Here is a 144179-nt window from a genome sequence, read left to right as displayed (position 1 = left end):
CACTGCCTCACAGCTTGTGCGTGCTGGTGGGGAGAAAAAGAATACGTCGACATGGCACTCCCCTCAGAGTGCCATTCCCACAATCCACTGCTGTGGCATAGGTAAGTCATCCCTCTAGCAGGCCTTACAGCCCTAAGGCAGGATGCACTATACCACAGGTGAAGGCATAGCTGCATAAGCACTATGCCCCTACAGTGTCTTATCCAATTCTTAGAAATTAGAGTAACCATAAAGAGTATATGGTCTGTGAGTTTGTCAAACACGAACTCCACAGTTCCATAATGGCTATACTGAATACTGGGAAGTTTGGTGTCAAACATCTCAGCACAATAAATACACACTGATCGCAATGTGGGATTTATTGAGAAATGTACACAGAGGGCATCTTAGAGATCCCCCCTGCCTGCTAGCCCAACTGCTAGTGCTAAGCTCACCGGTCTCTGCCAGCCTGCCACTTCCAGACTAGTTTCTGGCCATATGGTGTGAGTGCCTTTGTTCACTCTGTGACCAGGAACGAAGCCTGTCCTGGGTGGAGGTGCTTCACACCTCCCCCCTGCAGGAACTGTAACACCTGGTGGTGAGCCTCAAAGGCTCAAGCCTGGTGTAACAACACCACAGGGCACTCCAGCTAATGGATATGCCTGCCCCCCGGACACAGGCCCCACTTTTGGTGGCAAGTCCGGGGAGATTATGAGAAAAACAAGGAGGAGTCACCCCCTCAGCCAGGTCCGCCCCTAAGGTGACCAGAGCTGATGTGACCCGCTCCTTAGAAAATCCTCCATCTTGCTTTGGAGAATTTAGCCCAATAGGAATAGGGATGTGCCCCCCTCCCCAAAGGGAGGAGGCACAAGGAGGGTTGTAGCCACCCTCAGGGACAGTAGCCACTAGCTACTGCCCTTCAGCCCTAAACACCCCCCTAAATTTAGTATTGAGGGGCGACCCAGAACCCAGGATATCAGATCCCTGACAACCCACAAAGAAGAAGGACTGCTGACCTGAAAACCCCGCAGAGAAGGAGGAAGACGACAACTGCTTTGGCCCCAGCCCTACCGGCCTGTCTCCTGATTCAAAGAACCTGCATCAGCTACGCATCCTTCGGCCCAGTGACCTCTGCCAACTCAGAGGACTGCCCTGCAACTACAAAGGACCAAGAAAGTCCCTTGGACAGCGGCCCTGTCTAAACTAGCAAGAAGAAACCATCTTTAAAGGGACTTCCTCCTCACTCTGGAAGCGTGAGTCCCCACCACTCTGCACTCGACGCCCCTGGCCCGTGTCCAGAGAAACCAATGATGCAGAGAGGACCCCCAGGTGACTCTGATGAAGTTTCCACCCTGGGCCAACCTCTCTGCACCCCCACAGTGACGCCTGCAGAGGGAATCTCAAGGACCCCCCTGACCGCGACTGCTGGTAAAAAGAAACCCGACGCCTGGAAGAAGCACTGCACCCGCAGCCCTCAGACCCATGAAGAACCAACCACCGGTGCAGCAGTGACCAGTAGGCGGCCCTCACCCTTTCCCAGTTGGTGGCTGGCCCGAGACGCCCCCCGTGCCCTACCTGCAACGTCTGAGTGACCACCGGGTCCCTCCATTGACTCCGATTACAAACCCGATGCCTTGTTTGCCCACTGTACCCAGCCGCCCCTGTGCCACTGAGGGTGTACTTTGTGTGCCTACCTGGGACCCACCCAGTGCTCTACAAAACTCCCCTGGTCTGCTCCCCGAGGACGCAGGTACTTACCTGCTAGTAGACTGGAACTGGAGCACCCCCTGTACCCATAGACGCCTGTGATATTTGGGCCCCTCTTTGACCCCTGCACCTGACCGGCCCTGTGTCGCTGGTGCTGGGTGTTTGGGGTTGACTTGAACCCCCAACAGTGGGCTGCCAATGCCCCAGAGACTGCTCTTGTAAGTGCTTTACTTACCTCAAAAACTAACCTGTACTTACCTCCCCCAGGAACTGTTGAATTTTGCAGTGTCCACTTTTAAAATAGCTTATTGGCATTTTATGCCAAACTGTGTACATTACTGTTTTGATTCAAAGTTCTATCTATACCTATGCAAAGTACCTTACATTTAATGTACTTACCTGCAATTTGAATCTTGTGGTTCTAAAATAAATTAAGACAAGAATATTTTTCTAAATAAAAACCTATTGGCCTGGAGTTAAGTCATTGAGTGTGTGTTTATTGCCTGTGGGGGTACAACAAATGCTGAACACTACCCTCTGATAAGTCTAACTGCTGGACCACACTAGCACAAATAGAGCATTGGTATTATCTATTATTGCCGCTGTCAAACCTCTTGGGGAACCCCTGGACTCTGTGCACACTATCTCTCATTTTGAGATAGTAAATAAAGAGCCATCTTCCTACAGTCACTAGTAATAAAAGCCACCCCTATCACAGTGCTCACACGCAGGTCACTCCAAATTGGAGAGGTGACATCTGGATGGGTTAACTTCAAACACAGTGTAGCCAGACCTCGGATTCAGCCATGTTGCAAACAACATATACAATATATGAGTATCTGTTATGAATCATTTACTGTCAGGCCTTTGCAGGCATACTGAACTAAATAAAGATGATTTAGGAGACTCACTGATTCAGTACACTTACAGAACTCTCTATTTGTGCAGGACCAACAGTAATGTTAGACATTGTTTGCATTTACTAGTTAGTTAGCCATCATTGCTGAACTGGCTGACATATCCTGGTCATAAGCAGTCAATGCTCACAACATCATGAGATTTGGGATATTTCTATCATCAGCCCGTAGCAATGCTGGCTTCGAAACACAACAGAAATTCAAGAGAATGTGTAAGGCCAGAAAAATACAGAATATAATTTCGAAAAACAACCAGGGACGGTACAGTTACAGAGAAAAATAAGGAAGAAAATACATTTTTGCTCACATTATTTAAACAGGTTAATTTTGCCTAAAATGTACATCGCCTTTTACTGACATTATATGCAAAATATGGAAATAAGATTGTTTTTATACTTTCACATTTTTACAGACAACATGAAGAATGGAAATCATGGCCTCTGACCCACTATCAAAAAGCAGGAACCATATATGGTGCCTTTATGCGCAGTCTGCCATGAAAGAGAACTGACAGGGGCAGGGTGAACAGGGGGCAAGACTTATCTTTTTCATCAACCTCAACAATGAAAACCCTATGGAAAGAATGAGGAGGGGAAAAAACGGGAGCAACAGAAAGTAGACTGCAACTGAAAAACAAGATTTGGTAACCAAACACGCACCTAAAATAAATAACTTTTTAGAGATGATCAGTATTAAAAATAGTTACAATGAACAGAATTAAAGCTCAGTTTCCCTTAGGTGGAAAGGCAAGGCCCACACTAACTGGGGTACAAAAGAAGGAACATTTTTATGCCAAACACAATAAATAAATAAAATCGACCGCAGAAACAGATAACATCAAACTGCAAACAGTTTTTCACAGCATACCAGCAAGGTTTGTATCTTACCATCTGCAGTCTCAAGTGAAACAAAGAGAGATCTGTGGCAAGAGCAGAAGGAAAGAAACAACTGGAGCGATAACAAGGAAGCTGCCAACACAAATTATAAATACCTAACAAACTAAACAGAAGAATTATTACATTTTGAAGACTTCCCAGATTAAAAACTAAAATAAGAACGTTTTCTTCTAAACAGCTATAAAAGGTTGTAATTCACATCTCAAATCATTAAACTAAAGATTGAATTGAAGGGATTGAAGTATAGTCCACAAACTCCTTGTTGATGCAGAAATTACAGCATTAAGGATAATTGATAACGTCCTTTCTCCATAGCTAACACATTTGAAAGATTAGTAGACTTACTCTTGTTAACCTTCAAAAATGTGAGAATCAGCCTAAGATTAATTATGCGTATATTACAACTCCATATTGGGACAGTGACATGAGTCATACCTGATGTCAAAATCAAAAATTTGACCTAATGTCAATTGTGTTCCAGAGAATAAGTTGTAACCAGGCAATTTAATACATCTGACTCCACTTGTTTAAAGGTTTTATTTCTTGCAAAGTATGAAGTGTGAATTTAAAAAGAAATTCAATCTCAAGTTAATATTGAGTAGTAAAATAGTATGCATGTTTCTCACACCTACCACACTTCAAAGATTAACTTTCCTCTCCTACGGACTGTTCAGGACCCTCTCTGTGGTCAATGTGTTTTCTGTAACCCCATCCCTTTATTCCCTAATTTGGAAATGGCTCCTTATTTCCTGTGTTCATATCGTGATGTATACCACTCCTTAAAAGGAACAATCAGAAGATACGAGCATAAGAACCCGTTGTATACCTCTTCTCTGTCAAAGGTGCTATACATTTAGCAAAGCTGGAAATAAGCTGAGGTGAAAAGCACGAGTTTATACTCTACTTTCCCTCTGCAGCAGATATATTCCAGGTGCCAGTATTCTCTTGTTACTTCTTTCACACATCTTTTATCCTTCTCAGTATTAGGTGCTACTTCTCTCTCATACCTCTCAGGGTCCCCTCCTCCCTCCCCCCGCATAGTATAGCAGTTGTCAGAGCTCAATCTGCCTGTATTGCAATTCATTATTTGTTTTTCTCCAGCACACTGCCTACACTTTTCCTTGGGTCTGCTGCCCCACATTTTATTCCCTTTCCATTCTGTCTCTCTGCTGCAATGGACAGAACAGCTTCACATCATAGCCACGTACCTGCAGTGAGAACCACTACATTGTTCTCTATCATGCCACTTGCATGTGCTCATTACTTTCTCTGAATGCCCCAGACCTACAGCCAACCTATCACATTGCAACAGCACCTGCGAACCCACTTTACCTCCTCAGTGCTTTGCTCTACAGGCATTTTCCGCCTGGCCATTATCCTGAATTCGACATCTCCCATTTGTTGTCCTTAAATGAACAATAAAACACAAACAACAGGTGATGGGTAGAATGCTGAAAACTGGTCTAACAATTGGCAATCACTCAGGGTAGCATTCCAACTCTCCCTTGCTTACGGTGCCATTGGAACCAAGCTGCACCGAAATGAATAGGCCCAATGAGGCATAATCCAGTCTTGGGTTGCTTGTGTTCTAATTCAGAGAAGCCCTGGCTTGGCAGTTCGGGCTGAATTGCTTCTACTGGAGCAGGATCAAGGCTGATTTGCATATAGCTAGGACTAAACTGAGGTGGCATGGTGGGAAAAAGAACAATGGGTTTGAATGCTACTCCGAGCAATTGCCAGTTGTTAGCCTTACTGCAAGCATCCTCCTATCAGATTTTGCATTTGATGTCCTTAATTAAACTACAAAACCTTCAGTGCCAAAGAGAAATCCACTGTCAATCTCATCACAACATGTACAAGTCTTGCTGTTTCAGGCCTGCATCCCTCTCAAACAGGCCTACCCACTACTCAAGTTCACACCTTCTACGCTGTCACCCAGAGCATGAACTTGTACGTGCAGCATAACCTGGCAAAGCCGCCCAAAAAAACCACATAACTGAAACCAAATTTAATAGATGTGCACACTGCAACAAAATTGTATATAACGCTTGTGTGAGTGACCAGATAAGCTCGTGAACCCCACACAAGCATTCCACACAAGAACACTGAATACACACACACAAATCACACGTGCAACGTATTCAAGACCAAAAGTTTAACATTCAAGATACAGTCCCACACAAGCACTCAAGTCCATGGACCCCGATCTATGTGCTGCAGCCACGCAGAAACATTAGACATGCCATAGTACCAACAGGTACTTACAGAGATGAACTAAACAATACCAAAGACATAAAAAACACAGCACAAATAGACGTGAAATCTACACTAAAATACAGCATCGCTGTCTACTGGCGTTATGGTCTTTGTTTTAATTTTCTAACTAGATACCAACGGTTTTATCTTACTACAATATGAAGAGGTAAAGCTTCCCTTGCTGGTACTCGTCCATCAGCAAGTCCAGCCACAACTATCTGCAACAGCCCCTCTCTGCAGGAACGGTACAGATGTGTGGCAGAGAGATCTGGCCCTGGGAAAGAGAATGAGCAGGGCCCCCGGAGACTGCATTCGGGCATTCACATTGATCATGTTTTGCCATGTACGTGGAAGTGCGCATTAAGTTACCTTCTGCCAAGAAGGCGCGTGGAAAGATGGACAGCAAGTTTGGTTACCATTTTCAACAATCATTTTGCTTCAAAACAAGCTACCTCGAGTCTACTTGTTGAAGTATTTAGAGAGTAAATAGGCTAATAACTGGATTTTTATGAGTCAGGAGCTCAACAAATCAAGTTCGAAACAACACCGACAAGGAGGCAGTAAAAAGTGAAAGGTTTTTTTTTTTTTCAAATAAGAAATGTCTTGAACATATTCACGTAAATCTTCTAAAGAAGACATTGTTAAAAATAAAAAGCACGGTATAATATACAGTAAAAATGTATATTAGATCAGCCCTCATTATTTTAGGAAGCTGGTATATTTGGCAGTTTTGTATAGCGCTAACAAGAACCGAAGGAAATCAGACATCCAAAGTTTCCGGTGGAGCAATGTAAACCTTCAAGAACTGTGGCTCAGAGGATCACTCGGTGGCCATGTTTGCTGAGGAGGTCTTTCGGTCTGCCCAACGATGCCCTGTCCTTAAACCCCTTCGCGTGATGCCAAGTAACGCAGGGGTAGAGGAGGCTTCTCTCAGGCTCCTCCTGAGTGCGTTACCTTTTCTCTTTTTCTTACAGAGGTCTTGAGCAATGTTGCAACAAATTCCAGGGAGCGGTGGGGAGGTTCTATTCTCCTTTTAATGGGAGATATGCTACTATAAGGGAACAAATCAAATGACAAAAGGATAAAACGTTTGCAATGAGCATACCTTACCAAAGTACTTCCTCACCCATTTCCCACCCTATCTCGGGAGGAAAATCTTACTTTAAGTCTGGACAAAAACAAAAACAAACACAAGGGGTGATATAATGTGTCAGAGACTGCGGGACTATTCCTACATATAAAGTCCATACAAGCAGATGCCCGAGGCGACCGTTGATTGGGTTGACACGGGCCCAACACTTAGTCCTGCAGTTTCTTCACAGAATGGCTGAGGTGGCGGAGCCAGAAAAGGCATGGACATCTTTTAGGGGTCGCCAGGGATTCCGTTTAGAACCCTTAGCTTGCCTCTGGCGACCCCTGCCATTTGTCCAGCCACCCCTATTCTAGGAGGTCGCTAAAGTAGTGTGAGAAAGGCTAATCTGGGCTTTTTCCTTGCATTTAATTTTCAGGCGGCATTAACAGGTTGCATGCCATAAAAAAACAGCAGTGAAACAATACTGCACTGAAACAAACAGTTACCATTTTGTGACCTGTGGGACATGGGCTGAGCTACTTTTGCATTGTGCATCTCCAGCACGAACCAGCACAGTGGTAAACTGAAAGAAACAAAACCTGCAACGTTGCTGATTGAGAAGGCCCAGCAAAAGGCGCCTCTATGCCTCTTGCTGTCTCTGGACATGTCAGAGGGGAGAGGAAATACAGCAGAGAAGCGATACAAGTAGTGTTAAGAGAGGAACAAGGAAGCACCAGAAGAGAGGAAAAAGACTCAACAAGTTAGATGCAGAAGCAAAGGTGAATGAGTGAATGTGTGAGAGAGTTCTACAGAGAAAGAAAAACAAAAGCACCTGAGATGGAAAGTTAAGGAGATATATGTTGGAGATAGTGGCAGGCAGGTGTGAGAGAAGTGGGAAGTTTAAGACAGGTGAAAAAGAGACATCTGACAGAGGGAAAGGCAGAGATGTGACAGGCATATAGATGAGAAAGGCGCAATAGAGATATAGAGGGGGAGGCAGGTGTGAGAAAGGGCTAAAGAGGAGACAGGCCAGAAAAACACTGCAGAGAGGCGACCAGTTGAAAAAGAGGCATCTGAGAGATAGGTCAGCGACAGATGAGTGGGAGACAGCTTTGACAGAGACAGAGAGCAGGAGGGAGGCGTAACAAACATGACATAAAAAGACGGGTTTGAGAAAGCTCAGAGAGAGACAGAGAGAAAGAGGGAGTCCAGGTGAGAGAGGGGGATAGAAACAACTGAGCATAGACGGAATGGACAGGTGAGACATCATTTATAAAGAGACTGCTGAAAGAGAGGGGAATAATCTAGAGAAGTTACATGCAGATGAGAGAGAGGAGACTGGCGCAAAGTTGATGGTGCATAGAGACAGGTGAGAAAGGGAAAGAGGTGGGCGAGGGAGTGAGAGGTGTGAGAAAGGTGGGAGAAGTAAAATAGAGTCAGGTGAGAGAGACAGGTGAAAAAGACAACTCAGGGAGGGGGAGAGAGTTTGAAATAGGTGAATGAGAAAAGGGAAACGGATGCGATACCTTAGAGGCAGACAGATGAGATAGTGAGGACTGATAGAGAGACAGCAGCTTGGATACAAATAGCTGCGAAAGGTAGGGAGGGCTGACAGGTGAGATGTAGGTGACAGCTGCAATAGTGGGGAGAGAGAAGGAATCGAAATGGAACAAGCTGAGAGAGAGCTGAGGGGAAGACGTGAGTGCTTTCATAAAGAAGCAGATGGATGAGAAAGAAGCAGATGGATTAGAGGGAAGCAGGTAAGAGGGATAACAAAGACAGTATCTCATTATCAGTCTTGCACTTATTACATGATTTGTAACTGCAGTGATGCCCCTTCTCATTGTGTCATCTGAATAAAATGTCATGTAACATCACTTCCTTGGATGATATTAGGTAAAAGTTCGCATGATGTAATTTCCTGTGATGAAAGTGGGGTGGCCAAAAGGCAAGTCATGTTACGTCCGTTAGAAGGGGCAGACAAAAAATGAACCGTGCAAAAAATATATGTATTTGAAATACTCAAACCTTCGCAAGGCTGTGTCGGACTAAACTGTTATCACTATGGATTTCAACATGTTTCAGCTCTTGTAAGCTCAGAATAATGAGCCCCAAAAGTTCAAACTAAGTCATAAAAAGGTTTGTCAGTTTAGAGTAATATCTTAGGGCTTATGCTCATCTTCGGCCAGAGGAGTTGATCAGTAGATGTGTGCATGTCCTGAGAGAAGCTACACCCTTGTAAGTACATTTAAAGATCTTATTTATTGATGGTAGAGAATTAACAGGAACATCAAATATCACTTTGTAAAGGCTGAGAATCCCGCATACCTCCTCAAATAAGCAAAGAATGATACTGAATTGTTATCCTTCCTGTTACATTAATATGTGTGGGTATTACGTCCTGTACTTTAGCACTAGGAGTATGCCTAGAAGAAGTCTATGGACAGAATGATCTTTCTTTCTACCGAGTCTCATTATATCTGTGCAAAGCTTCATGCTTATACTTACAGATGAGAAAAGCATGCAGTTGTGTATTCACAGGCAGAGGAAAGCAGTGTCATTAGATTACAGTTCTCAGCACTGAAAATTATTATATGCTTTTCCAATACTAAGAGGTTACAACCTACTACTAAATCGCAGCCTCAACCCAACTGCAAAATTAACTTCGCACCAGGCAAAGCATTAGCATTGGAGCTGCTTTCATTTGAGCAGCTGTACTGTTTTGTCACCTTTTTTTCCACCCCCATTTTCTAAGTGTTGCTAGAGGTCATACGTGTAACAACTCCCCTCTAAACCTTGTTGGCTTCTTCTAAAATGCCCGTCTCACAGATGGAGTATAGTATCCGAAAACAGACGAGGACTTTTACAATTTATATATCATCTCTGGTATCATATCCCTTTGTTTCTTCCCTAGCCTCTCACAGTGTAGACTTCATATGGTCATGGTCCCACTGCTGCATCACAGTAGGAAGTCTATGGCATCAAGAGCAGCCCTGCCTAAGTACCCTGAAATAATGGGAAGATGTTCACAGTTCCTCAATTCACAGCCTCCTACACGCCCTGTGTATTTAGAAGAGCGACACAAATGGGTGGTAGATGTGTTCATCCTCCTGATGCTTCATATTCCTGCCTCCTGGTCAGTGGGCAGACACCTGGGAAAGCGAGGCCTGTGGAGCTAGCCAGAGAGCACACTGCAGTGTGCATCGCAGTGGAAGAGCCCCGGCTGAACACTCTCACTGATTTATCCTCTGCCTGGTATCTGCACAGGCACCTACAAAGCTGGATTGGAAGGCGAGAGAATTTCAAGAGAAAATGGGGAGGGGAGAAAAATGCAATCTGGCAAATTATGTGAGTTACTTGGTAGAGTACTGCAGGATCCGCCTAAATAATGACAGTAACTATGCACGCCACAGGAGTAGCTAGCTGTCGGATGGCAGTACTGGTGCTTATAGAGACGATGTCTGGGAATACTGTTACTGTACCTGTGGTATGATGGTACTATCCTGAGCTATGATGGGAACATTTAGCCCTCTAAAGACAATACCTGAAATATGATGGTGGATCCAGGCATACCAGTATCTGATGAAAGTTCAGTGAAATGGAATGACTGGTCCTAGGTATATGACAGTAATTGGATGTATGATATCAGTTCCTAGGTATATCATGACAGTACTTGGTCCTATGTGAGCAATACCAGACATTATGATGTTAATGCACATGCTGGCAGTGACTGGTATTTAATGAAATCACCTGACATATCAAGGCAGCACACAGGTGTAAAATGCCAAAACCAAGGAATGGGATGGTTGAGTCCTTGGCAGAACATAAATTACTATCCACACTGCAAACCATGTTACTGTCTGAATATATACATATATACATAAATTCTTTTTGAACCTTTCAGTTGAACTTACGTGCTCAAAAAATAATCTGCGGACATACATTTTGGTGACGCTATGTTATTGGATAATCAAGATAACGCACCTGCGAAGGTTCATGGAAGGTGTTAAACCTCATGCATGTTTAAGGCAATGGTTCCATAAATGGCATCGAGAATTACCTCTTCAAGGAAATAAATCCTCAAAGGTCAATAGTAAAATGTAAACCATGAAGGTTTATTGAAAAAATGCAAGGTGCAATATCGGAGGCCAACATTATAGTCAAAATGCACAGGAAATTAATATAGGAAATTAGCAAGGGCTCAATCAAATGTAGCAAGAGAATGACATGAGATCAAAGCAAAAATATTTTTAATCTACAGTATGAGACAAACTGACAAGTGTTCAGTCTCTACAATTGGAGCAAACCAGATTGGCTCACCTACAAAATGTGCCATCTTTCATTGGAAAATTCACAACAGAAGTCAACAGAAATCTCAGTCAGCATAAGGTAAGCAAAGGTAAGCAAAGTTAAATAAATCACAATACAGAATTATAGTTCACCTATTGCTATCAGCCTAGCACTATACGCTAAATGAATATTAATGTTTTATTCTGAGCTAATGTCATCAGGTGTGGCTGTACAAATTTTGTTACACAAAACTATGGAAGTTTCACAAATGAATCACCTTCAATGTTGTAAAAGGCTACCTCCATAGTTGTTAGAAAACAGCATGTCAATATAGAACATTACATAGCGGATATTTTGGTTACATGTGGGGTGTGCAGAGAAAATATCGAAAAACCAAGTATTGTGTGGGCAAAGTCTCTTGTCAAGAATATAGAGGACAAAAATATTATGAAGGTAAGTTTTCATAGGTCAGCAAAGTTTTACTATACATAACTACAAGTATATGTACCTTGACCATATATCTCTTCAAGATACGCAGATGTGGAGTTAAGAATAGTAAATCTATACTTACCGATTTGCACTTACCTTCTCGATATATTGTGGTCCTCGAAATTTTTGTTTAAAAAATATTTTTATTGGAGTAAATTCTAATTACAAGTTGGAAAATATAGCGATTTACATAAGCTAAGTCATACTGAAAAGAAAAAAGGGAAAATGCAGTCTGTATCCCTGGGGAGGAAAAACAACAATGAAGCATAAAGTGCAAATGCCTAAAGTGCAGGGTGTGTCAAAAGTGACCAATTATCAGCAACAGGAGTAGGTATTATGATAGCACTATCTAGTCATGACCAGCCTGAACCCAGCTTAGCCAACCCTTCAGAGGGTCCCAGGTCCTCTTTAACGTAGTTCTGTGTTCATTATCTAGTAGAGACATTTCTAAGAGAAGAGTGTATTAAATAATTAGTGCCACCAGAGCATAGGGCTGGAAGTTTGTTTTAACAGCCAGTGTCGAGCCAACCCTGATCTTGCCAGAGATGTTGCAAAGAAATATACCCCTGCAAGATGCGGTAGGATAGAAGGAAGGTGCCATAATATTACTAACTTAGGCTTCCATACAACAATGGCCTGAAAAATCTGATTCATCCTCCCCATAATGGTCTCCAATGCATGGCTTCCGGTTCCCTCGGCCCCACACTAAAATATTCCCCATCTTGTCTGACCTTCGCAATGTGAAGAGAATAAGACCTGTAATAAAAATCGTTAATAAATTTAACATGATGTACTTTGACCCAGGAAACATTTAACCTCATGTACTTTGACCCAGGAGATATTAAGGATAATCTGCGCAAGAGAGTTAGTGTACATAATGTCATCAAGACTCAATTGTACATTGAAATGCCTACTTCACTTGCCAGCTCGATGTTTAAATAGGTCAGCCATCCGCTCGACCTCTGCTGAGGCGATCATGTTATAGGCCAAGCTGATACTCCCTTTCTGAGGACTTCTCCTCAGATAATCAAGGAAACTAATTTAGAAACCGCAAGTATTGTCTATCTTGAGCCCTGCCTAAGAGATTTCGGAGCTGTAGATATAATAATAAATCTCATACTTGGAAGGGAGAACCATTGCTGCCGACTCTCGTATCATAGAAGTATGTCACCATCATACAGTTGCCCCAGTGTGAAGAGTTTAGAGTGTTCCCAGCAATCCAGGAATATATCATGAACAAATTAGGGCATTTTAGGATTATAGCCCAGATGGGTATATGTGCTGAAAAGAATGATGTTCCAAAAAATATTTTTAAGATAAGTCCAGATTGAGTGAAACACCCTCAACGTCTTAAACCTAGTCCTTTTAAAATAAACGGTGTCAATAATGCCTGTGCTGGGCACAATAGCCTCCTCCCATGGTGGATAATCCGGGCACATACGTCCCAGAAACCATGGTTCTCTGCTGAGGACCTTAGCTAGCCATCACATAAAAGCAGCTAGATAGTAGACCCGTAAGCCCGGTAAAGAGAGACCACATCGGTCCCTCAGTAATTGAAGAAACTGTATACTAGACATAGGTTTCCTATAACTCTAAAATACATGTTTGACAAAATGCATCAATTTTGCTAAAGAAATACTTGGGAAGATAGGGAGTATGAACCTAAGGAGGTAAAGATGTTGAGTTAGGACGATCATTTTAATGAAGTTTCCCCTCCCAATCAATCCCAGATCTTGTTGATTCCATTTATTGAAAACCTTGTCTGTTTGCTTAAACATTTGACCAAAATGATGTTCAAGGATCTCCTCCATCTGTAATGACATTTCAATGTCCAGGTATGTTGCCGACTGTACCCAGGACAGGAGCAGAGAGATTTGTCAGGATCTGAGTTTTACTAAGATTCAGCTTTTATCCCAAGATGGAGCCAAATTCTCTGGCTATCCATTCTACTGGCAATAGAGCGAGAGCGAGAGCCAAAGCAGGAGTCAAAATAGCCACATCATCTGCACAGGCAAGAACTTTAAGCTACAGATGATGTATATGCAGAGGACAAATGGTCTCAGCCTTTGTGAGAGCTTGGATATAAGACTTGAGATGGAAAGCAAAAAGCTGAGGTGGGAAAGGACATTGTTATGGGTTCCGAAAGAATGCTAGGGCAGAGAACCCTATCCTTCAGACCTTCATAAATTGCAGAGCCTGAAATATAAATCATGGGTCGAATCCCAAGTGCCTATAATTGCCCAAAGGAAAGACCAGGAGACCCGGTCAAATGCCTTTTCGGCATAAAGCATTAACATTCCGGCTGGGCCCCCCTCCACCAATCCAACCTCCAAAGCAGTGACTACTATATTGAAATGTTCGGTCGTATATCGTCCAGGTATAAACCTGTGCTGACTCTCATTGACCAAGCTAGAAAACACTGAAGATAATCTGTTTGCCAAGATCTGGGTATAAATCTTGGGGTCAGCACTAATTAATGAGATTGGTCAATAACAGCCCCATTGTGCGGACACAGGTCGACCTTAGGGGAAGTGGAGAACATGGCAGCCGGCTGAAGGGCCGGGCGCGGAGGGCTCTGCAGGGCTCAGAGCGCGGATGTACTAATAGAATTGTAGCCTCTTACCGGGGTCAGAGGTGGCGGTGCAAATATAATCAGCATCCGAGGGATGGTTTTTCTTCCCCTTTGAAGGTGGTGGGGGCACGGAGCACTCGCGAACAGAAGCAGGCAGCACCCCTGCTGAGAGCCAGCCCGGAGGTGCTTCAAGGAAGGGAGGCAGCAAGGATTTCATTCCGGGGGAGGTGTGGCAGAGTCAGGACTGGTTGCACTAGCAGAGGAAGAGGCTTAGGAGAAGGTGAGAAGGCGCTTTCCATACTTGTTGCTGCAAGAAGCGAGCAAGAATGCCGAAAGAGTGTAGGAGGTACCTTTTGTTCTACAGACATTGGACTGCAAGTAAGGAATAGCGTTATCTTCCTGGCATCCCAAGGTTCCATGGTGGATAAGGGAGAGGGGGTGGCTCTGAGCAAGGCAGAAGAGGAGAAGGAAAGATAGGAGTTAGGGGTGGCAGAGGTGGGGTAGCCTATTCCCTGCGCAGTGCAAAGGCAGCGAAAAAGTGGATAGAAGTAGTGGCTGGCAAGAATCCTCAGAAGCAGACTACGGGGAGGAGTAAGGAAGAGCAAATTAATAATACGTGTAAGAGGAAAGGTGCTTTGAGTAATTAAGGTTCCACCACAAATAGGAAAATAAGGTTTACCCCCTCATTAAGGACCTATTTTAGGGTGCTACCCAGAACCCCTAAAATGTCAATTGTGCAAGGGTCAGAGGCAGTACCGCCTTTGCCGGGAAGTGGGATATAACTATTCCAACAGTTAATGGGGATTCGATGCAGCAAAGTATCCCCGGAATCCGTTTTAGGAAAGTCGGATCTGCTGGAGGAGGACAGGGGGTCATTCAAGTTGACATACAGGCTGGAGGGGAACTAGATCCTCTGAATGGGGAAGAGGATGTAAATCTACCTAGTGACTCCATTACAGATATGTTGAAGGCTCTAGCCATGGAATTGAACGACAGCTTTAAGTCATCTAAAACTAATCAGGAGGAGATCAGGAATCTGTGTGAAGATCTCGGCAAAAAAATAGACGATCTGGCAGGTCGGACAGCCGCCCTGGAGGAAGAGGTTGGTGATCTGAGGGCTACTGTGGAGGAAAATAAAGAGAAGATAAGAGGTTTGAAGTCAGGAGAAGCAGGGGTGCTGGCTAAGTTGGAATCCTTGGAAAACAATCCAAGGAGAAATAATCTGAGGTTTCTCAGAGTCCCCAAGGGATTGGAGGGAGATGACTTGAAGGGATTTCTGGTAAAGTTAATAAGACAAGAAATAACATTTGAGGATGCTGAAGTTGACATTGCAAAAGATATTCAAAGGGTACATACGGTCCCCGCAAAAATGCCTCCCAATAGGGACAGGCCAAGGAAAATTTTGGTTTACTTTCTTACATATGGGCTTAAGGAACTTATTTTGGAGATGGCATTGAAGAAGAAATCACTCTCGGTGAATGGTGCTCCATTTGAGGTTAGGTCAGATCTTGCATCCATTACTTTAAATAAGCAATGGGAGCTGGAGAAAAGAATCAATATTTTGAGAAGACTGGGGGCAATGGCCCAATTAAGGTTCCCGGCATCCTTAAGAGAATGGCAAATAAAAAGATGTATAATTTCAGTGATTGTAATGATGTTGATGACCTGATCAAGAAATTAGAGCAAGATTCTGGTGTGGTATAGACCTCCTCTTCTAACAACGGTCGGCGGGTTAAGGTGATAGGAGGCTCCAAGTCCTGCATGATGACCCTTCATAGGCGGAAACGGCGGTCTATGAAGATAGGGAGGGTTCTCCTGGAGTTGGGAGGAAGGGGATGGGTGGGGGGGAGACTGGTGAGGAGGAGCACTGGGTGGAGAGTAGTAAAGGGAAAAAGGAAAAAAAAAGGTCCTGGGTGTTGTGGTGGATAGAGAGGAAAGGTGGGGAAACACGAGATCTAACAGGGGCGGTGGGCTCCTTGAGGGAGGATGTCGAAAATTGATTTGAAGCTCCTGTCCTGGAATGTTAATGGCCTCCGGGTGAGGAGCAGACAAAAGAGGCTGGCGCAATATTTGAAGGACGCTCAATTTGATGTGTTGATCTTGCAGGAAACCCATCTTTCCAAGGAAGAGTGTGTGGAAGTGTTTCAACCATGTAGATGGGTGCAGCAGACAGCTAGTTCTAGTTATGCGGGGGGTAATAAGGGGGTAGCCATTATAATAAAAAACATGCTAATATATCTTTTGTTGAGGGTCCGGTGGATAAATCAGGGAGATGGGTGGTGGGGAGATTAACAGTCTATGATTTTGCGTTTACTCTAGTGGGGTACTACGGCCCTAATCGGGATGATATATCCTCGTTGAGAGAACTCTCACTTTTTTTGCTCCAATATTGGGATCCTATTGTATGGGTGGGGGATTTCAATGTAGTATTGAATTATGAGCTGGAAAGGTCTTCACGCAGTAGACCGAGAATTAACGAGAAAATGCATGCTCAGGTTCGATTAATGATATCACAATTTGGCTTATATGATGTTTGGAGAGAAAAGAAGGGGCGTGAAAGAGGTTATACTTATAACAACAAAAAATACAGACATCAATCTAGAATTGATTATTTTCTAATAGATGAAAGTTTAAAAGAGGCTGTGGAAAAAGTTTCACGTGTTGGGGCTCATCTTTCGGATCATTTGGCTGTGAGCTTGAAGCTTAATTGGCTTGGCAACAAAAGAGAGAGAAGGTGGACTTTGGATAGAACACTATTATTGGAGGATGAGGTTGTAGCAGAGCTACTGAAGAATTTTTCTATCTTAACAAAGGATCAGCCTCACTCACGGTAGTATGGGATGCGTTCAAAGCCTTTTTGAGGGGGAAGCTGATAAGTGCAGCTGCATATAGGAGGAAAAGGTATTATGAAGAAATAAGTAGGCTAGAAAATTTGATTCAGCAGGGTGAGCAGAGATTGGCAGCTATGGACCTTGAGGAGGAAGAAGTTAATCAGTTATATAAACAAGATCAAGAGGCTCGATTGGATTTATCAGCAGTTATAGATAACTGAATTAGAATGAGATCTGAGGCCAATAGGGTGTCCCATTTTGAATACGGTGAGAATAGTGGTAAACTGTTGGCCTGGAAGATAAAAACCAGTATAGTTAGGAATCAGGTGGTAGAAATTCGGGACGGAATTTTAGGGGAGGTTAGGAAGAGTAAGAAAGAAGTGGAAGACACCTTTTTGAACTTTTTCAAGGAACTATACACTGGTGAAGGGATGGTTAGAGGGATTAGAATTGGCATCTCTAAGTGAGGAGGAGAACAAGATGATTAATGAGCCAATTGATATGGTAGAACTTGAGCAAGCGATAAAATCAGGTAAATTAGGTAAGGCGGCAGGACCAGATGGGCTGCCTGCTGAAGTCTATAGAGTATTGGGTAGTAGTATTATGTTTTTTTTTTAGAGAACTCTTTAAGAATATTGTACAGACTGATGGGAGACCTCCCCCTCCCTTCTTGGAGGGGAGCTATTATTACAATAATTTTAAAACCAGGAAAGGATCCCAGGAGTTGTGAATCATATCGTCCAATATCTCTCCTAAACTGTGACTAAAATTATGGCAGACAGATTAGGGGGTGTTTTGGGGAAGCTGATACATATTGATCAGAAAGGGTTTTTGAAAGGAAGACATATGCAGGATTTGACACATGGGTTGGTAGCTTCGGTTGATTTGGTCACCACATGCCACTCCCCTTTAGCAGTCGTGATGGTTGATGCAACCAAAGCTTTTGATAGAGTTAACTGTAATTATTTAAATATGGTATGTGAGGGTTATAATCTTGGGGGACATTTTATTAAGACATTACAAACAATTTACCAGGATCCCTGAGCAAGAATTGTGGTTAATGGCGATCTCACTTCCTCGTTCAAGATAGAAAGGGGTACGCTGCAGGGGTGCCCGTTATCCCCTCTACTGTTTGATTTGTATATTGAGCCACTTGCTACTAGAATTAGGAATGATCAGCGAATTTTCCCTTTTGTGTGTGGGAATTTTTCTATGAAGGTGTCTTTGTATGCAGATGACCTGATGATTTATACTTCTAATTTAACTCAGACTAATTCGGTATTGGAAGAACTGATGAAGGATTTTGGGAGTATCTCGGGTTATGCAGTTAATCAAAAGACGGAGGTGATGGCTTGGAATATGGAGATAGGTAGCCCTGTAATTAAGAAGGAGGAGGTTAAATATTTAGGGATTACTATAACACAGGATATAAATAAATTGGCAGAAACAAACTTTAGGAAGGTAATGAGGGATGTGGATATCCTACTGAAGAGATGGTTAAATCTCCCCCTAACTATTATTGGTCAGGTTAATCTAATTAAGATGGTGATTGTCCCCAAGTTTTCATTTATCTTTAATTCGATACCATTAATGTTTAGTAAGGACTCTTTAAGGAAACTTCAAGGACAAATCAGTAGTTTCATCTGGGCATCTAAAGGCGTACGTATTTCCTTGAAAAACCTGAGAAGGAGGAAAGAAAAAGGAGGGTTGGCTGTGCCACATATGCAATATTATGCGTGGGCCTTCTTTCTGAAGAATGCACGGGAGACCTTTAATCACCCACTTCGGTCTGAGCTGGGGCAGGCTCTGATTGGAATGGCAGAGGATAATGAGTTACAGACAAGTTTTATGTTTATAAATTTGGAGACCCTAAATACTTCAGTCAGATTTATTGTGTTACAAGATTTAGCGAGACTGTGGTATGCAGTCAGGAGAGCCACGAAACTGTCATATTATAGCAAAAAGGCCCCTATTTGGGACTCCGCAGGGTCACCGGAATGGACTAAGGATGCATTGGCAACTCCTTTAAAGGCAACGGGTTTCTTGTACTGGGGACAATTTTGCTATAATGGAGAGGTTAGATCATTTGAAAGCCTGAATGGGGAGGTGGGGGTAACTTGTCTAAATTCAAGTACCTTCAGATTATCAGCTGGGCGAGGGATTTAAAAGTGGAGCTGGGAGGCACAAATGAGTTGGAAGATCAGTGCCATTTGGAAATCCCGCTGAAGAAGGAGGTGGCCAGATGGTACTGGTTAATTATGGATATCGTGGACGGCGATTTTACCCTACCAGAGGAGTTACAGGAAGAGTGCTTGCCGGAGCGCCAGCATAAAGATTTATGGCAAGTATCCACTACACTTTTATATAATACTGTCAAACCTGCTGCGTTAAGGAGAAACCATTTGTTTTCAATTCAGAGTTTTCTGGACACCAGCAAAGCTTTCTAGAATGGATCAGGGCAACACGGTCAGATGCATAAAGTGTGGGACCCTGGCGGCAGACGACATTCATATGTTCCTGGAATGCCCCAGCTCAGCAAATTCTGGGTAGAGGTTGGTGATGCTATTAGTGAAATACTCTCTATAACGCTCAAGGTAAGCACCTCGCTTGCGATTTTTGGATGTTTGACAGGACCTCAGCGGATAAGCAGGTATAGCTCTAAACTGTTATTTTATATGATGCTTGTGGCAAGAAGAGAGATTTGTAAAAAATGGACTGACGCCTCATCTCCGACTTTTACGGATTGGAAAGATGCTTTAATGTATAACTTGAAGCTGGATACGAGTAAGAATAGTAAAGAAAATAGACGTGGAAGGAATGGTGGGGTTTGGGAGAGGATTGGGAAGGACAGGGGAGTACATTTGGTCTGGCACGGTCCAATGATTAAACATGCCTCTAATGTACCACCACCGGCCATTACTGGTAAGTGGAGTGGGTATAGTGAGGCCATTTTCCTGGGCAGATAAAGGTTTGGCAGAGTTGGGCAGCGTTTAATCATAGCACACTCTGTATTAAACGACCTTCGCGCCTTATATCCTCTCGTGGTGAGAAAGGATGGTATGCAAATGAGGACCAAAAAAAAAGAGCCCCATTGTGTGGGATGTTTCCATTTCTTAGGGGAAATTCTGATATTAGTCTCACCCCAAGATCCAGGCACCTAACCCAAAGATTTGAAGGAGTTAAAAAGATCACACAGAACAGGTTTTAAAGCATGTGAAAAAATGGTGTAACATTCTAGAGGGGGTTGATCTAGACCAGAGGTTTACCCTTAGTCAACTGACTCACTGCGGCCTCGACTTCAAGCAAAGGTATTGGCTCTTCAAGACTTGACCACTGTGACTTACTCTGTTACTCTGCTGCGGATGGTGGTACGCTCCGATAAACTGATCAACTGCATCAATCAGAGCAACACAGTCCCCCTGATAAAGCATTTGGTAGAACCAGAGGAATTTTTCCCTGATCTGCTCATGATCAGTGACCTGCTCTCCTTTGTCATTGACAATTTTCTGAATGGTATTAGTGCTAACCCTATCCTTAACCTTAAAGAAGAGTATTCACCCCATCTCCTCATTGTTTTTGAAGCTGAGCAGTTGCTTAGCCTGAATCCCCTTGATTCGCCTGTTCCATAACCTCTCTCTCTCTAAGGGCAGCTTGGGAGATTGCAAGTTGTTCTGAGAGTAATGTAAACCTCCGCCAATCTTGGCTAATTGCGCACTGGACCATAGTATGTTCAATAGAACCGAGAGAGAAGAGTATTGGAGCCTCCACCTTGCAGACTCCATACAATGATAAGAGGAGTAGTTTAAAGTGTGCCCCCTACAGAAAGCTCTGAGCGCATCCCATATCGAATTGGGAGAGGCTGAGCAGACGTTTAACTCCAAATAATCCTTCATAGGATTTTTCATAAAATGGATGTACTCATCATCGATTTAAGGTCAAAGTATGAGGCCTACAGGCTTGGGAAGATCGTTCAACTCTGATAAACAAATATAAAAATTGTGATCCGACATTGGTCTTGGATTTAACTGGATATTATATGTGGTAACAGAGAATGGCTGGTGAAAAACATATCAATCCACGAGATTGGGGGGCACAGCAGAAGGTACATCGAAACTCCGTGGGATGATAACTACGCCAAACATCGATAAGCGCAAGGGAGGCTTTTAATTGTTTCAAGGCATCCCTAAGACGCGGCCTCCCACTTGCAGCCGATCTCTATGCCCAAGGACGTGAAGAGTCGATACCAGGATGTATAGAGACACTGAAGTCACCAGACAGTATCAGAGTCTGGCCTATCTGTGCAGGTCAGCCTCCAAGCAATTGAAGACCATTGGGCCATATCCATTACAGCCACAGAATAGTAATTTGAACCTTTTCGTTGGCAACAATTACAATGAGCCCTCGACCACTCAAATCTGACTTATACCTCATAACAACCCAGTTCTTATCCTGCTCCAAGAGAGCAAATTCCCTCTGAGCAGACATAAAACTAGTGGTACACAAGACTTGTTAGCCCAGGTCATTCAACTGTGCGGTTTGAGTCCTGAAAAGGTGGGTTTCCTGTAGGCATATGATATGTGGCCAGAAAGAATATAATTCTTCCCTCATTAGATTATGTTTAAGGGGTGCCTTAATGCCGCTCACATTCCAAGAATGAATGTGCCGGGAATAGCCTGAGTCATCAGATCAAACAGTCTGATTGCTCAAGAGCAAGAGCCCTCTGTGGCATTCTGAGTTTAGAATGCATTCTTTGGAATGTGAGGGTCTCCAAGGTGACAGCAGCAGTTGGAGGATAGAGAGGAAGAAGAAGACTGGGGAGAGAAGCACCTGTAGGCTGAGGTGTTTATTTTCATTAACAGAAGCTTACGAAAATAAAGACAAAGATACTTTCTTCAAAAGAACTGTGACTCCTTCATCATTTCACTGGCGACGAGGATGGTGAAGCTTCTGTTTGAGGTACAATTGGAACATTAAACACCTCAACTACTTCGGGTACAGTGCGACCTTTGTTAACTGTTTGTGACTGTCTTGTGCCAAACTACTGTGTCTGGAGCCGGCTTACCTTAATTGTTTTGGCCCGGTGTATGTTATTTTTCGACCGATCTGGCGTCGCTAAGCTCAACACTTAAAACGGCACGACACACGCTGGAGGCAGATCGCATGCACTGCGCGTAACTTTAACAGACTCTGCATGCGCTGGAAGCGAATCATCGCGTGCGCAATTCTAACAGGCTCTGCACGTGCTGGAAGTGGATTGCTGGTGCTGAGAATAGACTGTGTGCGCCGCACATTGTCTATTCAGACAATATTTTCTGCTCCCTACTCATTGCACTACTTCTTACCGGTCAAACATGCGCGGCCCTCGCTTGCATAAGGTGGAGCTTTGTTCTTCTCCCTCTTGCTGCCACAAAGAAGCTCAGGGACGGGACTTCCTGCACTATCTTGTACTTCCTGAATGTAACAGTGCGTTACAAGCCTCGTTTTCAGGACACGGCGGCCATCTTGCTGAGTTAAGAAATTGGAAGTTGAAGCTGCTGGTGACCATTACATGCTACATTGGGCATAGCAACATATTTTATTTTTATTTTATGGCAGCCACCTTGTAGTACTAGAAAATCCTCTCAACATTTGTGGTCAACAATTTTTTTTTTTTTGTACTTATCAAGCAATAACTTTTCTTGCAGTCTTTTAATTTTTGTGTTAATAGTATTACACTCTACAAGATCTTCAACATGCAGAATGTTACATGTCCGCCGTTTTTCTTGTCTTCTCCTGGTGAACCACATATTCCTTGGAAAAAATTGATAGATGTTTTTGCGCACTATGCCAGGGTTTGTGGAACTTCTCTAAGTGCAGAACGGAAAATTTCTCTTTTATTACACCTTTTAGGTCCTCAAGGACAAGAAGTGTTTGAGACTCTACCTGAACTTACAGTCGAAGAGGCTAGTGATCTCAATGATTTTGAAATATGTATAAAAAAACTTGACTTACACTATCTACCGAAGATTTCCACAGTTTTAGAAAGATATCATTTTGGGAAAAGGTTTCAAAGACCAGGGGAATCGGTAGAAGAATACATTACAGCACTTAGGAAATTAGCTTCAACTTGTGGTTTTGGTAGCAGCAAAGATGAGCGCTTGAGGGATCAATTTATGTTGGGTTGCAACATTGATAAAGCAAAAGAATCTTTTTGGACTAAAGACAATCCGTCACTCTATGAGATAGTATCTATAGCCAAAACACATGAACATAGCTCAGCTTGTCTTAATGAAATCAAAAAAACAAGTTTGCAGGGAAAAGAAAATGAAATTCATCTTGTCAATCAAGGGGGTTACATACAGGTTAAGTCAAACCCTCAGAAATCTGTAAAAAGTAGTTTTGACAACTCAGGATTCAAGAAGAGTGTGCAGGGTAGATGTTACAGGTGTGGTGAGTTTGGTCATCATGCCAATTTTAAAGATTGTATAGGTTGGAAAGTTTTTTGTAAATCCTGTGGAAAAAAGGGGCATGTCGCCTCATGTTGTAATTTTTTTTTAAAAAATAAGGGGGTTCAAGAAATAACGTTAGAGGATGATGATTCTCCAACGGAATTCGTATTACAAATAAAAAATGGAGTAAGTGGAGGTTGTACACATTGAAGGAGTAAGTGTCCCTATGATGTTTGATTCAGGTGCAAAGATCACATTGATTCCCAAGAGTATTTTTGACAAACAATTGAGATCTTCTGTAAGGCTGTTTAGGCCGGACATTTCTCCTAAAGGATATGGTGGGGAACCCATCAAGTTGTTGGGCTATTTTATAGGTTCCATTCAATACATGGATAGATTTACAGCTGGCAAGATATATATCTCCATCAGAGGAGATTCTCTCATTAGTTGGTCTCACCAGAAGGATTTAAGAGTTTATCTTGATCCAAATGAGACCCCGTCGGTTAGACTGAAAGATCGTGGCTGTGTCAATTCAGTGGAAAATGTCAGACCTTCTTATGAGCAGGAGTTCTCTGATCTCTTTCAGTCTAAGCTTGGCTGCTTAAAGGGGTATGTTCATGAAATCAAGATAAAAAGGGTGTTACTCCTGTGGTCAGCAAAGTGAAAGGTGTTCCCTTGATGGTCAAGGAAAAAATTAGGTTGGAGTTAGAAAGGCTAGAACTTGATGGTATAATTGAGAGGGTAGAGGCCACTGAGTGGTTGGCCCCAGTTGTGATGGCCGTGAAAGCTAATGGTGAGCGGAGATTGTGTGTTGACTTGAGGGAGTTGAATAAATGTGTCATTATAGATCATTATCCCTTGCCTAACATAAATGAAATGTTGGCTCTTCTTGGTGATGCAAGATGTTTTTCATCTATTGACTTAACCTCTGCTTATCATCAGATTAAGGGCCTCATGCTGACCCTGGCGGTCTATGACCGCCAGGGTGGAGGCCGGCTGAAGCACCGCCAACAGGCTGGCGGTGCTTCATTTAGTATTCCGACCGCGGCTTTGAAGCTGCGGTCGCCCAGCCGGGTCCGGCGGTTTTCCGCCGGATTTCCCCCGGCTGGGGGAATCCTCCATGGCGGCGCTGCTTGCAGCGCCGCCATGGGGATTCCGACCCCCTTCCCGCCAGCCTGTTTCTGGCGGTTTTCACCGCCAGAAACAGGATGGCGGGAACGGGTGTCGTGGGGCCCCTGGGGGCCCCTGCACTGCCCATGCCACTGGCATGGGAAGTGCAGGGGCCCCCTAACAGGGCCCCATAAAGATTTTCACTGTCTGCTTAGCAGACAGTGAAAATCGCGACGGGTGCAACTGCACCCGTCGCACCCCTGCAACTCCGCCGGCTCCATTCGGAGCCGGCTTCCTTGTTGCAGGGCCTTTCCCGCTGGGCCGGCGGGCGCTCTTTTGGCGGTCACCCGCCGGCCCAGCGGGAAAGCCAGAATGGCATCCGCGGTCTTCTGACCGCGGAGCGGCCATTTGCCGGTTCCCAGCAGGTGGGCGGCTCCCGCCGCCCGCCAGGGTCAGAATGACCCTCTAAGTTACACAACAATTCACAACACTTGACTGCTTTCATAACACTTTTTGGCACTTACAAGTTTGTCCGGATGCCTTTTGGTTTAGTCTCTGCGGCTGCGGTATTTCAACGTGCCATGGAGAGAGTCTTTGAAGGAATACAAGGTATCAAGATATACCAAGATGAAATTTTAGTACATGGGAGAAATGTAGCTGAACATAACTTCAGGGTTCGGCAGGTTCTTCAGAAATTAAGAGAGAGTGGCTTAACATTAAAAGTTGAAAAATGTAGATTCAATCTTGAGGAAATTGATTATTTGGGTCACAAGATTTCTTCTCATGATATTGAGCCAAAGGAAAATCTAGTCAATGCAATTGATAATCTTGCGTGTCCTGCTTCAAAAGAAGAGGTGATGAAGTTTTTAGGTATGGCTGAATTTTATAGTAAGTTTGTGGACAATTTTGCTGAAAAAACCAAAGCCATTAGAGGCTTAATTAGAAAGGGTGTTACATTTCGGTGGGACAAAGCATGTGATAATGAGTTTAAGAATCTAAAATACAACCTAAAGTGTGCTCCATGTTTACAGAGTTTTGAACCAGGGCGACAAACTATTATTATGTCTGACGCTAGTGCCAAGGGTCTTGGCGCTGTTTTACTGCAAATTCACAATGGTGGGGAGAAAACAATACTCATCATTTCAAGGTGTCTAAAGGGTGCAGAATTGAATTATTCTGTGATCGAGAAGGAGGCACTAGCTGTGTATTGGGAAGTGAATAAGCTGAGGAAATTTGTTTGGGGTAGTAAATTCTTTGTGAGAACTGACCACAAACCTTTGAAATAAATTTTTGAGAAAAAAGGCCTAGATGCTATTTCAGGAAGGATTAGAAAATGGGTAGTGTCTCTGCAAGAATTTTGTTTTGTTGTTCAATATGTACCTGGCGCCCAAAATCTTATTGCAGATTGCTTATCTAGGCTTGTGGATGATGTTTCGGATTCTGAGGATCAGTTTGTTGGAAGTTTTGAAGATGTTGATGTTTGTATGATCAGGGAAGGTATTATTAGAGAGAGTGAGTGGATGACTGAACTTAGGAGTGATGTGGTTATGCAGGAGGTTCTTAAGAAAATCAAAGATGGATGGGCTGGCTCTGAGAAGCAAGACCAACATTTGTGTGGCTTTTGGAGAGTCAGGGATGAATTGTCCTCTCAGGGAGGTTAATTATTGAGAGGGACTAAATTAATTCCTCCAGAGAAGCTTAGGAAGGAACTTATATTAATAGCTCACGAAAGTCATCCCGGAATTTCTAAGACTAAGGAGAGATTAAGACTCACATATTGGTGGCCAGGAATGGACGTCCAAATTGAAAGGAGTGTTAGAGAGTGTGTGGAGTGTTCCAGGGCTGATAAGATGTTAATGTGTAGAACTCAACCTATGGAAGTAAGGGAACTACCAAGTGAACCTTGGCAGGAAGTTTCATTAGACATTTTGGGGCCTATCAGATTTTCCAACACAGACAAGAATGTGATAGTTTTGATTGACATGTTTTCAAGGTGTCCAGAAATTGGAATTGCATCATCTGTAGAAACACGGGTAGTCATAGATTTTCTCAATCAAATCTTTGATAGGGAAGGGTTTCCTTCTTCCATTCTTACTGACAATGGGGTACAACTTGTGTCTCATAACATAGGTAAGTTTCTTAGTGATAGAGGAATTTTACATAAGAAAGCCTCTCTCTACCATCCTGAGACAAATGGTATGGTGGAGAGGTTAATCAGGGTTTTAAAAGAAACTATCCAACTAGCTTTAGCCAATAACAAAAACTCGAAGGAGGAAATTTTGAATAAAATTAAGAGTTATAGGTTAACTCCTGACACGAGTACAGGTCTTACGCCGTTTGAGTTGTTTAGGCGCAGGACACCGAACACACAAGTGTGTCCTTCATGGGTTAATGATAAAATGGGTTTGGAACTGGATGTTGGGAGTAAGGTGGAACGTAAGATGGACAGAGAAATTAGAAAGGCTTTTGAAAGAAAACTCAACTTTGACAGGAGGAAGGCAGTAAAAAATGTTTTAATTTGTGTGGGGGATTATGTTAAAGTGAAGAATCCCCGTTTTGGTCTGTCCGCGAGTTTTTCTAAATTTTCTTACCCTCTCAAAGTGATAAAAGTTATGAAAAATGCTGTGAAGACTGAGGATCACAAAGTATGGAACATTGGGAGAGTAGTAAAAATCACTGGTGTTGCGAAAGGTGAATTGGTGGGAAGTTGTAAAAAAAGGGGTGAACAAGAGGATGGCGGTGTAAAATTGAGAAAGAGCTTCAGGTCCATTAGACGTCCTAGATTCTTAGAAGACTTTATTTAAACATAATTGGGGGTGAGTTCCACATTTCAAATGTGTTAATGTAAATGTTTTTATTACTTCTTTTGTTAAGAAAATATGTAGTTCTCAAATGTTTTGACTTTAGGTAACGATATTTACAATTTGTTCATTCACCTCTGTAACTGTATTTATAATTTGCATTATCTGTTTGTTTCTTCAATGGAATGGGCGTTGTAATTTGATTTTGTTGATAAGGGGAAGATGTGTGGCATTCTGAGTTTAGAATGCATTCTTTGGAATGTGAGGGTCTCCAAGGTGACAGCAGCAGTTGGAGCATAGAGAGGAAGAAGGAGACTGGGGAGAGAAGCACCTGTAGGCTGAGGTGTTTATTTTCATTAACAGAAGCTTACGAAAATAAAGACAAAGATACTTTCTTCAAAAGAACTGTGACTCCTTCATCATTTCACCCTCACTCACCCAAAAGGGTGTCATGCTTCATCTTCAGGCAGCTCCTCATTGGGCCGGCGCTGCAATGACCAACGGGCCGCAGCAGGGGCTCTTTGCCAAAGTTCTTTTAAACTATGCCGATGTGAAGAGTGAGGTGCAATGTACAGTGTGCTGATGTGAGAACACTGGTGTATGTGAGGCTACAAAATAACTAAGGGACCCCTAATATTCTTTAATATGCAGGTGCCCTTCTTATCATTAAAAACTATGGCCCTCATTACAACTTTGGTGGGCGGCAAACGCCGCCTGCCAAGTTGTAACCGCTGCGCAGCCACCAATGCGGCCGCACTTCCGCGGTGGCCATTACAACATCCCCGCTGGGCCAGCGGGTGGAAACCGGCGGGGATGTCGGCCGCAACATGGGAGCCGGCTCCAAATGGACAGCCAGTGCAGACAGTGAAAAGCTCCATGGGGCTGTGCCAGGGGGGCCCCTGCACTGCAGTGCATGGGATCCCGCAACTCCCCTTTCCGCCAGCCTTTTCATGGCGGTTCCTAGCCGCCATGAAAAGGCTGGCGGCAGGGGGACTCGTAATCCTGTGGGGGATTACAACAGCCGGGACCAACGTGGCGGTAACCTGCTGGTCCCGCCGGTGCGACCGCAGCGCTTCCACCGCAGTCTTAATACCAAGGATTGCCCCGCCAGCCTGTTGGCGGTGCAATCGTCTAAACAGCCCTGAGGGCCTATGTGTAATAGCGTGCTAGACAATGAGTGGATGCAATGGTCTAAACTGGCTCAAATGATAATGAGTGAAAAGAAGGTTGACATGTTTCTTGCTTGTTTAATTTCACAACTGACCATGGCAATCCATCAGGACTGAAAGGCTAACCTACTCATAGTTTGGGTCATCAAACAGAGTGATATGTAATTGTACGAACATGAGGAGAGACCCGGCAATCAATGCAAAGGATAAGACCAAAAAGAGAATACAGAATTCCCCCGTTTCAAGTTAAGCTAAAGACAGGAAAACAATTGAAACATTACTTTAGGTCTTGTACCTACTCAGACCCCCACCAAGTGAGAACGAGAACACGCCAAAAGACCACTACCCACTAACCAAGAGAGATACAAGCAACAGGAGCAATGTATCATTTTGTCAGATTCCACTTAAGTAGCAGCTCAGCAACCTTTACGGCATAAAACAAAAGTACATTTGGCCTTCATGCTTAATCCGCAGTGTGGCCGGTTCATTAAGAGAGAGACCGTGGCTCAGAGTTTTTGCAGGGCTGGGATGTGCTCACGGAGCTGCCACTGCTGAACAACTGTTTTCGGACAAAAATCAGAATGAACAAAAAACTCAACTCCACAGGCTCTAATCAGTGACCTTGCCATGTCACCCAGAAGATCTCCTGCTGCAATATGAAATTGACAAAGTAGATAAGGACAGCCAATGGGTAGCACAACTTGTGGAGGGGGCATTTAGCATATACGTATTTCCCAGAAATATATATCGACGCTCTCAGTATAATTACTTGCTGTGGATGCTGCTGCTACCGATATGTAATTCACCTCTTGAGGCAATGAGCAAGGGTATAAATGATTTTGTATGAGTAGGCCAAAAACCTAGACTAATCCTCAAAACTACACAGAGGTACCATACCTGGAGGCCGAGGACTATCCAACATGCATTCCGAGCATCTAGCACATCTCTTCTCATCATTGGCACACCTGACTCATGGTTTTGAGGATTCATGGTTTTGATTAAACAAATGACCTATGTTTTAGATGCAGGGCTACGGAATGTGAACTGCTATGGCCTTGTGCTTCCCCCCAACCCCTCCCCAGCTATCTGACTACTATAGGGAGGTCTGACACATAGTAAACATGACAAGTAACTGTTTGTTCCACCCCTCAACCAAAATGCATGTCCATCATGACACATCTACACATCTCACATGGACAATACCGCCACTTACTGGAATAACAGGCTAAATTTGCAGTGATGTGAAACAGGGCATAGGGCTCTGTTTCGACTGTATCAGTGAAGAGATATATTAAGATTGTTAAGCACTAGTCAATATGAACTTAATTGTGGGGACAAGCATGAGAGGCCCAGGTAAGTCTAAAGGTAGCCTTTTCTATTTACTCATCTGCTTTATATATGTATAGAAGGGGTCATTACTACAGAAAATGTGTCCTGTTGATTTGCCAGTAGTGTCAATCCTTGTTTTGAAACTGAAGTAAGAGCAGGAACTAGGCCGATAAGGCGGGTTTACAGATATTTCCGGAAGCTCATCTGGTCAGTGTGAGCACTGGAACAGATTTCCCTTTTTATGAACTTCGTTGAAATGAGGAACAGACACACGATTGGCCTCCAGGGTCTATAAGGGCCTTGCTGGGATGTAAGGAGATAAAATCTTATGTAAATAGCTGGGCGAAGACCCGTACAGTTCCTTATGGCAAATACACAGAGTCTGAATAAACTTAATTTTCCAGTGGTCAAGCAGTGTAAAGGGAGCAAGTCAAAGGAGATGCAAATTCGTTGCCTTAGATGGAGGATGAGGCAAGCTGCAGCATTCTGTATACTCTATTCTGTTGGTAAGGTAACCACGGGGGGTAAAGCAGAGGGTATTACAGTAGTGCAGTCTTGAGATAATAAGTACCTAGACCGATATATTTTTTTAAATTAACAGTAAGTAGATGGAAGACTCTCGTAATGACCGTCAGGATGTAAAAACAAACAGAATATAGATTGTCAATTTGAGGAGTGAATGTGAGCTATTCATCAAATATAATCCCCAAATATCGAGCCCTTGAAGAGAGAGTAGAAGGAGGGGCACGTCCAGCAGGCTATAAGTTCTCTGTTCAAGCGGTTTGGTTTTCAGAGACCACATCTTTGGTCGTATTGTTAATTAGTTTCAACATGTTACTGTTTAACCACATAGCTGCTTCGCATATTCAATCTTTAAAAGTGAATTGAGCAGAGTTCCTATTCACGTCCAAACGCACTATGAGTTGGGTGTCATCTTTGTAGCAATACAAATACATTTTAAAAGATCCTATCAGGATGGCTTACGGAGCAACATGAACTCTAAATAAACTGGAACTCAGCAGAGCGACAAGGCACTTAATGAGGGGAGTGCTTGAAGTCCGAGCAAAACGGAATTAGAGCAACAGCCTGTGTAAGGTCCACGAGAAAAGAAGGACAAGCACTTGCAAACTGTCTTGTGTCTCTCACTCTGATGGAAGCAAGACGGTCATACAGAATAAGATGAGAGACCACATCAAATGCTGCAGAAAGGAGAAAGAATCAGAGAGGCTTGGCCTCCTTTAAAAGGTGGGCCAAACATACATGTGCAGTGGGCTCTCTCCTGGAGAGAGCCTGCACAGGCTACCAGCTGATCCTGACGCTGCTTTGAGCAGTGTCAGGATTGGCCGCAGGGCAGGCTGGGAGCCTGTGCCTGCAGCACGACAACGGAGAGGAGCAGCGCGGGTGAGGCAAGCAGCAAGGTAAGTTTTTTATTTATTTTTTGTTAATTTTTTTTAATGTTTATTTCCTCCCAACCCAGCGTACTGCCCGCCCCGCAAGCCGCTCCTGCTCCTTTATCTAAGATCTTGTGAATATAATTAGGGGCATAAGAGCAGAACTCTTCTGGTACTTAAAGATGTGCAAATAGGGTGACCATCTGGCATTGAAGCAAATTCTGGACAGGACTGTAAAAAATTCAGGACAAAGGGTCAAAATTTAGGACAAAAATTCAGGTTAAAGGGTCAAAATTCAGGACAGAAATTCAAGAACAACCGTCAGTTTTACAGACACACACAAGAGAGGCCATGCCTCACTATGTTCTCAGTGCATTTATTTACAGTTTGTTAACATAGCACTATTTATTCACTGTGGTCTTTTTGTGATTGCCTCCTGGTATGCTACATTCAGGTGTCACATTACGTCCTTGTTCAGTAGCGTAGGCCAATCACCAATGCCATCACCCCTATCCAAATCTACTGATTCTTTCTTGAAGAGAAAGTAACAGCAACATTTTGATTATGTTTCTGAACATTTTAAAACCCCTGGCAAACAGTTTGGGAAACATTAAGGTAATAAACCTTATGCTAGTTTAAACAAATTTAACAAAAACATCTGGCTTACCCCAACCGCCCATGGACTTTCAACCTAATTTTTTTTTAAAGAGTCAGGGCAGATGGTGTGTGCGACAGTCTCACACCTAATGTCAGGATGTGAGGTACCCACAACTGGTCTGTAGTCTCACAGCACTAGACTGTATATCTGGGACTACATTTATCTCAGAAATGGGAGCTCGGACTACCAATCAAAGATAATAAAAGAGGAGGATGAAATTGAGATCAAATGGGAGATCCACCGCATGTGATTCAAAGGGTTGTTGCTCAGAACTGGATAAATAAGGAAGAGAAGAACAAGGTGGGACAATTCCTAAAATCAGACAAGGTGGGTCCACCAAGACTATTGGAAGGTATTGGGTACCTAGGGAGTTGTCTGTCCACACAGGTGAGAAACAAAAGAGGCACTGTCAAGTGGTTGAAGAAGCAACACCCATCCACCTTGGCAAACTCTTCTGGTGCAATGGTCTGCTGTTCGTGCTGTGAAGTGTGAGCAGGGGCCAGACCCCTTGCAAGGTTGTGCAAGGCAATCGCCCGCTTTGTCCATGTCTTTAAATGGTTTTGAAATTGAGCAAAAGCCAAACTAGTGATCTGGGTTATCCCTAAGTGTCAAGTACACATAGAATCTTCAAAATATTTGGGACGTAAATTGCATAAACAAACTGTAAAAAATGTAAAATATAATTAGTGTTTCTTTAACATATGGCACTGTTTTCCCCTTTATATACAATTAGATCTCAGATTGAACTGGGAACCAGTTACCTTTCGATACCTAGTAATTAATATTTACCATTCTCCCACTGATTTCCAGGATGGAAATCTCAGCAGAGCATCACGGTCCATCCAAGCCCAGTTTGCTTTTAGGTCTTCTCTTCTGCTTTCTGTAGTGAGCCAAGTGGCACTAGTGAAGATGGTGTGCTACCCCAATGATAGTATTATTTCGCAAACCTTCTCCTGCTCGTCCTTCATTCCTTCTTCAGCTATGCCACACATCTGATTTAGTTGCTGCGGTGCCATCGGGTAGCTCTTTCCACTATAAAGCTACCTGTGACTGCGGGTGGATTAGGTCTTCTGGACTTATAATGCTATTATTCAGCTGCACAGGTCCAATGGGTGGCACAGTGGCTTTCTGCCCACCTCCCTGCATGAGATGGGGTTTATCAGTAAAGACTTTTAAGGAGGGCTTAATGCACTGCTCATTGTTTCCTACTGACCATTCTACGGATCACCATCCGGGGTTATCATGCACAGCTTTCTCTTGCCTTGCTGGAACCTGTAAACTCACTGACACAAAGAAACCCTGTGCTCCTGCACTACCTTTGCTAAGCCTTCCCACTCGCACAGGACGACTGTGCTCAGAGCAACTCCATCAGTGGCATGCTGCAGGTATCTTAAAATTGGGGGATCTGTTTCTGGATGACGAGCTACTAAATTTCCAAACCCTTATGGCAGACTACCATCTTCACCCAGGTAAACTCCTTACTTACAGCCACCTTAAATAATCATTAAATGCCCTATTTCATGTCTGCCACCTAGCACTAACCCTACAAGAGGTGTGCCAGAAGGACTACACCATAGGAACTGGAGGCAAACTGATAGAATGGATGTGCAGACCTTTCCTGCAAGACGGAAACCACTCCAGGTCTTCTCGTCATTTTACCTGGGTGATTGATTTGGCCAAACCTCTGCAAGGTACAGACTGGAGTAAAATACTGGACTTTCCCCACAATGTATCCCATGGCTGTCACTTTAAGCACATTCATAGTGCTTCCTTGGGAATGCACTCTGCCCGTTGCTTGCCATTGGCCTTGTGGTTTGTAACTCACATTTTGTTGCTTTCAATTTGCTGGCTTTATTTGTTTTAAGCTATGCAGCTTGAGTTAATTCCTTTCCTTGCGCAAACCTTATTTACAGTATCCTTCCGAGTGCTCCCTTTCGGTAAACAGGCCTGTAAATCTTGTTCTTATCTGATCACATTTGCTGTGCACTCAAAGAACAAAGTCAAATGTCAGGCTCTGATTTTGGTTGGAAATTAGTGTTTACTTTTCTTTCTCTGACTTCAAGGTGAGAGGATTTATGCGACAATCTAGCTGGATACTGGGGTTAGAAAATAGCTTTTTCTATCACATGACAACATTTAATTTAAATAAACTTCAGAATATATCAGAATTAGGAGTACAAATGAAGCACATTTTTGTTAATCCTGAACTGTGCTGGAAACAAATACCTTTATATGATTAAAACAAATCATTACATTAGATGATGTAATTTCCACACGTCATCATCTGTGCACAGTATAGTTTGATTTGAAAAACTGTACGTCTGTGCAAATGTAATGATCATTTCAATAAAAAATGTGTTGTCTATAATGGCAGTGTGTTACCACACCATGCATACTCCACTCCACGCTGCTCTGCACCACTCCACACCACTGCACACTATTCTGTATCACTCAACTTTACACCACTCCATGCCACTGCACTGCACTCTTCTCCATTCTGAACCACTACACATTTTGCCACTGCACTCTGCTACTTCACACTATGCTTCTCTACTCTATTCTGTAGCACTCTACTCTATGCTAATGCACTTTCCGCCTCTCTACACCACTGCGCTCTGCTCCTCTGTATGCTATCCCACTCCAGTCTAGGCAACACCAATCTAGTTCGCACAACTTCACTCTATGTCACTCTGCAACACTGCAGTATATGCCACTGCACTGTAAGCTAATACACGCTATGCTAGTGCACTTTACTCTGTAACACTCAACTCTATGCCCCGGCACTCTACATCAATACACTGTACGTCACTTTAATCTACTCTGCATCTCTGCACTCTATGCCACGGCACTCTACACCACTTTACTCTATGCCATCACACTCTATGCCACTCTGTGCAACTCCATTCTACCCTGCACCTCTCCACTCCAAGCCACTTCACTCTACTGTGAAACAATCTACTTTACGCCATACTGCACTCTGTGCCACTGCATTCTATGCCACTGCACTCTACCCTGAACTTCTCCACTCTATGCAACTGCACTCTACTCTGAAATAATCTATTCTACGCCACTGCATTCTACGCCACTCTGACCAGTGCACTCTAGTTAAATGCACTCTACACCACTGCACGCTGGCACTTTACTCTGCAACACAGCACTGGCTGCTACTATACTCTACTCCACTCTACTCTGTACTACTACATTCTGCACCCATACACTCTATTCTTCTGCACTCCATGCTACTCTACTCTGCCCCATGCCACTCTATGCCACTGCACTCTATGTCAATGCACCCTAAACAGCTGCACTGTATGTCACTGCCCTCTTTTCTGCACCACTGTACTCTGTGCCACTCTACTCCACTTTACATCACTGCACTGACACTCTACTCTGCAACATTGCACTCTCCGCCACTGTACTGTACACCAATCTACTCTGTACTACTGCATTCTACACCACTGCAATCTATGCCACTACACTCTATGCCACTCTACTCTGCATCACTCCACTCTACGCAACTGCACTCTACAACACTACACTCTACTCTGCACCACTCTACACTATACCACTGCACTCTCTGCAACGCAAGTCTACTCTGCACTCTATGCCATTACACCACTCTGCACTACTGCACTCTCTGCCACTCTACTCCACTGCACTCTATGCCACTCTACTGTGTCCCACGCCACTCCATGCTACTGCACTCTAAACCACTGCACTGTACGCCAATGCTCTCTAAACAACTGCACTGTACCCCACTGCATTGTACTCTGCACCACTGCTCCTATGCCACTCTACTCCACTCCACACCACTATGCCACTAACTTTTAGCCATGTTGAACAGCAGCCACTCTGGTGCATAACATGGCTAAAACACATTGGCAAAGCCAACAACTCTTACGTAAACAAGACCTATTGCCTTTGCCAATGTTTGTTAGTACTATGGGGTACTGAGGTCCCTGAAAGGACTGTGAATGTGTAAGTCCTTATTTTAAATATGTATTCGATGCCTCATCAGGGGTAGTAAGCGCTATATAAATACAATTACATACAGTTCGGTTAAATAAAAAAAGTGCTTCTCAAATACAGATTTGAATAATATAAAAAATGTTAGTATTAGGCATAAAAAGTATAACAGTCCACTAAAACCACACACTCTACAGCTCACCATTACAGTACCTCTCTAAAAGAAAATATCTTTGTCATCAGAAAGCTTCAAGTGACTCCTTTGATTAAAGTCAATGCACTTTACATGTGCAGATTTACGAGTTACCCACATTTGCATTTCTTTAGGGAAGGAGACACCCTGGCAAGAAGGCCTTTTCTTATCTGTCTGCCCTCCCTCATAACACAGGAGACTCCCTGCCCTTCATTCCAGCTGGGGAAACTGATCTGCTGGTAATTTCGCCCTCCCTCCGCTGTCCTTTAGGTGAAAGGCTGAAATTACGTACAAATGCTGTCCGTGAAGACTTTCATCACGGACAACGGACAGCAGGGCAAAATTATGGGCAGTCCGTGAAATTTACGGACGGGTGGTCACCCTATGTGCAAACCCCAGATAGATGGGGATCTAAGACATTGGTGGATTCAGTATAAGCAGAAAGCTGGGCATTTTCAATACTTTTCATTATTTTTTCAGGGAAAGCAAGTAGTGATAAACGTCTGTAGTTGACCATGATTTAGAGGTCAACCATGCATTTCTACAGAAGCAGTGTTATCTTCTCTTTCTTTCAATGTACAGAGACCATAACTCAGTCCATAAAGATATAATACAACCTCGTTACCACAAGAAAAATAACGGGTGTCAAGATTTTTTCAATTTTCATTGGACGGAATCAAGCGGAAAACATGAATTGTTTTGTTTTCAGATAGCATCATATCATCAGATGAACGGTAAAAGTGGAAAGAGAAGGGGAGAATTCACATAGATGTTGTCTATGACGTTACAGAAAATTTGGAAAACTTTATCAGGAAAGCAGGTGGAAATATCTTGCAAATATGTGCCTGAGGAGTCACATGTGAAATAGATATTTAAAAACAGAGAAATCTTCATTGGAAAGATTGGGGCATTTTGAATGTATTCATTATAGCAATTTGCATGCGCCAGCTGAAGGGTTTTTTCGCACATTCAGAGTTCTACAGTAAAGATGTTTTTAGTTTCCACAGAGTTCCGTATTTGCCATTTTCAATCGAGCCTGTTGCAGCCTCTCTTGACAAATGCAACTTTGGGCATGTAACAGGGGATGGAGGCACACAACCCCCAATGTGGAGCTGGTAAGCAGAACAGCTGCAAGCAGGGCAGCACTAATGCAACGGATGAAAAAGTCAGATGGTCGATTCAATATTATTGCTAGGAATGAGCACAGTAGAATTAAAGGAGGTGCCGGTAACATCTTTAATGAGCACAGGATCTGCTAGACATAGAAAAAATGATTTGAAGTGCAAAATAGGTAGTGAGAATGAAAAATAGAAAACAAGACTGCTTTATGACCTGACTAAACTAGATCTAAGTTGAAGTAAAATTGGTGAGGTTGAGATCCAAGAATACTAAGTCGAACGTTTGTTCATAAATATGTGATGAAGTCTACACTAAAATTTAAAATATCTGCTTAATAATCACTCTGAAACTATTTTGGCACAGCAAATACAAAGTTATTTGAAGAAAAATATTTTTTCCTCATTCCTGAGACAGGCTTTCTGGCATTGGGAGAAACCAGGATGGCTTCCCTACATGTCAGAGAGCAAATGCTATCTTTAAAAGTCTAGAGACACCAAGTTGAGATAATTATTCTTGAACTCTGCAGCTTGTCATGCCACGGACCAGGGGCTGTTGCACAAGAGACTGGGTTCACTAATGGGAGTGAGGGATGAAGCACTACACTGGATAGGATGCACCTTTTTGGGGTCCTTAAGTCACTTCATTTAAGACAAGTCAGATCTAGGCCCTGACCTTTGGACTGTGGAGTTCCACAGGGTTGTGCCCCATCATCCTTTCTGTATAACCTTTATTGGATTCCTCTCACTTAACTGCAGCACAAGGTACATGGTATGAAATGTATGCAGGTACCCAAATCATCATGGATGAACATCAGAAATTACCTGCTATACCTGCAGCACTAGCATGTTTGAAATCAATGAAACACTGGATGACTGAAAATCTATTCAGTTTAAATACCAGGAAAAAAAAAATTATGCTTAAAGAAACTTGACATATAAATCTCTCAAACCTGTGCACGATATCGAGACTGCCAATGAATGTAAATTTAATTTAGACTCTGCTTTGTCCTTTGGTAATCAAATAGATGGAATTACTAAGCATGCCCACCACCACTTGTTCAATCTACGCATCACATTATTTGATGACTGTGGTGTCCTATACTGCACCAGCACACAGGTCAGTGCCTCTGATCATAATCTCACCAAACTGCAAGGAATTCAGAATATGAAGATTGGGAGCATGTTCAGTCTCAGCAAGTGTCCACGTTTGACAAACCACCCTTAATGGCTAGCTTACATTGCTATTAAAGATCTGATTCAGCCCAGAATATCTAAGGAATTGCTTGTAAGCTAAGATGTACTAGACAGAATTTAACACAGTTGGAAATGTATAAAGCATGAAGGCAAACTGTTTAGCTGGTTACAGTTTCATTCCGGAGTGTTCTGCCTTCAAACATGCAGCACATTACCTTGATTACTAATTGTGCAAGCAGACTGAAAGAATATTTTGAATATTAGACTTGCTCTCTAGCTTTAATAATGTTTTGTACACATACACATACATGTGTTTTATAAATGTGATTGCATCATTCTTGAATTTGTCTTTTTAGGATGTTTGTTGAGGTGAATGTACACTTACTAGCAACATATCTAGCACTTAAGTGGTTTTTAAACAAATAAAATGCAGAAGGACAGTTGTAAACTCTAGAATTCAGAGATGCAGATCTGCAATCCTGGCAGAGCATGTGTATGGAATCCTCAGAGGCGATAATAGACATTTTTGAGGTTGTGTGCATTGTCACTGATTCAGAATTTAAACCTTTCCCCACAAACCAGTTTATCTCGCTCCCTCTCTGACACACACATACAAAAACAAAATGTCTACCTGTCTCTATCACCCATTCAACGTTCTTTCTTAGCATCACCCTAGTGTTGCATTAGCTCCTATCCTCGGTCTGATTTAAAGGAATGTGCACATACAAAAACTAAATCAACAGGAATGCATTTTTTTTCCAGAAGTACAATAGAAGCCTTATTGGTGGTGTTTTAAATCAACATAAATAAAAAATAAATGTTTCACAATATTCTTAGTCAAGAGCACACATTATGGAAAACAAATATATATTTGCTACTGAAAGTATCTTAAATCTAATGACCACCATTAAAAAGAACAAAAAATGTAATTATAAGAGAGCACCTCCACTGAATGCACACAGCAAACTAAGAGAAGGAAGTGGGCCAAGCATATGTCCACATTATTCATGCCCTACAGTAACCAAATAAATCCCAATTAAGTTGTTAATGTTATTCTTTTGGAGATATGTTTGCCTCTAAAAAACATAAGAACATAACAGTACAATACATTTAGTACTCGTAACGTTTGCTATTCCACATATATATTAATTTCCATGCAACATTATTGACTTAGAATGGACATAGATTGAAGGCACATGGAACTCTAAAGGGGGCAAGTTTATTAAAGCATGGTTTTAGGTGCTATGCACATTACATGAGGGTTTATTTTGAAATAATCTTCTAGGGATCAGGATGTGTTGGTGAGGCATGTGTGGGAAGGACATAATTGGACAGCACTGGAAAAAAACAGAATTTGTCTTTTCTTGTTTACATTACCCATATTTATGATTTGGGCACAATGAAATGGGTATTTACAGAATCACACAATTTCTTTGTCAAGTGATCTTCAATTGGTCTCTAAGGTCGAGATTAACAGCAGCATACTAAGCATCTAGCCACCTTTGGGGATGAGCCATGATGCTTGAGGGAGACAAACTTTCTTTTAAGGAGGTGGCTACTTATCCAGCTGCCAGCCACATAATATATAATATCTGCTATATTATCCAGCGGCTGCCAAAATAGCACATAATCTTTGATATTTGGCCAGCAGTACTAAGTATCTGAACCTTCACTGTTTATCTGGCAGCAGGCTTAACAGTAATTACAATATACGATTTGACCATCATACACTTAAATAGTGTGAAGGAGAGCTTTATTTAGCTGAACATGAATTAAAAATGACAATAGGCAATGGCAGGGTGGTGGCTGTCTTGTAATCGGGCAGGGAAGTGTGCAAAGCATTTGAGAGTGAATATACAAATGTGCAAAAGTATGTACAAAGTTAAGAGTATAAATTAGGCTAGGTTGTTAACAGATATAAAACTGTGAAATCAATTTGGAATAAATATATTAATTGCAATAGATTACAATAAGAAATGAAGGAATCCAAAGAAACAGCTTAGGGAAACAGCACATAGCTATCTCGTGGTACAGCCTGGGAGTGTTTGGCTGTCATAAAGAATGAGAATGTTTTAATGCTTGTTACATAAATGTTTTCTTCACTCAGAAAAATACACTGTATTTTTTGATTTTCACAATCTTCCTTTCAATTACTTTTTATGGGTGGGTTAATGTTGGGTTTCTTATGGAAGGCTTTGTGCTAGTTCTGGGTGTTTTTAAGGAGGGTTGTGCTTGCTTAGAAAGTCAGGCCTAGCAATAGAGCAGCAGTCGACAAGCAGCAGAGACAGGGAGTGCAGGGAGACAGGTGGTATTTGCATAGTTTTCACATTAATTATGTATGCTATTTCCATAATTTCAGTGTAAGTCCGAGTGCCAATGAGTGACACTTTCTCGTGTGTAAAAGCAAGCAATTAAGTCCATGCAAAAAGAAACCTTTCAGAAATTAACCAATCTTGCAGAATGAGATGCTCTACAAAAACCTTAAAATGAAATCAGTAAACTATAGGTGACTGATTGATTTCTTATAAAGCAGATGAGTGAATTAACGATAATGGGAGTGGTGAGTTATATTTACAGAAGTACATTTCAGGGATGGCAGGAGAATCTGAGGTGCAGGAGGTTAGAGATAAACGTGCTACCATATGGTTTCCTACAGAGTGCACATTCCTAATTGCGCATGTGCCACACCAGAACAAACGCTGGAATGCCTGGGTTAGCTGGAGAGGCCCCCCTTGCCAAGCATCAAAGCTCAGAGCAAAAGGACTGCATAACTCCTTATCTTCACAGCTTCATATTTACATCAGGCTAAGTAAGTTGTGTTACTGAAGTTATAAAGATCCATTCAGTTCAAACCTTAAACCGTGCTCTTAGGAGACCTAACTTTCAAGAAGAATACAAAAACTCTCACTTTCATCAGAAGGCAAATTCCCATTCAGCTTATATCTGCAAATACCTATTCCACTGCACTCTGGGTGATTGGCTAAGTTAAAAAAAAAATGGAATGTTAAAAGATTGTTTATAAATCAATCATGATGCCATGCAAAAGCCTCACTCATACATGTGTGTATATTTTTTATCTAGAAAAAAACATGCTTGTGACGAGAGTACAAAAAGAAACCTAACCTCCAATGTTGAACTGACCTACGCCACCGTCAGTGTGTTAGTGCTGAACCTGTCCAGTCTGAGTCAGCTTCAATGAGCCCTCTGGTTTTTACCTGAGCTCTTCCATGTGAGGAGAGGAGGGTGGCTTGGACTCGGAGACAGCAGCCAATTAGTACTGTGCAGCAGTTTAAAAATAATAAACGACTTAGCTGGGCCCAGGCTGAGATGGTCTTTATAACAACCCACCTCACTTTGTCCTGGTCAGGCTCAAACTAGCTGCATTGGCTGGCTACTGAGAACCACCAATATAACATAATTAGTACCAGTGCCTTGTTGAGTATAATAGGAGCTACCTTCCTAATGTGTGACATAGGCGGTCATTCCAACTTTGGCGGGCGGCGGTAGCCACCCGCCAGGCGGGAACCGCCAATCGGCCGCCATGCGGCCAAAAGACCGCTGCCGGCATTCCAACATTCCCGCTGGGCCGGTGGGCGCTAACAAAGTTAGCGCCCGCCGGCCCAGCGGGAATGAGGCCGCAACACAGAAGCGGGCTCCGAATGGAGCCGGCGGTGTTGCGGCCGTGCGACGGGTGCAGTTGCACCCGTCGCGCTTTTCACTGTCTGCTAGGCAGACAGTGAAAAGCTGGCCGGGGCCCTGTTAGGGGACCCCTGCACTGCCCATGCCAGTGGCATGGGCAGTGAAGGGGCCCCCAGGGGCCCCAGGACACCTCTTACCGCCAGCCTCTTCCTGGCGGTAAAAACCGCCAGAAACAGGCTGGCGGTAAGGGGGTCAGAATCCCCAGGGCAGCGCTGCTTGTAGCGCTGCCCTGGCGGATTCGCCCAGCCGGGGCAAAAACGGCGGGAAACCGGCGGCCCCGGTTTTCCGACCGCGGCTTTACCGCCGCGGTCAGAATGGGCTTGGAAGCACCGCCAGCCTGTTGGCGGTGCTTCCGTCATTCTGCGCCCTTGCGGTCCAGGACCGCCAGGGTCAGAATGACCCCCATAGTGTTTTAGATTGGTGATGCAGACACCAGCTCTAAAATGTGTTATTCTAACCCAAATGTGTGGCACCCTGCAGGGCTGTATCAGTGCCACAGTGGGGGGGACATTTACATAAAGCAATTGGTGCTAGGGGGCAAAGTGCCTTTGGACACTTTCAGGAGGTACACTGGGTGACACAATAATGGGGCTTCTGTGGCGAAGAAGAAGTGAAAGCAGGAGACAGGAAATCAAACAATCTGGATGATCTATGAGGGAAGTACCTATTCATTCAGCTGCCAGGTGCACAAACATACTTTTTAAAGTATTCACCAAGGAGAGTGTGTTTTAGGCATAATAGTGTATTAGTCATGTCATGAGTAGCCCGTTCAGCCACACTGACATATTTGTCAAACACCCAATATATCCTGGGAATTACAGTCTTGTTTTTACCATGTTAACAAGTGCTTTAAGCCAACTGGGTTCTGACTTTACTGCGCCCTCATGTCTGTTCTTGACAGAACTGTCTTGGCAAAAGAACTTTTAATGTCAAAATAACCATAACAATTTAAGTGACAGGCTTGGAGTCTGTACTCGACTAAACCTGAGTAAAGTCATTGTGAAGAGGACCTGGTGAAGAAAAGAGAAGGACTGGAGGAGGTTGACCAGTAGCAGGATAAGGACTAGGAAGTGGACAACCAGGAGGACTAGGATAAGAAGAACCAGGCCGGGGAGACCTAATCCATGAGGACCATGGTGACCAAGATCAGAGAGGACCAGAAACAAATGGAAATAGAGGAACAGGGCAAGGAGAAACATAAATGGGGTAGCAGGACCAGGGTAAGAAGGATCAGGAGGGCCAAGAGAATGGAGAACAAGGAGATAAGAACCTAGTGAACAAAAGCTTGAAGGAACAGAAGGACCAGGGGTAGGAGGAAAAGAATGCCCTGGCACAGCAAAATGAGAAGGCTAGGGGGATCCATGGGCACAGACCAGGAGAAGGGTCTCAGGAGGACTGGGGACAGGAGTAGAGGGTTGAGGTGGATACACACAAGAGGTCCTGTACCAGGAGAACAATGGACAGGAGGACCAGGGCCACAAATATCAGATCAAGGAGGATGACGGGTCACAAGTAGAAGAGCCAGGGCCAGGAAGACCACAACAACAAAGGGACAGGGCAAGCGGGACAAGACAGCGTTAAATCAGCAGGACCAAGAAAATGAAGGACAAGGAAGTCAAAGCCTAGGGGAACCAGGATCAAAAGGTTCATAGGATGAAAAGGACTGCGTGGACCAGGGTGGCCTACAACATGGGAACTAGGGGCACAAGGATGAAAAGATTGAGGAGGAACACTATTATGAGGACTATGACAGAGGGGGACCAGGGTCCAATGGAAAAGGACGAAATGGAACAAGCGAATCAGGAGAACTCCTAAACTGGTAGGACCAGGATGGGGAAGGAGGATTGGGGAAAATCAAAGCCAGTGGGATCAGTACCACAAGGCCAGACCCAGGAGTACCAGAACTAAGAAGACTAGGACTAGATGGACCAAGGGGAATCATAAAGAGAAGAAAGATTAGGAACATCAAATCAGGAGATAAACTATGGGAGCAGGATAAGAAGGACTGGGGGACAGAATTAGGTGGAGGAGGATGAAAAGAGCCAGGAGAGGGAGCCTGCGAAACAGAACAAGGGTCCTGAAGACCAGGGGCGGGAGCACTGAGAATGGTGTCCAAAAGGACCACAACTGGGAAGGACAGGACCAGGAGGTACTAAGGCTACAATCAAAGGGGGATCATGGATCATATTAACTAGCAAAATCTAGGATGATCAGTGGTAGATCATGACAAGGTATTATAGAACCTTGAGGACAGGATTGAGGAGGACTATGATGATCAGGATAGGAGGACAATGACTAGTAAGACCAAGATCTACAGTGCAAGGACTAAGAGGTACAGGGTAAGCAGACTTAGGACAATGTGACTAGAAATGAGAATACCAGAAAGAAATAGGGGCAGGTGGGGCCAAGACTAGGGGTACAAGGAAAGACCAGAATAGCTAACAGACAACGTTTATGGTGACCAGCACAAGAGGACAAAAACAATAAGGATCAGAACATCCAGGGACAAGGGCACTTGGATGGCTAGAAGGACCAGGTCCAGGGAAACTAGGCCAAGAAGGGCTCAAACAAATAAGGGCCAAGACCAAGAGGAACAGGTTCAGTAGGCAGAGAATCATGAAAAGGAGAAATTACTATGACGACCAACAATAGGAAAATAAAGGCCAGGAAGATCAGACTAGGGACCCAGGCAACCAGACCTGGAAAGATACACTGTAAGAGGAACAGGAAATAGAGAACCTGATGGGCCACAAAAGAAGGGGACCTGGAGGATCAGAGCAAAGAGGACGCAGGGCCTGGCGTACCAAGGCAGGAGGACCAGGATGAGGAGTAAAACAAGAATCATAATAAGGGGGATCAGGGCAGGTGGACCACAGCCAAGAGGGCCAGGCCGGAGGACAAGGAACAGGATGACCAGGAGGATGAGGAACAGCATTGCCATACACAGGAGGACCAGAACAAGGCAGACCGCGGCCAGATGGTGTTAAACCACGAGGACAAGGAGCAGGAGGGCCAGAGCCAGGAGGATCAGAACCATATCCAGAAGGACTAGGAACACTAGGAGCATGAGGGCTATGGCCAATAGGAGCAGGGGACCAGTGAGTCTTTCAAACTTAGTTTATTAAGACCATTGTGTTTTGACACAAATCACAATTTTTTTCAAAATTGCATACTTAAATCTAATGAATGAGATCAACTTATAAACAAACTACAAAATTACTCAATATCATATTCAACATCATCTTAAGGATTTCTGCAGCAATTGAATATGCCCCTACAGCGCAAATTACATATAAAACTGCATCTACAATTTCACAGCATCTGATATCATTCTTATATTGTATCTAGTTAAGATGTGCAGACTCCTTCTTATCTACCATAGAAGTAAATAATTTAACAATGTATGTGTTATTACATTTAGTCCCCAGCCCACAAATACAAGTTATCCCATTTTTCTGAATAGCACAAATCCATGGTTGGGTAAAGGACAGATTGAACCATATTCTAAATTTCAGTAATGCTAATCTCAAATCTGAGCTTAGTAAACGGTCAATGTATGAATATACAGAAACTCCTTGACAGGACTATGTTTAAAAAGTTGAGATTTTACTAATTAAATAGGATAAATCACTGTTGTAATAATCAAATATAGTCTAGTTTAGGTATCCCATATTTAAGTAGTATATGTTTGTTTATTCTGGTGTATGTAGCAAATACAAATGCATATTTACTAATGTTGTTATTCATGGCGCTGTGTGATAAGTCAGCTTAGCTGAATATATATTCATTTTGTTGTATGGTTGGATTGTCTTGAATTATCTTTCTAGGTAATGTTTTTAAATAATGATTAAGGCTTCTCAGAAAATGTATCTTGACTCCTTCGTTTATTGTTTTCACACAATAAGCAGGGTTTCAAAGAATGTAGGTTACTGGTTAGAAGGGCTTTACAAGCTAATTCTTTGTTTTCAAAACATTTAAAAATGTTCAAACAGAATATATAAGATAGGATAGAGTGTTATGAGATAGTGAGACATTTTGTATCAGGAATCTGAGACAGAGGATCATACAGAGCCATGATCATCTTTCCTTGCTGAAAGCTGCAGGCAAGGCACACTAAGCCTTCACTCAACTTATCTGCCAACTTCAAGACACAACTGTATTTCTTTGTTAACCTCTTCGCTGCCAGGCCTTTTCCCCCTCAGGTGCCAGGCCTGTTTTTGGCTATTTGGGGAAGTTCGTACTTAGGCCCTCATAACGTTTTGTCCACATAAGCTACCCACGCCAAATGTGCGTCCTTTTTTTCTAACATCTTCGGGATTCTAGAGGTACCCAGAGTTTGTGGGTTCCCCTGGAGGAGACCAAGAAATTAGTCAAAATAAAGCAAAAATGTTGTTTCTTTAAAAAAAAGGGCTGCAGAAGAAGGCTTATGTTTTTCCCCCTGAAAATGTCATCATCAAAGGGTTTGCAGTGCTAAAATCACCATCTTTCTAGCTTTCAGGAACAGGCAGACTTGAATCAGAAAACCACATTTTTTAACACAATTTTGGCATTTTACTGGGACATACCCCATTTTTACTATTTTTTGTGCTTTTTGCCTCCTTCCAGTTAGTGACAGAAATGGGTATGAAACCAATGCTGGATCCCGGAAAGCTAAACATTTCTGAAAAGTAGACAAAATTCTGAATTCACCAAGGGATCATTTGTGTAGATCCTATAATGTTTTCCTACAGATAATAACAGCCGAAATAAATAAATATTGAATTTGAGGTGAAAAAAGTTGCCAGTTTTTCCACGTTTTACTCTGTAACTTTTTCCTGCGATGTCAGATTTTTGAAAGCAATATACTGTTATGTCTGCTCAACTCTTCTGGTTGCAGGTATATAGAGGGCTTGTGGGTTCATCAAGAACCCTATGTAACCAGAGCCAATAAATGAGCTGCACCATGCAATGAGTTTTCATTCTATACCTTGAATTCAGCAATTCATTTGCTGAAAAATAAAGGGTGAAAAATAGGAATCAAGGAAACCTGTGTATTTCCAAAATGGGCATAAGATAAGGTGTTGAGAAGCAGTGCTTATTTGCAATCTCTGAATTCCGGGGTCCCCATACTAGCATGTGAATTAGAGTTCATTTCTTAAATAGACATCTATTTTACAAACTGCCTTACATTTGGAAGGAAAAAATGTAGAGAAAGAAAAGGGACAATAACACTTGTTCTTCTATTCTGTGTTCCCCCAAGTCTCCCAATAAAAAATGGTACCTCACTTGTGTGGGTAGGCCTAGTGCCTGCGACAGGAAACGCAACATGGACACATCACATTTTTTTTTTTTTTTACATATTTTAATGTTTTCATAAACATAAGAAACAATGGAGAGCACACAAGGCATATATGGTTTTACATGTGCATTTTTCACCGAATTATATGCCATTACATTCTGTGTGTCTTTACATATCAGCTCTTTTGTCCTTAAACTGTCACGGTCAGTATCTCATATATGGTGGACTACGTGCATTATCGCGGTGGCGTGTTCAAGTTAGTATGTCACCTTGTGTTCTTTACATTGAACATTATTTTTAACTACCAACTATTGACCACTAATCAGACATCTTGGTGTTGAGGATAGATTTTCTATCGCTGCATTCTTGACTGTTATCAATTATTATACGTTATTGATGTAAGTAAGAAAACATTTCTAGGGGGGGTGGGAGCGTCTCGTCTATTTTATTATGTACTTAGTGATTATTATCTTATGGGTATCATTGAGATGCATCCTCGCCATTTTCACCTTTATCCAATTATATTAACTTTTCTACTAATTCATCCCATTCCTGGGCTATTGGGTATTTCTTACATCCGGCATTTTCTTCTCTTCTAAGGGCAACTCCTTCGGCTTTTCCCCATTCTATTAACTCCGCCCTCCATTGGCTCACCGTGGGTGCTGTTGTGGCTTTCCATCTCCTAGTCAGTAGGCGTTTAGCTAATAGTAGTGCTAGGTTTATCCATTTAGGGAGAACTTTCTTTTTTGGGGGACGCGGGAGCATTCCCAGTATACATGTCTCCATTTTACAGTATATAGTCTTCCCTGCTAGTGTATTTAGGGAGTTGGTTATATTTTCCCAGTATCCAGAGATGGCATGGCAGTTCCAGAGCATGTGTGTGAGTCCCGCCTCCTCCTCCCTGCATCTGGGGCATGTTGAGGGCAGTTCCGGGTATAAGATATGTAGTCTGTGTGGGGTGAGATATGCTCTGTGAAGTATAGCGTATTGAATGAATTTAAATCTTGTATTACGGGATAGTTGGCTTGGGTAGTTTAGTATGTTAGTCCACTCCTCTTCTGATATCGCTCTTCCTATATCTGTTTCCCATTTGATTTTTAATTCCGTCAGGGGTTTAGATAGGTGAGTTTTCAGTCCTTTATACAGCCACTTGACCATATGTGTCCCTTGGCCTATAGTATATATGGAGTGTACCAATGCGTGTGTAGGTGGTTCTGTGTTATTCGGGGCCCAGTATTTAGTGACGTAATGCGTAATACTAGCATGTAGGAGGAAAAGTGAGGTTGACAGGTTGTGTTCATGGATGTAGTCAGTGTGTGTTAGTAAACGTTGGTCTTTAAACAAAGAACCTATGAACTCTACGCCTTCCTGTGCCCATTTTTGTAGTTGTGCAGGGGTTAAATTACCTATGGTTACTGGTAATCCCAACAGTGGGATATTGGGAGAATAGGGGATCGTGCCAGAGGTGTATCAAAGTGCCAGCTGCCAATATTGGAGTGCTATTTTCAACAGGAGAGGAGTGTGTCCCTGAATCAGAGTTCCGGGGCATAACAAGGAGTGTAGATTACCCCTGTCTTGCATCTGTTGATTGTAGTTTATTTCTTGTACATTTCGTCCGCTAAGCCAGCACGCCAGCCACTGGAGCTGCCCAGCAAAGCAGTAAGCCTTAAAGTCTGGTGCGTTCATCCCTCCCTGCTCTACCGGCAACTGTAATTTGGCCAGGCTTATTCTGCGTCGTCCTTTCCCCCATATAAGTTCCAGCAACATAGAGTTGAGTAGTTTAAAATATGGTTCCGGAACCTTCACTGGTAGGTTGGTGAAGTAGTATAGTAGGCGGGGTAGTGCCACCATTTTGGCTAGTGCTAACCTTCCCGCAATTGATATTGGTAACGTAATGCAGAATTGGATCTGTGTTTTAAGTGAGGAGAGGGCTCTTTTCAGGTTACCTTCCAGGAGGTCTTCTGGAGTGCGATATATTTGAATCCCAAGATATCGGAAAGTGTTCGTTGCAACTTAAAGTTGGTGATATCCAAATGGTAACGTGTTGTTTCTATGTGGCTCATAGAATGAGAAAGCTATGGATTTGTTATAGTTTATGGCCAGTCCAGACAGGGGCATGAATTCTTCAAAGATGTACGCAGCTTTGTTAGGGTTTTGGTTCAGATCCTTGATATATAATATAATATCGTCAGCGTATAGTGAAACTACGTGTTGTGCATGAGCTATTTCAATGCCCCATGTTCTGCCCTCTTGTCTCAATAACTGTGCCAGCGGTTCTATGGCTAAGACAAATAGTAAGGGGGATAAAGGGCAGCCTTGCCTTGTGCCTCTATGTACCGAATAAGTGTCTGATACATTTGTCCTGTACGTGCTCTGGCTGTTGGTGCCGCATATAGTAGGTTGACCCATTTAATATAGTCCGGCAGAACCTGAAACTTCTTTAGTACCTTTATCATGTATTCCCAGCTAAGTGAGTCGAAGGCCTGGCGGAGATCCAACGAGAGACATCCCGCGTGTGGGAGCTTCCCCTTTGCCGCATCCATTACCTGGTATAATCTACGCACATTTAAGGAGGTGTTCCTCGTTGGTACAAAACCGCATTGGTCCGTGTGTATAAGATTGGCTATGTGTGGTAGGAGCCTTTGTGCTAGAATTTTTGCTAGGATTTTATATTCCATGTTTAGTAAGGATAGTGGTCTATACAATGACATATCCGTTGCGTCCTTACCCGGTTTCAGTAGGGACGTCACCAGTGCTTGCCCCGTTGTTTCTGGTAGTCGTCCAATCTCTAAGGATGCTTGATATAATCGCTCTAAGTGTGGGGTGAGCTGTGTGTTGAATAGTGAGTAAAATTCCGCTGGTAGACCGTCTGTTCCTGGCGTTTTATTGTGCCCCATATTTTTGATAGTTTCCTTGATCTCCCCTTGTGTGATTTGAGCTCCTAGTATCTGCCCGTCTTCTGCGTTAAGTGTTGGAAGTTTCATTCTAGCCAGGAAAGAGTCAATTTTTCCCTCTTCTACTGGGGGCGGGGCGGAGTACAAAGCCATGTAATAATCTTTAAAGGCTGTATTAATGTCCAATTGGGTAGTTATATCACCATGTTGTATTGTCTTGATATGCAGTATGGGAGTGGGGGCTAGTTCTTCTCTTATTAGTCATGCTAGGAGTGGTCCTGCCCTATCACCTTCTCTGTGCATTCTTTCCTTATATCTAATATGATCACATTTTCGGAGTTTTTCTACCAGGCGGGCGTGTTCAGATCTGAGACCCTGCAGTGCTGTAGAGTTGGTGGGGTTTATGATCGATTCTTTCTCAAGGATACCCAGCTTTTCTTCTGCCTGTGTCAGTTCCCTCACCAGAGTTTTTCGTGCTCCCGACACTGCTCCTATTATAACCCCTCGTATAACCACCTTGAATGCTTTCCATTCCACTAGTGGGGAGGAAGCTGTGTCTGTATTGTTATTGAAAAAGGTCTTGATTGTCTGCGCTAGTTCCTCTCGTAGGCCCTGGATTGCACCGTCTGACTCTCAACACCTCCTCCGAATCAGCGTTTGGGTTCCAGTCGCGCCCCCGTCCCGATATGTGTTGGATAGCAATTTTACGGCGGGCCCGGTCGGGAGCTCCCCGTTTATGCGACCGCCATCTTAGGCGGTTAGCCACGCCCCATGGACACATCACATTTTTACATTGAAATCTGACTTGTTTTTTGCAAAGTGCCTAGGTGTGGATTTTGGCCTCTAGCTCAGCCGGCACCTAGAGAAACCTACCAAACCTGTGCATTTTTCAAAACAAGACACCTATGGGAATCCAAGATGGGGTACCTTGTGGGGCTCTCACCAGGTTCTGTTACCCAGAATCCTTTGCAAACCTCAACATTTGGCAAAGAAAACACGTTTTCTTCACATAAAAATGGTAACTCACTTGTGTGGGTAGGCCTAGTGCCCGTGACAGGAAATGCCCCAAAACACAACATGGACACATCACATTTTCCCAAAGAAAACAAAGCTGTTTTTTGCAAAGTGTCTAGTTGTGGATTTTGGCCTCTAGCTCAGCCGGCACCTAGGGAAACCTACCAAACCTGTGCATTTTTTAAACAAGACACCTAGGGGAATCCAAGATGGGGTGACTTGTGGGGCTCTCACCAGGTTCTGTTACCCAGAATCCTTTGCAAACCTCAACATTTGGCAAAAAAAGTTTTTTTCCTCACATTTCGGAGACAGAAAGCTCTGGAATCTGAGAGGAGCCACAAATCTCCTTCCACCCAACATTCCCCCAAGTCTCCCGATAAAAATGGTACCTCACTTGTGTGGGTAGGCCTAGTGCCAGTGACAAGAAACACCCCAGAACACAACGTGGACACATCACATTTTCCAAAAGAAAACAGAGCTGTTTTTTGTAAAGTGCCTAGCTGTGGATTTTAGGCTATGGCCCAGCCAGCACCTACGGAAACCTACCAAACCTGTGCATTTTTTTAAAACTAGACACCTAGGGGAATCCAAGATGGGGTGACTTGTGGGGCTCTCACCAGGTTCTGTTACCCAGAATCCTTTGCAAACCTCAGAAAAACAAGTTTTCCTCACATTTCGGTGACAGAAAGTTCTGAAATCTGAGAGGAGCTACATATTTCCTTCCACCCAGTGTTCCCCCAAGTCTCCTGATAAAAACTGTATCTCCCTTGTGTGGGTAGGCCTAGTGCCCGCGAAAGGAAAAGCCCCAAAACACTACGAGGACACATCAAAATTATCGAATACAAAACAACCTGTTTTTACAGGGGGGCACCTGTGTTTTTGGTCCTGGGCTCAGCAGCCATTTAGAGAAACTTACCAAACCCAAACATTTTTTAAAACTAGACACCTGAGGGAGTCCGGGGAGGTGTGACTTGCGTGGCTGCCCCAGTGTTTTCTTACCCAGAATCCTCAGCAAACCTCAAATTTAGCCCAAAAATCAAATTTTTTCCATATTTCTGTGTGGGATCACCGCACAGGGACAAATTTCCTACCACCCAACGTTCCCCTCAGTCTCCCAGTAAAAATGATACCTCACTTGTGTAGGTGTGCCAAGTGCTTGCGACAGGGAAGAGCCAAAAACATGTCAAATTGAGGCGGAACCAAAGCGGGACCAAGAGGGCAGGTTGAAAAAAAAAAAATGTCTCCCCCCCGGGGAGTGAATCGGGGGTAATTGTCCCATCTGCCCACCAGTGGGCAGAACCACATTGGCCCCATTTATTTGGGGTGAGGGTATGGCCATACCCCCACCCTCTTTTTTTTAAGGAAAAAAAATCTTCCCTGGTCTCTGGTGGGCTTTCTGCCCCCCCCCCCCCTTTAGGGGCAGATGGGCCTTCCAAAAATAGGCCAACAATATGGCCAACAATATGGCCAACAGTAATGTGCCTCCATGGGGCGCGACCCTTGCCCAAGGGGCTGCCTCCCCGAAACAAAACACACACATACACACACACCAACCCCTGGTGTCTAGTGTTTTCTGCCTCCCTTGGGGGCAGACTGGACTAATAAAAATAGGCCGATCTGCCCCCAAGGGGGGAGAAATGGCCTAAAAACAATTTGACCCCCAGGGGAGCGACCTTTGCCTAAGGAGTCGCTCCCCCATGTAAACAATAAAAAAAATGGATCTCTGGTGTCTAGCGGTTTTTGTCTCCCTTGGGGGCAGATCGGCCTAATTAGAAAAGGCTGATGTGCCCCAAGGGAGGGCAGAAAAGGACTAAAAATAATTTGCCCCCCCTGGGGAGCAGCCCTAGCTATAGGGGCCACTTCACTAATGCATACATACAAAAACAAAAGTCTGTTGTGTCTAGTGGGCAGCAGAAATGCAGAGAGAGACATCAAAGGAAAGGAAAGGCCTTTCCTTTCCTTTGAAGCCTCTCTTGCCCCCTCCACGTGATCTGAGGAGAAATGCCTTTGTCTTCTGTTATTCTGCCTGCTGATAAGTAACTTTGCCACTATCTTGTTCATTTTCATAATAGTTACAATTTCTATTGTGCACATTTTTATAGGATGTTGGTTTTAATAAACCTAGAAAACACATTTCAGGTTTCCAAGGGTTCTTTAGTGTGCCTCTTCATGATGACAGAGGGCATAGAGTTCCACAGGCTAGCCCTGTGAAATCTCACAGGATTGATTACTACCTAGAACACATTTCACTCAGGTAATGCTTAGTGGGTTGTGGAGTGGTTGCAATCCATCAAGCTTGCTCTCTCGAATTGGCACATAGACTAAATCCATAATGGCAGGGGGCTTAGAAAAAACATTCCTGGGAGTGTTCTGAACCCAAATCCAGAAAAGATATTATCACTTTTCCTTGAAACTTGTTATATCAAGCCTTGAACTCAGACTTTGCTAGTTAGTGTTAGATTAGGGATATGTATGTTTTTCGGAATAGGAATGTAGAACCTTTCTTAAGTTTTGTTCCCCTTTCAACTTGCTTTTTTTTATTATTTCCTCTGTACATTAGGTAGCAATTTTGTACTGATGTAAGTTGCTAAGCCTTAACCAAAAGCATAAAGCATGATAACAGACTAAATAAGACCCAGCTATGAAATCTGTTTCAACTCTTACAGTCTGGAGCATAGATATTTTTCGGGAGGCTTTGCACATATTTTACAAATTCCTTTTCTGTTTGGTCTTATTGATGTCTACCATTCAAGCAGAGAATCTCTGCCCCATACAAAAATGAGTTTGTATCAATGCAGTAAAGGCAGAGAAAGGGAGTCTTAGTGAATGACTTCCATTATTGTTTTAAAGTTGGTAAGCCAGTTTCTAAAGACGTACTTCTGATTTTTAAGTAGTCAATATTTTATTTCTATTTAAGACTCTTATAGAGCACCAGACCTAATTATTTATAGGATGTTACTTCCTCGACTTTTGTGTTTTTGTTGTGTTTTGTCTATATTAAGAAATGTATTTGTGTCTTTTCCACAATAAATATCAACTTCTTATGTTCTCAGCTTTTGGGGGGAAAAAAGCTTCCCAGGTAAGCCTCTCTGGGTTATATCCATTATACCTTAATTGCCCACTTAAAGGAGGCATAGTTCTTGATAACCACTCATCTTGGGACTACAAAGAAGGGATTTTTTTTTTATAAAACAGAGGCAGATCTGCTACGAGAGAGGGAAAAGAAGAGTGGAGCCAAAACACAGCCTGTTTCAACCCATTTCTATGTGAATTTTCTTAGATACGGTCCCATCTATATCAGTCTCAACTTTACCACAATTTCATACATGGAGATCCCTAAAGATAGCCAGTAACCCCTTTAGATATCCAATTTTATTTGTTTCCCATAACCAATTCTTATTTTTTAGGTCAAGGGCAAACTGAAAGTCGATAAAGCAGCAAAAAAGATTTCCTCTTACCTGTATCAACTTATGTGCTAGGGACAATAGACTAAAGGAATGGTCTAAGGTGGAATAACAGTCCATCAAAACTACTTGCTCAACTGGAATCAAACCTTCACTCTGTCTAATGCTGCAAGTATTGGAGTATTATTTTAGAAAACATATTTACGCCAACATCTGTTATAATGACCATTCTATAATTTATGGACATTAAAGGATCATCTTTTTTTAAATATAGGCCTTATTTCAGCACTCTTCCAACTTTCCAGAAAATTTCCTGATGTTAATAACATTGGAAAGCCATGGAAAAGCACCTTGCCAATTGCCTATTTTGGATTTTGATAGCATGGAAGGAACGTCTGTTGGAACTGCAGTTCTAGTAAGGTTTAGAGATTATAATATTTTTTAATAGAAGCTACAAAATACAATAATGAAATCTCAACAATTTCAAAAGGTTCTCTTGAAATCTCAATAGAGTAAGAAGTGTATATCTCCTATAAATAACTCACCCCAGCTTCCCATTGCCAATTTTCAAACTTTCTTGATGTCTTAAGAATAAAAATTGCAATAATCATATTCATAACACAATATAATCATAGGACTCCTTATAATGCAACAACTGTTTCTTTTTATTAAAGCCTTATATTTTGACTTCACTGAAAAGACATATATTTCCATGTCATTATTTATTACTGTGATTTTCCTGGTCTGTTCCCTAATCTGTTTATTCATCATCATCAAATAACTTTATTTTGGTTGAAGCCATGGTTTGTTTCCTAATCTTTTTTTTTTTTTAATTTAACAGTTTGCATTAAACCACCCCCCGATTGTTAATCGATAAATGATAAATAAAGGCTGCAAAAAAAGAGGGAAAGGTCAGAGTAGAAGACGGTGGTATGTATCCACGCTTGATTTCATATCTTACACTTTACTGCCACGCTCCAAGCATCAGCACACATTCAAGACTGTTGTTACACAATTGTACCATTCCTCTGAATATCCCATGTGATTTCATTTAAGCCACACATAAATCCCCCACCCTATTAACCAAGCAAAACCAAGAAAATGGTATGTGCCTGAAAATGCAGCAGTTTCTCTTAAAACTCTCTTCTTCACTTCACGCTTTAGCATAACCACAAGTTTTCTATGAAATGACTGGAGCACATCTCTGACCCTCTAGCATGTCACCAGGGGAGGCTCCTCCGTTAGGCTAGAGGAGCGTTCCCCCTCCCTCCCACCAGTAGCAGCTGCAAACCTTTAGAAACAAAACAATTAATGCTGTTTATTGTCATTTTATTTCTGAAGGGGCGGGCCATGGTGGTTACAAGCAGTTAGGGGAGTGCACAGAGCACTACCCTCAGTGTGCATGTATGTTTGGCCGGCCAAACACACATGCACAAAAGGGCTCTATCCAACCCGGTACTGTGTAGCCGAGTTGGAGAGAGCCGGCTCAGGATCCCAGCAGGGCAGGCTGGGAGCCTGTGCCTGGAGTGCAACAGCAGCAATGAGGCAGCAGAGTGGCGACTAGATAAGTAGATTTTTTTTATATTTATAGATTTTTATGGATGTCACCCAATGTTTCCCATATTGTCATGTATCAACCATGCACACCAAGAAGGTTGCTTTTTAACTGATGACCCACAAGTGCTTTGGGACTTTATCAGGACCAAGACGCACCATACATATATTTTAATACAAGTAGTACACGTCTGGAGAAATGTTATTGCCTTTCTTTGACAACTTTTTCTGGGTTTTGAAACCAAGAATCACTGGTCAAACGGTCATGGACTAATTATGGTTGTGTTGTTGACTCCAAGCCCAGCAGCCCTCTCTATTTCTTCTCACTGCCTCAAAGACCAATGGCAAGAGATAAAACGTGCATCTGAAGGTTTTGCTCACAATCGGCCACCTGATATTTTGAGCAATTAACCTGTTGTCCCCTATGGTTCCTTGGCTACCGTTGCTCACGCTCTTGAAAGCCCCTCTTGGTCACAACTTTGTTTCACTCGTTCGTCAGTATCCCCTGCCCCCTACCCAATTATATCTCCATTGCCTGCCTCCCGTTACTCAGATGTCCTTTGTGGCTCTTATAAATATGTCCCCGACTCCGTGTTCACTCCGCTAGCTATTATCGGTAATCTCTGGCACTTCATATAATCACCTTAACGCCCCCGACCGCCTTTAACCTAATGTTATATGCACCATGAGCCACTTCGTATGTCTTAATCCCGTCCTCTCTCTCCTCCCTTCTAGTATAACCCAGAGTCTCCCTACCAATTTCGTGAAAGAGCCTCTATCCACAGTTGGATACCGTGTTCCTCTACGTCACTATTTACAGCTGACGTACACAAAGGAAATAGCCAACCGGCTGAAGATGCCGTCCATTGAGAAGTAAAGCTAACGGGAGAGGGCGGGGCTGAGATTGGAAACAGCACATGCGCGAATATCTGCGTGTGTACGTGGTAGTCACGTGATGTCAGGACCGTCGCAACTTCCTTTCCGGTGATGTGACAGGTTGCAACTATGGTAAGTTCAATTAAAGGTCCAGCGAGTGCTAGTTAACTAGTCAGAATCTGCATACTTTCCGCGACGAAGCCGCGTTTTTTTGAGGGAGGACATGAATATTGTAGAGAGACGGATGGTTGTATAAGGCGGTAGTTAGTAAACCTTACAGAGTGCCGTCCAAGGGATGCGAGGGGCTATAGGGTTTGGATTGAAGAAGAAAGATAAATGTGTAAGGGCAAGGCGCCACTGCTTACATTGTGAAAGGTGCGCAAGGAGGGCGCGCACGATAGTGAGACATACTGTGCAGCAAAAAGACGGTTGTCGGGGGGGGGTGGGAAATACAGATCCGATAGAGAATTGCATGGCGATAGAGTTTTGCACTGGTCAGATGAGTGGAAGCATTAGGTTGATAGAGAATTGGGCAGGTGGAAAGTGCGCCGCGTGAGACAATGCTCTGTGTAAAACAAGTCACATGTTTGCATTATGATTAAACTGTTGATCACCTGCGTAAAACTGAGCACTTTTATACTTACTAATATTGAATGTATTTCCAGTTCGAGGCACAAGTTGAGAATTGTGCCCGGAATTAAAAGTGAATTGCAAAGGAGTGACATGGAGCACGATAACGGTGGTGCAGTGCCATGGTTGTGGTAGCAAGGTGCAAGCAACGTAGAATTAAAAAACAAGTTTGCATAGGATTAGTGCTGTGGGTAAGGGAGATGGAGCACAGAAGCGGAAACACAATGTGATCGAGTCACAAAAGCATTTATGTGTACGGAAAGTAGTACTACAGCGGTACTCCTTAACGTACTGAAAAATACCTTTATGAATAGACCACTTTGTTGTTTGTGCAGAACACCTCTGAGGTATGTGAAAGGAGAGGCATAGGTGAGTTATGGTAATCATAGGCGCTCTGCAGTAGGGATATCCTACCTGCTGTGATTACAAACACAATTGGTTAGTTTCCTTAGACAACCTTGTTGTGTGGTGAAGCAGAGAGCTGTTCTAAGGAGGGCACTGCACAATATTCTTTGGTGCGTGGGGAGTTTTTAAGAGATATTCTAGGGCAGTGGGAGGTAAAGTGGTTTGGTTTACAGTACAGATATCAGCATCGCCCCCCGCCAGCAGCGGCAGCTCCGAAACCTTTAAAAGAAAACAATAATAAACCTTGTGGGCCGGGGGGTGACGGGTAGTGAAGGGTGTGCACTCTCCCTCACTGTGCATGTATGTTTGCCTGGCCGTCGTTGGCTGGCCAAAGACACATGCACAGTTGTCTCTCTCCAGCCAAGCCGTTGCCGGGCTGGAGAGAGCCTGCACAGGCTCCCAGTCTGCCTACCTATCCTGACGCTGCTCTGAGCAACATTAGGATTGGCCGCAGGGCAGGCTGGGAGCCTGCGCCTGCAGCGAGGTGAAGGAGGAGCAGCGCGTGGCGTTAAGGCAAGTGTTTATTTTTTTATTTATTTTTTAATCCCCCCTCCCCTTTTGCTTGCCGATCGCCGCTCCCGACAGATATATATGTTCTGTGAAGGTGGAGAAAGTTGTTGCTTAAGTGTGAATAAAAGAGCAGTAGTTTAAGACAATGTTTTATTGTTTCTTGGGATAAAACGTATTATAGCAAATCACATATAGCAATTCAAATGAAAGATCTAATTGTTACTATGACCCTAATTTAAATATGGCCATCATTTAATCATAGATCTGCATCAAGCCTTAGCTCAGGCTCATCACCATAAGGCACGGTACACATAATACCCTGTTGCAAAGTGCATCAACATAAGTTTCTAGCCCACGGCCAATGCCCTTGACCACTATTCACAACAGAAAATGTTAATAATGTCCATGTTCTTGATGCTGCTAAAACCAAGCTGTACCAGGCTAAGAGATCACTGCCTCGTATAAAATCGCATTTAATTCCTTGATTCTGATTTTCTGCAACCCTAGGTACTTACAAATTAGCAGGTTCCTGCTGAATCAAAATCACATCGTCATTTAGTGTCAATTAAAATCATACCATATATGCCGTAACATATATCAACCATTGAATAAAAAAATATGAAAAATGCAAGTGTTTAACTAAAAGCTTTCCTAACGTACAGCGAAATAATTCACCCTCAAAAATCATCTTGGTGAGTCCCTCACCCTTAGTTCTCAACATGTGAGCAACATTAATGTACTTAATTAACCAAGTTGTGTGACATTTGCATGTATTCGCTACTCAGTGGATAGCAGACAACCTCTTTTAAGGAAAAGTGGTCTTTGCCATTTTCTTCTTTCAATTATTCAGTTGGGGCATGCACATATGACCGCGGGTTAGTGATTCAACCTTTATAGCCAAATAGACCACACCTTGTTCATTGATGTTTGTACGCTGGCCAGGCATGTTGAAATGCCAGAGGTAGAACTAGCAAAACACATAGGTGAATTAAGAGTTGTCTAACTGCCTTAGACATTGAGACTAAGAGGTTGCTTGGAGGGAGAGCTTTCTGGAAAAAAATGTGTTGGCTGTATAGGCTGAATGTTTTTTAAGGTTAAAAGTCTCCAAGTCAGTTTTAAAAGATACCATTTTCAGTGTCTTTGTAGCCACTGCTGTAAAGCTCTCAGCTGAACATGGTAAAGTTCCACAGTGTTCCCTGCGGTGCGAAAGTAAGCTGTCCAGGCTTCAATGTTTCCTAGAATTGTTGATAAAGCAGACCAAATCGTGGCCTTAAGAGACTGGTTCTTAACATTCCTCTGCCTATGGCAATTAACTAAGGACTGAAGTATCAGCTGTTCCTGCTGGTTTAAATGCTTGATGAACTAAACACACACATCATTTGTTAGTTATTTCCATATGGGGCTAATTCATCATCATCATCATTATATACTTTATTAAGTATATTGCAACCATAAAAGTATCAACCACAGTAAATAGAAACAGTGAAATTTAAAAAAAGTAAAAATACATAAAACACATCTCGGTATATGCAAAAGAGATACAAACATACATTATGTATTAAGAACAAGAGACTCGTATCCAGAAATATTCCCCGTCAGATTGCATAATTAATGCCCAAATTACATTGAAGGTAGCCCCAAAAAAGAGCTAGTCCAATGCTTTCCTTCTGATTGCCCAGCACCAGTTGAGATATGTGGGAACCGCATATACGACCGACTGGAGTCCTCTGTGCGCAGGAGCCTAAGGGCTATGTGGATCGGTCTACAACCCAACTGCTTGCAAATTGGAATAATCCATGACTTCTTGGGGCGTGCATAACCAGGACAGAAGAATATTAAATGAACCAGAGATTCTTCAATCTGGCAGCACGACGGGCTGACAGTGTTCAATGTAGGACTATTCTTCCATTTGCCTGCACGGGAGGAAGGGGAAGAATACCATAACGTAATTTAAGGTTCAATTTTTTGGCCCTAAGGAAGTGTCACATCTAAAGTCTTAAGAAATGTATAAGTTTAGTGAGTCCTGCTTAGTGTTCCTAAGATCACTCAGGAAGAAGTGATCCCAATACACCTCCTTCAGAGTATTTACAGTTAAATATTTTATTTAGGGGGAAGTGGACCAAAAGTCTCCCGAGCTGAGCTAGAGTTAGTTGGTTCAATACATTAACAACTTTGCCCTAAATAATTATCTTCTATTGCGTATGCACAATAAACTTTCAATATTCTATTTACACACATTTTACAGCCTATTTTCACCATTAGGTTTATTCTGAGCTACTCTGTGGTCCCTGCATCTGTGCGCAACCTGATGCCCCAGCATTACAAACCTTTACCTCATTCAGTTAAATATTGCTATCGTCGTATTTCAGAATATTTCAGAGCCAGAGGTTTACTGGATTTTAAGGCGTTAGGCTTACCACATCGTCATCATCCATACATCTGTTGCAGATTTCCGACTGCTTTTTAGCGCACTTCGAAAGATGCTTGTCGAGCCAGATATTGTTCAAAGTATATTTTGCCATCATTTCGTCCAAGTACTTAAACAAGCTACCTTTAAAATTATTTTGACAGCGTAGATCTTCCTAGAGTAAAATGCACATTGTTCCAGGTTTGAAATCTTTCAATCTCAGAAAATACATTATCATTTCACAATCCCTCATGCGAGCAACCACTCTTCCTAAGTCTAATTTTATAAAAATATTTTGTGGTTTGTCTCTTAAAATTAAAAAGCTGATGCATAGCGTCGCTTTCTCTGTACTGTGGTAAAATGTCATGGTATAAATCATTGTTGTTCTTACCGTGCATGTAAATACACATAGTAATGGTGCTGCACCACCAAAGCGTTGATCTTATAATGTTGAGCCATTCTATGCTGCCTGCACTTTAGATAACATAGTGCTGTATTGACTGGCAAAGTTTATGGAGGTTTTGAAAGCAGGTTTGAGTTCCACACAGATGCAATTGAGTGCTTTGCTTCACCATTTAGGATAGCAGAATGTAATTGTTGATGTTACAGCATCTATGTTAAAACAACCATTACCCCCACTTGTTTACATAAGTGTTTGGGGGGGGGGGGGGTTTAAGGTGCGACCAACAGATCTTTACTTTGAGATATGGAGAATCAGGACCTACATAGTTATTCTTTTATTTCTTAAATTCCATTTCCAAAGGATTGATGTGCATACTAATTATTGAGTGAGAATGGTCTTCTCTTTTTGAGAGAATCCAACCTTTACCTGTTTTTTTTTTTTTAAAGTAGGGCCACTTAGGTCAGTGGTATTTTTTATGATTGATATTTGTATGTGTGAGAAACACAACAATATATGTTTTTCCCCTTTTATTAATGTGTTACAAGTACTACCGGGTAAACAACAAAACATTTTTCCTTTCCAGGCAAGGCCACTCAACATTTATCTTCATTTTGCATTTATATTAAAAAAATTGTTATAAACTGAATAGGTCATTCACGTTCTTTACATTCATCAGTAAATCACCTGTCCTATCCTGCCCTCTTCCCTGGTACCACTAAGATTTATTCCTTGATGAGGTGCACATAGTAGTAACATTTTCTTGGATCCTCGAAGACTGACTAAACATTCTTGCTCCTGCCCAGGCTCACAACAAATTAGACTCTCTTGCTATACTTGATGTCTAAATTCAGCCCGTGGACTGGTCAGGCGGACCATCTCTGTCGCTCGAGGTAGCATTTCCTCTCCCTTTTTAGTCGGGCACCTCTTGCTTGACCTGCTGGAACATCTATCTCCCACAGTCATGCCTGGACTGGAGGCCGGGCCTACCGACACAGAACTGCTCACCTCTTGGGGTAATGGTCCCCACATAATGACAAGGGTCCCCACGTAATGACTGTGTGTCTGCTTTTAAGATTTCCTTCTTTATCAGTGATAGTGTGTGCGAGTCTGTGTTAAAATAACATTGCATAAGTGTAAAGTCTGAGATAACATACCATCAGGAATATCCCTTATAATCCGCCAGTAAGCGAAACTGTGTGATGGATCCTCACTTTGCATTGTATTGAAGTATATTCTTACTGCTGATGTTGAATTCTTCAACGAGGCAAATTTCTTGTGCCAGAGTATGTGCACAATGACTTCTATAAACAACCAGCTATTGAATAGCTTCTAAAACGTCTTCACTAAATGAGTGAATCCAGCTTCTCTTTGTAGGTTTGCATTTAAGTTGTGAATTCAGGGAGACTGCAGCATCTCTTTGTTTAAATGGGCTTGTTTCAGGAAAGTGTGCTTTCTGGCTGAAGTTATGTGATCCCTGAAGCTTTGATTTAGCTTTGCGCATTGTCCCACTCCCCCTGCCGTTTTTGTATAATGTATGTGTGATTCTGCCTAGCTTTTTGGTTGTCAGCAGCCTGTGTTATTTGCTTTTCTCATAGGTTTTGTTGTCATCTTCGTAAACAATGCATCGCAGAATTAGTTCTAAACTAGGGGCACTTTTATTTTTGAAGAAAGTTTGGCTTAAAACTGAGGTTAATTCTCACTTGGCAAACCATGCATTAGCGGTCAGCACAACCAGCCTCCTTTATATACTATACTACATTTTTATCCTATCCAAAATTATTGTTATGATTTATGGAGACATATTTACTTAGAATGATGGTGCCAATCTAAAAGTTCTCCCAAGCTTATTTTGTGTTTTTTTTCATTAGGTCAAATATATATTGTTTCTTTGCATCAGTGGGTAAAATTTACAGCCTCCAGCCTTTCGTTGTAGGGATCCGTTGGGCTGTCCACAAACATTTCGCAAAGCAAGGAAGACAAGCATTTGCAATGCAGTGGGTCCCTCGTTTGCTCGAGTTAGAGCTATTGGCATTGTAAACTCCTAACCGGACCTTTCTTGCCACATAAATTGAAAATTTAAAGTAAAACAGTTTCACATAACTAATTAGACTTTTCTTACCGTATAAACTGAAAAGTAAATGTTTCACATAAGCAAGCCGGTGGCCGCCATCAGCGCAAAGCAAACCCACAAAGGAAAATAAAAGTTATTTTGCAGTGAAATCTATCGGCAAAAGTGCAATTATCCATGTAACCGGCAAAAGTGCAATTATTTATGAAACCCTCAAAAGTGCGATTACCTATGTAAAAGGATCGATGTCATGCAAAGAGCTAGATTACTGCCCAGCGAGATCGCTGTGCGAAATAAAGAGAAAAAGTAGTCCAGAAACCAGACGGAAAACATAGAGCCTCGTAAGTTTTCAGTAGTTGGTCGGTGCGCTCGAGAAGAGCTAAACACCGGAAAAGGCATGACGTATGCATGCCTTTCACTAATGAAAGCAAGTAGATTTTAAAAGGCAAGCCCGCGAACCAATTAAAGTGACCAACATTACATGGCGTGGTTAGAAGCCCAGAAGAGCGATTACAACAGGGAACGGAGCGCTTTGCGCTATCCCCTAAAAAAAACACTATTTCTTCTGACAGACGTTTTTTTTAATGTCTTATGCCTGATCTTCCTACCTCCTTTAAGACCCGTTTCTCTTGTCGAAAAATCTAATTTATATTTTCAGGCCACTTATTTCCTTTACTGCAATCCCTGTTGTTTAATGTTTTACACTGTAGATGGGAAATATGGTCATCACAGAAAAGTCCCATCTGCCCTAACTTCATTTTGTGTGCAGCTTCTCTTTCAGTAGCCTTAATATTCTGTTGTTTGAGTAATGCTCTATTACTTACCATTAATCTTCATTACTCCTGGTCCTGTTGTCCTCGCCCCATTCATCACTAATTGGAGATAACTATCTCCATAACAGAAAAAAGAACATGAAGAATGCTGGGATATCCCCTCCCCATTTGCTCCCTCTGGTAGTGCATAAGCTGTACTTACCTAGCATTCTGCCTGCTCTACCAAGCCCCCAACAGAAGATCAGCGGCGTGGGAGGGGTGTGATGAATGTAACCGTATAGTCAGCCCTACAGTGCGTAATCACATGAAAACAGAATGCCAAAATGTAATGCAGTGAAACCATATATTTAGCCCCTAAAAAGCATAGTGCATTATACATTTTTAGGCCTACTAGAAAAATATTACAAACAAGGCCCATAAAACACAAACTACTCACAGCTGTAAAACAAAAGTTTCAGCCATGTGAGAACTTAAAAAGACAATGAATGGTGGGAGGGGTTATTATTTTGGGGTCCCTCTCAACTAGTATGGAGACCCAGAGATGGCCTAGAGGGAGGGCATCGTACTAACCATTTTGATAGTGGTCCCATTGTTCTAGGACCACCACATGAGTTATGGGCAAAAATGTTTTGTACTAGGAGTGCCCCGCAAAGCATTATGGGGCGAGTTTCTGAGTGCAGCGAATATTGTAGGATCTTGACTGTAATGCTCAGAACAGTCCCTAGAGGGCACCACAATAAAAATGTAATTTGTAAGAAACATGGTCATGTAACCATATAGACAGCCCCTAGAGAGCGTAACCACCTGAAAAGAGAATGGCAAAATGTAATGCAATGTAATCATATATTTAGCCTTTAGAGGGCATAGTGCATTATACATTTTCATGCCTACTAGAGTAATATTACAAACCAGGCCCTGAAACACAAACTACTCTGAGCTGTAAAACAAAAGTTCAAGTCATGAGATTGCTTAAAATAACACTGAATGATGGGAGGGGTTATTATTTTGTGGTCCCCCTCAATCTAATGTGGGGATCCAGATATGACATAGACAGAAGAAGCTCATCATGTTAAATGTTTTGATGGTGGTCCCACCACCAGGGCTAGGACCACCGCACAGTGAGTTATGGGCCAACATGTTTGTGGAACGAATGCCCCGCAAAGCATTATGGGGCAAATTTCCAACTGCAGCAAATATTGTAGTATCTTGACTGTAATGCTCAGAACATCCCCTAGAGGACTCCACAATAAAAATTGCATTTGTAATAGCATGTAACCATATAATCAGCACCTAGAGAGCATAGCCACATTAAAAGAGAATGGCAGAGAGTAATGCGGTGTAACCATATATTTAGTCCCTAAAGGGCATAATGCCTTACACATTTCCAGGCCTACTGCATTAATATTACAAACAAGGCTCTTAAAAACACCAAACTACTCACATACGTAAGTGGTACTCATGTAAAGTGCTCCTCTGAGAACACCCCCCCCCCTCCAGCTTGCAGCCTTTGGGTGCAGACACCACAGAGAATCAGCGGCATTCCCAAAAGCAAGAAAGCGGAAGAAACAGCATAAGGACACTAAGGTAAATGGCCTATCGTGCAATAATCCATGTAACATGGTCAGTCTCCAGGGCGGTAACAAAGCAGCCTCAAGGCGGGACAAACCTAAAGCATTTACCTACGAAATCAAAGGAATTTTAAAAGGAATGAATGAAAGTGATGGGTGTGGTGAAAGCCCACAAAAGTACTTTACAGCACGTCGAGTCACCGTATTTGCGTTGCCTTTGCTCGACCTAAAAAAGTGCTGTGCTGTCTCAACAACCCTGGCCAAAAAGATGAGCAGCTAACTTCTTACCCAATGATCATGTCTCTGGCATGGGGATTTTGCTTCACGGTGTCCTACAGACTTATGTAATTTATGCCTTGCATTATAAAGCAGTCTTCTCACTTTTACCATTCCTGTTAGTTCTGCATTAAAGCCAAAAATCTGCCCTAACTTCTGAATTACAACAAGATTTCCTGTCTTAGGAATTATGGTCAATATCTGATAAAGCTGCAGGATATGGCCTTATATTTCAGTCAAAGTCTCAGGAAGGCTTGACAAATTCACAATTGCCTGTACCCAGGTTGAACAAGTCACCAAACCCCCACACATGTAACATGGTTATCACTGCTGATGTGTCCTGTTTATCCAGCGGAGAGTTCTGCATTATTGTGGAGCTGTGTGAGACCCTTCATTATAGTTGGTAGGATTTCTTATGAGAATTGGTCACTATTTAGCAGAAGACAGGTTCTGGCAGTACTTAAATAAAAGCACGTATTCAGTTCATGACGAACGACCCTTACGTATGTAGATGGAGTGTTTCTGTGCTTCTTAATAGCTGTGCTTAGGGAAGTGTCTAGTTAAGAAAGCAAAGACTGGAGCTGATAGGTGGAAGCAATTGTGAGTTCAGTATTTGGCCATCACATTCCCATGCCACTCTTCTCCAGCTTTTAAAATCATTGGTGCCAACAAGCCACACCAAGCATTGTTGATTTTTTTTCTTCTTTTTTTTCCCCCATTTGTACATTCTTTCTTTAAGAAGAGCCTTTGAAGATTTGGCTGATGGCTCAGCAAAACTCTTGGACTGCTGCGGTAAGGCTTCTGCCAGCCTGTTGCAGCCTGACTGCTAAAGTCAGTTCCCTACAGCTTTGTATAGGTATTTTCTACAAAAGTGTTTCTGCTAAAGAGGTGGAGCACTTTCGACAGAACTGCAATAACGAACAGGCTGCCATATTGTTGCTACCCACACCCATTGATTTTGTTTTTCAGATAACAACCCCGTAGTATAGGTTTGTTAAAAAAAAAAAAAAAAAAAAAAAAAAAAGCCTGAAGCACAGAGATTTGTTATCACTTGCCCCTCATGGTCAATGTAAATCTTTCCCTGACCAGGACTGCTACTACTTTATCTGCTGTCTTCGGTGACATCAGAAGGCCATTTGGCAGGTAGCACATTTGAAATAGATAATGTGAAATTCATGCATAATTTCACAATAAATCAACCAAATATTTCTAACTGTTTACATTCGAAAGACTAACATAATGTTAAACCTTTAAACTTTCACATCCCATTGATTTACAGATTTAGAAATATGCTGTAACTTGTGTAGATTGGACATAAGGTCTCACAAATATGGGCTATTGTTAATGTGAAAATACATATAGTTGCCCCTTCAGCACTTCGTGTAGCAAAATCAAGATGCTCCATATACTTAAGGCAAGTAAGAAAATACATTATTATTTCTTTAAGCAGTTCAAGTTTAGTGCAGTCGCTATTGTGAACATTCATAAATATGGCCCCGTCCTGGCATCAAGGGGGATGGAGGCAACAGTGCACATGGGCAAAGGGTCTGATCAGTGCAGCTCTCTGGTCTTCTCCGCTGCTCCCACCTAGGTCACAACAGAACACATGGGTAGCCAACCCAATCACTGTGCTGAATTTGACAGACCATAATCTCATACTCTGCTTACCGGAATCCGGTTGCCAGGATCCCCACTGGGTTTTTCTTCCTCCAGGTGATCTCCTTCTCCTCACTGGGCCACTGGTCTCTGGTCAGGCAGAAGCTGGTACTTCAGGCTCTGTGGTGAGTGACCTTGATTCTCATGAGTGATACCCCCTCACTAAGCAGAGAGACTGGCAGACCAAACTTGCTAACTCCAAACACAGGCCATGGGAGCTACTCTAGGATCACACCTAGGTGTCAGCTTCACTGATATTTATCATAAGGTTACAGAGGCTCTCAGCCCTACTGCTTATGATTCCCTTATCAGTCCCATGTCCTTTTCAGATGTGTTTAGGCCCTTTTGACCAGTGACCTATGTCAAACTCAAATAGTCCTTTTGAGTTGCACTGAAGAGCCTGCTCTTCCTTCCTTCAGTGTATGTATGTCGCAGCCTGCTCTTAGAAATGCAGCAATCCACAAACCTGTCTTGAGGAGGCTCCTTTACCTCCACATGCTTCTCCCGCAACCCTGGGTCTCCCAAAATGTAACCATAGAGACATATATTGTGCCCTTTACAAGCATACATACATCCTTGCAAGCACACCACAAACAAACACAGGATCTCATGTATTCTACACTTCCACAGGTAAGCATACACCGCATTGCAGACACATACACTAACTTCCATTTATTGCAACCTTCTTAGAACACCTTGTACTGATTTCCGTAGAAACAAAAACTGGTGTTTTCTAATCTTCGAGGCAGTATGCCATATTGGCTCAGAATATTTATCTAAAAAGTCAACATTATGCTCCTTCTCACCATTTGCGTTTGCCTGAGAGCTTGCTGCTTATTACACATTAGTTCAGAGGTCACATGCAGGCAGTAAATCATTTTCGGTATGCTCATTTCCTGGTTGTGCTCCTGCGATTTTATCAGTAGTGTGATTTTTTTTTTCTTTTTTCTTTTCAGTATTGTCATAATGGTTTTCTGTTTTTGAGAATAACTTCTTCCTCTGTATGTCTTATCTTTATTTTTATATGAACATATGTAACCCTCAAGCCCTCTGCCAATAAGTGTTAATATTCACTGCTCAGCACCTAGAAACAATGATCATCTGTGTTATCCCTCTCAAACACCCTGTACGCCATCTGGCAAAACAAAAAAAGCATTGACAATAATATAGTAGAGCTGTTCCTGCTGATGAGTCTGTACTAAAAGCAAGTAGCCTTTATATGCCCTTTTGTTTGTTGGAATAAACTTTAAACTGTGCCTGGCTGGATGGAAGAAAATAAACATTTGTTCCTATCTCATTGTTTTCACTCCTGCTTCTTTCTGCAGCTCTGCAAACATTTTGCCCTGTTGCATTCTATCTGCTTTAAGTTCATCACCTTATGAGTCTTCCCAGATGCCAGGCTGGTTCTGAAAACTCTTGAAGTAGCCCTTGTTTGCGGATGAGTGACATAATTGGCTTGTGTCGCAACTTTGTCCCACCTTCATACATGATGACACAGAGCCACTTAAAGGCACCACCCCAGAACACTGACATCACTTCCCCTTTTTCTTTGGCTGATGTGCATATCAGGAGTGCAGCTCCTATTGATTTTCTTTCTCACTGAATCTCTTAAAATTCTTGTTATAGCAGTGTGCAAGCATATCACCCCGAGCCCTGCTTCGCATCTCCGAAGCAGATATGTTTACTGACCTGCATGATATCTGTTTGTGGTCTAGAACCAGGCATGCAACATATAGCCTCAGATGCAATGTATGGCCATCTGAAAAAAAGAGACCAACCTCTGTGTCACAGAACATAAGAAGGTCCAATTTTCGTCAAGGGTGCCTTGGTTAGATTGATCAAAAGTGTTGAAAGACAAGTCCAGGGACAACTTGGAGAACCACAGGAGGTGCTCTTGAATTTCTTTGATACTCAGGCACATCCGTTCCAAGGAGAGATCACAAAGCCAGCACTTGTGACATCCATCATCACAGTCCCTATCTGACCCATGCCAATTCTGAAGCAATTGCACCCTGAATTCTCCAGTCCATCACCAACCTCACAGAAAATTGAAGTCTCTTAGGTGACCATGCTACAAATATTCAAAATCGTAGTGGTTTTCTCTGGCATGCCTTATGGCCCCAAAGGCTGCCATCTGGGTCTCTGTTCAGCCTTCCAAAGGCAGGTGCTTCCACGGCACCAATGCATCCCAGACAAATCTAGCCTGTTCCCAGCCAATGTTGTGCCATGTTTTAACGGATCTGCTGCAGGCTTTGCTGTTTGTCGTTCCATCAGTGCCACCTCCAACTCCAGTGTCGCAGTTTCTGGATCAGTCCCTCATCTCAAATCTCAAACCTATCCTGCAAATGCATGTCCAATTTTGAGATACAAAATCATCAAAGCTAATGATCAAGCTGATGAGGGCTGGCCCCTGGTCCCTCTGCCAAAGCAGCGGTACTTATGGTCAATAGAGGAAATTTTGGGATTTAATGAAGATGACAATGACAAGGCTGACCCCCCCCCCCCCCCCAATCCCTATCCAGATACTCACCTTTATCTTGACTTGGTTTGAATACCTCTCCAAAATCCTGGAATCCAACTCACTGCGGAAGAGATGAAAGCTTTGGCTTCAAATTTTTCAACCTGGGTCAGCTTCCTCTGAGCCCTTGTTGAAATAAAATGAAGCCCTGACTAGCCAATCATGGCTGCTTGGATGAAACTGTCCTCAGCCCCAACAGTGAGACATCCCATATCATGACCTCACTGACCAGCATCAGCTCACCCTACATTGTTGCCACTGCATCTTACTCCTGAGAGCCTTGTAATGCAGGCCTCCACTGGTTAGATTAACCTAAATAATTTTCTGGGATAAATAATCTTTTCTTCTGCCACTTTGATTTTGCACTCCTTGAATGCAGGTTGTCTTTTGGGCTGTTATGCATGTGCCCTGGGACATGGTTAGTGACAGCGAGATGTTACCTGCCTTGCTGTAAGATATGCACAGTACCTTTGCTTGACAGTGCAAGAGGAACAAGACGCTGCAGAAATGATCTGCATTCTAACTTATTCACTACAGATTCTGTTGCACATGCAGTGGGTACCTGAGCCATCAGGAGACATGCTTCACGGGTTTCTCTGGGTATGTCTTTGATGGATAACCTCTGTGATGGATTTAGGCCCTATTACAAGTCTGGCGGTCCACTGACTGCCAGACTTGCGGTGTCAGTCCCACTGCCAGCGGGCTGACGGTGAGGACCTCCATATTACGACTGTGGCGGAGCCTCCATGGTTAGACCGCTGACACCGCCAGGCTGCCGACATCCTGGCGGTCCTATTGGTTGTAATCCACATTGGCGGCACTGCTTGCAGCACTGGCTTGGGAATTACGAGACCCCATATCGTCAGCCTTTCCATGACGGAGAAAGGCAGGCGTTATGGTTTTGGGGGGCCCCTGCACTGCCCATGCACTTAGCATGGCCAGTGCAGGGAGCCCCCATGCACTACCCTGTTGCGCACTCAACTGCCCGAATTATGCCAGATTGCTGCCGGCTCAGTTATGAGCCTGCTGCAATGTGAAGGCCATGTTTACCGCAGGGCCGGCTGGTGGAAACGCTGTTTCCGCCTGCTGGCCCTGCGTTGAACTTGTGAAAGGGCCAGCGGTGTTCTGCCCACACTGGCGGGCAGGTGGCGGGATGAGTTTGGCGGGCGACTGCAGTCGCAAGTCGCCCGCCAAACTCATAATGAGGGCCTTAGTATTTTCAGTGAAAAGATAGATGCAGCCTTAGAGAAATTTAAAGACAGTAGAGCTACAGACCGCTCATTGTGGGGACTTCCCCCACTTACATTTCCATCAGCAATCCAAAAAATCTGAAGATACTTGAGGGGTCTCACGTTTACCAGCGACAGCCCTCATAGTCTTTATAGCAACCTGTGCAGACTTTGCGTGGTGTATCAATACACCTATTTGCAGCCTCCAAAAACAGTCAGTGCCCGCTATTCTCTGCTGTAGAGGTTGTCTAGGAGTCACGGTTCGTTGGATTCCAGCCTCCTGTGCGCAAATCCACTTTTGTTCCTGAGTTTTTGGATTCAGTTTAGTCCCTGGGAAGGTGCAGAAGATGATGACTCTACAGTTAGACAGTGTACTGACTAGAAAGTGCATTACTAAAGTTAAAGCAGCTGATTTGAATGATAAACGTGCTTTATTTTATTCGAATAGTTTGGAATTAGGCTGAGTTAGCAAATCCCCAGTGAGGACGCACAGCAGAGAATAACGTAGGATGGAGCAGCCATGCAAATATGGTATTACTAATTAGTTCACAAACATGTAATGAATCAAGGCATTTTATCATTGCTGTTTGATTGTGGGGTAGATAGTTTAATGCATGTCAGAATTATTCTCATAATGTGAAGGGCAACAGGTTCTGAACACTCATAAGGTAATCAGAAACCTGTAGATGTCCCTTGGATTTTGGAAGGTTCACCACTGTTGATGCAGGAAGGTAGACATGCTGAAATTATTGTATTGCCTGGGTGCATTTGTCTTTCAAGCTTTCCTACACCCCATCTCTCTGAGTACATTGGGGAACTTGTATAGGATTGGTTTGAGTTGGTAAGAGAGGAAAAGGTAAAATTAGATAAATTGAAGAGATGGCATGTAGACTGAAGTGTTCAGAATCCCAAACTTAAATGTTACTATTTGGCTTCACAGCTAAAGTGTGTAGCCGACTATCACTTATAAATGACTCTCTTCTGTTTATGGAGGTGATTTAATTAGTTGCCTTTAGCTTTCAGCATCGGACTCCAGGGCTCCTGGGGAAAGTGTCTTCCTTTATCACCTGTAAGTGACTCTTCTTTTCTACACTTGGCTAAATTTCTTGAAAATGTCAGTCTATTTTTATTATTAAAAATACATTATTACAAATGACACACGTTGTTGAAAAGCTAGAGGACAATCTAACTTATGTTGCCCATGTCAGTTATGAAGTCTGGGTACATTTTGATCAGGTTCCAATGGCAAACAAATATTGTTTTATTGCACCTTATTACGAGCAGAGGTGGGCGAACACCAAGAATTTCCCTCTGCGCAAGATTCCATGGATTTCCGCTAACGGGCGGAAAACATGCTCAGGCTGCAATTTAGCACGTGTAGCACAAGCTGCACTGAAACATGCATTGTGCAAGAGTGCATAGCCATTCGAGTTGAGTTTGCTGCAGCTCGAGTGTAAAATCTGCTTGAGTGACAGCCCTCAGACCGTGAACATCCGCTTTAGAAAACTACACTTAGGGACTCCAAACCTCCCTCGCGCTCGCCAGTTCGCATTTTCTGGAGCTTGGCAGGAGAAAAAGTCCGACATTCAGAGATTGGCAGATTTGGCCAGAATTCAACCAATTCCGTGAGTGTAATGAAACATTCCGCCCACAGCTAATTATGAGCACCAAGCTTACTCTTTTTTAAAAGAAACAAATTATTACAAAGAGTAACCGTTTAAATGCAGCCTCAGCAGCGAGTTTGAATGTACTTTTTTGTATAAAGTTAAACAGGTCTGCAGCTACATCATTAAATAAAGTAGCCTAGTGGTTTATTATTTGTTCTTAAAAAACTGAGAGCTTAGTTTTATTCTGCATAGAATAAAGTAAGAACACACTGGATTTGCAGTCATTAAGGTGATTGATTATTGAGTGAGTAAGATATAATTTGTATTAAGCGTTTAAATTTTTTTTTTCTTTTTTTTTCTAGTCTGCCATATTCAATTTCCAGAGTCTGCTGACCGTAATCCTTCTGCTGATATGCACCTGTGCGTATCTCCGAGCCATGGCTCCTAGTTTACTGGACAAAAACAAAACCGGGTAAGTACTTGGGTGTACAGCAGATGCATGCTAACCCTACACTGCAACAATATGTGAGTTACAAATCTGCCGTGCATACATGCAATATTTGCATATGCCAAGTATCTTCGAAATCTGTCTTCTGAAGAATAAACAGAAGTCGGAAAAAGCAACCGCCTTTTTAGGAATATCACCAAATTCTCTATTTACAGAGAATACACCCATATTTATCTGTTATGGTTGTGCACGAGAAAAGGTAGTTTCTCAGGCAGATCGGTATGCTCCGGGGACATTTACCTAACTGCTGATAGCTAATGTTTTCTTCACTCCCTATTCTTTTAGGTGCGGCCAAACCTGTGTATTTTAATCAATTTCAGTTCTTTGCGATCCAGAAGTGAGTTGTAGTGGTTGGTTTGTTAAGATTACACTATGGGCCATATGTACGAAAGCTTTTTCCCATAAACACAGAATGGGTAAAATCCTTTGGTACATCTGGCCCCAAATGTCTTTATGTATTAAATGTGTATTTTTATGTCTTCATTGTGACATAAAATGGAATTTTTGGGCACCTCAGTGCTTAATGTGTTAGATTTCTTGTCTTAGCTTTCATCTTTACAATTTGTGATGTTAAACTGCAGAGTTTCACGCCAAGAGAAACAGACAGATTTCCTTTGTCAATATTTGCACAAAGGTCCTGCCATAGCACCTCTTTACAGCACACAAGTGGGAGTATATTCATCCAAGCTTTTTATAGCAAGAGTTGTGTTATTGAGTTAATAGGTAGTTTCTCTGAGAAAATGCTGCAAAAAACGCTTTTTTTTATAGCAACACTTTGACACCTTCTGGTTTCCCCACACTGATGGGTTCAGCAGGACTTTGACAACTGATGGATAATCTCTGCTCTCTAAGATTGCAGATTATCATATTTGCATTTTGGTAACTACCTATAATGAACTCTGGGTAGACACTGGTTCAAAATGCATGAAGTGGGCAGAGGTTTGGACCAAGCCCTGCAGCACACATTCAAAGTGCGTGTGCAGCATGGGTCTGGCTGCCTGAAGGGATACATGGGGAAAGGCAGTTGGCTTCGAAGGCCACGCCCTGTGGCAATCCCTCCACCCTCATGCACAGTCATAGGCTATGCGCAAAGGAGGGTTGGCAACCCGTTGCTGGGTTTGTATGCCAATTGCCCTGCTTAGTGGGGAAGGGGGTACACATGCACCCCCACTCGCATGCACCCCAATACACACACCTACTCACTTGCACTCCGACACCCCCTCACCTCCGCATACATGCAGACACACACACCCTCCACACATACATACACACACGCCCTGCGGCACACCCATACTGCTATTTATACACACACACCACACACATGCACACAACACCCCCCTCTCACACCTCTTTTGGACAATCCCACTTATCTGTCTCCGCGAGGCTGTCGTCCGGGAGGGGATGGGTCTCGGCGTTTTCCTCAGCCAGCACCGCACTGCCGCTCAGGCAACTGCCGCGCTGTATTGCGTATCATAATACGGCATGTAGAGTCCTGTTGGCGTGACGGTGCTGGCAGTGGAAACGCCTCTCTTTTGCTGTCAGCCAGGCCGACGGGGTCCGATTTCCACCCGTAAACGGGCGGATATCTGAATTGACTCCTAATATGGCGATCGTCGGACTGCCAACACTGGCGGCCTTCTGGCGCCTGCGACTTCATCGGTCTTGTGGAAAGACCGACGAAGTCATAATGAAGGCCTTGGTCTGATTACTTTGTTCCTAATTATTGCCCAATACAACATTGACCTGTCCATGGTGTGTAACCTTTAATCTTCAGACTCTAAAACACAGGTGATTCCTTGTACTTTTTTAACTTTACCATGCAGTACTTTACTCCAAAGGTAAAGGGGGTGTGGGTAGATGAAAAATGGGAGGCTAGGTTTATTTTAGGATTTAAGAGTGGGTAAAGGTAATGGGGTCATGGCTGAATTTAGGTTAGAGTGGTGGATAGTGTAAAGAGGCAAGGGGTGATTTTAGGGGTAAAGAGTGGGTAACTGTACAGAGTTGTAAGGGTGATTTTAGCTTTCAAGAGGTGGGTAATAGTAAAGGGGCTTATGGTGAATTTGTGGTTTAGCTGCAGGCGGAAAGGGGGAAGCAGTGATTTTAGGGGTGAAAAGTGGCAAAGAGACGTGTGATTTTAGGGTTCAAAGGGTTTGATAGGGTTCAGGGGTGAGTAGAGATACAGGGAGGTATGGATGATTTTAGGGTACAGAGTAAATAGAGGTAGAGGTAAGGGTGATTTTAGGGTTGTGGGGTGGTTAGAGGTAAAGGAGGTAAGGGTGAATATAGGATAAAGGAGTGGGTAGAGATAAGGAAGTTAAAAGGTTTGCTAGGGGGTCGGGCGGGTAGAGATAGCAAGCAAGGTAAGCAGCTTTAGAAAAGGAGGGGTGTGGTGGATTCCCCCAAACCACACCCCTTTGCCCCCTCACACACACAGAAAAGGGGGGTGGGAATTTCATACCCCCCCCCCTTAAAAAGGAAAAATGTCTATCTACCTACCTATTTACATTATATCACATAACAGTTGTAGTGTAACGTTTTAAACTTTAAAAAACACTGATTCATCAGTTATACTCACTTCTAGGAACTATACTTTGTGAACTAGGGTACCTATATCTCGCGTCCACTCCCCCCCATGTATGGTCATGTCATCAATGATGTTATTTAAGATGTTGCACTGATGTTATCAGTGATGTAATTGAACATGTATTGAGTGATGTAATATATGGGAGTATTAGCTGTGCATGACGATGGTGTGAGTTACAGTTACTTTAGGAGATCAGTTGTGCCGCAGTTGTACGTGCTTGATTGCTCACTCACTATCTCTGCCTTCTCCAGTTCCTGCTTTATTTTCTCCTTGCCCCACACCTTGCTGCTTGGCCTGTCCATTGGAAGGTTTTTCTGGTCTCTAGTTTTTTCTTTGCTGCTGGAATTTATGTCTGAAGCAATTCTAGACTCCCAACTTTTATTCCCGTGTTTAGGTTTGTTTCTGGAGATAGTAGGCCATTCCTGTACAATGAGTAGCCCCTACATGCGTCACCAAGACTTGCTCATGACAAACAGGTTTTATCTTCTTCCACTGTTACTGGTGAACTCTTCAAAATCTACATAGAAATTTCTCCTCCAGATAATCCTACCGACATACCTACTCTATAATCCCAGTTTTTAAATTATAGTAGCACATCCTCCAAGAAGGAAATTGCAAAATCCCATGTCAAAATATCAAGCAGTTATAAAATAGCCAACTTCCCAGAACTGAACCTGCCTCATATTAACAAACTATTCAGTTTTAGACATAAGACCCTTAACCAAGTTCTAAAATTGCAGCAAAAAGTCTTTAAATCGCTCTTCAATTGGATCAGAGAGTTTTTCCAAACAGTGGCACCTCAATTTACAGAAATTATTAACATCTCCATACATCAAGGAACTGTAATTGCTAGGTCAAAACAAGCAATACTCCACTCTCCGTTTAAAAAAAAATAAAAGCATTCAGCAGACCACACCTTATTATCCAATTTCAGACTAGTCTCCATTCTTCCATTCATCAGTAAGATTTTGGAAAAATAAATTGGCATAAAAGTCCACGATCATCTAGAAGTCAACAATCTTCATCGTGACCATCAATCAGGTTTTAGGCCAGGAAGAGGGATAGAATCAGCACTAATATATGACAAACTATCTGATCGGGTTTGGACAACAACCAACTAGCAGCATTAATTCTTTTCAATCCATCTGCAGCCTCCAGAGCATAGATCACAAAAATTTGCTATGCAGATTAAAAGATTGGCTAGATGTGGCCTGCACTGGTCTACAACGGATCAGATCATTCATCAGTGACAGGAGACCCCAAATTACAATCAGTTTATCGCAAGTCACTCTTCCTTTTAGTATTTAGCATATGTAGGTCTCCTGGACAAAAATTATTGACTCATACTAACTATAGTTATAGTTGTACGCGGGTCATTCTCAAAGCTTCCTCAAATTACAAACAACTTCATATGATCAAAATAATTTCTCAGCATGCAAGGAAAGTATAGTGAATGAGGGGCAATCTGTTATACCTCAGTGGGGACATAACTGTGGTCCTCATATCAATAATGAACCAGAAATATCCAGATTGCCACCAGATACCTGGCCAAAGGTGTGAGGACAGCAGACATAACCTGGGAATTATCTTTGATGAGGAAATGTCATGATCCGCAGTTTAAATTAGGATAAGTGCCTGTTACCAATTGTCCGTGTTAATGTAAATCATACCTTTCCTCATGTCATATCATTGAAGTAACTAGCCAGTTGCAATAGCATCTATGCAGCACTGCAAAAATTGTAGTCACAGAAATTGATGGAAATCAAGCAGCAAGAAATTTATCTTAGCCTAAAAAAAATCAAACCTACTGCACTGTCCTGCTGAATCTTCATTGACTTGTATCCAGTAGAGAACGAATTTAGGATATTATGCATAAAGCATCACGTCAATGTGTCCTGCGGTACCTTCAACTATTTTTTCACCATCCCATGCAACAAGCAATTTGAGGTCATCCAGTACAGGGAGTGCAGAATTATTAGGCAAGTTGTATTTTTGAGGACTAATTTTATTATTGAACAACAACCATGTTCTCAATGAACCCAAAAAACTCATAAATATCAAAGCTGAATATTTTTGGAAGTAGTTTTTAGTTTGTTTTTAGTTTTAGCTATGTTAGGGGGATATCTGTGTGTGCAGGTGACTATTACTGTGCATAATTATTAGGCAACTTAACAAAAAAAAATATATACCCATTTCAATTATTTATTATTACCAGTGAAACCAATATAACATCTCAACATTCACAAATATACATTTCTGACATAACAAAACAAAAACAAATCAGTGACCAATATAGCCACCTTTCTTTGCAAGGACACTCAAAAGCCTGCCATCCATGGATTCTGTCAGTGTTTTGATCTGGTCACCATCAACATTGCGTGCAGCAGCAACCACAGCCTCCCAGACACTGTTCAGAGAGGTGTACTGTTTTCCCTCCTTGTAAATCTCACATTTGATGATGGACCACAGGTTCTCAATGGGGTTCAGATCAGGTGAACAAGGAGGCCATGTCATTAGATTTCCTTCTTTTATACCCTTTCTTGCCAGCCACGCTGTGGAGTACTTGGACGCGTGTGATGGAGCATTGTCCTGCATGAAAATCATGTTTTTCTTGAAGGATGCAGACTTCTTCCTGTACCACTGCTTGAAGAAGGTGTCTTCCAGGAACTGGCAGTAGGACTGGGAGTTGAGCTTGACTCCATCCTCAACCCGAAAAGGCCCCACAAGCTCATCTTTGATGATACCAGCCCAAACCAGTACTCCACCTCCACCTTGCTGGCGTCTGAGTCGGACTGGAGCTCTCTGCCCTTTACCAATCCAGCCACGGGCCCATCCATCTGGCCCATCAAGACTCACTCTCATTTCATCAGTCCATAAAACCTTAGAAAAATCAGTCTTGAGATATTTCTTGGCCCAGTCTTGACGTTTCAGCTTGTGTGTCTTGTTCAGTGGTGGTCGTCTTTCAGCCTTTCTTACCTTGGCCATGTCTCTGAGTATTGCACACCTTGTGCTTTTGGGCACTCCAGTGATGTTGCAGCTCTGAAATATGGCCAAACTGGTGGCAAGTGGCATCGTGGCAGCTGCACGCTTGACTTTTCTCAGTTCATGGGCAGTTATTTTGCACCTTGGTTTTTCCACACGCTTCTTGCGACCCTGTTGACTATTTTGAATGAAACGCTTGATTGTTCGATGATCACGCTTCAGAAGCTTTGCAATTTTAAGAGTGCTGCATCCCTCTGCAAGATATCTCACTATTTTTGACTTTTCTGAGCCTGTCAAGTCCTTCTTTTGACCCATTTTGCCAAAGGAAAGGAAGTTGCCTAATAATTATGCACACCTGATATAGGGTGTTGATGTCATTAGACCACACCCCTTCTCATTACAGAGATGCACATCACCTAATATGCTTAATTGGTAGTAGGCTTTCGAGCCTATACAGCTTGGAGTAAGACAACATGCATAAAGAGGATGATGTGGTCAAAATACTCATTTGCCTAATAATTCTGCACTCCCTGTATATCCCAACTCATTAAACATATGCCAGTAAAGCTGAAATTTGTAGGAAAGTCATGAAAAGTCCTAGCACCTTCTCTCTGCAAAAATTTGCCACCTACGCTGAGAAAGCAAAAGGACTTTTGCCAATTAAGGAAATTTGAAAAAACCTGGTTATTCATATACACATTTCTTCTCTCTTGCCTAAACCCCCCACAGTTTAAACTATTTCCATACCGTCTTCAATCTGCCTACACAGCCTTATAATATGCTTCTCCATACCTTCTCTGGTCTGTATGCCTCCCTTCTTTAACCCCCTCTTTCTGACCCTCCTTTTTCATTCCCTGCTTTTTCTTAATTTTAAAGTACTGTGATGTGGTTATTTCATTATTTCATGACAAGTAAGCACCTTTCAAAACGCCATAAATAAATAACTGTTTTTAGATATTGCCTTTTAAAATTCTTTGCCTGCATACAAGCAGACGAATAATCCAAGAACCAAATCACCTTTAGGATTCTTGGTTCCACTGCACTATGTTCCAGGGTATAGGCAGAATGTCCTAGCTGTCCTCTTGGCATATGATGCAAAATGTTCAGCAATTGGGGTATATTAACTTGACTGTTCAAAGATAAAACACTGAATTCCATGTAAAAGAATGAACTCCATTCGTGGAAGGCCTGTCTGTCATACGAAGAGCCTTTTTATTGAAAAAAAGGCTTGTGGTAGGCTGAGTTTGCATGAAAGTTTAAAGGTTTTGCTCAAATAGTTTAATTTATGCATTAAACTTATTTGATCCAAATAGTGGCTGAACATATATTTCAGTGAAGTTAGAGTGACTGAAATCAGGTGTATATGTTTAATAAATTAAAAGTAAAAACTCTGGTTGGGAATCATGTTATCTCAAGTAATTAGTTATTAAAGCTGATCACTTTTGAAAACATTGTTGAAGACGATGTAGTAAAATACAGCTTTTGAGCATTGTTTTAATCTTAAGTGTTTACATCCTGTTTATGTTGCTCCTTTATGTGGACAAATGCAATTTGATCGTGGCTGGTGGCCTCCAAAATAACATTTCCTTGATATAGAGGACATTTCAGTTCTGTTATCCCTGAGAAGTCTACAGACCAACATCTGCTCACCAATCCAGATCTCATTATACAGCTCATGGTCTGCTGATACTGCTGACCTACAAGTATTGATCCTGTGATAAGCCATGCTGAGGTGGGATAGTTTCAACATAAAATTCAGATAATACACTACATCTGCTCCCACGGGATCCAGAGTCTGTCCTTCACACAATGGGACCATCTGCACCAAGCTGAAACATATTGCTTGATTGTGAAATCTGTCCAAGCCTTCTTGATGAACTCCAAAGCATGTTACAAAAGACCCGGGATGCACTAGCATCTCTGGTAGTCTTCCACACCATCAGTTGGAAATTCCTGTCCAGTAGTAGTTGATGTGAGTTGCCACAAACGTCCTTCAGCATGTTGGGGTTTGGAAGAAGTAGGACTGGAGAATCTGTAGAAAGTTCAAGAAAAACTGGACACCAAGCTTGTGAGCTCCAAACTGGTGTCATTAAGATCAATGTCACCTTTTATCTCCCTACATATCAGACTGATGATCACCGCAAGAGACAGGAACGCATACCAAAAGCATTTGTTCCAGTCTTGCATTAACTCATTTGTCACTATTGCCTGTGGGTAGGGTCCTCACCAGAAGAAGTGAGGCAGTTGTTGGTTGACACACAATGCAAAAAGTTCCACCTAGCAGGAACCCCACATGTTCGTCATTGTTTAAAAAATAATCTGATTCAGCTTCCAAGCACTGACATCTTTCCATTGCCTAGAGGTCCAGTGCACAATAAGATTGACCATCATTGGCATACTCCAATATCCTTCCATCCTGGCAGAAGTGCTAAAAATCCATGGCAAACTTCACCAGTACTCAAGATCTTGTACCTCTGAGACTAGTGGTGTCCCCGACTGCCAATACATTGTCTATTTTGAGAAGAATGCAGCACAACACTCTGTCTCTCGAGAGGCATCACAATGCAAACTACACCACAAGGAGCTGTAAGTAGTTGATATGCAACTTTCTTTCCTGCTTTAACCAACTTTCTGCGGTAATGACTCCACTCAAGGCACCCCATCCGAAGATACTCTCATCTGACTCTGTGACCATTTCCAGGGCAAACCAAAAAATGGCCTTGCTATTCCAAGCCTCAATGTGGTCTAGCCACCACTAGTTCTCTGGCATCCGGTGTCAGTCAGATCTGTGTCACAAGGTGGCCCTTTAAGTGAGGTGGTTTCAGCCTGTGCAGTACTCAACAGTGAAGGGGCCCTGGAAAAAAGTGCCTGAATTAACGCTGTCAAAAGCCTGACTACTCAGGCTAGGTATCTCAAAGACATGTCCTCTTTCTCTTGAGTCAGCATCAGTTCCTTCTTGATGAGGGCCAGTATCTTAGGTACAATTATCGGTGTCTGCTGTGCGAAATCAATGATGAATCTTAAAACCTTCACTAACTGACAGGGTTTGAACTGAAACTTCTGATTATATCAAAATCTAATTGTTGTAGTAGTACTATTGCTATTTTTAGTTTGTTCCAAAGTTGTACAGCATTCTGTTTCATCAGTAAGATGTCATCCAGATTGAGTATTGGTCTAACGCCCCTGGATCGTAGCAGTTCCACTACGGATCTTTTCACCTTGGTGAGGCACAAAGGAGTGGAAGAGAGCCTGAAATGTAGGGCCACAAATTCCTCATATACTTCTGGTCAGGAAGACTTCTCTGATCCTTTTGGTTCCTGACATTGTAACTGTCTTGTTTTCTGGTATTTCTCAGAGGGTAAGGAATAAGGGTGGAAGGTAGAGCACCCGGCCTCTACTGGAACCTGCAAAAACCTTCTTGCTGAGTACCTTCTTCTGGGACTGTTGGGCTCTGCCAAAGGGAGAAATGGTGGCCATGAAATTAGTTAACTGTTTAATGAAGCAGTCAGTCTTCTTCAGCCATCAGTCCTGCATCAGTGATGGCAATTCCGCCCCGTTTTGGGTCAATTTTTATCAAAATTGATCATCATCTTCCTGTGGAAAGTGTGCACTTGGAGTTTCCGAGGAAACAAATGGCTCTCTGCTCTCAGCCCAACAAAACAAAAGATTAGGAGATGCCAGTTTCTTTGGTCTCTTCTGCATATCTAAAATTTTTGTTAAGGGCCACAAGATGTCCAGTAGCTTGTCTTGGCAAGCTTTCCTGGAGCAATTGAGCCCTCTCTTGTGATCCTCTGTGAACTTGGAATTGAATGTGGCCAACTTGTCATTGATTTTTGGGATAAGGGATACCTAGGCCTCCAGGAACAGTGTTGGGTATTGTGCCTTAGGGCAGCCCCTTATCTCCTTGTCCATGGGTCTCCCGATTCTACTGCCCACATACTGGGATAGTTTTGCTGATAGAGCCCACTCTTTCTTGCACAGATGGCAGATGTTTTCTGGGTCAAACATGCCTGCTGGCTCCTTTACCTTCACTAAACCATCTTAGGGAAGCTTTCCAGTCTGCGAGGCTTGGGACCACTTTCCACTCACCATGGTCTGCTTGGATACTGTTCGTCGTCAAGGCCCTCCTACGGAAGGAAACCTCCATCATCCATTTGGGGTACTCCCAGGACGTGCTTAATCTGTACGTTACTATAAGCCCCTTGCCCAAGCCTCTTTAAAGCAATGGAAGGAGGTGAGGATTTTGTCTTGGTCTTGACATGTTCTTTTGGTGCTTCCTGGTGTTCTGTGGGCCGCAAGGGGCTGTTATCTTCTCCCAGAGGGGTGCTTCATGCTGTTCTTGCCAGCGAGCAATAGAATTTGTCTGCTCAGTGGCTCCAAAGCCTGATGCATTGCTGTTGAGGCACAGAGTGATGGGTCAATTGTGTTCATGAATTCTTCATCAATGGGGAGGAGGAATTGATTGCCCTCCCTCCTAACTTATACATTTTTTTATCAGGAGACCTTAGTTGCTTTATAGTGCCTAGGGTCTCAGATTATGGATCCTTGAATATTGCTTATAAATGCAGAAAGATCCTGCTGTGTCTTGAAAAGCCCTTAGATATATTTGGGTTCCATGAAGTGATATGCCTCACTGGTCTGTAGCAGGCACAATGAAGGATCGGAGCCCAGCAGCGTTTCAGTGAAGTCATACCGTGCCTCCTTTGAAGCCCCTGGGGCGAATTTAGCAGAAAAATACTGTTAGTTCCTACATTGTATGCATGGAGCTAAATATCACTGGGCAAAGCCTGCTGAAGGCGTGGTTTCTCTCTCCTCTTCGATACCTAGAAAAGGACACAGACTGGAAGGGTCTGTGTACACCGCACCCCTAGCGATACTGACCTGGAAGTGCCGGAAGTCTGTGCAGCCTGTCCACGTGGTGCAATAAGTCACAGGAGGTTAAATAAGGCATCACCTTGTATGCTATGCAGCCTTTCCCAGAAGGAATCGATTCCTTAATAAAAACGATTAAGGTAGCAGCATCAACAATTAAGGTCAACCAAACTCTCCTCCCTGCCTGACAAGGGCTAGCCAACATAATATTTAAAAAAAAAAAAAAAACGAGGCGATGGCGCTATAAACATTTCTAAATTAACCATTGGCAAACAAGAAAATGCACAAGGCAAATTACTCAACTGGCTGCTGAGCAGTGACTAAAGAGGGGTGTTTTCCTTGTGAATGTTACTATGTGGAGATCGTGATTGCTGATTGGTGGACGTTTAAATCCCTTTTGCTGGGACTCATAGAATTTGTGGGCTTAGGCTAATACAATGTTTTCACTGTTAATGTTGGGCTACTGAGCAAAATAAATGAAGCAAGTAAACGCATGTCTTGACATACATTTTGGTAAACAAGTTTGCAAACAATTAAACGAGATATCTCTTGTGAATTCTGTTATTGTACTTCGGGAGACACTACACATTTGCTTCTGTTTTTTGTTCTGGTTTGGAAGACCCCTGAAATCGATTTTCACTTTCATTGTTTAAAAATTTGAATGTGAATTTATTTTTCGAACTGTTAAATATACATAATGGTGATAGTATAACTGTGTATATTGTGTGTGTGTGTGTATATATAAATAAGTATATATATATATATACATTAGCGATTTTATGTAAATATTCTAAAAGTTGAAGTGTTTATTGTAAGTATCTCGGTGATCTTAAATATTCAATAAACAGATATGCATATAAGCAACCTAAAGCAGACTAATGTGGCACGCAGCGATTGTTCAGATTTATTCCAGTTCGTTGTGTAAAAGTGTGTAAAACTAAACGGCTGATGGATTCGCCTGTACAGATTACTCCATGATTGCTCTCGCTGGATGTCTCTACCACGAGTTACTTGGCTTGGTTTTCACCATTACCCCTTAAATCTTGATTGATGATCAGTTTGTTGTTTTCTCTCTCGCTTTTCTGTCAAAGTGTTTTCACCAACCTGTTTCTAATTAGGCATGGAATGTGTGTGTGTGTGTGTGTGATAATATCCTGTATCTATTTAACTAACTCTTTTCAGTTACTTTTTATTAAACAGAAAACGTTGAAATAACGGCACACTTGCACCGTCTTGTGTAAACGTTTTTTGTGTGTGTTTTTTTTTTTTTTTAATTTTATTTTGTTAATGGAATTAAAATATGTTTTAGCGTGTCTCCTTCTCCTTAATCCCAGCCATTACATTTTTACCTTTCTAGTATGTCGGCTGACTCGCTTGATGCTGTGCAGCCTTTAAAAAGAAACTTTTAGAATACAAGCCATGAATGAGTGCTAATAGCAGAGATCCTGATTGTCTTCAGAGAATGGCATGTTAACAAGTGTGAGGTGATGTGTGAGTGATAGGCAGGCATGACAGTTTGGAGTGCAGCATTTTAGTGTAAGTGAAAATGGATAGGAAACTTTGAATTTTCCTTCATAGCTCTGTAAAATTACCGCACTCAGCATGTCATTGTGATAATGGTGTTTAATGGAACCTCGATATAAATGCCTTTTGATAACTCTTTGCTAAACAGCTGAGTTGCAATTAATCCATGATAACCTGTGTCACCAATGTGATTTGTCTCATTCATGTGATCGTGACGAACACTTGGCTGTTGCATTCAGTGGAATTTGATCCTGTTTTTCTGTGATCAATGCTGTATTTAAAGTAGATATGTAAAATCTGCCTGCTTAACATCATCAAATTGTGAAAACATTTCTGCATATTTAATCGTCTCAATGGTTATTCATTCTGTTTTTATTCACCATGGTTGGGCATATGCAATTAAGCTAAGTAAATGACTACTCTTCAAGTCGTTACCTCAGTAGCGACCAAGAGCGCCCACGTGGGAAAGAGCTTACCTGTACTGCCACCAGTTAAATACATATTAAATGTACTGCTGCATATTAAACCTGAATTGTCTTTTGCTGTTATATCCATTTCCAACTTGTTGGCATAAAATGTCATTCCTTTTGGGAAGATGGAATACTTAGTAGACGCGTCAGCATTTGGTCAGGTGACCAACACAAATTAAAGGATGCGTGAATCCACCTATGTGTGTTGTCTTTGTTAAAAACAATTATTAAAGAACGGCAGACGCGAGTTCTGACTGACATCTCTCTTGACCTTGAAAGTCGTAAATTATATTCGCTTCGTGTACTATGTTAAGTGGTTCTTTTTCAGATTTTCTCTACATAAATATCTGGTAAAGTGGTTATGAGATTGCGGATTGAGTCCGTCAATCGTCATAAGGAAGTAGGCAGCCGCTTGCCCGACGGCAGTACTCGGTAACCAGTCATAAAGAAAACTATCTAGGAAAAAGCCCACAAGTCAAATACGCGTTTTCTAGGCCCCTCAAGGAAATCCTAGGTTACCAAAGATTATCTACAGCACTCTTGTGACAAACATTCGCCATTTTCCTATTTCCTACAAATGATCTCTGTTTTCAAACCTACCATATTCAGATAGCTTATGCTTTTGAAAAGAAAACCGTGAAACCTAACTTTGGGGACACAACAATGACCTTTTGCATCTATGTGACTAAGAAACAAGCTGTGGTAAAGCCAACATGTCTTGCATACTGGTCTGAAGTATTAGCTTTTCCAGAGCTTGTTTGCCTTGACTTTTGGTCTGCTTATAGTTCAAAAATGGTATGACAGTAAATTAATAATAAAGTATTACAAAAGTGCAATGGATGTCTATTTTCTAGGTGGCCAACAGCCGTTTTTGAATACTGAATTGGGAATAAAGTATGTTATACTCTGCCACCCATTGTGGAAAGCAACAAATGGTCCGTAGCAGTGTGCAAATGCTGGGCCCTCACAAAGAAATATAATGGGTGGTGGGGGGAGTGGAGAGGTGGGGGAGGAATGGATGGGGAGAGAGCGAATGAACAGGGGACAGAAAAGGCAAGGGCGAGCAGGAAGGAGCAGGATAGCTATGCATGGGGGAAAGAGTGTCAACAGATGGTAAGAGGAAAAAGCAAGAAAGCAGGGAGTAGAAAAGAAAGGCCAAGTGATGAACAGTAGAAGGGGAAATCACCTCGAAAGGGAGAAAAGGCAAGATAATGAAGCTCTGGAAGGGGAAGGACATGATTGTCATTATTCATTCAGCGTATACTCTGAATTGTATAGCAAGTGCTATTTGAGGCAGAATGGAGCTCTTGGAGGAACGCCAAGTGACCGCCATGGAGTGTTTAAAATTGACTTAAAAAAAAAAAATCCCCTCACTTCATCAGTGGAAGGATGCAACTCTTCCAGTTAGGATAGTGCACAAAGCAAGAATGTTTCAAGAGCAGGGAAAACACAAAAATAGGAACATGATCGAATAAGGAACAGAGAGCCGAAAGAGCATCCAATCATGAGCAATGAGCTGACCCAAAGCCACTCTGTGTGTATTGCCATACACAATAGGTCTTCAACAATAGACATCTAAAGCCATCAGTAGACTAGGTACACCATTGGCAGAGTTGCATTTCTTAGTTTGGTTAATTGCACAGCCACGTTTTCAACTTCTTTTGGAATTCTAGAAGAAAGGGAGGAGGCTCTGATGTGGAGTGGTCATTTCCTGATGCATGCACTGTCTTCTTCTTTTCCCATTTTTGATATAGACCTGTGCTTTTGCTTACAGGTCAGAACCCACTCATTTTACACATTTAGCTCTAGAAAATTAGTTCTATAAATGTTGTTTCTGAAACCGTTGAAAGGCCGAAAACATCCCACCCCTTCTACATCTGTAAGCTGACCTATGGATAAGGGATTTTTTTCTGAGATGTGTAAGCATCCTGAAGATCACAAATTCAAAGCACATTGTTATCCTCTGAAGTCAATAAACTGAGTACCACTGAGTTGAATAATGGTTATGACTGCCAGATACAAAATGATAAGTATGTGATGACGAGCACAATGCAAAAATTTGACTGTAAAAAAGGTTACCAAAGAGCACCCCCCCTTGCAATAAATGATATTGCGAGTGTGCTATAATGAGCGATATTTTAAGGTTCCTGAGAGCAAAACCAAATGGAGGGGTAGTGTTCTTAATCATGTAGAGCTTGCAGCTCACTCATAGATCCAAACATGAGTTGAGAACACTGTTCTAGTCCATGAGCTCAATGTCTGATGGCACAGAGATCTGTATTGTATTGTATTGCCCTTACATTTCCCTGATTGATGCTCTCTTCAGTGAACACACTTTAGGAGTGTAATAAACACTTTTTTGCAGACCATGCTAAACTTGTCTTAATAAATGTGCTCCAGCTGTATAAGCACAAAAAAAGAGTGGTAGGTGTTGCTAGTACAGCCAGGGCCTGCAGTATTAAACTTGTTGGCCGTAACATTGTGCTCGCTGCTAGAAGATGAGTACGGGAAAAACTGAGGAGTCAATCTGGCATGGCAAATCTTGCGAAAAGAGCAGTGGTGTGAAGGAGAAGAAAGCATTTTATCTGCAGTGTTTCGCCTTTGAAGTTAGTAAGGAAGAGATAATTGCATGAAAGTTTTAAGCCAGGAGATGCAAAAATGACATTGATATAATGGTCAATAGGCGGTGATTGTGAATAGGCAGAAATAGCAGTTGTTCTATCGGTGGTAGGCAAATCAGAGACTTTTAAAGCATGGGCAAAGTGGGCTCTGGCCAAAGGCCCCATCCTTTCATGGGGCCCCCTTAGAGATCCAGCTCTATTCCGCTGAAATTCTTGCCCTGATGACCTTGAATCTTAAACAGATTGTTTTTTTTATTTTTAATGTGGGTGATGTGTGAGAGTCGATTACCGATATTTTGCAGAGAACTGTTGTGTTTGTTTCATGCAACATCCATAAAAAAGGTTCTTTTATATCAAAATTGGACCTCACATATGAGAAATGGGGTTACGTCGCAGAGATTATTTGCAGTAATATTAGTGAACTGCTGCTGCGTTACAATATTACAAACACGCCACTATCCCCAATTATTAGATGTAGACTCATTTAGAATTTGGAGGAGTGTGCCTGTGCACTGTCAGTGACCTGACCGAAAAGGGCGTGAAAGAGCTGAAATTGGATCATAAATTCAAAGCTGTTCCGAACGGGGCCCCCAAAGTACGTTTGGCCCAGGGCCTCTAAAATCCTTAAGATGTACCTGGGACAACTATGGTCTTGAGAGATGTATAGTAGGACTCACAAACATGTTGCAGTTAAAAGTGTATAAACGTACAAGCAGAGCACGCATTTCTGGAAAAGAAATGATTGCCAGTTTACAAACACATAAGAAAGTAAGGATAGATAACAAGAGTGAAGGAATGAATTGAACTAGTGGGAATCTGAAAGACCACTTCAGCAAACGGTGCATACATTGTTCCACTCTTTGATCCTCCACAGTTTTTCCTAATGTTCATCTGACCCTTACCACTGCCCCTATACATCTCACAGCAACAGAGAACCCACAAGGCTCTTTGTCTTCACTCCATATTCCTCTGGCTGGCATTGGCCTTTTCCCAGTCTCTTCAAAGTTGAAATATTTTATTAGCTTTTTTCTGTCAAATCGCATTACTTTAAAAATCAGCAGTTTGTCTGGATTTCTATTTGATCCGTCATTGTCAGCTAGTGACAAAAAATTTGATTGGTGTCTGAGCAACTGCTATCTGAAACGATGCTGTCAATGTCCATGGCTAAAAGATTGTTTATTAGTTTGAGGCGAACATTACTTGAAGTTCACTTTTTTCTACACTTACTGTCTATTTTTCCATCTATGAATAGAAAGCTACTGTCAGAAGGGGCGCGGGGCAAGCAGGAATTACTGGACCCAACTGTGGTGGTTGAGACCTTTTACTCCTGATGTACAGGGCCCAGTCTGCTACAGGCTCTGAAGCAGCTGAGTCAAGTACTCCTTCAGCAATTGACTCTCAGCGGTAGCATGGGGTCAAGCAGTCTAAAGTTTCTTGAGAGGAGGAAGGTGTAAGTTAAGCACAGACTCACAACTCTAAATTCATCCAGCAACTCCAATAAACGTTGGTCAAGTCAAATACTTGCTTTTATGTAAAAAGGAGCATTTATCTACTAACGACCCCACCGAACACGCACGTAATCTGGGGTCCATCCTGGACTCATCGCTATCAATGACCCAGCAAGTCAACGCCGTCTCTTCCTCCTGCTTCACCACCCTCTGCATGCTTCAGAAGATCTACAAATGGATCCTCACCGGAACCAGAAGGATGGTCACCCAAACCCTCGTAAGCAGCAGACTGGACTACGGGAACGCCCTCTACACAGGAACCACGGCCAATCTCCAGAAAAGACTACAACGCATACAGAATGCCTCTGCACGCCTCATCCTGGACATCCCCCGCTACAGCCACATCACAGCCCACCTGAGAGACCTGCACTCCCTCCCTGTCAACAAGAGAATCACAATCAAGCTCTTCACCCACGCTCACAAAGCACTGCACTATGCCGGACCTGAATACCTCAAGAGACGACTCTTCTTCTACACCCCAACCCGCCAGCTTTGCTCAGCTGACCCTGCCCTCACCACGGTTCCACGCATCCACAGAACGACCGCCGGTGGCAGATCATTCTCACACCTCGCCGCCAAGACGTGGAACACTCTTCCTATCCACCTGCGACAGACACAGGACCTGCTAACCTTCAGGAGACACCTCAAGACCTGGCTGTTCGAACAGTAGCACCCCCGCACACCCCAAGCACCTTGAGACCCTCACGGGTGAGTAGTGTACTTTACAAATGCTATTATTGAGTGATTGAATACAACAAACTGCAAACAATATAGAGAGTCTTTTTGAGGCAAGCCCTCTAGCGTAACCCTGCCAGCCATTAATGGCTGACGGCAGCTGTTCCACATTCACATGTGGTGATGTCCAAGCTAGGCTAAAGTGTTCAAGTCTCAGAAGTTCTGAGGGGCTCTTCAGCATGAATCTCGAGTCCCCGCGCTAGAGCGCCAGTTTAGTGCAGGTTCCCAGGGCCCGCCTGCCCATTTGTCAATTTTACTTGCTCTTGGAGTTGTATTTTTTTTCTCCTCTGTTGCCCCTTGTCAGCTTGTGCCCAGACACCGGGAGGCTGTGGCTGCAGTTGCCACCCTTTCTGGGACTTCTCCAATGCAGTAAGTCTGTCCTGGATCTCCGATGCTCCCAGATGGGGTAGTTGAAGTCTTTGCTTTCACTCTCCATGGGTCACGGCCCAAAGTATCTTCTCTGCTGCCCGTAGGATCTGGGAGACGGCCCTCTTCCTTCTTCTTCTTCTGGGGCCACATACTTTCTAGCATGCTCTTGCCACATCATGCGCCACCTCGTATGTGCTGTCCTTTCACACAGAAACGTGCACATCCTAACCCACAAGCACAGCTGCTCACCGTAGTCCTCCTGCAGTGTACCATTTCTCAGGCACATGCATATCCTTGCATGCACAAATAACTGCACACACATAATTTCTCCTGCACTGTACCATCTCTCAGGCACACATTAATTTGCTCGTGTTATTTCTCTTTCACTCTACCATCTCTCAGGCACACTTACATCCTCACGCTGCACACACAACTCTATCCAGGCCAAGGGTTGAGTTAAGTACACAACATCGGAACTTTATTGTGGCAGACTAGGAGGTGCCACTCTAGTGACACAAGTAAATCTGACCTGTTCACTCTACTAATTACTAAAAGCATTGTATGTTGCCACCACCACACTTGTTCTACTTACATCTATGTGAAGGCAGTAGCCTCACACCTTTTGAGGACAATGCTTTGGGTGCCCCTCCCGCTCTAAGCAGACTGCAGTCCAAAACACTAGGCTAGGTCATGCACATGCATGATCCCTGTTCGCTAATGACCAAAAATAATTACCAATGATCTATATTTCACCACTGCGGGGGCACCAATGTCCATTACCATTAGAGGGACATTTCTGCCCCAACAGTTACTGACTAGTTCTAATTGTAAATACTGTGTTTTCATCTCTGTCATTTTCCTGCACTAATGTAAATTCCAACGCTCTCATACCAACAATGTAAATCCTAACACCCTCATTCCAATACATGTGCAATAGTCGTTGGTATTTGTGGACTGATTAAAACCATTGCTAAGGGTTGTACTGAATGTTCAGATGTGCATTGCTTACGGGTAGTTACTGAATACACAGATGTGCATGTCATTCTGAGTTTTCCTGATCTTGGCTATTAATGTGGAGCAATTTAAAACTTTTCTTCTCTTCCACAATTCACCACAATGGATCAACCATTTCAGGACAAGCCGGCTAAGAACTCGACCTGCCTCAGTGCCATTAACAAGCAAATTAGGATATAAGTTTGATTTGTTTAGTTCTGTATTGTCTCTTTCTAGATGTTTTTCTCATTTTAACACTCATTTATGGATGTTACTGTGTTGCTGCCTAATTGGGGTCTTCCAAAGTCCTCTAATAATCAGTTTCACTAATGCACAAGCCTAAGCAAAAAAAATAGTCTGATGCACCATTTCTATTTATTTTTCGAACATATGCAGTAGCGCAAAAAAGATTAGCTAAAATAGAAAATTAAATGAGTGGTCCAGCCACTTGGGCACATCAGGTGTGTCACGCAAGCACAATTTTTTACAGGCGGCTGAAAAGACAAAATGCCATAACTTACAGTGCAAGACAGCCAGCAGATGAAGTAGACTGACCCACTAAAGCATATGAAGTGGTGGGTAGAAGCAGTACCTAATTGATTCTTGAACAGAACAATAGATGAAACCGGGTTGGCTGAAACTGTTAAATTTATGTATTTATGTATTTTTGTTTTTTTTATTATAAACTTTTGGAAAACAGACAAGCGAGATAGGTAAGGCCGTCTCTGAGCCAGATGTAAAAATAAAGAGGTTTGACTTGTTTGCAGTATCCATTGTAGCAGAATGGATGAACAATGAACAGGTATTTGTTGACGGACGTTCTTTCTTACCCATATAAGGAACAACTTAGGAGTTAATGCATCTGAAAGAGACGCAGGAGCCAGATGTGTTTGATGTTTCTGGGATCCGTGTCTTCCCTTCAGCTTCCTTTGTAATTCTCTACCTTTACAACCAAGAGTGCAGTCGGATCTGTTGAAGTGCAGGCGGGCAGCCGAAACTTGATTGCTTTCACTGTCCATCATTGAAGGCTGACTTTTTCATTTGGGCCAAGACACCCACTACACTGCGCCTCTTTACCGATTCAAAAACACTACTTCTTCCAAATCCTATTATAATGTTGTTTTCTCATTTAATTGTGAGATTTAACTTCGGATTCTAACTGCTTGATCAGAGGCAAAAGTTTTTGAAGCTTATACAATACTGGAAAAATATTGAAATCAGTTTAGCTAATTGCTTAATTTTCTCATACATTTCGTAATGCCAAAAACAACATAAGGTTGTGCACAGTTGCCGAAGATGCTGTAATTTATTTAATTGGGCTATGATTAAAATGGGTTCCTTATATTTCTTGAATGATTGATTGTATTTGTTACCCATCATTAATCAAAATCTTCTGGAAGCATTTGAAATAACAATTGTGTACATTAATTAGAAGGCATGGACTAATGTGTCCTGCATTACTGCATGTGCTTGAACATCTGCTATTTGAACATGTTGTATTCATGTTTAATACACATGACCGATTGTTTGTATGGCAATTGAGACTTATTGAGATGGCAGACTGTTTCACAAGTGTTAATTCACCTGCAGCTTAACCCAAAAACAGCATCAATTAATTTTGAGAGAAAAGATTTAAGGTTGCCCTTTCCACAGTAATGCCAAAGGCTACATGTATCTTGCCCCCCTGAATACAAGTTTTATTTTCCTCTATACATATCCAAATCGAAGAGACATTACATTTTTTACACCAGAATCAAACATCAGTGGTAAGAAGTATCAGGTTACCACTCAGCTTCCCAACCAATAGTCTTTTAATATCAACAGGAGTGCAGCCACTTGTCCCAGTATTCACCAAGGAGCCCCTCTAGTTTCTTCTGAGGGTTTCCCAAAAGAACCTAGAGAGACTCCTTGTTACATTTTTGCGACACTATTACTGTGCAGGTCATCATTGGCAGAAATAATTCAGTATACCATTTCAAATGTCTGTTCATGTGTATTGTAGCATTTATGTAGTGTTTACTATTCCTACCTGGGGCGTTGAAGCATTCATCCACATGGGTAGCACACTACATGGTACGAGATGTCACTGAAAATATGTTGCCTTGTTTTGAGTCTGTGGTGATTTCGTGTCATGTGTGATAGACCACAAAGTTGGTTTTACCTTGTCTTGGGACAGCACATAATGGTATGATGGATGACAAGTATTAGCATATTTCATATAGTTAAACTAAAATCACATAACTATTATCCTTCCTGGTGTGTTGAGCTTCTTAGTTCCTGCGAAAGAACAGAACATTGATTATTGTACCAAATAAGGAGGGATTGTGCATATGTCCTCCCTGCCGCATAAATTTACTTTACTGCTTTGATTTTTTTCCTCAAAAGACTGGCCTTGAATACCTAGTTTCTTTCATGATAAAGCTAACATTTCATTCCATGCATGGAGTTTTTTCACCGCTTTTTCTGTTAAGGAGAACTGTTGTAGTATTATAGTCCACCGCTGTTATCTGTAGCAGTTGTTAGATGTCCTGAACCCGAGTAATTGGCTCAAGCCGCAGGCTAAGACCTATTACAAGGGTGAGTGCTTTTAGCGATCAGTATTGCCTGAAGTAGATGGATTTTATTGCTATCAGAACATTCCATCCACTGATGGTAGTATTTTCTCAGTTAAAAAGGGAACAACTATAAAAAAAAATGCATGAAATATTAGAGATGGTCTGTACCACGTATTATTGATCCTAATGAATTCCATTGTCTTTAGTGGAGCAGTCAACATTCCACTCACTACAACACTTTTTTGTGAAGCTTAGTATAAGAACATTCTGAAGTCGTGCCTTGTTGTATGCGTTTTTTGCTTCTGGAGGGCTCGGTCTTTTCGCCTCTTACTTTCACCCATCTTGAAAAGTTGTTGCAAGTATTTTTTGCTCAATTAAACGTTTTTGTTATTGTTAAAAAGTTGAACAGCTTCCACCCACACTGTCAGCTAGAGTAAGATAGTTTGCAGGCATTGGCATCTAAAAGTAGGTAAAGGATGCTGCAGTTTATTATGATAATTTTTACTTTACCTGTCTTATCATTTTGATATGTAAATGTTTTGTTCAAACTGAAAGGCACCTTGGCGCTGTTATAAAAGAAAAGGGACCATTCAGATAGGATTATAAAGTAAACAAGAAGGTTTAATAGTTCTAATCTCCAAACTATCATTTTCACCTCTATTGGGAAGGGCCCGCCTTCCAGCTCCGTGCTCTTTAACAGTGATATCTGTTAATGCCACGGTTTGAGCGTTACATTATGCTGCAACCAGTAGACTGGCTACAGGACAAGGCAGACCTCATACTATTCTTTAAGTTTGACTGCTTTAGCAGCAATATTTTGTTTTCACTGGAGGGAAGAGAAAGATTTCTTTGAAAGACTAACATAAAGACTGTTGCCACTGTAAAGTCTGAATGACACAAGTTACTAGTAATGCACAGTGAGTTGAAAAGACTATAAAGCAAACTTTCCCTTGGAGCCTTCAGTTGATGGAAACAATCTTATAAGGACAATAATCTCTTTATCAAAGGGCAGGTTAATGTCTGAGGGGAATCCCAACCTTCCAGTTGTTATAGGGGTGAGAGAGACTGCCACGATATCAGACCATAGATGACTATCCGAAAGTCCCAGTTTTACTGGAATTATGTTTCTTGTTATTTCTTAACATCCAGTGCAGGGTTGTGGTGATGTAGAAACTTTGTTTGCTAATTATTCAACAAAAATTCCACCTAACGGGAGACACTTGATGTCATCATCATATAGAAAGAAAGTCTGTCCAGAACAATTGTTTGACTGATAATATTATTAACATTATTATTATTCAATTTTATATAGTGCATACAAAAGCCAGGGTTGGCACAAATTTTTGAAGAGGGAGAAGTAACAAAATCCCTTGAGCAAACCTATTTAATGTACAACAGACTCTTAGCGTTAAAAAGAAAAACGTAGTAAGTTACAGAATCTGCACACAGTGAACAAAGCCTTATATCAGACTCAGGAAGCAAAAATCGTTGATGTCCTAAGCTACATGATAGTAGACGGTCTGGCATGCTTAATTCTGGAGAAACTAATTTGTCAGGAACAAAGTCCTTCTTGGAGATACCATTAAAACTATAGATGTTTCAGTCTGTGTTAATATCTTAGTTGAGGCCAAGTTGGGAGATGTATCAAGTTATAATATTCCTGATGTTTTCGGGGTGCTTCCTGCGAATGAGAGATGGATGGAATATAGAGTAATAAATATTTTAGAGTGGCAATCCGAGATGTTTGCAGTTTTTGAGCCCGGCATTATTAACTGCCACCATGCATAATTTTGTTTGTGATGCATGCTGTTTTAAATATACTTTGCACTTTAATAGGGAGCCATTTGAATGCAATGAGGCAAGGGTTAGTGTTTGAAGCGTTTCACTGCCTCCTGAGTTCTTGCTGCGGCACATAGGACATAGTAACCAGACGAACCATGAGTATACCCATATGCTAGCCATTCAACTACTCCATTCTGAACGATACAGGTGACTGGACCATGTTTGACATCCAAGTCAGGTATGAAGGAGTTCACTCCTATTAAATGTTTCAATTAGTACTGACAGCGTTTTACATTGACATTTAACTGTACATGAAGGTTCAGATTTTTATTTGGTGTGAAGCTCAAGATTGAGACCTTTTGCTGATTTGATGTTTCCCGCTCAATATGTTGTGTGAACAGAGAGCCAAGATTGATCTTGGATTGAGCTGTATGGTAGGCAGATACCTAGTGAGGGTTTAGGTTCAGGCTTTGAAAAGGCATGCAGGATTTAATGTCTTTTAGAGTGTGTTCTATTAGGAGGATGCTTTCTGGCAAAAGTACTGTAAGTAATTGCAGTGTATCATCTTAATAATGATGATACAAAGTGTTGAAATGTTTAAGGATGAACAGGGCCATAGCATTCTATTGAGTGCCTATGGGCTGAATTATATGGGTCTCTTCACCTGCTCCGAAGTCAGTATTATTTGTGAGATAAGGTTGAAAGGAATGAGGCGATGTTCAGACCAGTCTACTGGTGCCAGGGATTCTGATTTCCTAGCACATTCATTTACTGTGAGAACGTCATACTCCGGCAACAAGCAGGATTGTATTGGGTCATTATGCCTTAGAAAAACGCTCTATTGTGAGACACAGGAATTGTGTGTGCCTTTACAGTGTAGGTTAAAATCTAATCCAACAATGTTATTTAAGGATGATACTTCTTTGTGATTAGTTCCATGGTTACATGATTGGTATACGTTGGGTGAAAGATGTACATTTTGATTTGATTCTAACAGGAGTCCTGTTAGATATAAGACTCCATAAATTCTGCTGTTGCTTCAGCTATCATTTTTTTTTATTTCTGTGCCATTTAGAAGTCTAAATCTAGGTTATATGCCTAATAGTGTTGGAGAAGTCCAAGCAGGGTTCTTCATCAGATCTACAGATGCTAAACAGGCACTTTGATGAGGATTTCTTTTAGGTTTGGGTAGAGAAGTTCAGGATTTCTAATAATCTATAATAAATAGTATCTCGTTTGGGAGAGTATCTATTTTGCTTTCCGGTGCTCCTAATTGTATTTTGTTTTCTATCAAGGAATTGCTCAGTAGGATCATCGGCAGGAAATCAGGCCATTTCAGTTCGGTTTCTGAGTATATTATTCATATTTAGTTTTTAAGGGAGCTCTACCTTTCTAGATGATTTGGGGGTGATATGCACAATGAAAATGCTGGTCTATATCTAGAGCCTTGCAAACCTCCTGTACTACAGCTGTCATGAATTGTGTTCTGTGCTCACTCGGGTGTCAGTTAGGTACTCTGAACTGAGGGATAAAGTCTCTAATCGCTTAGCTACTGTGATGGTATCTGCAGAAGCAGAGGGGCGCACTTCCATCCATCCCAAAAACATACACGCAATTACTAAAACGTATGACGGGTTGCCATTTGGATACAATTTCTTTGAAGGTGTACAAAGGCGCTTCAGAGGGAGACTGAGCAGTGAGGGTGGTCTTGATCCCCTTTCTGGCATTATGGGATAGACAGATGACAAAGGGCGGGCACTAGGTCTGAGTTATGGGGGGAAAAAAACATTTATAGCAATGGATTGCTGCAGCACGTAGCAAGCCACCACTACCAACATGGGCTGCTCCATGCTACTATATGGTGAGGTTGCAGAGTAGGACATTTGGTGTAACCACATTGCTGTCTCTCCACATCCCCTCAGTCTCTCTTTCACATTTTCGCTTGACTGAAGGTGATTTTTCACTTCTGGGGCCTTGCTCTTGCAATTGAAACAGATATTTCAGTGAGGCATGAAAAATAAAGCAGTTCTCACAGTATACATAGGGCATCACCGGTTTTAGACCAGCAGTGTTTTTAGCAGCTGAATTGGCGAAGGTGTTACCCCTTGATACCTCATTGTGAGGATGCTGGTGTGTGGCACACTTTACCACTGCCACTTTCTTGGGCAGCTGTGCTGTGTTCTGGTGCTGTGAGCAGATGTTAGCAAATCCCCTTGCATCCAGAGGAACCCATAGTAGTGCTTCTGTCCAAACGCATACTTCGAGTCTGTGTACACATTTACAATGTTTTCTTTGACCCGAATGCAGGCCCTAGTGAGAGCCACTAGCTCTGCAACTTGAGCAAATCTCACATTTTGCAAACAGCATCTTTCCACAGTTCGATACACAATACATGCAGTGTATTTAGCTAGCAGGACGCCGTTGTTATTTCTGAGAAATGATCTGGCAACAAAATACATTAGTTCACAGTTAGGAATAGGCACGTCTGTTAAATCAACACAGGGTTTGGTTACATGAACAGTCCCCTGCTAATGGGTGGGCATCAAAAATGCAGGGTTCAGAAGTGGACACTGGAGGAATGTGGTGTGAGAAGCACACAATGGTAAAATTTCATACCAGGATAATCGTGCTGTAGAGAGGTGCCGAGTTTTCTTGGTGAGGAGCGCAAGTACAGGATGAGGTACAGCAACAGTTAGAGAAGACGTCAACAGAATATATTCTAGCACTTCAGCAAGATTTTCAGAAGCCACCACAGCCTGTAAACAAGAAGGGAGCCCAGCCACTACTGGGTCTAGGGTTGAAGAATAATAGATTATGTATTTTTTTCTTTCTCAGCGACTCTGTGCTAACAGTACTAGTGCAATTCTGTTACATTCTCAGCAGTACAAAGTGAAGGGGTTGCATAGTCAAGGAGCCCTCCAGTGAATGCAGAAGTCCATGCTTAATTTTTTACAAAAGCATTTTCTGCTTCACTAGACTGCTGCAAGGATTCTGGGGTGTCATTTCCTATGTAATCTTGCAAACACTTTACTAATTTTCCATATCCCATGACTCCCTTTCTGCAATATCCAGCCATGCTAAAAAACGAACGTACCTAGGAGACAGTTCTGGGGCAGGACAACATACAAATGGCTTCAACTCAATAAGAGGACAATTGGCAATAATCGGCAGAAATGTCATGACCTGGATATTGCACCCTGGGAATGCAGAACTTAATTTTCTCCTTTGAGGCCGTATGCCCTTTATTAGCCAATTCAGTGAGGAGGTAAACTCCTTTTGGCATGTGTTCTCCTAGGTCACCTTGCAGTGACCGAGGAGAATAAATGCCAAAAGTAAATTGTCAACTTATTGAACTAAATTGGAACCCCAGGTCTTTTTTATGGCTTGTGAAAAGATTGAAGGGGGCTCTGTGAATCCATGAGCAAGACATGTCCACAAAAGTTGAGATTGAGAACAAAACGTTACACTTCATATATGGGGTGTCATGTTACTTGTACTTGTAAAGTGCACTATCACTCATGAGGATGTCTGAAAAAGTAGAAAAAAGATAAACCACAGTGAACTGTTGGTTGTTTGCGGGGATGCAAAACAGATGTGGCAGGGTTTGGGAACACAGGAAAACTTGGAATAATTACATTAGAAATCACCATATGATACTGGACAAATCTGTACACATTGACTTTTCCCTCCTTGACTATCAGCGGAATTACGGTATTACATTTACTGACCAGAGATACTAAAACCCCTTGCTTAATCAAATCTGCTATTAGAGAGCAGATTATTTCCACCACCACAGGTTTCAATGCATATTGGTGTATTCTACGTAGCTTCCTCTGAGGATCGACCTTTACTCGTTCCATTGATTATATAAGCCCCATATCATAGGCCTCTGTGGGCCGTACCATAATTCTTTGAATCAGCATGGCAGTTTTATTTGTATCTTTTTGGCAGTTGGTTCTCTCACACTGTAGTGGGAGCTCTTAATTCTCTTTCTGTAGGGGTATATTTAGGAACTCACCCTCTAGAGTAAAGAACACAGTACAATTGAGCTTGCTGCAAATATCTCTGCCTAGCAGGTTACCTGGGGAGGTTGCACTAGGCATTATTGGTATTGGACCCCAGAGAGATGGACATCTGGTCAGAAATATGGCGAGGAACTCATTGGTTAGAAATACAGACTGCTTCATCTCGACATACCCGAGAGAGGTAAAGTGGGGAATTTGGAGGTTTTTACAGCTGAGAATGTTCACCATTAATGCCAAACTCTAAACAGGGGCCCTTTCGATTTACAGGATTAAGGTATTCATGGCACAGTAGAAACTTCTCGGACTGGCCTAAAACGCAGGATAAGAATTTTGGGTAATCTGATGCAATTCAGGTTGATCAGAGACACCTTGTGCATCAGGAATGGTGCTAGGACAATCTTGTTTCGAATGCTCTAGCTAGCCACAAGTTAGACATGAAACTCCTGGGCCTCTCCCTGCCCTTTCCATCTCCCCTCCCAGCTCTCCTGTCGTCCTATCCTTCCCTCCCCCTGTGTTGGGTTCCACATTCCGTTCCCTTGACCATTTACTGCATTTTATGCAACTTCAGTGAAGTTAACTTAGTTTCAGCATTCTTTTTCGCTCATTCCTCTGAGGCCACACAGTGATTGATGATTGTCACTAATTCAGCCTTTTTCTGAGCCATCTCAGTCTCAAAAACATTCTTAAGCCTATTGAAACAGCAAGCTGGTGCTTTGCCCTCTTTTTGTTTACAGTTTGAGATCTTAATCCATTCAGTTTTCACCGGACACGCATCTTCAGTCTCATTCAACAACGCGTCCTTTGCCGCACTAAATGCTGCTTCATTGCCATGTCACCCATTGGCCATGCCAATTTCTTCACCAACCTGTCTCTCACCTCACTTGGCACCACCAGTCACAGTAGTTGATCCACATCCGCCCAATTTAATCTTTATACTTCATGCACACTCCGCAGTTTCTCTTGCAAGTGAGTATGGTTTATTCTGATGTTAGGGAATTGTTTCTTGTTGCTGTTCAAATCAGAGGAGGTCTAAGGAATGTGGACAATAATTGTACCCCAGGCCGCAGGGTAGTCTCTCAAAGGAAGAAAATTAAAGGGGGGAGGACCCTCATCATCAGTGGCACTTGAGTGGGGAGCTGGGAGACACCTTCTAGACAAGCATTCAGCAGTGTGTCTTAAACTTTCTAGGGTAATGGTCAGGCTACATTCTTGTGCGTTTCGGAATGCTGGAGTACATGCCCTGGACTTCTCCACGTTAGTGGAATCAGCCTTGTTTTCAGTCACTCGCACCTCTCTACCAGGTGCCTTACTGTCAGTCGGTCATATTGGAGCTCTTGCTTATACGTTACCTCCTTGTGCTCCACTCACCTCCTGCAGGCCCTGCTTCATTTCTGAGTGCCTCACCATGTGGAACATATCCAGCAGATGCACCTCGCTCTCTGTCTACTTTTCCTAGGTTTCAATGAACAGGGGAAATAGATGTGTAGGAAGCTGGCCAGTAGGGAGCACACGCCCTAGCTCTGTCCCTAAAGTGACTAAATAGTTAATTTATTTTCTCCTGGGGATTTTTCTTGCCTCAGATTTGGGATTCATGCTTGTACTTGTGTGCTGACTGCTGCCTTTGTAGGAAGAGTGTCCATTTCTCAGCATCTGCTTTATTCTTGGGACCCGTCAGTTTCTTCAGCAAGTTTGTTAGCCTTTCTGTGTCAACGTTACCATGTTTAGCAAATTATTCTATCTTTCCATGCTATGGAGTCCCAGCCATTGTTTTTGCATGTATCCTTACAGTGTTTGTGATGCATAGTGTGGGTAGTAGTCTTTTTCAGTGGGGGGAGGGGAGTTTCTGCTTTTATAGTTTCCAGCCCCCATTACTCTCCTCTATAGCTGACATACTTGGTTAATAAGGAAAGGGGTCTGCTATCCTTGTGTCTGAGGCTCATTCTTTGGAAGAAAGTAGGAAAGGAAACACAAAATGTGATAGGATTCCTTTAGTTATTTTAGTGTTAACTGACCGAAAGATCCCCTTGCATTCAGCTTTTTATTCTCTCTCTTCAGTGAACTCCTGGTGGGGCTTGTGAAGGCGCAAGTACTGCTTAATTAATAGGTCTTTTTCACACATGTTCATCTTTTATGGGTCTGTGGTGCCAGTTCGGGTGCGCCTGCCTTTCTTCCCTGTTATTGCACGGTTTCTACTGACCACTTTTTCTAAACCATGGATTCATACGCATGCACATTCTTCTGTCCACTGGACTCCTCCCAATCCTGTCTACAAAACCCATTTTATTTCTCAGGTACCCTGACAACATGTTGTGCATCCTTCTTAACAACACATTGACAACCATAAAACAACACAGGCTGTGCTAAGCAAGCAAATATGTGGTAAGCGCAGTTGGACTACACCTAGAAATTTGGTTCAATATGCTTATCCTGTTTTCAGAGTTCAGAGAACCAGTGCTGGGCCGCACTCCTCTCCAGTCCTCCTGGATAAACTTCTCCCTTACGGCTGGCGCTTAGGGTCACTGCGTGAAGTCTGGTCCAGTGGTCTCCTGGCTTTTCTTTACTTAGTCATTCTCCTGCTTGCCAATATACCATCTGTAAATATAACACAGAGTGCATCAGGAAGCGTAAAAGTCTAATGTGTTTAATGCAAAAATAACAAATGCACAGCAAATAATAAGGTGGCAATTGTCATTTGAGTCTACCAGAGCAGTCTTTCAAAAAGCCAGTTGAGCATGTAATGCTCAATTGCATGCAGTCGGTTCCTATGCACTGAAAAAAGTGCACATCTATGAAACATAAACACGTGGCAGAAATTGTTACTTAAGTTAAACTATGTAATTGTTGGAGGAAGGCTCTCGTCAGAGAAAATGCAAGAAGACTTTGAGTTGAAGATAAAGATACACAAACATACTGCTGAATTCACAGTTTTCCTAAAATCATGCTTCTGTTTGACATAATTTAAAGTGAGGCTATATTTTGCGACGAGATGCAGGGAATGTAAGATGTACTACCTAAAATAACATTGCTTCTAGGCCTACATGTGCCAGGCAACTTAGCATGCATGTTAAGGCTGAGGAACAAATATAAGAACAGTATCCAAATTTGAATAAGAGGAATACCAGTGCACATTGTGATATAATTGTCCAAGGAAGCATTAATATTTAAGCACCAGGAATAAACGGTTATGTGTTCTCATTGAGGGAGGAAGGAGAAGCGTTTCTAATACTGTGACCAAACAGATGTGAGAGAAACCAGAATGCCAGTAGTGGTTATCAGTACAAGAATCTTTTGGCAACATAGTTTTACATTTCTATATTAAAGGTAGATCAAATCTAAAAAAAATTACATTTGCATTGTAGCCATTGCTTATTGCAGATAGTTTATATTTTTTCCGTAAAAGGTGCACAGTAGGCACTATAGTTTGAATATTTCTTTTAGTCGTAATTTTAAAACTCTTCTTAGTAATGGTAGTCAGATAGTGGGCAGACACCTATTTGACAGTTTTCTTGATTCTTTGCATGCAAGTAGCAGACACGCTTAGCAACCTTTATTATTTGTGACAGACTTTCCAAATGGCAAGCTTGGTGTAAACTACAAGAGAGAATGAAAATGGTCTGTTATTTCGGAAAACTATTAGAAGCTCATTTTAAGGACATGTGGTATATGAATTTTGGTCAGTAGAGTTCCACTTAGCTGACAGGGCTAAAATAATCCAGGTTAGAAGCCAGGCATCGTAAATTCATTAGGATGGACTTCACCACCTTCCCTGTTCCTTAACATTTATTGGTATTAATTTTATTACCCTGTTCATCCACTTCTGAATTATTGACTATGTATTTCAATGTATTTATCAGAATGAATTCTTGGGTTGCTCAGTGGTTGAGAAAAACAGCACGAATCTTGCACATACCTCTATTATTAGATCTAAGAGTGTTTGTGTAAGCAAATAATTGAAATAAACTTTGATAGAAACTTTTTGATTGAAAGATTTTTGTTAAAAATGTATTATTTGTGTTACTTAGTACTAACGTTTTTATTTCAACTTTTTTGCTTCAATTTTGTTTTTGTTTCAAAACATTGCTTTTTAAAATGGCCAATCCACAAAATGTTGGAATTACATAAATTGATTTTCTAACTTCAAGCTCTTCTTTATCAGTAAATAAGGGAAGGTAATGTGTGTGTGTATACTACTAAAACGTATTCATATCTTGTTCAGATTCATTACTTTGCTTGTGCTTACTCTAAATTTGCGGCATTAAACATCCAGTGTATTCAGGCGATTTATTAAGATTTGCAAATATTTCACAAGACTTCGTGCGTGTGGGAGTTCCATTAAATGTTTCTCAGTAACTCAATAATATTTTGTATTTCTTTCCTATACAGAGTGCTTGGAATTTTTTGGAAATGTGCCAGGATTGGTAAGTTTCTCTGTAGTAGGTTTTCTTGTAGCTACAATTTGTTTACTTTGTACGTTGATATATCGAATGTTTTTTTTTTTTTTCTTTTTTAAAAAACTCTAGCCTTTACTGTAATTATCAATTGAAATCATATTGAGCAACTAACATGTTACTGTTAAAGTAGTGTCCAGATCTAGGAAGTTGATAATATTGAATGCCCATATATTGCTACTATTAGCAACCACTCCAGTGCATCTAGCAGAGTTACTAAATCAGTATGATAAAAAGCTATATTAATGAGAATCAAATCTGCTGAGCAGTGAAATAAGTAGTAGTAGCAAGTGCCATCTATCATCAGTGAAAAACATTAGCTGGGAGTGTCCCCAACCTTTTGTGGATTATCACACAGTTGAGTTTTAACTATATTTTAGAAATAAAATCATTTTCTTTCTTGGTGTAAGTTTGTTACCTTCTTGTAGTACTTGTTCAACTTTCTCATAAGAAAGATCCTGTCTCACATGCCCAGATTTTACCACGTTAGGTGCCATAATATTGGCAAGAAAGCCAACACTGTGACACAGATGGGCATTTTTAGTCTAACGTTATGCCATGAAGAGCCACCATAGAGCCTGGAATGCCAAACATAAGCCAAGCATGACCATCATTATGCAAGGACACTTTTATGACAGATTGCCACGATTATGAAAGGGTTGATAACAGTTATGCAAGGTCACCACTGTTAAGTCAAGTATGCTAACACTTGTGCCAGTTCATAGAGCTCTTTCTTTGAGTAATTTTAGGTTTCTTTAGGGGTGGGTTGATCTGGCCTCTGTTTTGAAGTTCCGGGAAGATGTCTTGAGAAACGAGACATTGGAGAGCAAGAGTGAGATAGCGTCCCTGGATAGAGCTTTGATGAAGTATGAGGGCACAAAGAATGAACTCTGTACTATTTTCCTAAGTTTGTTTATAAAAAAGAAATACTTTTCATCCTAAGCAAGTCTTCTCAGTAGAAAAAGACAGGGTAGTATATTCAGTGAAAATAGCACTTTTCTAGCAATAGCATGCCTCTACTGTTACTACCTATAATTAGTCTTCCTTCAAAGTTAAATAAGTTAGTTGACGCTTTTCTGTGATTTAAAGGTTAGAGCACATGCTCCCAGAGGCCGGATAATAGTCTCCCAGGACTCATAGTAAAAATGTTCGTAGATCCGTTCTAAGAAGTGAGAAATCTGGGATGAACACACAGAAAAGCAAATTTCATGCACCACCATTATACAATGCGTGGCCACACTTTGACAACAATATCCAGAATTTTTATCAAAGAGGAATACCGTTATGCAAGTAATAGTCATCGTGTCACAGAGGACCCCTGTTTGTGAAAAGGTCCACCAGATGCTGATGGTGGTTGCAAGTGCCAGTGATTACCACAAAGGAGGAACACTATCTGCTAGAGAGTCTCACAGATTCACAGGCCTTTAAGCAAACAAATGTGCATAATCCAGACCCGTTGCCCTGGAACAAGTGTATCACTTAGCTCTCTCTCTCTTCCTTTCACAGCTCTTCTTATGTCCATGGTTGCTCCTGTAGTTCCACAATAGTGCCACTGCACTCCAACTGCCACTGGCATTATCCTGACTTGGTCAAACAGTGCTGGGCTTTTCCATGGGGTGGTTATTTCTGTCACAAGCCCTCCGTTCTGTCACTCTTTGTGCACATATGTATTTGTGTGCATGGACCTGTAGTTGGTTTGGTTGGCCGCGGCTTCAAGGGATTGCAGCTGAGTTGTGTTGCTTTGGCAGAGAGCAGAGGAGAATGTAGCTCAGCTTTAACCCACTGGTCTGGGTTCCAGGTCCACACCTTACTTACGGGCAGCTGGTGAGCTACGGGACATTGCAAGCTACATGTTGGAGACATACATTTTCGATGGTTTGAGCAAGGGAATGAGTGCACTTCAAGGAGCACATTTCTGGATAAGTTCAAAACCTGAAACACTCATAAAGCACACATGCCAACAGATTATCTCTGCAAATGACCTCTATTTGAATCTAATAACTTCTATTTTGGTGATTAAATTTATCAGAGTCCTCAAAAGCCCTATTTTGACATTGTCAAACCATGCTAAATTATATCCCTCCCTTTATTCCCCCCACCACTCTTAACTGAGTTTCTGCCCTTGTACGCAACCGAAGAACTGAACCTCACATTCAGGGGCTCCAGGCTGACTACATTTTCTTGAACACCTCCTGTGCCCCCATTGGTCTCTTGCCACTGATCTAATTCTCTGTCTAACTGAACAAGTTAGTTCTATGACTTTTTCTTAAGGTTTACTCATGATGTAGAGTGATGTTGAAAGGGTGCAAGTTACATTGTTTTGGATTCCCAAATTGCACATGGGAACTTGCAGCGATAACCAGGGATACCAAGGAATCTCCAGGGACCTGTGGCAGTTGGTAGAACAAGGAATAGAGGTCCCTAATTAAAAAGATATGCACAAATTATGTGCAGTTAAATGACAATTTTAATCAAAAAAACTAAGTCACAAAAACAACGCAGTGCAGAACAACATGCTAAGTGCTGTTTTATAAGTGATACACAGATGTGATAAATGTGACCGTCTTGTGTATTAAAATAACAAGAACAATACAGCCCGTCATAACAAATCATATATTCAACGGACGGTCTGCGGTATAATTAGTCATTGGCGTTTCGATCCCCAGTAAATACTGGGATCATCATCAAGACTCTAAAATAAATCATGAGCCCAAGACCATACGTGTAGGCACTGAGAAGCATAACAACTCTCCAGCAGACATCCCTGGAGAAGAGGAATCCGTCTGAGTGGCCTTCAAGTTATTCAGCTGTTTTCATATTTTTCACAGTTGGAATGTAACTACTGAACAATTTAAGAGGAAGATGAAAGTTCACTTCACTGGCTTAGCAATTGTAGCGGAGCTTGCACTTACACTTGGCAAGTGCTACACACCTATATGATCATAGGTCTCAACTCCCATGTACCATTGCAACATCCTCAAATTTGTTTGGGCCCTTTTACGCACTCTGAGCCCATTAAAGCATGGGATGAAGCTTGAGACTGCAGATTTTGAAGTGAGGACCGACTTGAAATGCAAATACATGTCCTACGCAATGTGGATACTTTAAATCTTAACCAGGAATATTTTTGGCCATATCCTAGGTGTAAATGGCGTTCTGAATCAAACTTTGACAGTTAGAGTCCTACTGCTTTCAAGTAATAAAAAGATAACCAGTGAGTCTCAGAATAGTGGAATCATGTTGAGAAATATGCGTAGATCACTATTAACTTTTGTAATGCTTTACAGTTTTATGTGAATTCTTATAACGTTTATATTGTTTATTTTAATGGTTATGGAACTGTTAATTGAATTTTTTTAAGGCAGAAGCTTATCTATCCAAATGGTGTAGCTTTTCTTTTTACTTTACAATCACTTCCTAAATGTAGTCTTCTTAAAATTAATAAGATGTCAATTTAGCAAGATTGCCATACTTTCTTTAGCTTCATCCAAGGTTTCCCATGCGTGAGATCACTATATAATTAATAGTTAAGTGAATCCTATCCATTGTCTTACTTGAGAAAATGTCTGAGTATGATATAAACGCTCCTCAAAATAAAATGTACAATTCCTAAACCTAAGAAGGAGACTTTTTTGTAGATTTGTTAACAATGTTGGTCGTCTATGGCCTCATTTAGACCTGGACTGAGTCTATGCCATGGCAACAGTGACAGCTGGGTATTACAGGAAGATGGCTTGGAATTAACGGAAATCTGCAAACTCTGCCATGCTGATGTCTCATTTCCCTCTGGTGTCTCTCCTGGCCCTATTCTGGGAAATGGTGCTTCATGCAGTTGACGAGATGCTGGGGGAATCCAAGATAAATCATTTTAAAAGCACTGATTACCTTGGTGGTGTCCTAGTATTTGGATATGGCAAAAGACTCATGAATTATAAAAGACCTCCATGAGAGAATAAATAGAAGGAAGGATTGAATATCTGCTGTCGGACATAGCCAAGATTTAAGAATTTTCTAAAAAAGAAAATTGTCTTGCTGCTGCCAAATTGTAAGAGGAAGGCTTTCCAGTGAGTGGTCACAAATAAGTAGGAAGATCTGCCTCTGAGCAGAAATTCACCTAGGCCTCCAGAATCCTTGAGGATTTCCTTGAAGGTATCGAATTAATCTGACAGGTAAATCCTTAGGCATTCCTCAGGGCCTGTGTCTCAAGAGCTGGCCTTCCTGGGGGTGAGATACATATGTTTTTGATATGCTTTAGTCTTCCTCCTCTGAATCCAAAGTGAGAACAGGACGAGCAGTGTTGTCTGGAAGGTTTGTGAAAGCAGATTGTTGAGGTATGCTTAGCCAGTGTTATCTAGTGCCTTGAAAGTGTGGGTGAGGAGTTTGAATTGTGCTTGGTTGAGAACAGGGAGCCACTGGAGCTCCTTCAGGTGTGGTGTGATGTGAGTGCTGCATTGGAGGGTGAGAGTGATTCTATCTGCCGAGGTCTGAGTGGTCTGCAGCCCTCTGGTGAGTTTTGTGTTGATCCCAGCAGAGAGTGTCCAGCCTGCTTGTTAGCATGGCATGCACGACTGCTTTCCGGGTGCTGATTTGGAGCCATTTGAAAATCTTCCTAAGCACTTTAAGGGTACGGAAGAATGAAGCGGTGAAGGCATTGACTTGGGCAGGTCTAGGACAGGTCTATATTTTTATGTGGGCAGTTTCCACAGTCATAAACTTACTGTTAACTCATAATCTTTGAATAGCAAAAATGGAGTACATGCACACAAAGTATAACTTTACCTTTATGAATCAGGCCCCTAAACAACCATTTTTTCCTCTGAATTAAGTAATAATTTCTCTCTTCGTTTGAGTTATCCATTTTAAGGCCCCTTCCTTTACCTTACCTGCCTCATCAAATTTATGCTCTAAGATTCCAAAATAGTTCAAAACACTTGAAGGTAGCTCAAACAGTGCTTCAGACCATCACTATCTTTCAGCGTCCCACAAAAGTCGGACCCTATTCCAGCCTGCTGGTATTGATACCATTTCTAGGATATATCACAATCATGAAAACATCTCCTGAAACATGCAGCTTTGCTTAGAAACACCTTTCTATTGCCATTATAGAGCTTCTGCGCACCCATGTCAAGCTTTTAGCCTACTTACAAATGGTAACACTTATTGAGCCACAAGACTGTGGACTCAAGTTGGACTGGGTTTACCAGGTGATTACTAGCTAGACAGAGATTATAAATTATTAGTCAAACATCCAATCCCCTCCACCTCAACGTCATTTCAGGGGACATTTTCCTGCCTTCCATTCTAGGACTCAGTTCCCAGGGCCTGTCCTCCTGGAAGTTTCTTCTAGTGATTCTATCATAGAATTGGGCTGGGAAGCTTCCGTTCTCTAACCCAATGGTTGTTGTTGGGAAAGTGTAAAGGGCTTCCGCACATATACTTAAGACTAGTGGATAAGCAATAAGAGTAAAGCTGGTTAGGAGGGGGTTAACATCTGAACAGGTATGGTGTATCATTGGTCAGTGAGAGGCCAGAGTTTATTGCTGTTCTGATGGCTCCTCCCAGAAGTAGCAGGGAATATTTCTAATATGAATTTGACAATGAGTGACCTAAATGGAGCCCGAGAATCGGTGTCCATGTAGTGCACCCTTCTGTGCCTTGCTTTACATTTTTGGTCAGTGTTTAGATCTCCACTGCACAAGGTGTATGATACAATAGTTATAAATTTCTGTAATGGATTTCTCTGCTAAATTAATTTGGTGGAACCAAGATCCCCGAGAGAGTCATCTTCAGCATAATTTCAGCCACCAGGCTGGACCCAATAAAAATCTTTTTTAACCCCTTTCATTATTGTTCAAAAACGTTTTTCACTTTCCCATATTTTAAAATATTTTTTTAGAGATTAGAAAACCAAGATAAAATAGCTGTGTACTATATGCTACAGTATACCCCAGCGAAAAATGTTGCTCTTTTTAAGAAGGCTCTCCCACAGGAATCATTTTATCTCTATTTGTTCGCATTGTCATATCAGGAGCTTGAAATACTATTGTGTTTCTCACACAATGTTGACTTCATTGGTGTCCTTTTTATTCATACCTCAGAAGTTTATTCTTTAGCAATCGGAGTAGTTTTCCCATGGAGGAGGCTGTGTGAGGGCATTTTATGCGGAAAAGAAAAAGATTATTTTTGGTTTTACATGATCCTACATATACTACTTGCTGTATGATGGGAAATTACCAGCCGAAGATGGGTACTTCAGAGGACCGCATGACTGCTATTGATTCATGACATTTCTGTGTATAGAAATTATCTGACAATGGGGCTTGCAGCCATTTTGGAAAAGAAAATACGATTCTTTCCCGAAACGTCTCCCTTGAAGTTTTTCTTCAAGCTGTTACCCAGGAGGAACTCTTTATTTGCTACTTGGGGTGTGGCCTCTGAACTCCTTGCCCATTTTATATTATTCCCTCCACTGTTCGAGTCTACTGTTCAGCTGTTTCAATGCCAAGGCTCCTACGAGTAATAGGAGAAACAAGATGAACAGTAGGTTTCCACAAATCAAAATCAATGCATCAGCTCTAAGTTTTGGCACTGTCTTGCACTGCACCATGGGGCATCTCGGAGACGATTGACTATTCTGATTCACTTGAGGTATTTGTGTATTAGTCACTGGAATGTAAGTCACCTCCAGATGACCCTCTATCTTTATTGGACTTGATGACAGTAGCGACCAAGGAATACGCATTCCCTTGACTTGTTGGAGCCACAAGAATGCTTTCTCCTTAAAGCCCGTGGTCTGCATGCAAGGCTTAGTTCTCATGATTTACAGGCTATTTTCTAGGCCTAGTCAGCCACTAAATTGGTTTTGACAAGAATTAAGAGAAAATACATGGCTCTACATCTAACCTCATATTATAAGGCCCACTGTAAATGAACCATGAGAATAATCTGCCTACTAGAAAATGTAGACATTTCCTGATTCATTGGAGATGGATACCATCACAAATACATGTCTGGCCAGTCTGCAGCACAGCTTCCCCAGACAGGGAACATCGTACATGAAACATGGTGGTGACGATGATTTGCTTGTTGGGACCATTCACCATTAAAGCCACTGACACTGCTTTTAAGTCGATATGACCGTGGCCAGAAGGACAGGGTCGAATGCATTGGTGAAGTCAAGAATATAGAAGTAGCATCATTGATAAATGAGATTCCGACAACAACAAACTAGCTTATAAAAGCAGTAACACACATAGCTATTCTAACAGTGCAACAAATATTGCTATTCATGGGCTGAACGGCATCAGACCAGAGTTGCTTCTTCCAATTAGTAATTTACTTTTTTGTGGAACATCTCTTTTTGGTTTTCTCATTGATGACTTGATAATGAGGATGTGAAATGAAACCGATGGTAGGCCTGAAACAGACACAGCCCCTAGCTTTCAAGGTATAACCTTCATGGTAAACTCAAAAGATGTCTGATCTTATGTGTGCTTTAGTTGCCGGCCCACTCCGTCTTCAAAACCAGCGGCATCACTTACAGAGCCATCATGGCCCGCACCCCTGCTTATCTCTGTTGGGTTTTGGCACTCCCACAGCCAGGACTCCATTAGACTGCAGAATACGAAATGTAAAAAAGAGAAAACAAGGCAGCACGCCTTTTCCTTTTATGTGTCCAAGATCTCAGACAACATCGCTGTATCTCTACTGCTGTTCTTGCCTAGGAAAGAGTTGAAAACTCACTTCTTTAAAGAAAACTGCATCACAGTGCATTATGAGTCCACAAACCAGTTGCCTCTCCTATCACTGATTGACTTTACGCTTGTCCTTGACCCTTTCTAGTGCGGAGCTGACTTTTAGCTGTGCTCAGCCTATAGAAATAATAATACATACATGCTTCCTAATATAACTACCACTTACAGGCAACACAGTAAGGATGGTATTAATCAAAAAGAGAGGTGGAACACGGTCAGTAGTGGTGTTCACAAAGGCTCAGCATAATTGTCTCCAGGAATACAGAACATTCAGGCATCTTCTGGGAATCCACAGCAACCGAATATTTGCCTTAAGTAGACTCTCCTAAGAATTGGAGCTTCATTTAAAAGTTGCACCCCAGCTTTATGAGACTTTGGGCTAAGTATTAAAGATTATTAAAGAAGTAGTGGTTTATTTTATTTTACAAATATGGATTGCACAGTTGTGCCTCTGAAATCTGTGCGCTTTACTTTTAAACAACATTAGCTGTCTTATAAATAATAAAATGTGGAAGAAGCCGAAAAAGAGAACAACATATGGAAACCTGGTTGACCTGTTCACGACAGAACCAAACAAGAAATACCAAATCAGTGTGTCCAAGACTTCCTTGAGGAGCACATTAGCAAAATGCTGGTACAGTAAATTATTGAATGCTTTTCCTCCCATTCCGCTGGTACAGCTAACACTGATATAATTCAGGGTCTATTAATATTTCTCTGTATGCCCAACTTGCCGCAAAAACTGTGGCTCTTCAAATATCCAATATACAAATACCTATTTGGAGCGTAGCTTCTTTTCAGCAGCCATGGAGAAAACTCTACAGCAACGTAATCTGCCCCAGTCTAACGCCTGGCTTGAGGGCTCCGTCAGTCCCTACATCTAATTGTTCCCGAAGAGTGTGCAGATTCTGATGGAAGCAAAACTGCCTTCCACTGGGCCCTTCTACACTATTAAAGGTTCGGTTTTTGATGAACCCCTTGTGGCTGTGACAGATTGTCTTAATGCTACACGAAGGCAGGCCTTTAATGTCGTTTTATTTACTTTAACTTGTCAGAGATTATGGCATCCCAAAGTCACATTTCCAAATAGTCTTTTTTTGCTAACTTTATTGAAGGGATTAAAATTACCACCTGCAAACTTTATTGAAGAGATTAAAATTACCACCTTCGAGGTTTCCCGTGCATTTCTGTGGAGGGAACATTTCAGTGTATTTGAGAGTGCTTTTTGGGCTCGTGAACAGATGAAACTAGATTGCAGATAGATTTACCTTACAATTAGCTACATCTTCCATCTGCAGAGTAAACTAGATACAGGATATACGGGTAGAAAAGCCCTTTACACTCTTTCCCAGGGAAAAGGTAGCTCTTAAAATACACCCTTCTTGTAACCCAACTACATAAGTTCAGGCCGCTCAGCAGGTAGTTCTTGAAAAGATTAAGAAGAATCACATCAGCTGCTAGTGTTTTGTACACGAGGTAATCTAGGAAATCTATTAACAATCTATATCTCTATCTATTTTTTAATGTATAAAGTTGTGTTACTGTAAATGGAAGTGGACTCCCAGGTATTTCAAATGCCCACGTAACAAACAACAAGGCGTCTTTTACGTATCGGCTCATGTCTCCAGTGCTCATTACTGTTTCAGTCGGGATGCAGGGATTAATTACTACACGCTCTGACATATCATGATTATCTGTTTGCTTAAATAGCCAATGCTCTCCCTTCTGGTTTGAGTACTCATCTTGAAACAATTATTTAGGATATGAATCTGGGAAGATATGGAGGATCCAAATGTAGAGTAGTTGCAAGTTTTTCTTTGACAATTCAGACCCATTCTGCACAACCTCTTTTTGTTTAAGGTTGGCTGCATATTTTAATGCTAAGAAAGTCTGCCAGAGGCAAAGTAACCCCAATCACCTTAACAACAAACGTAAACGAGGCAGCTTCTGTTTTTTATTGGGAACCTCTCCTTAATACAGTTTTGTTCTTGACTTTCACTTTCTAAATATGTTCCAGTATAGCTTGAAAACAATAAGACAATGTAATGTAATTTAAGATGAGTTTTAGCCGGCAGTGTGGCTTTTCCAAAAGTTTGGAATCTGGAAGATTCACTGAGTTGAGAACTCTTGATAAATGAAAGCTACTGCACTTTTTGCTGAAGAGCCTCGTTTATATTTGATTCTTTGGTACTAATAAGACACGTGATAACCTACTATTAGGCCGTGCTGTGACACGTGCCATGTGGCAATAATCTCATGTTGAACATTACAAAGATCATCTTGAGCCCGCTCAACTGGTCACCACTGAGCTCCTCCTGGAAACACTTACATACCAAAACTAGTGCTATGTCAGTCTGGGGATCTAGCAAACAAACTGCCGGTTTTCTACAACGGTTATTGATTCAGGCAGCTTGATCTCCCAAGTGACTGAAAATAAACAAACATTTTGTGTTCAAGCCTCTTTCTAAGGAGTAAACTGAAAGTTTGATGCTTCGTAGCAAACTGGTGGGTTCCTTGACAGATATTTGCCCATCCTACAAGAGGTAAGTGGTGAAGTTGTGCCCCTACTGTCAAAAATAAGAAATTATCCTTAGGAATCAGATAATGTACCAGAGGGAGCTAAATGAACTATTGTGTCCTCTATTTAAAAAGCCAGGTCTTTATATAGCTGACCCTGCAAACTGTTGTCTGTATCCTTGTACCTGTGTTTGGTATAACATCTGTAAAAAGTTATTATGGAACAACCTCAGGAGTTTATAGATTCAAATGCCATCTTGGACTCATCATAAGCAGCATTTTGTCCAGAGCTTGTCCTGGCAGTAGTGGTGACATCAGTGGTTGATGACCTGAAAATGATGCCAGATAAAGATGAGTCCAGGGTTTTGATACCATTCATCATCTTGTGCTGAGAACGCACTAGAGGATGTGGAAACTGCAGACTGCATGCTGGCCGTGATTTTGTCTTCAGTGACCGACCTTAGCCAAGTGGTTCATTTTGACTCCTTTAATTCAGAGCCAGAAGATCATTTCTAGGGAGTACCCTAGAGTGTTTTTCCCTCCCCGCATTATACCTCATATCTGTCTAAAACCAATGGCTGACAACCATGATGTTTACTAATGATTCAAAGTCTCTGTTTAATTTTGGAAACAGTCTAAAGACTGGGCCTATGAGTTTATCACAAGCACTTAGTTCCATATGAAGGTGATGGGCAGTAACTTGAAATTATCCTAGTATTTTCCAAGAGGAAATCTTTGGAGAGCTTCCTTGTGGCCTGTCTCACTATGTAGATGTCGTTCTCCAGTGAACAGGGTCATAAATCTAGAACCTTAAACAGCTTACTGTAAACAACAACAATGGATACCTATGCCAAACACATCTAATTTAGAGTAGCATGCATGTCGTTTAAGATCTACAACAGAATTGGACCTCTCTACATAGCTACAACATTCCCAAAGTACACCCCCACTTGAGCATTCAATTCACAATCCCGTGCACGCTTTCCCTGAATATGTTTGCAAAAAGCTTGGAGGAAGAGCTTTGTGACTGCCAGCCACCGAACTGTTGAATAAACTTCCACTTTTTCTTTGAACAGAGCCCTCCTTGAGTAGAATTTACCAAAAATGTAGTAAAAATATGACTGTATGCACTGTAATTGCCATCAGTTACTCTCGGCTGTTCAGCTCATTCTTTTGTATGCTGTGCTCTACAGATTGCCAAATAATAATCATATTAAACGGTAAATGATTTAAACATATGAACAAAGTTATTAATTCTATTACAGTGCCCAGTTTTGTGTTGGTGTTATTGTTTTCTCTTTGTATTTATCAGCGGATACTTAATCGATGCTCACTGCCCACAGGAGTAGTTGCTTAACTAGTATGTGACTTACTTTCGACTAACATTTTAATTTGTTGTTTTTTAAAATGTATTTTTTTTATTTTTTCTTTTTTTTTTTACAAACAGGTGAACGGAAGAGTCCATATGTAGCTGTATGCTGTGTAGTAATGGCTTTCAGTATTCTCTTTCAACAGTAATATTTGGGATGTGGCAGTGCTCTTCACCACCTTTGAACTTGTATAAACTGAATTGAAAATCATTGTCCGCCTCTCTTTTTGTGTTTTTTCATTTTGCTGATATGGACATACTGCCTACACTTGTATTTTGTGTACCTTAGGGGACCAAGGAGAACATGCTATACAAAAGTGAAACATAGCACCTCTTATGACGTATCCTGTTACAAATTCTGGAAAAATACTAAGACTTTTGTTCAGTTATAATGCACATTTCTATATCTTAGCTGAAAAATATAAAGAGCTGTTTATGTAAATGTGAAGACAAAAATGTTCCTTCTAAATAAAAATATTGTTTCTTTGGAAAATCTTTTTCTTAATTGTAGTCATTAATTGAAGAATGTTTGTGCATGGGTAGGACGCAGCAAGCAAGGATTAACATAAGAGTGTTTAAACATGTTTAAAAAAACGTAAGCAAAGATTTTCAGGCATAACTTCTAATGTAGGATTTGTATATCAATTTAATTTCCATCAAATAACTATTTGAGCAACATTCACGGATCTACTGTTTGAGAAGGAGAAGACACACTAATGAGTGGAGAATGCGGACATGGGTCACACTATACAAATACTGCCTTCCCTCAAATAGCTTTATTCTTTATATCTCGCCAAATTCCTTTTGGTGTGAAAATTAATTGAAATTGACTCTTCAAATGTGGTTCAATGTTTCGCGGATCTCTTATTAAGGCTCTATTTGAACCCTCCACAAAGTGGTCTACTTCTTAAGACTGCTACTGATCGTGCGTGCCTTCTCTCTCTACTGTCCAAAGTATCTGCTGAACATTGCCGTAATGCCATTCAAAATTTTTATGGGTCCGTATCCACATTTTACAGTTCTGAAATTATCATTGATTGGGGACAAAGTGATCTATTAACATGGTATTTTTGTTTTTCATATTGCTTAAGGTTGCACCACACTGGATAGCAACATGCAAGTTTTGAATAGGCTAATACATTGCTTATTAATGGATTACATTGGATACAAGCCAGCTGCACCCTGTTATGGATCTCTCTAAAGCGTTATATGTAGTCATCCGTGGTGGAACACCAAGGATGTGTTATGCAAGCATCTGAGTGCTTTTAATGCCCACAGTGGAGCAACTATAAGAACATCTGCATGCAAAAAAATTTAGACGTTTATAATCGATAGGGGGGATTTCCCATAATGTTGCAATGCACATACGGAAAGCTATGAACACTTGTTCTGTTCACATGAAGCTTTCTCTTGTCTTGCATACCCTCAACAGTTAATATATTGTTTTCATGGTAGTATGTAGCAAACACTTTATACTCTCTTGACCTCTTTTGCTCTTAATTTTTAAATGCCTCTGTACATAATACATTTGTATGTGCAGCTCAGAATTCTCAGTGGCTGTGATGCCCTTGTTGTAAAAAGGGGTGATATCGCAGTAACCAGTAAAGACGCAAGATCAGAACGTATGGGAAGGCACAGCAATAATACACTACTGATTTGAAATTGACCTGAGGTAGAATTACAAGACTTTCATCATTGATTAAACTGAGATTTGCAATTGATATTAAACATAGATAAGGACCTCCATGTCCGTGGTAAGTTATATACTTCAGTTTACAGAAATACACTATTACATGTCTCAGATTTTCACCAAACAATTTTCATGGACTGTTTTCCGTACAGTCCGTTTTTAAAGATAAGTTCAAAATGTTCCTTGAAAGACTTCCCTCAAGCAAATGGTTTAGAGAAATTTTGAGAGAGCAGCTACACAAAAGACTCATGAATAGAGCCAATAAAACAGCATAACATACTTGCAGGTAAACTTTACTGACACTAAAAACACAGAAGCAACCACACCCTTAATATATGGCATAACATTAAAAAATAAAGGTATTAAGAAAATAGTAATGACACACTGGCACATCTTCCACAGTACCATCGTACGTGGAAACACTGTTTGCACAGCAGATAAATTGACACAATGGAAGGCTAGATTAGATCCAACAAGGAAAAAAAGAAAGACTTTACAAAAATCAAAATCCTAGGGGTTAAACAAGCTTTAATAATTAGTTTGTATAAGAGCATAGTTGCCAAAGAACTGTATTTAACCAACTAATACATTAAACCATAAAGACCAACATGAAATATGATATGCAATGTACTGCATTTATAATGTACAAAACAATATATAACCACTAGGGATCATTGTCCCGATGAAGACCTCCATTAATTCTAATCCCCTTCAAAATGCAACTAATTGACAGAATAATGTTGAGGTGTATATGATAATTTCTGATTTATATTTCCAACCACAGATTGTTCTCGTTTTGTACCTCTGCAGATGCCAGACTGGTTGGAAAAACTGCAGTAGGTCCTGCATGCTGGCAGGTAGCATCCTCTGATGTGATGACATGGAGCCACACAAAGGAACCACCCTAAGCACTGACCTACGTCTTCCTTTTCTGTGCCCTTCAACATGCATCCAGAGCTCTACTCCAACGTTCAGCCATTTGCCAAAGTTTGTCCAAATGCATTCAACCAGTATTGGCAAAGCCATTAGGTCTAGCTTTTATGTGCTGCATCCTGCACCCTTCTAGGCACACTGCTCAGCCTGCTCACACATGGGCAGATTTGTTTTATCTCTGGAGTCCTTGGTAATAGGAGCCAGAACCAGGAGAGGATCTCAGCCTAGTCTGATGCAATGCACAGACCTCTGGGATAAAATATTCTGTTTTGAGCTGTACAAAGCTGTATGGACTAAGCAGAGGGTTTTAGGGAAAATCCACTCTTTGACCGGAAGTCAATGCAAAGAAGTAATGGAAGAAGAGACACCATCTTATTAATCAATAAATCATGCTGGTAGGCGTTAGCATAAAAATAAACATGACCATGCAATCAAACCTTTAGGAAGACATAAAGTCTACATTGATATGAACCTTCTATATCTCTCTGAAAAGAGCAAACATTTTCGATGTCAGACCAAGCGAAGGGACGTATGTATTAGAACTCTTTTTATTACGTTTGTCAGGGAGTTCTCAATATAATGCCTGTTGCTGTTGGATTGATCAGAGAATTCAGTGTGTAGCCGTTTCCTATGTTGTCATAGAGCTCACATTGTAGAAGGCCTTCATATTGTATTTATCAGGGTATTCACAATGTAAAACCTGTTCCTATTGTATGTGTCAGAGTTCATAGCTCGTGGTGTTTTATTAAGGAGTTCGCAATGTAAAATTCCTTCCTACTGTATTTATCAGAGTTCACATTGCAAAGCACCTTCCTATTGTATTTGTGAAACACTGTTTGGGATGTTCCAGGACACTCAGTAGTTACTATGCCCTAGTTATTACTGGGCCCCAGTTGTATCAATACCTACAAGGCCCTGAACAGTCAAGAACCTACATACATCAACCACTGCATCATCTTACCCAAATCCTCCATATGCCTGTGCTCCGCCATCCTCATGCACACCCCCGCATCTGCCTTAGGAACAGTGTAGGTCGCTCCTTCTACTTCACATTGAAGTCCCATAAAGACCTCTACCTTCACCTTAGGACCTCATCCACTGCTTGAATTCAGGAAAGAACTCAACGTGGCTGTTCAATTGAACCTGAAGCAGTGAGGCTTCCCAATGCCTAGATCCCTTCATGGGTGATTAGCTGCTTTTTACAAATCCTAATTTGATTTGATTCAAAAGGGGCCTTGCACAATTGAATGGTGCAAATTGTAAATCAAAGGACTATCACAGTGGGTGAACTAACCTGGTGCATCGCAACAATGTACAGTTCGAAACCTACTGCCTTTGTCACCACATTTAACAATCAATAAAGTAATTCTATTGGCTTTAACATGAAAATAAACATGACCTTGTGGTATTTTAAAGAGACCTGTCAAACATTTTATGCAGACCCAAAGTATATATTGGAATGAATATAAAGCTTTCTCTGAAGACACCAATGGATATTGAGCCCAGACCGTAAAAGGAAACTGTGTACTAAAGCTTTTCCTATTGCATTTGTCAGGTGCTTTACAGTTCAGACCCCATTCCTATTGTATTTGTCAGCGAGTTCACATTGTAAAACCCCTTTCTTATTGTAGTTCGAAAAATCTGTTTCAGGTGGTACAAGGGCAGCTATAAACTAAACTTTCAAAACACAACAATGTACAACAGTAACACTCAAATCAGGGTCCAGCTAGTGCTTTTCTTTTAAACAGGAAAGTTAGTTTACATACATGTAACTAAATACTATAATTAAACTGCTGAATATTTATGAGGTTTCTGGTGGTATTATAATTGGAACACCTCCTTTAGGCGCCTTGCAGATCAAACTGGTTGCAAATCACTTACCCTAAAGAAACAGCAGGTAACTAACCCTGTAAAGTAGTGTACTTCCATTAGCTGTGAAGTACCATGTGACAGTTTGTGCACCAGAATTTCTAATCATAAAAACAGCAATGGTTCTATAGGGGGCCCACTGGAAAGCATGATGCTTGTTGCAATTAGGAAATTTAAACCTACAGGCTTTATCAAGTCATTCACAATATAAACGAGAGGCCTGCTCCATTTTTCGACTCGTTTGTTGTGTTGTGCTGTATTTATTAAGCTTATGAACACCAAAAAGGTTTCATCCCTCTAAAAGCAAAGAGCGGGGAAAAGATTCAAAGCTTAGCTGTAGAGCCAAGTTTTCAGCAGGGTCCAGAAGCTTGCATAGGAAGTCGTAGCTCTGACAGTTGGGGCCATTTTGGAGAACCTGGTTCCACCCAAGATCTTCCTACTACATTTGGTGACTTCTAATTGTGGTGGGCTGATCTAAGGTTGTGTTTGGGGGTGTATTCCTGGATTCTAGAAGACACAAAGGCTGCCATTTGCCATAGTGAGATTTGAAGATGATTTTAAACAGCCAGTGCAGTTTTCCCATCACAGTTTTAAAGTGGCACTGTCTATGCTGGCGCCATACCAATCTAGCTGCTTCATTTTGAACCAGCTGACGTCTCTTACTCAATTGTTTTGTAAGTCCCAGGTAGGGTTAGCATAATCGACCTGGAACATCACAACGGTAGGTATGATCTGAATAATATCCTCAAAAGTAAAATAAATATATATATATTTTTTTGTTTATTTTCCGGACCTGAAAGAAACAGTAAGAAGTCACTGCTCCTATCTGAGGCGTCATGGAAAGGTCTTCGTCAATTCGGATCCCAAGGCTTTTGACCGCTTTCTTAGTAGTAGGAGGAAGGCCCATCTATGATGGCCATAGCAGTTGTTCCAACTATGTAGTTTGTTTTTAACCATCACAATTTCAGTTTTGTTGGAATTCAGCTTAAGCTGATGGCAGGTCATTCAGTTCAGATGTATAGCATGGTGTTCTGAAAAAACTCTAAAGCTTCTATTGTATCATCAGTATTGAGGAGCATCTGCATAACGTCAGCATAGTTGTATATTTTCACCCCTTGCATCTGTAAAGTGCATACCAGTGGGCTAATGTAAAGGTTAAATAAACGGTGGGACAATGAAGGGTCCTGCAATACTCCACAAAAAAGGCCCTGAACCTTGACATGTTTGATTAAGATAGCATGTTCCACTATGTTAAAGGCCACCGATAAGTCCAGAAGGACCAATGCCTGGGACGATCCTTCATCTGCAGCTTCTTTCATATCATCAGCCACAGAAAGTATTACAATTTTCATGGAATGGGCAGGACAAAAGCCTTCCTGGTGGTAGTTAAGGAAGGAGGAATCTTCTAAAAAGAGACAGAGGTGTTGAGCAATATGTGCCTCTACGATGTTTGCTAAATGCAGGAGTAAGGGGATAGTTCAGTAGTTCTTAAACACAGATGGATCTTCTCCAACCTTTTTCAAGAGTGGGATGACTACCGCCTCCTAAAAGGCATAATGGACCATGCCCTCACGTAAAGATAGGTTAGGTTGAGTAGGGAGATCACTGGGTCAAGAAAATGTGAGAAGATGTTTTTTTAAGTTTGAGGGGAGGGCAATATCTTTAGGGGATCCAGATATAACCTTTGTCATAGTAACCCAAGGCAGTCTTTGGTGATGGCCGAGAATACCGTGAGTTTATTAGGATTTATATCCTCCAAGGGGATAGCAGGGAGTGGAAGACTAGAGGAAATGCTGCCTTTTATTGTCTGTATTTTGTTAATTTAAAAAAAATTCAGGCTGTCACATTTTTGAGTGGTGACAATAGTATTTGCTCTATCCAGATTGGGTATGATTTTGTTGAAAATTTCTTTGGCTTTGTTTTCAGAGTTTAGAATTTTATTTTAAAAATTAGTAGACTTGGCCTCCCAAATTAGTTTCTTGTAGGACTTTAGCCACAGGACAAAAATGCCCATTTTATCAGGCATATAACCTTTCCACTAACTCCATCTGGACTGGCATTCTTCTAGTTTAGCATTCTTTAAATTTGCAGCCAACCCGCCAATCTCATAATGTGGCGGCATGTAGCGCCAGCCTGTTGGCGGTATTGCCGCCACATTACCACTCAGCGCTGGGGTCATAATGACCCCCTCAGTTCTTAAAATACCTAATTTTTCAAGTTTTTTTTTAAAAAGGGGTACCTCGCGATATTGATTATTAAAAGACAGAGATCTGAATCCACTTGATGAGTACACCAAGATTTGAGCATTAGGATTGGCCGCAGACAGGCACAGATGGGGCTCGTGCTCGCACTGCCGCCAGCTTTATCAGGGTTTGATGCTTTTACTGAGTCCGGTCACCTGTTGCCCAGTTGGTTCCCGCAAACTAAAGCTAAGCAAATTCACTGTGTCCGAAAGAGCACGAAGGCTGCTCGTCTAGAAACCAAATTTATACAAAATGCTGCCGTGAGTGCAAATAAACTGAAAATGTGCAAATAGGCAAAGAACAGCTAAAACGTCTCAAGTTCCTATTGTGCAGGCTTTTCGTATTTGTCAACTAGTTAACAATGTGAAGCCCCTACATGTGATGTTTGTCATGATGTTCACAACGTAAAGTCCCATTGTTATTCTATTTGACAGTGGAAGAAAGTAACTTAACAGGTAAATATTTGGTGTGTCAAGCTCAAGATCGAATTGCTGGTAATATCATACACACCTTAAGATGTCCTCTCACCAGGTCTAGACATACTGATCCCAGAGTTTGGGAGGAAATTATGCTGGAGCATTACAGACGAGTTTATAGCCACGCTTCTGACATTGACCCTAGGTCCATTAGAGAATTCTTGGGGAAACTGGATATTCCCAGTCTCACAGAAAAAGACAGCAACGCTCTGATACAGCCATTCACAAAGTTAGAACTCCTTGAGGTTGTTAAGAACCTCCCCACGGGGAAGGCTTGTGGACCTGATGGCTTCCCGGCCAAATTTTATAAGGCTTTCATTAAAACATTTGCTGATGATTTTTTGGCTTTATTCAATGGCTTACTGATGGGTGAACAGATTCCCAAGACCTGGCATTCAGGAAATGTGGTGAGCTTTCTTAAGAAGAACAAGGACAGGGAGGACCCTAATGCATATCGTCCTATTTCATTGTTAAACACAGATTTTAAAAGTCTTACAAAACATCTGGCATCTTATAGTTAATAAACTGGTGCATTCTGATCAAAATGGGTTTATAGCCGGTCGGCAACTTGCCACTAATAAGCACTTTTTGGCTGAGGCTCTTGACTATTTTGCTTTTAATAAAGTTCCCACCATCATTCTTTTACTAGATGCGGAAAAAGCATTTGATTTGGTTGTATGGGATACACTTTTTGCAATATTGTCTAGCTATAAGGTGACCCCCCAGGTTATTGCACTAATTCAAAGGCTGTACTTATCCTCAGAAGCTAGTATTATTATAAACTCAAAGTGCGTTGGTCAACTTCAAGTACAACGGGGGACTCGGCAGGGCTGCCCTTTGTCTCCTATACTCTTTGCTCTTTTTATTGAGCCTCCAGCCATTAAAATTAGACAACATAATCAGATTCAGCCTCCTTTTAAAGTCTATGGGGAAGATTAAACTTTACACAGACGACATTATTATGTTTCTAGATGAAAAACGTACCTCTCAGGAAGTGGTTTTTATTGTATTCACTGAGTTTGAGCAAATTGGTGGCTATACGATCAATATGAGTAACAGCGATATTATTTTGTGTGGCACCTCTCCTATTAAACTGCTTCCTGAATTAAGATGGTGTGTGAATGCCAGGCCAAAGAGATACCTAGGGATTTACTTTTTAGCCGATATAGGAGACCTGTACGATCTTAGTTATGCTCCATTACTCGTGAAAACTCAGGCTTTGCTGGCTCGCAGGGGGTCTCTCCCCCTATCTATATTAGGTCGAATTGCATTGTTCAAAATGTCAGTTTTACCATTGTTTAATTTTCAGTTTTTGGCCATCCTGTGTGTTTTAACACAAAACGTCTTAAAAAAAACTGAAGTTCATATTACGTCCATTTATCTGGTAAAATTGTAAGGCTCGAGCCGCATTCAGTGTATTATATGCAGATAAAGAAAAGGGGTGGTAGCTTTGCCTGATTTTAAAGAGTATTATTTTGCTTTTTCTGCGCTTTATTTCGCCAGCTTTAAAATGGATCAGTCCGTAGGTTGTGGGTTCTTCAATGATTTTCGGGAATTAATATGCAGGGAGCATAATATTCAGAATTAAGTACTCTTGGCGAAATCTCCTAAAAAAGTTTGTTATAAAACTCTTAAATGTTTTTTTATGAGAAAATCTGATTTTCTCAGAAAATATTCAATCCCATTTTTGCATTTCGACACCCCTCTCACACAGATTACGTTACACTCGGGCGCAGCTCAATGCAGACGTAGTAAGGAGATGGGAACACGCAGGTTTCAGTAAAATTGGGGACTTTCGCGCCAGTGACAACTGGGAAACTCCCTTAAATATCCTGACTGCTGTCAAAAATGACTTTCTTCTGCTGGGATCCCATAATACTTTGCTACACAGTCTAAGGGACTTGGATGTCAATTTAATTATTAACGCCCAGACATTGCTCTCAGGACTGGTGGATCCACTTAGGATAAGGACCGCGGGGTCATGGAGAAGGCTACTGACAGACAGGGATAAGGCCGATCTTGGGATAAAAGCACAAAGGAAATGGGCTCGTCAGGAGGGCCTAGAGCTTTCGAATGAATGTTGGGAGATAATTAATCACTTGAATTTCTCTGTTCTCAGAGGGGCAAACTGGCATCAGATGATATTTGATAGCAAATGGTTATTATACCGAACCCCGCAGGCCTTGTCCCGCATGGGGTCCTGCTGCCCTGATCTGTGTTTTCGCTGTAAGGAAGTAGGGGTGGCGGGCTGGACACATGTGATTGGGACATGTTGATGTATACAGGAATACTGGGCTGGAATATTTAAGATCTTAACAACTATGGCGCAGGTCTCCATAACTCCCAGCATTTGGCTGATGTGCTTAGGCTTCGATCCTGAGGCAAGACTCCCCTCCAGGTGGGAGAAACTCGTTTTTATCGCCACTGTGGTCGCTAGATCTCTTTTGTTAAGAAACTGGGGATCTGAGCTGGCTCCCACTTCTCAAGAATGGCGGAGCAAAATGACACAAGTCAGGAATCAGGAAATGAGATATGCTAACAGAGTAGGAAGTGGTAAAAAGTCTGCTTTGATTTGGGGCGAATGCTTTTTAGATATGTTTGGGTGAATTTGTCTATGGTTAAATTCACTATTGAATGATCCCGCAAAGCTATTTATTCTCATTGTAAGTGGCAATGTAATATTTTTGTTATTATCTTGATCGATCCTGACAAAAAAAAGTAATTTTTTTTTAATTTTTCTTTTTTTTTAAAGACAGTGGATTCACAATGTGAAACCCCTTCCTATTATATTTATCAGAAAGTTTATAATATAAAAACTCTTGCAGTGGTGTTTGCCAAAGCGAGGTGTTACATTGCTAAAACCCCTTCTTACTTAATTTGCCAGTGTTCACAATGTAAAACCCTTCCCTAATCTATTTGAAAATTCCCATTTCCAGTTCTGATTGTGCCAGTAAGGGTCTTTCACCTCTTGTGTGCTGAGACCGCTGTACCCCAGAGGAGTAGAATATTTTACTTCTCCCTCATTACACTGATGATGGCTTGTACCATGACTCGCAACTCGCCAAACATTGAAATATATTCATCCTTGTGGTCCCTATGGGGAAAAGGGCCTCCTTTGCTGTGGTTATATGCAGGGCCACGCATTTCATGGATTTGCAGTGGCCCATTCTAGAGACTAAAGTAAACCTGATAACTGAAATTCTCTTGCCTGTGCCATCAACATCTGAGGCATTATTATTATTTAACAAAGACCCAGCCTACTCCTAATGGTCACCTAGTCCAAACCTTGATCTTGCCCTCCTTTAATTTGCCAGATTACTCAGTGCCACTGCCCTACACCCCAGGACGTTCCCTTCATAACACAACATCTGACTCTTGAAAGCCTTACCATGAAGGCCTCAAGGAGCAAGGAGAAGCCTGATGCTTTCCCCATTGCTTTACCATATAGTCAAGAAAGAACAATGCCTTGGGCAAGGGAGTTTAATGTCTGCCAGTCTTTCTCTCTGGCTCTTGTACACAGTGTGTCTCCTGGACCACTAAACTCATGTCTTATGTGATATGATTAGAGAGATCTTGCCTGCCTTTCCTCTGGGCCTCTGGAACTCCTTTAACCAAACTGCACAATGTCAAGATGCAGCTTTATATATCCAGAGAGCCAATCTGAACACAGCAGATATTTTGCTGAAGTCATGTGCAACGGCAGCATTATATGGCACAAGAGCTTGATGCGTTAACAGTTTTTCTGGTCACATCCAAGCCTTTCCTTTTGATGGTGACAAAGTCTATTTGAAAAAGTAGATTTGAACTGATGGACAACACAAGCAGCATGTAGTATCTCCACAATCAGAGAAGCGTGGGGTCCCGTATCCTCTGACTGGAGGTGACCAGGCTGTGGAAGTGGCTGGCTCCTCAAGACATATTTCCAGTGGTTAGAAACTTGATGGGTTCTCTGAATATCAGGATGGATGAGCTTAGCATGTGTCATCTTGCTGATCATGAGTAGGCTTCCTGTTTTTAGTTTCTGTTGCTGTGAACACTGGTGTTTTTTCAGTGTTTACTAGGGTTTTCAAAAACTGGTAAAATCAGTGGTTATTGGTGTTTACTCTCTTTTGCTGCTACAAAATCACAAATATGGTGGTTTTCTAGTGCTTATAAAGAAATGTACTTTTATTTCCTTCCCTTGTTTGTCCTTCTTGTCAATTATTTCCCCCTTTTTTCTTGCTCCTGTCTCCGTTCTTTGAACATTTTCTTGAATTTGCCCTTTGAAATAACTTTTCATTATTTCTACCACCGTCCTGCCTGTCTAGTTTCTCAGTACTCAGATCTCTCTCCCAACAGTCCAGTGACACCCCATGACAAGCATGGATGAAGATATATCATACCTCATTAGAATTCGCATTTAGCAGATACATTTTATGGTGGGTATTTAACAAACCTTCATGCAGCTCTTTTATTCAGACAAAATGCAAAGGTCTGCTGAATGAAAAATTTCCACTTGGGACATTAAATATATATCACGGAGTGGTAGTTTTCCTGCAAGCCAGTCAAATGCTGTTCTGTACTTTGCCTCAAGACACTAAGATAAAACTGTACTAATAAATGTGTTAAGTTTTTTTGTGCATTTCATATTTTGGTGCATTGTTAATGTGTGGAACGTGGATTGACTTTCTAATTTACATGTATACAGTAATATGGTGCTATTGTATTTGAACACATTTTGGGATGTCTTGTTAAAGTGTGTTTGTATAGCTTATGTTAACTAGGCCTCAATTTAGGATTTAATGCTTAAAATGAATGCCTCCTCCTGCATGTTCACTGTTTATCATTTATGTAGTGGAGAGTCAAGCTGAGTTTATTTCTAATAATGTTGTTTTTGCTGTTCTCACAGAAAACTTTCCAACAGAAATAATGAATTTCCCAAGACCCTTCCACTAGCTCACTTTACAGTTTTTATTCACAATAGTTTGCTGCTGTTCATGTAACTAGTTTGTCCTGCTTTTTCCAAATGACATTAGTATAGAGGGAGCAGAAACAATATTCATGCAGTGGGTTAGTGTTGAGATGCTAATGCAACATGATGTTTCACTGAATTGTGCTCTGATTTGAGAATATAATTATTTTACCCTCACTGTGATGATTTTGCAGAACTAATGATTTCGTATGTAAAAAAAAGCTGTGTAAAAACTCTTGATTTTGGGCCAGAAGACTCTCCAGTGCTACTAGGGATGCTACCTGACTTTGTATTGATTTTACTGCACATGTGACACTTTTTTTTCCTGATATGCACATTAATTTGTGTTGCCCTATTTACTGAGAGCATTCATGGCAATGACTTTATGGATTTGCATTCACTGATTTCTGCAAAACATCTTTTGAGTTTTTGTAATAAATCTCTAAAATTTCTGTTACTGATTAAAAAACAAACATTTATCTGTCCTTATTTAATTTACTTTATTTTGACATGATGTAGGGTGCCTTATTTTGGATACACTTCGCTTCATAAAATTGAGGTATAACACAGTCTATAATTCATGCACCTGTTTCGGTACTGAGATATTTTCGGGTGTACATTCTTAAGTGTTCCCTGCACCCACTAATATTTTAATACTGTTTCATATGGGCTTTTTTCTATTCCACTTAGTCATACAAGAAAAGTCTGCAAACTACTGTTGCATGAAGAAGCAGCTTATTTAGTGGTTCTGGATGATGCTGCCAAGTGTCAAGCCTTGTTTCACCACCATATTTTGACATGGGGGCATTAGGACTGAAAGTTGAACAAGGTAATCTTGTGTCACGAACACATGTATCTGATAGAGACTTCTAGTTGCACATTCCTTACCTTAGAATTTTCTCACAGGTGTCAGATTGGATCCGGAGATTTTTTTCTTCGAGCAATACCCTTGCGCTTCGGTAGGTGGCAGCAGTTGAGTCCACAGACGTCGTTTACGACGTAGCCCAAGGGGTTTGTTTGGGGGGGGCCTTTGGGTTCCAAGCCGGTGACTTCGGCTTCTGCCACCGAGGTCCCCTACGATCCGCACCGATGCCAGTCATATTACTGAGACCTTCCCCAGCGCCGGTTCGATTGACGACACTTCCGACGTCGGCGGTGCCCACCATCAATGCCGACCGCATCCTTATAATCCTGATGAGTCGGAGCGCCGGCGGCCGATACCATCTCTGTTTTCGATGGGGCCTACTCACCCGAGGTTGGATTTGGACCCTTTTTGTTATGGATACAAATTCGGGGAAGGATTGGAGAGGTCCCTGGACCCTTATGAATTCCAGGATGACCCTAATTTGGAATGGGCACAGGAGTTGGGCGAGGCCAGTGGCCTGGACACTTCTCCAGATGTTGGCATGCTGTTTCCTCCTACCGTGGCTATGGCGGAGGGAGCGACTTATTCTATGGTGGTCAGTAGGGCGTCTGAGGCCCTTGGCCTTGAGCTGCCTACTGTACAGGTCAGGTAAAATCTCATGACGGAGGTACTTCCGCCAGGGACTTCCACAACTGAGCCCCTTCTGCCATTCAATGAAGCCCTCACCTGTCCTCTTGGGTACTTGGTCCAAACCCAACACGGGGGCTCCTGTGAACAGGACTATCGCACGCTGCCATCGGCCACACCTGAATGACCCTAAATTTTTGTCTCAACACCCCACGACTGAGAGTCTTGTCATCCAGGCTTCCTCTTCCTTGGGCTCATTCCCTTCCGCACCCCATGATAGGGAATCAAAAAGGCTGAAACAATTTGGGAAGAAGATGTTTTCTTCCTCCAGTCTCACACTGCGTTCTGTGAACATCACATGCTTTTTGGGCTGCTATACCCACTCTTTGTGGGATATGGTTGCGCAAGTTCTGCCACAGATACCGGAGGAGGCTCGTGCTATCGTCTCCCAAGCTGTCACCCATGGAAGAGATGTGGCAAAGTTAACAATCCGATGTGGGCTAGACACGACCAGCTCTCTAGGCAGATCGCTTGCGAAGATGGTGGCCTTGAGACACCACTCCTGGTTGCAAACTTCTGTTTTTTGGGGGGATGTCCAACAGTCCTTTATGGACATGCCCTTTGATGGCTCCCATCTCTTTGGAGACAAGGCGGACTCGGTCTCAGAGAGGTTCAATGACACCTGGGCTATGGTTCGGTTCCTTGACCTTTCTACTGCCCCTCACCCCCAACAGTCTGCCTTTCGCTTCTTTTGTGGCCACGGAAGGGGCTCCCTGTTGCATCCCCAACCTAGCCACCATGCCATGGGCATGGGACAGGGAACCAGAGGTCTGCCCAGTCCACCTCTGCCCCCGCAGCAGCCTCCAAATACTCCTAGTACATCCCCTCACTCTGATCCTGTTGGCGGCAGGATTTGCCATCAGCTTCCCCACCGGGATTCCGGCACTACAGATAGGTGGGTTTTGCAGATAGTTCGAAAGGGCTATTCCCTCCCCTTTGAATCTGCCCCACCAGCCTTGCCTCCATCAGTCAGCCATCTTCCAGTGGATCATTTGGCACTTTTCCACCAGGAAGTCGCTGCTCTCTTGGCCAAGGGAGACATCAAGAAGGTCCCTGTGCCAGAAGTAGGTTGTGGTTGTTTTTCCTGCTACTTTCTGGTGCCAAAAAAGAACAGGGGCTTACGTCCTATCTTAGACCTTCGGGACCTCAATTACTTCCTCAAGAAGTAGAAATTCAAAATGCTCATCATCCTGGCTCAGGTCCGGTCTGCCGTAGACTCAGGACACTTGATGGTATCATTGGACTTGCAGGACACTTATTTCCACATTCCGATCCTGCCTGCCCACAGACATTACCTACGATTTGTGGTAGGTCACGAGCACTATCAGTTTACAATGCCGTTCGGCCTTAGCAGCTCCCCTTGGTTGGTCACGAAAGTGATGGAGGTGGTTGCAGCTTATCTGCGCAGGTTAGGGGTTTCAGTATTCCCCTACCTCGACGACTAGATGTTGAAGGCGGACTCACCCCAGAAAGTCGTCTCCCACCTTCAGACTACGGTGAACCTCCTGCACACACTGGGGTTCACTATCAAGGTGCCGAAGTAACACCTGACTGCTTCTCAGACGCTCCCTTTTCATCAGAGCTGTTCTGGACACAGTGCAGTTTCGGGCTTATCCTCACGAAAAGTGAATCCAAGATATTCGGGCTATGATTCCAAACTTTTAGCCTCTGTCTTGGGTTTCGGTGAGACTGACTCTATGGCTGCTGGGACTCATGGCCTCATGCATCCTGCTAGTAACACATGCCGAGTGGCATATGCGGGCTCTGCAGTGGGAATTGAAGTTCCAGTGAGCGCAGCATCAGGGAAATCTCTCTGACATGGTCCAGATCTCGGAGGGGACTGCAAAAGACCTGCAGTGGTAGCTTTTGAATCCGCATTGGGTCCACGGCAGATCCTTCTCACTTCCTTAGCCAGATCTATCCATAGTGACAGATGCATCACTTCTGGGTTGGAGCGGCCACATGGGAAAGACATAGGTGAGAGGCCTCTGGCCTCCGGCGGAGTCTGGGTTCCAAATCAGTCTTCTGGAGCTCCGGGCGATCAAGCTTGTGTTGAAAGCATTTCTTCCCTCTCTCAAAGGGAAAGTAGTGCACGTGTTCACGGACAACACTACCACCATGTGGTACTACAAGAAACAGGGCGGAGTAGGGTCCTGGACCATTTGTCAGGAAGCACTGCACCTCTGGACATGGCTGGAACATCAGGACATTACCCTGGTGGTTCAACATCTGGTGGCTCAGCCGTCCATGCTTAGCCGATCAGGAATGGCATCTCCACCTGGAGGTGGTGCAAGGTCGCTTTCAGCAGTGGGGAGAGCCTTGGTTTGATCTGTTTGCGCAATGTCAGCTGTTTTGCGCGTTGAAGTTTCCAAGGCGGTACTCGCTCGGAAACGCTTTTCATCTAGAGTGGAACTCGGGCCTCATTTCCGGCTTTCCGCCTATACCACTTCTGCCCAGGGTTCTCAAGAAGATCAGGAACAACCGGGTCCAAGTTATCTTGGTGGCTCCGGACTGGGCACAGAGAATATGGTATCCAGAGCTATTGAGCATGGCCAACGATCTTCCACTCAGACTGCCCCTTCAGGAGGATCTTCTGTTGCATCAGCAGGGGACAGTTCTCCACACGAACCTGTCCAATCTCCGCGTTCATGCATGGAGATTGAACGACAACAGTTGACGGCTTTTGACCTTCCACCCGAAGTCTGTAACGTTATCTTGTCAGCCAGATGGCCCTCCACCAAAACGGTATACGTATGTTGTTGTCATAAATTTGTGGCATGGTGTACCAACAGATCTGTTGAGCCCCTCTCTGCTCCTCTTTCTGAGGTTCTTTTGTTCATTCTTTCTTTAGCCCAGCAGGGCTCTGCTTTGGGCACCCTTAAAGGGTATTTATCGACTATTTCATCCTTTCTTAGTTTACCTGATCAGCCCTCACTCTTTAACTCTCCTATTGTCAATCGATTCCTTAAAGGTCTCGCCCATTTATTTCCTCCCACTCCATTTATCATGTCTCAGTGGGACCTCAATCTTGGCCTTACTTAATGTGTACTCCCTTTGAGTTGATGCAGAATTGCCCTCGATGACTCCTCACTTTCAAGACTGTCTTTCTTGTTGCCATCACTTCTGGTGCAGAGTGAGTGAGCTTGAAGCTCTTTCTTCAAAGCCCCCATACTTGTCTGTGCACCCTCACAAAGTGGAGTTGAACTCTAGGGCTTTCTTCCTTCCCAAGGTTGTTATGCCTTTTCATGTAGGCCAGTCCATCACCTTACCTACATTTTACGCACCCCCATCCTTCTCATGAGGAGGAGAGACTCCACTGTCTGGACTCAAAAAGAAAGTTGGCATTCTATCTCAATTGTACTAAAGAATTCCGGGTGAATGATCAACTCTTTGGTGGGTGCGAAAAAAAGGAAGGTGGTGCAAAAACGTACCATCTCTCGATGGGTACTTCCTTGCATCCAGATGTGCTATGCTTTGGCCAAGAAGCAACCCCCTGAGGGCTTCTACCAGAGCAACTGCTGCTTCCACTGCATTAGCATGCTGAGTTACTATTCTGGATATCTGCCAGGCAGCTACGTGGGCATCACTGCACACGTTTGCAAAACATTACTGCCTGGACAGTCAGGTCCGTTGGGATGGCTACTTTGGTCGTTTGATCTTGCAGGACTTTCTAGTATGCTCGTGGGTCGCAGCCCACCTCCAAGGATGGCATTGATTGGGTATCAATTCTAAAGTAAGGAATCTACAACTAGAAGTCTCTATCAGATGTACAAGTTACTTACTTTCGGTAACGAAATATCTGGTAGAGACATATTCTAGTTGCAGATTCCTTACCGGCCCACCCATCCTCCCATCTTGTGAACTGATTTCTAGGGACAGGGATTCCCCATTCAGGTCCTTAGCACTGGGCACCAATTTCAGTGTTCTTAGCGGCTCTGCGCTTTTATGTGGAAAGTCTTTAAAAGAAACTGACGTCACTGCATTGAGGTGGTGTCTATGTACTACTCCCGAGGTCATCATGGCGACTGGGCTGCCAACGACGCCCGTGGAGTTGACCGATGCAACCTAGCGACGCACAAGGGTATGCTCAAAGAAAAAATCTCCGGATACAGTCCAACGCCCAGGTGAAAATTCTAAGGTAAGGAATCTGCAACTAGAATATGTGTGTACCAGATATTTCGTTACTGAAGATAAGTAACTCGTACGGGCTTAGAGTGGGTCTAAGCACCTGTTTTGCTGAAACTGCACTGTCTGCATCTCATACTGGGAAATTCAGAGCAGTGGCTGCCTAGTCATATTTCTTAGCTTTCTAAGCTCATAACCAGCTGTATTCTAGACCGGGGAGGGCGGGTGTGATTACTAGATTTCTCGACCTAGCACTTATACTTGCCAAAAGGTTAATTACAATTTGCTGGAAGTCCCCCAACCCCTCAGTCAGTCCAAATATGGGGAACCGAACTACTCTTCTGGGGGGAGGCAGAGAGGCAGAGAGCGCAGCCTTGTATGGAGAGGAACAAAAGGGACAGAGGAAACTCTTCATATCAGTGGCGTGGCAGATGTTACTGGAGTACCTCCAAAAGAATGAGTTGGGGGACACTCAGGAGCATTTAGAGGACACATGCACCAACCAGCAAATCTGAGCTGGGATACTCCAGAAATGGTAATAGCGGATCCCATAATCACCCCGCACTTTACCAATTCTAAGTTCTAAACAGGGTGGTCTCTCCCTGGTTGCCTCCATTCTCCCATCGCAAAACGACAGAGTCATTGCCATTATTCTGGAAGGAGCACTGGGCAGGTCAAGGCAAGATTGGAGGGTGGGAGTTAGAGGGTCGTTTAAAGCAGAGTTAATTAGCACCAGATATTGATCTATGTCATTATACCAGGGGTTGTGTCATATCTAAACAGAAATGGGAAATAGTTGCTCGGTATTTAGATACTCATCGGACAGCAGATTAGAATGCTAGTGCATATTCATGCTTTATTAGCTAATGAAAAACATGGGAGTGGTCACTCATGGGGAAGCAAGTATTGGGGATGACCGCACAATCAATTAACAAAGGACTACTGCTAGCAATTGTGTAAGAAGCAGAGTCCATAATGTCAGTAGGACTGCCTCAGATTATGATTCATGTGATTACTCTTAATCCTCTTGCTTGCTTAAAAAATGTTTAACTGGCAACTAAGTATACACAAGTGTGCAGCATCTTTATAATAGCAAATATGTCTAATGTACTGATGTATAGAAATGTTGTGACCTGAATGTAATGCAGGTGCTCCAACCTGTTTTCTAATAATAAAAATATGTTTGGAAAAAATAATTTGAGTTACAGAACCTGTTGTTTCACCTAGAGGAGCACACAAAACATACCCACATATTTGATATGAAGCTACTGTCAATGCCCTGGTGTGTTTTGAGAAATGCCCGAGGTCTATCAAGAAAAGTGGTGGTAGCAGCATACTATCTTGTGGGAATCCATAGCATGACCACACCTTTTTCTCTGTGGCAAGAAGTGAGCCTAAAGCCCCCCTCCTAAAAAGATCTGCTGTTATATCAAAGTCAGAACCTTACGCCAACAATCCATATGCTTATTGACCGTACATATGTGCAGTGAGCATGTATGGTAGCAGTAATCTGTGTGTTATGACAGACTGAGCACTGACTAGTCAACTACAACTATTTCAAGCATTCCTGTAGTTGAAGGTTGGTGATCCAGACACTGAAGTGAGGAGGATGGAGCGAGGATAGCGTGTTTACAATTTATAGAGGATATTATTAGTTAAGTGCTGATGATTAGTTTGTTCTGAGCCCTGACATTTGGTACATGGGATGAGGCCTGGGAATGCATTTTTTTGTTCAAGGCGAGGACATTTCTAGGCTGGTTCTGCCATTTTGCTTGCCTATGATTACTGCTTTAGGATTGGAAGCAACCTTTACCATGCAGGTAATTCACATGCAGGTAAGTATTTGTTACTTAACCACACATAACTTTTCCCCCCACATATAAAATTGGTTAGGTGTGGGTAGTGATGAAGGACTAACGGTGATTTTGGGGTTTAGGGGTGAGTAGTGGTAAAGAGAGGTAAGAGTAGATTTAGGGTTTAAAGCTGTGTAATAGTAAATTGAGGTAAGGGTAATGAGGTTATGAATAAATTAAACTATATATATATATATATATATATATATATATATATATATATATATACAAGCAATGGTGGTTATGTAGCAGCGCGCTCTACTGGTGCAGACAGTAGGATTGACCACAAACCTCAACATATATGCCACAACACAAAAATACTGCAGCACTTCCAGAAGTTAACAATTCTTCCATTTATTCACAATGGTCTCCATCTGCATCACACCTTTGTCCATGACGCGTTTCGACAATACGTCTTTCTCAAGTCAATTTAAAAAAAATTAATTAGTCCTTCAGTTGTACTGCACAATTTATAGTTCATTAAAGAGCACTCTCAGAGTTGTGGTATGATTCTATTCCCCTGTTGTGAAATGCTGGGCATAACATCAAGGCACCTGCTCTTCTACAAGTGCTCTCTTCATAATACAGAATTCCCAACATGCTGATGCTTTAAATCATATATATATATATATATATTCAGTTGTGCACTTGTTTTAAATACTCCTTTCTACCTGATATAAACGCTATCATCTTGCATAAAATCTGTGTTTGAGGTGCAACCAAAAAGTGACATTTGAAAGAGAGAAAACCTCCTAAACTGGTTCTAAAAACACTGTTAGTGGAGTCCAACACTTTTTTCCATTTCCCAGTTCTTCATAGTCAATGAAGGGAGACGATCATCAGATGCTACTGTGTGACCAGGGTTGGTATCTGCATGCCAGGCAGTTTTCCAGAAGTGAAAAGATAAGCACCTTCACAAGCTACTGGAGGAGCTCAGGGTCTGCCTAGTGCCCATAAGCCTGCCTGAATGCTGAGATTGGGAAATAGAGTGCCTGGCCTTGCAGGAGGAAAGACTGTCCAGGATGAGAAGCTGAGAATGTTCCTGAGATAAGAAATACTCAGAGAAAGCTCCTTGCCCTAGCGAGTGAAGCAAGACTTGACCTGTGAAGTGTGGGGGTCCACCTGCGGTTAGACTGGTTTCTGTGTGAGCTTCACCAAGAAGTTTCAAGCAAGAACATTGTTGTCATCTAGCAGCTCTCTTTGGATCCTAGAACTCGTACTGCTGTCGACTTCAGAGAACAAAAGATGTGTCTCTGCTGAAATTGAGCTTTTACAACCTGAAAGGCTGCAACTACTGAAGAAACTTCACTGCTAATGAATCAGCCCAGAAGCTGCAACTGCCTTGCCTGAGTACCTATCTGCCCAAAGAACTGCTGAAGACCTCATGTTGCTGTGAAGGAAATGCCACTCTGACTCCTTCAAGAAATTCCTGTTTCAAATAAAGCTGCTGCTGAGGCTCCAACAGTAAGAAGCTGCTGCTGCTGCTGCTGCGAAGAAAGGGACACAAGCTGCACACACCATACCACTTGCTCTCTAACTCTGCAACAATCATCAAGCAGGTACAACAGGGCTTAGCCTGCAAATGAACAAGGGACTGAAAAAAACTCAGAGGAATCTGGTACAAGGACTTGAGACTTTGCCTTAGTGAACTGGGGATGAGAACTGTTGAACTTAGTTGCACATCTAACCAGTGGGATAAATAGAAGTGATCTGCAACTCTGTCTAGTTAACACCCATGCTAACAGCTTCCTGGGGCACAGTATCTAAGGATGGGGAATGGCTTAGTCTGCCTGAGACCCTGAACTTGCATTTGGCTCTTAAAAAGAAGAAGTCGAGATTTGTGCACCAGGAATATGAAGAAAAGTGGTTAGGGAGACGGGAGGCAAAAGGAAAAGGGAAGTAAATGGAAATTGAATAGCTGATAAAGAGAAATAATTGGAGAGAGGGGATTGCCACAATCCTGAGCTTTTACTTCTCTAACGCTGAGACAGCTATACCGGATAAAGGCTATTCTACATCCAACTTTGCAGGTGTACCTGCCAAAGTTCCAAAATCTCTTGTGTACATGTATGCGGAATACCAGGTTATTTTGGAATGGTTTGTGAGTTTTAACATTGCTTGTAGATTACAGGCTTTGAATGATATGTCTACATCAACCATGTTAATGAGTTGCTTGCCAACAGAATAAACAACATACATTGTAAGGATGCTTGTCATGGATCTATTAGCAAATGAAGAAAGCTCTGATCTGGCATTTGGGCAACCAGCTCAGTTTTTTCAGAAATTTAAAGAAAGCAGAAGAAGGGATGGTGTTCTTCTAGAAAATTCATAGGCCCTCATTGGCGGTAAATCCCACTTACATGGCATCTGAGGGCCAGGTTATGCAACATGCAGCATGCCACCACTATCTGGCAGACCTTCTTCGGTGAGTAGCACAGGGATCCACCTCTCAGATGGAGGCACTGAAACCTAGCCTTCAGGAGGTCAAAAGTCCTTTCAATTATCCTTCTGGTTCGCCCAGGGGCCTCAGTATAACGTTCTTCTGCCCTTGTCCTGGCATTCCTCACAGGGGTCAGCAGCCATGAGAGGTTGGGGTAACCAGAGTCACCTGAAATATTGAGGGACAACATTTAGCCACACACTATCCCATATGGCCCACACCATACTCATACACCAACACCTACAGAGTGTGAACCAGTGCTCACCTATTAGCCACACCCTGTGCCTCTGTAGTTGGGCCATCACATTTGGGATGCTGCTATTCCTCAAGACAAAGGCACATTCATAGAGTGGAAACTCTTCAGATTTTTGAACAGCTGTTCATTCTGGCGGGGAGGACAAATGCAATATGTGTTCCATCAATCACCCCAATTATGTTGGGGCTATGTCCCATTGAATAGAACTCAGCCTTCACTGTGGCCAAATCTTCAACCTGGGGGAAAACAATGTAGCTGCACATGTGTTCTATCAGTGCAGACAACACTCTTGTCAGCACTATTGAAAACATTGGCTGTGACATTCCTGCTGCCAAGCCCATTGTCACTTGGAAAGAACCAGTTGCCAGGAAATGGAGCACAGCTAGAACTTGCACAAGAGCGGGGATCCCAGTGCGGTGATGGATAGCAGATATCAGGTCGGGCTCCAATTGGGCACACAGCTCTGTGGTTGTGGCCCTGTCAAGTCTATAGGTGAGGATGTTGTGCCTCTCCTCCTGTGTTACCAAGTCCACCAGGGGTCTGTACACAGGAGTATATCTCCATCTCCTATTCATCCGCAGCGGCAGGAATATAAGGACAAAAGAGTGAGGAGCCGGTCACAAACTGAACAATGTAGCTACAATATAACTTTGCTTCCTGATAACTTGTAATGGGTCCGCGTGATTTGTCCAGTATGTCCTAATATCACCAGTGACGCAGCAATTTTCCAGAGCTTGCCCCTCCCCCCTGAAATGGCATCCCCATGTCCTGTGTGGAGGGACAGGTGGAAGTGAGGTAATTCCGCTGACATTGAGTGCCGATGCGGCAGGCGGTCTGGAACCACTGTGCAACTCCTCATTGGTTACAGTTGGGCCCTATGGGGTACAGTGGCCAATAGTGATCTACGCCGGCGGTGACGGTATGCACCGCCACGGATATGAACGGCATTTTCTATCTGATTCCTCACTTGCTACCTGACCTTCCACAGGAGAAGACCTACACTGCATGTGCTGCTGTGACCTGTGTCTCAAACCTACCATGGCCCGTGTGACCGGGGAAAGGGCCCCAGCCTTTGCTTCAGAGGTGCACCAGTGGGACGGAGGGTGAGGGAAGCACCTCCTCGGACACTGGAGGGGACAGTTCTGACACAGATACCTCCTCAGATGGAAGCTCCCTGGTGGTGGCGGACACTTCTATGACCACCCCAGCAACAGGTACAGCCGCCATCCCGTACCAGCACTGCCCTCACAGCAGCCCCTCATTGAGTTGCCTGTGTCCGCTCACCCAGGAGGGTGAGCATCCCCTTTGCCCCAGGCACCTCAGGACCTGCCCCAGTTGGCCCTGCTGCCCTGAGTGAGGAGGCTATTGACCTCCTGAGATCCATCTCTGTAGGGCAGTCAACCATTGTGAATGCCATCCAGAGGCTGGCAGCCCATAGGCAACAATCTAATGCATTCCTGGAGGGCTTTCACATTGGATTAGCGGGCCAACAGAGATTGATTCAGGTTCTGGCCTCCTCTCTGATGGAGCCATTGTCCCTGTTTTTACCCTCCCCCTCCAACTCCCACTGCCCATTCCCATTCTCCTCAACCCCACCCATCCCAATCACACAGGCAGACGAGCATGCACACAAGACAACAGCCAAGAGTGTCACAGGGAAACACCAGGGCCACACTTCATCCCACAGACACTCACACAAATACCATCCATTTGCAGACACACCAGCATCCACTATTTCCACTGTCTCCCTCTCCTCCTCCTCTGTCACCTCCCACCCAGTTCCATCCACACTCACAACTGCATGCACTACATCATCATCCACTACCAGCATCACCACACCAAGCAGAACACCACCTCACTGGCAGACATCTCCACAACAGCCATGCACACGTCCCCTGTGTCCTCTCTCACTATGTCTGTCACCCCCTCCTAAAGTACACAAATGCAAGCACTCAGACACCCAACAGCCATCCACCTCACAACAGTATACAGTCCATGCACCTCCACCCAAAAGCAGCAGACAGACGCCTCCAACGACCACACCCTCATCCTCCACTCCCATTCCTTCTCCCTCTTCCCGGACCAATGTCCCTAAAAAACTGTTCCTATTCACCATTGATCTCTTCCCTGCCACTCCCCCCGTCCTGCATGTATGGGCAGGCTAGGAAGAACTCAGCCAAGCACCTCAGCCACACTGTCCACGGGCCCAGTCGTTACCACACCCACTCATGGTGGAAAAGGATCCAGGCCACATGTCCTGAAGGTGAAGGAGCCTGCACCAGGCAGCCTCAAGGGAAAGGAGCCTGCCCCAGCAGCCAGGAAGACCAAGGAGCCTGCCCCAGCTGGCAAGAAGGGAAAGGAGCCTGCCCCAGCTGCCAGGAAGACCAAGGAGCCTGCACCAGCAGGCAGGAAGACCAAGGGGCCTGGTGCAGGAACTGTGACGGAGCCCCCACCACCAACCATGGTTGTGCAGCCGTCCAGGGTTGCAGGAGATGGGCAGGAGCCTCCCCCCACCAGCAGTACCACCACCACTGTGCAGCCATCCGAGGTTGAAGGGGATGGGCAGGAGCCTCCCCCCACCAGCAGCCCCACCATTAATGTGCAGCCGTCACCGCCGGTGTACAGTATATAATCCTGCCTCCATGGGTTGCTGGGTGGCCTGCCTCCTCCAAAGCCAGTGGGTGAGACACCCACCTGACAGACTGTGGCCAATTACTCCCCAGGGTCAAGCACAGGGCATGTTGCACCCTCCAGAACCAGTGGGTAAGACACCCACTCAACAAACTGTGGCCCATCACTCCCCAGGATCCAGCGCAGGGCATGTTGCCCCATCCAGAACCAGTGGGCAAGACGCCCACCTGAGAGACTGTGGCCTATCACTCCCCAGGATCAAGCACATGGCATGTTTCCCCCTCCAGAACCAGTGGGTAAGACACCCGCTCGACAGACTGTGGCCCATCACTCCCCAGGATCAAGCACAGGGCATGGTGCCCCCTCCAGAACCAGTGGGTAAGACACCCACTCAACAGACTGTGGCCCATCAGTCCCCAGGATCAAGCACAGCACATGTTGCCCCCTCCAGAACCAGTGGGTGAGACACCCACCTGACAGACTGTGGCCAATTACTCCCCAGGGTCAAGCACAGGGCATGTTGCCCCCTCCAGAACCAGTGGGTAAGACACCCACTCAACAAACTGTGGCCCATCACTCCCCAGGAACATCTCCCGGCTGAGGTGCCCCCCACCCCCAACCCCCAACCCCCTGAGGTGCCTGTCTATTTACCAACTGATGTCCCTGCAGTGTTCTCTCCGTGTTGAAGCAGGTGACATGTGTGGCCTTGGACTTTGGCCTGTGGCCATGTGGCCTACGAACATTGTGGACTGGGCTGTGTCCCTTTTTCTGTACATATGTCTATATCTGTTATCTTGCCTAACTTGTTTTTCATACTGTATTGCTCTCATTACATTCACTTTTTCGAAATCGTTTTGTCCTTGCATTATTTAGCCAAGTTACAGGGTAAAATTGTTTTTATAGTGTATCTGGTTGTGTGTATGGTGTGTGTGTGTGGGGTGTGTGTTGTGCATGTGTGTGTCACTGTCGTTTTCCTCCCCCCTTCTTGAGTGCTAGACCGCTGTACTCACTGTCATCGTCTTCACTGGCGTTGGTGTACATGGTGGAGCAGACCATAGAAGAGCATCAGGATGACATGGAGTTTGGGTTCAATGGCTGCATGGTTGTTCCCTGTGTCTCCAATGGTGAGTCCTTTCCCTTATGAGCTCTGTTTCCGCCAGGCTTTTTATGTTGTTGGTACCGCCCCTGAAAAGGTGGTGGTTGGCAGGGTCATTATATGGTGGGCAGAACATTGACTTCCGACTGGCTGCAGGCGGCTACCTCCGTGGTACCTGTTGTTTCTGCCCTGGCAGTCGGTGTGGTACATTGGTTGTCTTTCGGAGATCTTTCCGCCATGGTCATAATTTGGCGGTAGTTACTGACAGCCTGTTGGTAGTATTACCGCCACTTTATCACCGACCGCCAGGGTCATAATGAAGGCCATAGTGTGTTGCATGACTGGGTTTAAGGGAAAGAAGCCAAGCATGTTCGTGCCCTTAACAAGTTAATGGTAACAGAGAAATTCAAGAAAGAGTTTTTTTATCCCACTTAGGCAATACTGGTATTACTTGACATCAAAGGAGCCAGAGTACCTTACAATGGTGGCTGACAAATGGTAACCTGACAGAGTTTAGGAGAAAGAGGAACTCTGAACAATGTGATTCCAAACTAGAGTGTGAAAGCCAGGGCAATTCCCAAGGTCAAAGGGAGGACACAGGCAACAAAGGAATTGGGTACAGTGTTAGGAACCCATGAAAAAGGGAGAATAGGAAGGTTCTTCCAAGCCCAATATGATTACTTGAAGGTGTTAAAAGGAAGGTCACTACACAAGGGACTGTCAAGCAAAAGACCCTGTCCAAGGTGCACCCATTATAGCAAATTGGATGACTATGGGTGAGGGGATCCAAGAGGACCCCTTGACGGTCAGCCTCATAGTAATGGACATTTCGAAATGGGACCCAAGTGCTCTCAAGCACATCCATTCATATATCATGGGGTTGGAAGTAAGTGTCAGTGGGAGAAATGATCTCCTTGGCTTGGTGGCAAGGAGTACCCAACTGTCCAAGCTGAGGTCAATTGGTCATGGTAGTGTGTGAGAGAGAATCAAGGTGCTGGATGTCTCTTGGGCAATGGTTTAGTGCTAAGACCAGAAGCCCACATGGCCTAGACAAAGTCAACTGTGTTGACTAGAGCACAGGGTGCACATCAGTTTCAGAAAGATAATGGAACTGTCCTAAATTTGAAAGGCCCAGAAAAGAGTAGCAAATAGATTAGGGCAGATTCTGAGAAATCACTGGACGAGGCATTCATCGCCCCTGCTCCATAGGGAGAGGAGGATGAGCTATTTGAAATAAACCAAGTGTTGGAGTTTAGGTCACTGCTAGAGCTGCGGATTGTTTTTAGCTGCTGGAGGGCAAACTTGGGAGAAAT

At 42.6% G+C, this 144179-nt stretch overlaps 1 protein-coding gene across 1 annotated transcript; it reads left to right on the top strand.

Annotated features, from left to right (window-relative positions):
* The first annotated feature begins 57073 nt into the window (after positions 1-57073).
* Positions 57074-117244, top strand: TMEM167A (transmembrane protein 167A). The gene is made up of 4 exons (XM_069224752.1): positions 57074-57217; positions 73498-73607; positions 105047-105081; positions 116830-117244. The coding sequence occupies exons 1-4, from the start codon at positions 57215-57217 to the stop codon at positions 116898-116900; spliced, it is 219 nt and encodes a 72-aa protein (XP_069080853.1). The 5' UTR covers positions 57074-57214; the 3' UTR covers positions 116901-117244.
* The last annotated feature ends 26935 nt before the right edge of the window (positions 117245-144179 follow it).

The sequence above is a fragment of the Pleurodeles waltl genome, chromosome 1_1, assembly GCF_031143425.1.
Source record: "Pleurodeles waltl isolate 20211129_DDA chromosome 1_1, aPleWal1.hap1.20221129, whole genome shotgun sequence".
In the NCBI taxonomy this organism is placed as follows: Eukaryota; Metazoa; Chordata; class Amphibia; order Caudata; family Salamandridae; genus Pleurodeles; species Pleurodeles waltl.
Note: the sequence above shows the minus strand (reverse complement) of the source record. Positions and strands in the feature narration are given on the sequence as shown.

What these genes read in the sequence shown, in the direction of transcription:
- TMEM167A (XM_069224752.1), top strand. An exon ending in CTGGACAAAAACAAAACCGG is followed by an intron (nt 73,608 to 105,046) that starts GTAAGTACTTGG and finishes TTTCCTATACAG; the next exon opens with AGTGCTTGGAATTTTTTGGA. An exon ending in TTGGAAATGTGCCAGGATTG is followed by an intron (nt 105,082 to 116,829) that starts GTAAGTTTCTCT and finishes TTTTACAAACAG; the next exon opens with GTGAACGGAAGAGTCCATAT.